Genomic DNA, 144,179 nt, shown 5'->3' with positions numbered 1-144,179 from the left:
TGAAGTCATGAAGAACTGGGGGCATAGAGAGAAAAAAATCAGTGAGAAACAGAAGTGCAGAGAAGTGAAGGGATAAGAGATGAGAGTACAGACAGGTGGAATCAGAGGTGGCATGGAGTGGTGGGGTCATAGAGAGGTAGGGCATGGACAGGAGAAGAAGTTCCTTTAGATCTTTCAATTTCTTTTTGTGTGTGTGTTTTAATTTTCTTTTTTAAATAAAATTTCTGCCTCCTCTCCGCCTCCCTTTCCCCCCCTCCCTCCACTCCCCAAGCCCCACTCCTGTTCTCCTCCCTCTCCAGTCCAAAGAGCAGTCAGGGTTCCCTACCCTGTGGGCAGTCCAAGGTCCTCCCCACTCCATCCAGGTCTAGGAAGGTGAGCATCCAAACAGGCTAGGCTCCCACAAAGCCAGTACATGCAGTAGGATCAAAACTCAGTGCCATTGTCTTTGGCCTCTCAGCAGCCCTCATTGTCCATCATATTCAGAGAGTCCGGTTTCATCCCATGCATTTTATGTCCCAGTCCAGCTGGCCTTGGTGAGCTCCCAATAGATCAGCCCCACCGTCTCAGTGGGTGGGTGCCCCCCTTGCGGTCTTGACTTCCTTGCTCATGTTCTCCCTCTTCTGTTCCTCATTTGGACCTTGGGAGCTCAGTCCATTGCTCCAATGTGGGTCTCTGTCTCTATCTCCATCCATCGCCAGATGGTTCTGTGGTGATATGCAAGATATTAATTAGTATGGCTATAGGATCAGGCCATTTCAGGATCTCTCTCCTCAGCTGCCCAACGACCTAGTTGGGTACATCTCTGGACCCCTGGGAATCCCTCTAGAGTGAAGGCTCTTGCCAACCCTAAAATGGTTCCCTTAATTAAGATATATACTTCCCTGCTCCCATATCTATCTTTCATTATCCCAACCATCCCATTCTATACCCTCTCCTTTCTTTTTGATTTTGGTATTTCTTGCTTAGTGTGGTGTTTTGCTTCACTGCAGAGTATCTTGATTACAGGTAAGCCATTAGGTTTCTCTGCCTGATACCTATGGATGGTTTTGTCATTGCTGAATTCCAGGGTGAGTTCATGGGAATCCATATGTTTAAGAAGATTTGTATCTGGGAAAGGAGATGGAAAGGTTTTAATTATACAAATTATGATAATGGTTCAGAGGGCTGAAGAGTATCAGAAATGGAACAGAAGCTCAGCTTTGAGCACAGAACACAAGATTGGGAAAATTGCTATCATTTCATAAATGGCCATAAATTTCCCCATTAGCTTCATTTTACACTCCAATACTAAAGGAAATGATTATGTGGGATTCAGAAATGGAAAAAAAAAACTACTGTAGAGCACTCAAAATTAAGGTACTTCAGAAATTACAGAGTCCAGGCTGTGTATGTGAAGAGCCTGGTTGTACATGAGAGCCAGCACAGAGGCTGATCAAGGGAAAAATCAGAGTCCTTTTGTGCATCGAGGGGGTCTTCACATTGGGCTTTGTAGACTCAGAGCACTTCTTTGTGTCCATCTCTCTGTCTTGCTGGTGGAAGTGGGGTGGGAGCTAGGCAGACTCCTTCTCTATTCTTACATAAGCTTTTTCTTCTCCCTGGGCTCAAGAGCACTAACCATCTCTTTTATATTCTATAACTGTTCAGACTTAAATTGCCTCCACTTAAGTTGCTTTAATTTGCTGATGTTCTGCAGAAAGGTCTGAAGGGATCTCTGGTTCAAGTGCAGAATAGGAGTTTAACAAAAACCACAGTACTTCTAGATTCGCAGGGGGATTTGCTTGACGCTGAGGCTGGGCAGTATCAGGTGCGATGTTAAAGACTTGCAGAGACCATGAATAAATATAACATGGAGTTTTTAGCATTTGTGAAACACCCAGGTCTCCCATTCCCTTTCTCCACCTGGGCAAGAGACCATGAACAGGCCTTATTGCCCTTGTTTTATACCATATAAAAAGGCCCAGTGAAGAATATGAGGCAGGGTATATTCTCTGGAAAGGTATGCACTGACCTGCATTTGCGAAAGCTTCCAGGATGCTGATCAACTATCCTGGAGGGGAAGTGTGTAGGAAGGAGGCATGGGCAAGCCAAAAGCCCTCTCGTTATGAAGAGGGGTCTTCTGGCCTTGCACTCTCTTCTTTGGTACCTGAAAAATTAATCATCGTGCTTGTTCTTCCTTTAGGGTCGCATCAGAAGCAGGCTTGTGAACATTTGTGAGAAAGAGGGGCCGAAATCTTTGCCAGTCCTCCTAACATGCCTTTCTTTCCTTTGGGCTTATAGCCGTTCACCAGCCATTTCCTCTACCACTGTGAAGACAGCTGTCAGTAGCTACAAATAAATTGCCTCTCTGACCACCAGCTCCCTGTGCAAATGTGGATATGAAAACTGGGGATTGAATGTTGAGGCCTTCCCTTCAGGTATGGATGGAGGGCGACTTTCTGGTCATCAGTGGTTTAGGATGCAAAGTTTAAAAGTCGGAGGAGACCTGACAAGAGCTGACTTTAGAGACCAGCGAGTCAAAGCTCACTTCAGAAACAGCCCCTTAATTAAATAAAACTGAAGCATGAAACCCCGAGGCTCAGCGGTCCCTGATATTAGATATTTAGATTATGCTCAGTGAAGCTTTTCACATCTTAGCTCTGTACTGCCGCAGAGGCATAGATCTCTCAGGACTGTAACTGTGTGCTGCCGTACTTACAGATCAGTCCACACAGGGGTCTCTAGAGCTGAGATTGGGTTTTGCCCAGTGTTGCAGATGTACAGGGTTCTTTGTTGTCATTTTGTTTTGTACTTCTGATGGCAAAATTAATTATATCCCTCTGGACAGTGTTGTTTTTAAACATTGGCAATGGCTTTCTGTTTAGTAACGCTTGGTGTTTGACAATTAGAATTCTTGAGGATAGCTGATTTCAGACCCATCAATAAGGGTCGCCTCTAAGAACAAAGCTTGTTACAAGACACTTGTGTTCAGAACTGCAGAGGGGAGAGAAGAGGGACCTGGTGTCTGGGTTCTGGGAGAAATCTTCAAGCCTGCACACTAATCTTTCAGCATCTGCTGGGGGAGCATTAGGCTCCTTCTCCCTGCAGTGGGCACTTGATGGTGGGCGGATTGGCTGGGAGGGAGGCTGTGTGCTTCCTGCCTCCATGCACTCCATCCACCCTGATGACGTTGTGATTATTAATAAACTATTTCTCGCTATTGCAGCTGATATAAACACTTCACTAGATATGCGCAGCTCTTGCGTTCACAGTCCTATTGACGTAAATGGCAGACTGAGCTTTGAGATGGAGGATGAGTATCTCAAATTGAGATGTAAAATATAATTACAGTGCTTTGATCATTGAGAGATGTAGAACAAAAGGGCAGGAGATGTTTCGTGAGACATAATTAAAGGCTGGAGGGACTGAGACAAATCTAACTGCTTCCTGCCCTCCCTTCTTCTGTTAACTCTGTGATTCCCCTTAAGTCCTCAGTGCAGGAATGGAGTTCTGAGTCACTATGGAAACCCAAGTATTCACTCTGGCCCTCTTTAAGCCTATTCATGCCTCTTTCTGTTTGGAAAATAGCAATGTCGGTACCTGAAAGAAGTGCTTCAAATTAGGAGTAGGCCCAAGAGAAGACTTCAGCTTCTGCTTTGTTTTTTTTTGTTTGTTTTTTTTTTGTTTTTTTGTTTTTGTATACAGAAGACCTGCAGCCAGTGCATGCATTCTCTCTGCTGTGCAGCTATCAATCTTAACATGGGGTGGAGGTTTCATGTGCAGTTTTGCACGCTGAGGATTAGGGATGGCCACACCTTACTGTCACCATTAACACACATGACAATTTCCCAGTTCTGAAAAGGATTCACCTGTTCAAGGTTCTGTGTTTTCGAACCCATGGCAATACAAAAATGCCTATAGTTTTGCTTTTTCCACCATGTTCCCAAAAGGAAATTACACACAAGAATCCCTTTTGTACATAATTTTTTTTTTTTTTTGGTTTTTCGAGACAGGGTTTCTCTGCAGCTTTGAAGCCTGTCCTGGAACTAGCTCTGTAGACCAGGCTGGTCTCGAACTCACAGAGATCCGCCTGCCTCTGCCTCCCGAGTGCTGGGATTAAAGGCATGCACCACCAGCGCCCGGCTACAAGTATCCCTTTTGTATGTGTGTGTATGCGTGGAGGTTGATGTATGCACACACATACATATTCTCCACATTTTTGTGCTGTCTGGCCATTCAATTTTATTGTTAAATAGTATTCAATCCACAAGGATATACTTTACCCCTATCCCTGGTGGAGGGAAATTCTGGTGGTTAGAGTGTTTACTGATTGTGAGTAAAAGTTTTGTAACCAGTCTCCTCTACAATATGTGTGTGGACATGAGTTTTCAGATCAGTTGGTTAATAACCAAGAGTGTGACTGCCGGATCATATGGCAATGTTGTATTTAGCTTTGACAAACGGCCAAGCTGTCTTCCTAAGCGACTGTACTGTTTCGCCTTCCAGTCGGCGATGGGTTAGTGTTCCCGGTTCCCAGACGCTTGCCATAAGTGGACTGTCAGCTTCTTTGCCTTTTGGAGTTGAGCCACTCCAAGGAGCATCGTGGTATCTGGCTTTAGTTCTCACTTCCCCCAAAGACAAACTGCACATCTTTGTATACACAGATTTCTATGTGTGTGTGTCTTCTTTGATGAGGCATCTGTTCATTTTTGGCTTTTTTCTTGAATCGTTGGGTTTATTCTTTTAAGTTTGAAGAGATCGTTACACATTTTTGATACTGTGTTTTGCAAACGCTCCTGCCAGTCTGTGGCTTCGTTCCCCCTGCTTTAACGTTGTCTCTTGCAAAGCTGTAACTAATTTTATTGAAGCCCAACTTCCTTGTTTTGTTTTATTGTTAATTTCTTTTAAACTTTAAGTAATTACATAAATTTCCATGCCATCTCTCTAATCGTTATGATGTTTCCTTCTTCAAGCCCCTGTCATATCAATCTTATTCCCTCACAGTTTGACATCATCTTTTGATTATTATTGGTATGTATATGTATAAAAGCATAAATATATAAATACCATTTTATAAATCCGTTTAGTGTGACTCGTGTGATTTCAGGGATAGCCACTTTGTACTATATAACTTACTGGGGGTATTATCTCTGGAAAAGCCTAATTCTTCCCCATTTGAGATAAGAAACCTTTGGGATTCCCCCTTTACATTATCATGTCTATAGATATTACTATTGTTCATATCTTATTCCAGTCATCAATGTGTTGAGACAAAATGGGTATCGCTTCTCTGTCATTTCTATGAGACACAACCTCACAATAGACATCCTGTAACTCTGACTGTTAAAATCTTTCTGACCTCTTTTGTGTCCTGATTCTTGATCCTGTTATATAGAAGTTGCATTGTCAATGATCTGTTAGAACCGGGTTCCACAAAATCCCTTGATGTTGACACTATGATCTGTTCTGCTTTTTTGTAATAATTTGTTTGCTACCAAAAGAATCATCTTTGATGAGGGGTGAGATTTTTTAATGTTTAATGCAGTCGAGCAGCTACTAATTTTAATAAAGTACAACTTATTCTTGTTTCATCTTAAATTTTAGGCTATTATAATTTGTGTATAAGGTATAGTAGGTAACGTGGATGTAAGTGTAAATTTTAGAATGCAGCTAGGACTTATGTTTTTCCAAGTTCCTTATTTCTAACACCATTTCTTGTCATTTCATTTTTTAGGATCCCCTCTAATTGTCCCTTTTTACTTTCTGGATTTCTGTGGTGACTCTAAGTTACATACTCACATTTAAAATTTTGAGCTAGGCGCCTCCAAAAAGAGATAGCATGGAATGCCTGTCTTTCTGGGTCTGGGTTACTTCACTCAACATAATCCTTTCAAGTTTCATACATTTTCACACAAATTACATTTTTTTCTAACTACATAACTTTCAATGCTGCTGTGCAACTCCTTTTCCTTGTCTATTTTTCAGTTCAAGTGCTTTTAAGTTGTTTCCATTTCCTAGCTCTTATGGAGAGGGCAGCAATGAACAAGGCCGAGCAAGTGTCTGTAGCACCTGAGTGGGTACATGCCAACGAAGTCTGTAACTAGTTTATGTGTGGCAGATTTATTCTCATATTTTTGAGGATTTCCCTTATTTATATCCAGAGTTTTTGCAACTATTCAAGCTATTGACAACAGTGAAAGAGTGCTACTCTTTCCCCACATCCTCACTGACATTTCTATCATTTGCCTTATTGAGCATTACCATTCTGACTGTGGGGGGACAAACTGACAAACTTGTGTTGACTCGCATTTCCTAATTCCTTGGGATGATGAAAACTTTTTGAAGTATTTCTCATCTATTTTTTCTTCCTTTGAGATTTCTTTGTTTAGACCCAGCACCCATTTTATAATTGAATCTTGTTTATTCTTGACCCCCTCTCTCTCTCTCTCTCTCTCTCTCTCTCTCTCTCTCTCTCTCTCTTTCTCTCTCTCATATATACAATATGTTATGTGTTAAAACATATGCATTATATAATATTACATATGTTCTAATTTGTGGGATCCTTCTTTACCCAGCTCTTTGCTTCTTTAGTTGTGTGTCTTAATTTTATGAATTTTCACTTGTCATTTGTTGGCTTTAATTCCTGAGTAAAAGGAGTCCTATTCAGAACGCTATTTCCAACACCTATAAAATGTAGAGTACTGTTTATATTTTCTTCTAACAGTTTTGGTGTTTCAGGTTTCAAGTTGAGAACTTTGAACTACTTGGACTGAATTTTGTGCAGGCAGACAGATACAGAACTAATTTAATTCATCTACGTGTGGGATCCAAGTATCCTGGCACCATTTGTTTAAGATGATATCTTTTCTATAATAAATATTTTTTAATGTTTTTGTTAATTTCACATGGCTGAAGCTACTAGCCCCCATATTTGTGTCTTCTGTTTGATCTATTGGTCTGCATGTCCATTTGGTCCTTGTTCTAGATTGCTTTTTGTTACTCTAGCTCTACAGTATTTCTTGCAATAAGAAATGTCAATTTCTCCTGTCTGTTCTTTTTGGTCAGGATTGTGGTAGCAATCTAGGATCTGTACTGGCTTTTTATAAGATAAAGTTTTCTTCACATAGGATATAGTTGGCTATATTTTGTATTATATCAAAATATATTCATAATGACATAAAATTGTTCACAGTGCCAGAAACTGAAGAAAACACAACTTTCTATTAGTCATGGGACAATTCATTATGGCGTAGACAAACATTGCAATACTACTCAGTAATGAACATGAAAAAATAATAAATGTATAATATGGCTTGCATATAAATTAGTCTCATAATTTTGAGTGGAGAAGTTCATATACTATATGACTTTACTGATTAGAAGCTCAATAATATTCAAAACAAATCTATAGTAGCCGAGATCAGGGAAGATATTTAAATGAAGACTATCACTAGATAAGAACAGAAAACTTTCCTCAGACATTGGAGATTCTTTGTTCTCTGATGAAGGGGACTGATTGCTTGAGCGTTCATTTATGTAAATTTCTGCTAAGCTGGGTAAGTAAGATTTGTATAATTATTGGGCATAATGTGGTACCTGACTGACAGATAAAAGAAAAGGTTAGCTTTTGAGTTTGGGGTAGCTGATTTGCAAAGCTATCTGTATCTGTGCCTGTCTCTCTCTGTGTCTCTGTCTGCATGTTGCCTGTCTGTCTATCTTTCTGTCTGTCTGCCTGTCTGTCTGTTTCTTTCAATCTCTCTTCGTCTCGCTGTCTCTGTCTCTCTTTGAAAGTAGAACTGGTGGAAAGTAAAGCTGTGTGATTTGTCAAGCAAGCAGATCTCCTCTATGTCTTTGTTTCCTCCACCACTTGTACACTAATAGGGGCAGCCATGTGGGCTTGCATATCTGTTTTTGCCATCAATCAATCCCTCTCTTTGGACTCCTGGGAGCCAAAGGAACATGTTTGAAATGTCAACCCAAAATCTATCATAAACATAGCTTCCTGAAAACAGCCATCCTTCTGCCAGTAAAGTAAGTTTAACTGTAAGATGGTACAATTTGGAGTCTCTAATTCTGGACTAGAACAAATTTGATATTTTGTGAGCTATGACTCAGAATGAATGGGCAGCTAGTGAAATTTAATAAATGGTACTTTTCAATCTGGTGGATTGATGAGAGAAAAAGGACTGAAGAGAAAATAGAGAGGACGGAGGGCCAAGGTCATAAATCTCAGCTCCTCTCCCTGTCAGTCCTAGCCCTCATTTTCATCCCCAAAGTATCCTCTAAACAGAGCACTCAGTACAGGTTTCAAGACCAGACAGTAAACACCTAAACATCCAAAGGTTTTCTTTGTGATTGTCTTAGGGATAAGAGGTCTGCCTGCTATGGATGAATGGCAATGTGAAAATAAAAAAGGGTACTTTTGGGTTCTGAAAATTTTCCCACACACTCTCTTTTACACACACAGGGTACTTTCTTAATTTCTTAGGGGCATTACAATCCAATGCAGATGACAACCAAGATTAATTTGATGTAGAGAGCATGAATTTTAAAGGAAAACAATTAACACGCTTTCTCTAGCATGTTAGACTTTTCTTATTAATCAGATAATGAATAAAGGCTGACATCAGACCTAATGGGGAACCACAGCATTTATAAGATAAAATATGGGAAGGATCTGAGCATTGTGGTGCATCCTTATGATTATGGAGTTCAAGAAGTAGGGTCAAGAGACTTTGGGTTTCAAATTCAGCCTGGATTACTTGAGATTTCTATTCAAGAAAACCAATTACTACTGATAAAACAAAAACAAGGAGCAAGCAATACCATGAAAAAAGAAGCTGGAGAGGATTAACTGTGTGTTTGTCAAGTAAAGGGAAGGTGGATGTATATGGGTAGTCCATCTTGTCTACATGTTTGGTTCTTCTGGACTATGAATGTTGAGGAGAACATGGATGTTAGGGTGGTGTTTGCATGTATGTCTTTTCTCTGTCTAACCAGGCTGCTTTCTATATTTATATCTATCTCTGGGATGTTTTAAAAAAACCTGCATAGGCAAATGGATGGAGCTAGAAAACATCATTTTAAGTGAGGTAACCCAAACCCAGAAAGACAATTATCACTTGTACTCACTTATAAGTGGATTTTAAACATAAAGCAAAGAAAACCAGCCTACAATTCACAATCCCAGAGAACCTAGACAACACCGAGGACCCTAAGAGAGACATACATAGATCTAATCTACATGGGAAGAAGAAAAAGACAAGATCTCCTGAGTAAACTGGGAGCATGGGGACCTTGGGAGAGGGAGGGGGTTAAAGGAGAGGGGAGAGGCAGGAAGGGGAGCAGAAAAAAATGTAAAACTCAATAAAAATCAATAAAACAAAACAAAAAACCCAAAATATCCCCCCTTAAAAAGCCCACATAGACAGAGCCTTATTTCTGCCTTTGTATTTTTGACCACACATAGAACATAAAATAGTTTTGGGTATTGTTCACGTATGACTCAGATACAGGAAATGGAATTTTTGGTCGATAATCTTTTGAAAAATGATGTGTTATGTAAGGCAAAACCATGGTAGAAAAGAGTACTTAAAGGCCCTTGTATGTGAAACTTGAGAGGGAGTGAAGAGAGGAAGTACTTCTGAAAGCTAAAGGCCATCGATGAATCAGTGCTCTGCTCCCTAGCGACCCCATTACTCACCTGCTGCTTCTGCCCACATATTTTTTGCCAAGCTTGAACAGAGATGATGAGATGCTGACACAGTGTGCATGACTCATCTGCCACCAGAGCAGGATGTTGGAAATTGGATATGTGATGTTTTAAATTGCCACTCTTTGGAAGAGTCAGTCTCCAAAGCGATCTCTGAATGTGTAATCAAACGATTTTCACAGGCTCAAGAGATTGCAGTGCAGTGTGGGCACCTGTTTGCTGACCTGCAGGGTTTGCCAGCCAGCCAAGCCTTAGGAAGCTCAGCTATGCAACATCTAGGCAAGATCTTGCTTTACTTTAATCCCACAAATTCTCAGAATCCCTGCTCAGCAAATGGTAGGGATGGAGTGTTGGCAGCCGAATGCCTGAGTCAGGATAGTAATAGAGGCTTTGAACTTGGTTCACTGCTGTCATTAGATATAAAAATCCTTCCAGAGAAAATGTTTATGATGTTTTCACAACTTTTATTAAAGGAGATGATATATCAAGAAAGTTTTGTCTTCAGGATTGGCATTTTCCCATATAACTTATTAGCTCCTTCCATCCTTCCTTCCTTCTTTCTCTTTATTTTTTACTGGAGACGGGGTACAATAATGTCTTTTTATTGAGTTTTTCTCCTTCGGTGGGTGGGTGATGAGTAAGGGCTTGAAAAGTATTTGAAGGAATTTGACTTTGTAGTCCTATGTTGGCTGATTTTATGGAAGGAGAAAATGGGATGTAGTTGGTCTTAGTTGTAAAAAAGAATTGCACCGATAGTATAGAACCCTCCTGTACTCAGCATAAGCTTTCCAACTCTTTAATATTCTGGAGAGTTTTATCCACCAGTCAAACTAGTGAATCAATGTTTACAATGCTGAAATGTATTAACTACAGTTGTGCTTTACTGATTGTTATATATATATATATATATATATATATATATATATATATGCGTGTGTATGTATGTATGTATATAAATATATGCCTACACACACACACATTTCTGGCTCAGAACTGTTCTTTCCAGAAAGCAGCATTAGATTTATTATCATATATACTTTGGCTTCTCTTGACTGTGAGAATATTTTAGAATTTGAAAACCTGCCCAGTTTTAGAAGTTCGATTCAGGTATCTCATAAGTCTTCTGAGATTTTATTCCTTATATTTTGCCTTTTTTATGATTACGCTGGAGGAGTGCAGGAAGGACATAAGGGTCTCCTGTCATTTTTATTCCCCCTCCTTTGGAGAGGACTTCAAGGTTTCACAGGCCCAGCATTGCTATCTATCAGCATTGCTGAGATGAATGAAATCATGTTCATTGGTGACTAGTTAAAAGAAGGCACTATATTTAGTTCACACTGTGTGGAGAGTGATTTGTATTTGACTTCCTCGGTGTTGATGGAGCATCCAAGTAAATTACATATAATTCTCATAAAATTGGCTTTGTGTTTGAGCTATGATACCCTGAATATTCCAAATATACAGGAGGGGCAATAATAAATTAATAAATAATAAACTAATAAATAATAAATTAATACAGATCAAATCAATGAAATGGAAGTTCCTCATTCAAATTTGTTGTCTCTGTTCATATTTGTTTAAAAGTGCTGGTTTTCCCCCCTGAGGAATGAACCTAGTTTCTGGTCTCTCAAATAGCATATGGAGTACAGAAGTAGGATCAAATTTCTCCAAAGCCCAGTCCCTAACTACAGATACAGATAGTTTTCCTATGTTTCTCCTTAAAGGAAGAGCAGTGGGGAGTTTGAGAAGGGGAAGTATCATTTGGGTGGTGATCAGAGATAGTCAGTTGCATTGTACTTAAAGTCGGGGCCCAACATAGGATGATAGACGAGCACTCTGTTGAAGCATGTCCTTCAGTGTGAAATCTGGATTTAACTTGTTAACTGGCCTAACGGGTGGATAACAGAAAAGCAGTTTTGATTGGCTGAATTACCTTCTCCTTGTTTCTCACCTTCTGGGTCCCTAGTGTTCATGCTGCTTCCTTCTGCTTTTTTTTTTTTTTGGCTCTTATAACCATGTAAGATTACTCCTCTTAAGGAAAATCATGAAAGAATTCTTTCTTATGTATATGATTTGAACAGAGAAAAGGCATTTGAAAATTAGTATTTGTGGCAAAATGAAATTTTATTTTGAAAAATGATACTCTTTGTTTTTGGCTTCTTCCAAAGAAATGGGAAGTATGATAAATTGCCAGTTAGCTTTTAATAAGGTGCTGTGCATCCACCAGGCACTCTCCAATCACGATGACCTGTCATCATGAACATTTGTTTATTGTTCAAATATATAAGCTGTTGATTACAGTCTCATGTGATGTAGCTTCTGATATCTGGGCAAACATTACATCATATTCTCATAGCAGAAATTAATGTGAGCATGCACCCTTTAATGAGTCCTTAACAATCAGCCTGTGTTTCTGTCATATTTGAAATTATGTGTGTTGGAAGGATCATGGTCTGTGGGGTGTAGAATGTGTGAATCAAAGGAAAATAACAAAATTTATTATAATCCAACCTTTTACTCATACACCTTTTTTCCTATAGCACAAGACATTTTTTTTAAGATTTATTTATTATGTATACAACATTCTGCCTCGATGTATGCCCGCACGCTAGAGGAGGGTGCCAGATCTCAGTACAGATGATTATGAGCCACCAAGTGGTTGCTGGGAATTGAACTCAGGACCTCTGGAAGAGCAGCCAGTGCTCTTAACCTCTGAGCCATCTCTCCGGCCCCAAGCACAAGACATTTGATACCTCTTCCGGTGAAAATATCAAAGCATCATCTAATCATTTAATCACACTAATAGACTGCATCTAATAGAACATGTTCTACCCTCATTACTTATAGATGTAAATATAAATTGCTTGTTCTTCATCTGTTAACATGTGATATAGGGCCAGGATCATCTAAAATACTCATAACCAGAGTGAGGAAATAATGTTGTTGGACATACTCAGCTGTTGTGGCTTTGTGGAAAATCTAAAATGTTGTAGACAAACTTTGGGATATATCCTCTACCATCAGATGATCCTTTTCAGTCCCTGTGGGAACTGCTTCCAGCATGACTCTGTGGTTTCCAACTCCAGCTTCTTGGAGATCTTTCATTCTCTATCGCCTTTCTTGACCACAATAGAATCAGGCATTAAGAAATGGTATCTTGCTAAATGGTGAAGAAAATATTATTGGTTCAAAGAACATTTTATGACTCAAATATGTATAAACATTTTGTCAACATAATGCATCCAAAATCTAATTAGATTTTATTTCATGTGATTCTAAAATGTAATTATTTTTAAGATATGCACCACTTGTAAGTTGATAAACCACAATGTAAACAAAGTAAATTTCATTGACTGGGACTCAAAGAATGAGGCATATTTTAATTCTCTTGTTCCCTTGTGTGTTTTGACTGGATGCTCCTGCACTATATAGTTTGTATCCGAGAAACAACCTCCTACAGCCCTTGTTTTACAGGCTTGGTCCCCACCCCATGATGTATTAGGACAGGATATAGAGACTAGAAGTTCATCCTGTTAGGAATTTTCAGTGACTGATAGAGTATATTCCAGGGTATTTTGTAATCATAATCACTTTATCTTTTTTATTCATGGATATTTTATATGGAAAGTGACAATAGCCAGAACATGTTAGTTATTACCAGTTACCAATCTATTTATCTAAATTTATAACTACAATCCAAATTACCATGCACAACCATTTTAGAAAATAATTTTCCCAATAAAAACTTGGATCACTGAAACTTTCTGGATCTAATCTGTCTTTTTAACCTGTGGAATTGAGAGAAAGATTTTAGTATTTAGCTCTGGTGGCTCCTCACAAAGGATACAGCTTTCTTTCTTACTTCCTAATTCACTAGGTTACTGACACACTAAAATAAAGCACCAGAATATCACATAATTAAAAAATATTACTTTCTCGTTTACTGTGTCACTTGTTGAGGTCAATTACAGTTCTTCACATTTTCGTAATTGCATGAATGAGGTTGGAAGGCATGCCATCATTCTGACAGCAGGAACAAAGCAATCTTAGAAGCATATGATGATGATAAGGCTTATGTTAAAATGTGACATTTGTCACTGCTCCTCACATTTCATTGCTAAAACCATAGTACATGCCTAGGCAATGAATGGAGCAATAAAATCTAATAAAGTGAGAGTCAATCACTGATACTGAAAATGTAATTATTGCCATATGAAAGAAAGATTGTGAGGAAGTTCCTCATCACGAGACATCTCTGCATAGTACGAGTGATTTTATTTTTATAATACATTCACATATTGTGTTCTACACTTTTCCACTATTTTATTTCTGGAGAGAAACTAGAGAAATTAAGCTGGGGGATACATGAAAAGGCGAGACCATCTTCCTGGCATTTTGCCTCCTTGCTGGAAGCAATATATCTTAATAGAACTTCTTCCATCCTGTTGCTATGGAGATAGAACAAAATAGTGCTCAACATTTACTTACTGCTACCCACCTGTTTCTCTGTTGACAGACACTGTACTCACTGAACTTTGAAATGGATTAAGGAGATCCCTAATGAAGGTCTCCATAACGTATGCACCAATATACTGGTAATCAGTGATTTTAAATAATTTATACTTCATGAAATTTCAAGAGAAGCAAGTGAATGACAGACAAAGAAATTTTTTACATAGTACTCCAAGTTAAGCCAAGAGCATATCTCATAGAGTTATGTTAGCTGGGTTTCTCCTCTCTATGCCCGGGCTCACTCCTAGAAGAATTTTTTGGCTTTGAGACGAGCACAGCTGTTGAGAACATACTATGTGATTCATAGTGCTGCGAGCAGGAACATGAAAAACCAGAGCAGGGTATTTTAAAGCGATTATTTAGCGCAAAAAAAGCATGCAGGTCTATTTGTTCACACTGAGCTAACCAGGATCAAGTTTGTACGCAGATATTTAACAAGACATGCTGAGAAAGTGAAAAAGAGAGGTTCTTCTGATTAGAATGCTACATTTTATTTGTTGTTGTTACAACGGCACAGTTCTTTCTGCCCAATCTTGACTTTCTACAGAGATAGATTTCATTGCTTTCTAGACGATATTATCTGGTTATTAACCTTCAGCTTGAGAACACTGTCTCATCACATTCAATTTTACATGGTCTGTGTAGGGAAGTACTGCCGTATGCTAATGTGAAGTCATTTACATAAAATTTCTGGGAACAAAAAACACAAAAATATTATTCTTGGAATTTATTCAAATAATATAATGCGTCAGCTAAATTTTACACATAACTTACCATTATTTCTATGAAAATGAATCCAATATTATTTTCTCATCAATTATCATAAATATTCTTGGCAGTTTTACTTTATGTGTTAAAGTTTAAGGTGATTTTATTGGCAAAGTAGTTTTTGTTCACGTGCCAGAAAACCATTAGTTGATGGTATCATTTCAAATTTTATTAATAGTTTTGTCATATAGAAGAAAAATACACAGAAGAGGTAAGATATGTTTTCCAATGTTAGTGCATAAAATTAAAAAAATTAATTAGAGCATTAAAAACACAATGCCAAACATTAAAAACCAGTAGCTTAAGAAACTGAGTAAGAACTAAAGAGTCATTTCAAAAGTAAATATATAAAATTAGTTACAAAACAGGAAAGAAAATCACATCTGAGACATCCAGAACAAAGTGAAAATATCAAACACTTGAAATAAAAATATAAAATGAGAGACAAAACAAAACTACGCAATTTGATGAAATATTGTGTGCAAATTTTCTAAAATCACTGAAGACCTGAATAAACACGCTGGGGAAGTTCAGGGAAATCACTGCAGGGTTAATGCGAAGCATTACTGCAAACGTCCTACACCGTGGATAATGGGAACAACCTTGAAAGAAGCCAGCAGAACAAGACACATTTTGTTTAAATGAACTGCAATAAGACTGGCATATTTCTAAACAGAAATAATTGAATCCAGAAAGCAATGTAATATGTTCTTGTAAGCAGCAAGATAATTTAGTTATCATGATTTCTGCATTCGGTGTGAACAATCTCAAAAAGTACAATAAATGTGTTTGCAGAACTCTTTTTTTTTATCAAAATGCCAGAGCCAAAAGAAAAAAGGAAATCAATAAAATATTTTATGGGATCAATATTTATTTTCCCTCTTTAAATTACTATTTTAATATTTAAACCCTATGTGAGACTCTGTGGCTATAGCCTCTGGAAGCTGATCACAACATCACATTGGGGCTTCAAATGTGTTGCTGGTGACTTTATAAAAATAAAACAGAGAGCCAGATAGTTCACTTTTATCCATGGAAGGAGAAAAGGTCTCTCTACAAATAGGAGTGGGTGTAATTATGATCAACCATACTAGCACCCAGATCTTAAAATGTAGACCCCAGAACTATGATTAACGGCTTTATGATGCTTAAAGCAGTTAGCTTATATTGTGGTACTACTATATAGTGACCTGAACTGTTAGAACACTTACAGAGGCCAGAGTTGGTTCCAAGATGTGAAGGTCCATAATGAATCATTAAATATGCTGAGGATTCTTTGGAGCTGAACAATTTATTGACTTTGTAAAAGTTTAGAGTTGCATGCTAGAAGAATCGAAGTTTGTTACAAGAGAATTTTACAGATGATTCTCATGAAGGAATAGAAAATAAAGAGGGGGGCTAGAGAGAAAACCCCCTTTTCCTTGTATATACATATATATGGTCCTGAATAAGATGTTGATGAGAACAAGGATCCCAAATACCATTAATAGGGGATCTCAGATGTAAGGAGTATGTTCCTAGGAAAAATATAGGTGGCCTCTGTACATTTTGACAAAACATTGGCTGATGTCATATAAGAAATGAGATCTTGTGAACTAGAAACCTAAAACAATTGAAACTCCCTGGAAGCTATGATGGAGACCCGAGCTAAGATACATACAATGGAGTATATGGAACCTGAACCAACAATCTCCTCTAACCAGGTCATACTTGCAGTGTAGGTATTGGGACACCAACCCAGACACAAAACCTTTGTACTAAAATTTGTCCTGCCTACATGATGTTCTGAGGTAAGCGTGGCATAGAAGTAGTTAGAGAGGCCAACCAATAACTGGTCCAGCTTGAGATTCATACCATGAGAGGGAGGCCACCCCCTGATACTATCTGGAGAGCCAGGATCCAGAAGTGGGATAGAACCAAATATGAAGGACAAAAAAAAAAATCAAATAAAATTTTTTTTTTTGGTTTTTCATGGCAGGCTTGTTCTGTAGCTTTGGAGTCTATCTTGTAACTAGCTCTAGAACTCACAGAGATCTCCTTGCCTCTTCCTCCTGAGTGCCTGGATTAAAGCCATGTGCCACCATCTCCCAGCAACAAATTGATTCTTAATAATATTCTGCTATATTCATAAAATTATTTATTTAAGAAATATTTCAAAGTAAGATGCTTAAGGAGTGGCCTTGCTCCTTCTAATTGCCAGCTATGTCAAAAAACAAAAAAAAAAACTCTTAAATATGGAATTGTGAAGGAAAATGTAAATTGTTTGGAAAATATTTTGTATATCCATACAGAAGAAAAACTTGATGATGGTAGGAGGACCCTAAGAACGTACATAAGGAATGATAAAAGAAAGTCAGTGTGGCATGAAGCATCACTTTCATGAACAGCCTTGGTAGAAAAACCTGACTGATCATTGACATTTCTTCTTGACTTCAAAAACAAGTAGAGATGAAGAAAGGAAATCTGGTATCTAGTATTTAACTTATTAATCTTTATAGAACTATTCAGATATAGGCATGTTTATTGGTCAGTAACAAGTATAAGAACAATCATGGAATTGTTCCAGAACTTTGCTAGATCTGTAGCTGACTTGCTTTGTATGAGTGCACTTCATTCATGTATTATTTCTCCCCTATGAAAGAGGCATGACAGGACCAAAGCATTTGGGATACATTCTACTTGTTCGATTCTCACAGGCTTACAGTGGCAGAGGAAAGGTGAATTGTTATTTAAGTCTCACTACACATGACTTAGCAAGTTCTCTGATGATGTTTTGAACTATATGTTTTAGAGGTATTACAAAAAAGAATTTAAGACTTTTAGACTAAGAATGGTGGTCCATCTCTGATATCTAAGAAGCACTGAGGAGGCTAAGGTAAATTGTGAATCCAAGGCCATCTTGAGCTATAAAACAAGACTCTCACTGGCAAAACAAATGGTAGGGGTGGGCATTTGTGGGAGAATGCTTGTTATTAATACTTGACCTTATAGTTTGGTCTCAAGCACTAGAAAGGTTTTTGAGGCTATCTTTATGAAATGAATGCATCTTCCATGTGAGAGTATTTATACTGAAATGCTGCAGACAGAAAGAAATGAAAGAGTTGTTTCTCTGTCAGTTTTCACATGGTGAAGCTCCAGCTCCAATATTATGAGATTTAGAGGTAGATCCCTTGGGAAATAACTAGGTGATGAGGGATAAGCATTTATTCATGTCGCACATGTCATATAGAAAGAGTCCAGAGAGTGTCTACTAGAAGCCTACACACCAGCTATCAGAATTTGATACAAAACAAATTAGTCAGACCCAGGAGCCGAAAACAATTTTGTTGTTAAATAAAGAAATTATCAGTAACATCTAAAAATCAATGGTTTAACTAATGATATAAGATCCCTATGGTTTTATTTTGTAACTAATGACACAGGAAGTTTAAATATACAAAAATATGCACTTTCTCATATTTCGATACATTGTGAAACTTGATCCATTTTTCATGAAATCTTCTGGTCTTCTGAATTTTGTGTTCAGTACTTACTAAGCCTTAACTTCCATATATCTAACCGTGCCCTGTATTCCAGAAGTTCTCTGATTTGGAAGAAACTAATGCACGTCCACCACCCTCACCAGGAACCAGTCTTCTACAGCACTCCTAAGAACCACAGTTCTATTGCAAGGACTTGGCACAGTTAAATCATTTAAACAACATTAGACCTCTATGCCATTGGTTCAGTGTGTTTGCAAAATGTGAATATAGCCTATAATAGTAAAATAATTTACACAGTCAGGGAGCTAGTGAGAAGCAGAAACAGGGTAGGAAATTAAATGGTTATGAGGTGTTTCTGGGCCTTTACAGGTTTTCAAAGTGTCTAAAGTGACAGCAATATTAAGGATTGGCAAGTGGCAAAGCAACATGCAAAGCGAAATGACAGGAACAGCTGCCATGATATATTTAAGACAAGGAATGGAAAATCCTGTGAAAGTTGACCAGGGTGAAGTAAGAGATCAGAGAGTCAGACGGGCTCGTGTGGGCCAAATGGCCAGAAAGAAGGCACTCAAGGAATGACTTTCGTGAGCTTGGAAACATGAGAAATGCCCTGAGCAACTGTTCTACCAGAGGCTCTGATGGACTGCAAGAGGAACATAAGGGGATACCATGGTCCATATGATTGAACTCAAGCCACAGTTGAAAAATAAGTATCAGGAAAGAAGTAGTGACCATTGTAAGCTAAATCATCTTAGGACTTCTGGGGACTGAGCTTGTGGTTATGTCTAAGCAAGTGGCGGCACATTCGGGTTCTAAACAGGTAGTTACAGACAATTCTACGTCTACTGACCATCAGAATCTAAAGATCTTTCTTTGTCTTTTTATGTTTTTCATCTGTACCTGTGCCTTTCTCAAAGGTCACAGCATAGGAAGGGTGTGTAAGGCTGTTTTTCCATCCTGCCCTTCCCCTGCCCAAACATGCACTCCAAACACATTTTTTTATGGGATGTTCCTGTTGTGCATATATTCACTATGTTAGGGTTATCTTTATCTGGTTTCCTCCACCGTGCTTTTATAGATGCACATGTTCCTGTCCTAGGACTTGAGGATGTTTCCAGACAACACACATATGGGCAGAAGGTAAATTAGTATACAAAAATATTTTTTTTTTTAAAAAAAACTTTTATTGCTTTTTTGTTTTGATTTTCAATTTTCTTTTTTTTTTGAGAAAAAGGGAAGATAGAGTGAGACAACAAGAAGAGTGGATTCTAGCCATAAATAAAGGACATTCTTGATCCTAGAGAAGCTAAATAAGAAGGTGAACCCAAAGAAAAACATATAGTTATCATGCTGGATATTGGAAGTAGACAAGATTGCCAGGCAAAAGTTGGGAGCATGGGGGTGGGGATGGGTTGGGGGTAAGGGGAGATGGGGAGAGAGAAGGGAGCAGGAGAGGATGGGGAGAGCTTGGGGGAATGGGATGGTTGTGGTGGAGGAAGTGTGGATATGGGAGCAGGGAAGTAGATATCTTAATTAAGGGAGCCATTTTAGGGTTGGCAAGAGACTTGACTCTGGAGGGATTCCCAGGTATCCAACGAGATGTCCCCAGCTTGTTCCTTGGACAGCTGAGGAGAGGGTGCCTGAACTGGCCTTATCCCATAGCCACACTGATGAATATCTTGCATATCACCATAGAACCTTCATCTGGCAATAAATGGAGATAGAGACAGAGACCCACATTGGAGCACTGGACTGAGCTCCCAAGATCCAAATGAAAAGCAGAAGGAGGGAGAACATGAGCAAGGAAGTCAGGACCCAGAGGGGTGAACTCACTGAGACAGTGGGACTGATCTAATGGGAACTCACCAAGGCCAGCTGGACTGGGACTGATGGAGCATATGATCAAACTGACTCTCTGAATGTGGCTGACAATGAGGGCTGCTGAGAAGCCAAGGGCAATGGCACTGAGTTTTGATCCTACTGCATGTATTGGCTTTGTGGGAGCCTAGTCTGTTTGGATGCTCACCTTCCTAGACCTGGATGGAGTGGGGGGGGGACCTTGGACTTCTCACAGGGCAGGGCACCCTGACTGCTCTTAGGACTGGAGGGGGGGGAGGGGGAAAATGGGAGGAGGGGAGGAGGTGGAAATTTTTAATAAATAAAAAAAGAAAAAAAAGAATATAGATAGGGATGGGTGAATAGACGGTCAGGAGGTTTTGGGAAAAGTTTGGAGAAGAGAAAAAATAAGAGTAAAATATATATTATTTTATACAATACAGAGAGTGAGAGAGACAGAGAGTGAGAGGGAGAGACAGAGACAGAGACAGAGAGAGGATTTCTCTGTGTAGCCTTAGCTATCCTTGAAGTCACTCTGTAGAACAGGCTGGCCTCAAACTCACAAAGTTTCACCTGCCTCTGCTTGCCAAGTTTTGGAATTAAAAGCATGTGTTACCACCTCCTGTATAATCACAGCATAATCCTAAAATATTAAGTCTATCTGTATGAACACACGCGCACACACATGCACAGGCACACACACCACTTAGAAAATATAGATTCAATTATCTTTCAGAAGAGTTTGAATGTCTTAGAAATTTGCTTTGAACAAGCACAGAAAGAAGAATTTGCTATGGAGGAACCTACCAAATGGCCCCACATGTGCTCAAGAGTTCCGCTAACAGCAAAAGTCATATTGGGGCCATGTATACATAGAGGCTACATCAAAAGAAGGCTTTCTCCTGTCTATAGTGTTCTTGCCAAAAGCCTATAGTGAGCCTGTGCTAATTTCTTGTTTGTTATGATAAGAAAAAGGTAGAAAAGCGCCTACAGGAGCTCAGCATAATATGTTTGACCTTTCCCATAAATCTAAAATGATTTCTAGTTACTTTTTGAAAAGGTATATGGAAGATTATTCAACAACTAGAAAGAACAGACTTATACTTATATATAAGAATTTCAAAATTATTATTATGACAAAATGATATAGGCTAAAAATATGTTCTGTAAATATTTTGTCCACATAAGTTTCACAAACATTTAACTAAATATAAAATGAGTTCTAATATAGAAATGGTGTGATTGTGAAGGGATAATATAGTTGCCTGGTGAGGATTTCCTGGGTATGTATACATTGGGATTCTCAAGAAGTCATCAAACTTTATACCCTAGGTACGTACAAGCTATGCATTGAATGCCTTACTGAAACTTGAACAGACAGACTTTTGGCGGGGCGGTGGGGGAGTATTCTTTCTATTGCTAGGTAATAATGACAAATTGCATCATAGAGGTAGAGAATAATCGCCCCCCCCCCACTTTGTAGTAACTAATTCATACAGATCATCAGGTGACAGATGTTGTGAAAGGGCTTTGGATATCTCCAAACATCCCACTAATGGCAACTCACCCATCCCTAGGGAAAAATGCATCTTTCCTATGATCAAATACATCCAAAACCATTATCAAGCAAAAAGGCAACCCATTGCTATGGACAGAAGGTTAATCACTCCGTTCTGTGTATACACCTGAATCAAGTCTGCTGGAAACAAGGGAGAGTGAAGAATATTTGAAAACAGTGTGAGGACCTTCAAAAACTCAAAATGTCATATATTTGTAATGGCACACACACACACATACACCCCAAGATCAGAAAGGGAGTGATTGTTGATCTAAACAGACTAAAGAGACAAATTAACCAATGGCTTAGATCGTATTCATATTTTGAATAAGATAAAAATGAAAAGCCGTGAGGCATTTGGAAGACTAAAGATATATATTAACAGTTTTTCAGTTGAATTACCTTTGAAGCATTAATGCCATCATAGCTGTGCACTAATAAAGCAAACGTATGAAGATGGATTGCCGGTGGATAAATAGGGTTGGAGGTGGATGGATAAATAGCGAGCAAGAATGCTAATCTGCCAAATTGTAAATAATTGGTGAGTTTAGGTGAAGCTATTATAGAAGACTACTTTATTATCCTTTCAACATTTCTGTGCGCTTAAAATTTTTCAAAATAAGTAAGTAGGGGAAGAAAGAGGAAAATTGGATGGGGAAAAAAAAGCAGTTTTGTTTTGTTCTGGGTTGGGCGAATGATCCATCTTTGCTGCATTTTGTCCTGTCTAGGTCGCCGACCCCTAAAAGCCTCTTCTGGGCAGGCTCAGGGATTGGTTGTTGTGAAGTGGCCATATTGTCACCAGATTGTTTGAGTTTTTCTTTTTCTTTCTTTTTTTTTCCTCTCAGAAAGGTGCTGTATCCAGGCTAATGGGGAAAAACAGGATGGAGGGAGGAGAGCTAGTGAGTCAGTTGCCATGGCACCGAGCAGTGAAGGGCCCCTCTTGCCTGGGTTTGACGTGTGTTTATAATCCCAAGAGGTGATGGGGGTGGGGAAAATGAGGAAGAAAGATGGGGGCTTAATTTGCTCTCACAGATTCCGGCTGCCCACGGGGCTTATTATCCTTGATTGCCTGTTTTCTGCTTTTTGTCACCATGGAGACAAGTGAAAACGTGATTCTACCCAGATTCGCGCACTTTGTTAGATGAATGCCTGGCCCTGCTGGGCCTGCTGGGCCTCTGTGGTAGGACAGGGCCCCTGCAGAACGTGTGGGTGTAAAGCCTTGTGATTAGAAGGGTGGTAACTATGAGGAGTGCTGTGTCTCTGCGGGTAGGGTGTTTGCTAGAACACAGTCCCCTCATTCCTTGGCCAGTAAATATCAGCCAGTCTTGTTTTCAAGGCTGTGGATGGAAAACACCTTCTGTGCTACTGAAGACACACTGTGTGTGTGTGTGTTTCAGGAATCTATTCTGTGTCTGCAAGACATTCAGCATTTTAACCCCTATCCATTTTTATGGAATGGTTTTTTATATATCCAATGTCTGTTTGCAAAAATAAATCAGGTGGCAGTGGCCTGGTGGTCAAATGGAAAGGCTACATAGCACATAGTCAAGCACTGGTAACCAAGGGCGCACCAGATTTTAACATAAGGAAATCCTAAGAGAACCTGCTTTGTTAAGTGCTAAAATTGACGCTAGTGATTCATCTTCCAGGTATTTGCTCTAAATGACATAGAAAGGTGGAGTGTCCTGGATACCTGCCATTTGAGGAGCACAGTGAACATAAGTGCCATCACCTCCTTCAGGTTCCATAAACAGAAACAGTTTTTGGCTCTTCTTTGGCTTCTTGTCTCTGAAAATGATGAGACAAATATTCAATTTAAAAAGATTGCAGGTATGCCTTTCCTAGGAAAGAGTGCTATTCAAGATTGTGAATAACCATGCTACCCAAAGTGATGAACGTATTTAAAGTAATGAGATTTACAATATCGTATTCACAGAAATTGGGACTGAGAAATATTCCAAATAACCAAGGCAATCTTTAGGAAAAGGATTCAATCTCAAGCGCCATGATTTCAAATATGACAAAGATTAGCAAGCAAGATATCATGACACTAGCATAAAAATAGACACTTCACCTGGTGTGGTGGTGGTGCACACCTTTAATTCCAGCACTCAGGAAGCAGAGTCAGACTGGTTTCTATGAGTTCAAGGCCAGCCTGGTCTTCAAGAGCTAGTTCCAAGACAGCTAGGACTGTTACACAGAAAAACCTTGTCTTGAAGTAACAAAAAACAAAACAAAAAACACAAACCAAACTAAACCCAAACAAAACAAAACAAAAGCAAGCAAGCAAACAAACAAACAAAAAAACTCACTTTAACAAATAGAATAAAGAACTATAATCGAAGCCACATACTTATGGTCACTTGGTCTTAACTCAGGTATACTGAAAAGAACAGTGAGGAAGAGCTATGTGCTTCAAAAACCAGTATAGTTAATTGATTATAAATATTGGCAAAATATAAATAAAATAAAATCTTTAAGTTTCAAATTTTTATTTATTGTAAGCACATGTTTGATGTGGGGATTAACTTTAGAGAGGGGTCAAGGGACAACTTAGTGGATTCAGGTCATTCTTTCTACCTTATTTGGCTTCTGGGGATAGAACTTGATAGTTTGTTAGTTCAGAAAAGGGAAGTTTTATATTTTTGACAACAGGATTCTGAAATCATACAGCAAATTATAGATAGTAGTACAGAATCTCCCCCAAAAGACTGAAAAGACAACCATCATATGTCTCCACAGCCTGGGTTGGTGATTTAGCCTAATGGAATAGCAGAATCTCAGGGAGATTTCTCACCCGTGTTCATGGCAGCCTTGCTCACAGTAAAGGAATGATTATACCATGTAGGTGCCTGCCTGTGAGAGAACAAGAAATGTAACTGGGCTTATAACTACAGTGGCCTATTCAGTCTTCAGACAGCAGCAGTGTGCTTGGAAGACATTATACTTAAGTCAGGCAGGTACTGAAAGATTAACATTTCATGATACATGAAATATTTGAATCAGAAACGCAGGTAAACAAATGAAGAATGATAATTACCAGAGGCTGACAGATGGGAAGGACAAACTGACCAATATTTTTCAAAATATTTAAAAATGACAAAATGAATAAGGATTTTGAAATCTATTGGGAAACAATGTGCCTATGCTTGCAATGTACATTCAAAAATGCTAAGAAACTAAATTTAAAATGTTTTCCTGCAAATCATTGTGACTGTGTGCATGGTAATTATCTTGATTTGATGATGTAACTATACACTAGAACATAACATTTTGCCCATATCACACATATTTACTACATCAATTAAAATGAAATATGATTTAAACAATAATTGGCATCACTGTGTACCTGAAATTGATGTGAATTCAGCTTTGATTTGTTGCTTGATTCCTCAACATTTCACTAGAGGAAATTAAGCTTGTGATCTTCACCTAAAACTACGAAGTAATGAGCATGGTTTATCTTGAATTATCTCCTGATTTCTACCCTCAAAGGATAAATGTTGTCTTCAGTGGCCTGAAACACATCCATTGTGACCAGGCAGGAGCATCATCCTGCTTTCTTATCTTGCAGTCTATCGTTCATCATGAAACAACCAGGTCCTGTTCGCTACACCATTGACTGTGTGTAACTCTGATAATGTTTTTGAACAGGTAATGAGTTCACATTGAAGTTGTCACACCCATTGTTCCCTAGTGGAAGCATCACCCTGTTTTCTTATCCTGCAGCCTATCGTTTATCGTGAAACAACCAGTTCTCTGTTTACAGCACCACTGACTGTTTATCATTCCTATAACAGGTTGTGAAGTTCACGTTGAACTTGTCAAGCAATAGAAACTCCACAGGTTTGGAGGCTTCCTATTTAAATTTCGTATAAGGATTCTCACCTAAGACTGCACACGCAAGGGAAGGAATGTGTATGAATTCTGAGCACAGCAAACTTAAGAATCTAGATGCAAACCCTCAGCTGTGTTTCTGCTTATTCACGTTCATCACTGCAGAAGTTTGATCTTGAGCATCCCAAACTTGCCACAGCATGGAGGCAGACTCATGAGTTATGAATACTGAAACAGTTATATCTGAACCGTGAGCTATGTATACGGAAACAGTTATACGTGAACCTTGAGTTATGTACATTGAAACAGAGTTCTTATCTGCAACAGTTGTTTATGAGAATCATTGCCATAATACCTCAATGTTGTTTAAAGAGAATCTCACTGTTCCATTCCTAAGATGTGTTCCAACAGTCCAGATAACTCAAACCATCTGCTTGTGACTTGATTTCTTTTTGTTAGTCATATTATATGGGCCTTAAACAGAGACAAAGGTTCCTAGCCTCCAGTTATTTTGTCGTAGAAAATAAAGGATAAATAAGCAGGTCAAATTCATTTTTCTTTTTCCTTTAATTTCTAAATACATGATTCTGATCAAATCAGAATGTAATGCTTCCTCATCTCTCCAAACCCTTTGATCATTGATGGATAAGATGTGAGGGGAGGTGAAGGAGTTAAAGGAGGACACAAATGGCTAAGGAGTCACACTGAGTTTTTCCTAAGAAGAATTTCTATGCAAATGGTAAAAACAGCACACAGCAAGGGCAAGCAATACATTTCCTAGAGAAGAGATTTGTCTGAGCAGTGTGATGCCCAGTGATCCACATTCCCTTCACACACGCACACATGGTCACTTACACGGTCACTTTCTCATACACACATTCACACAAGAACATATACACATACATGCACAGATCTGGTCATATGAACACATACATGCACAAAGATATACATCCATGTACATTCACACACATACATGAACATGCAGAAATAAATAGACATATCCATACATGCACACAAAGACATATATATACACATACATGCAAAATGCATGTATGCACTCACATAAACATGCAGACACATATACATGCTCATATGTATACATATACATCTTCAAACATGTACACCAAGACAGTCATGCTCATATATAGACACACATGCACAGATATGAGCAGCTATACATACATACAACACATGAAGATGCACATCCATACACAGGCACAACCATACAGTTGACATGCAGATATATATGTCATATATACATATATACGTCATATATACATATATATACATACATACATATATATATATATACACACACACACAGGAGAACAATCAGACAAATAAATATATGCCAACTACTTGTTGATCTCCAATCACAACAAAAATGGTTATAAATGTTGGGCCCCAATGTCCTAATATCTGTCTCTTCTGTCTCTGTATTTTTTTCTTTCATCTTTCTGTCTCTATCCCTCTTCCTTTGTTTAAGATAATAGTTTGTCAGGATACATGCTTTAGCTTTTCTGTGGAAAGAGTTTTCAAGATGTTCTTTAGAAGTTTCTTTCTCCTTATCTGTGAGACCCTCTGTTTAAAACTTGAATTCCAGGGAAATGACTCTGAAGGAATCTCAGAGAAGCATAAATACAGATGACTTTTATGGCTGTGCACAGGAAAAAGCAGCAACTCATAAATGCAATGAAGGCCTGATAGGACAGAAGAGAGGCCAGAGAGCATCTGATGAAAGCTGAGACCTCTTCCTCCCAGCAGAACTTCCTGATTGATCTCAGTTTCCATAATCCTCGTCAGTGTAGCTTCCTCATATTGTAACTATATCCCTTCTTTGGAATGGGCTCTGCCAGACTTTTTTCTACAAATATTTAGATGATAATATAATTACATTGCTCCTTCCCTTTAATCCCTCTAAAGAGTGTCTTATGTCCGTCCTTGCTTTCTTTTGAATGCACAGCTTCCCTTTTCATCTTTTGTCATTGCGTACAGCCTGTATAATGTTACTTGAATTTGTGTTTACAAGGCTGACCGTTTGGTGTTGGATACCATCTGGTGTGCTCTTCCATGAAAAAGACTGTTTCTCTTCACCTCAGCATTCCTTGGTTGCCTATAGCTCTTTCTGTGGGAATGCGGTCTCTTGGGGATTATCTTGTCCACTTTGGCCTGTCCATTTATGTCTTCCTGGTTGAGATCACATATGGAAAGTAATAGTGGGTACAGCTTCTGAAATTGCTTTGAGACACAATCTTGCAGCCAACTCCCCAATCTGGATCTTGCAGTTTTTTGCCTCCTTGTCCACAATGTTTCCTGGGTCATCAATGTTTTCTGGATCATCAGCATCAGAATGTTTGTAAATATATACATTAAGGCTGGGTTTCACAATGCTAAATTTTGATTGATTGTGGTTATCTGTAGTGGTCTTTGATTGTTTGTTGCAAAGAGAAATTTCCTTGATGAGGAGTGTAGAGTACACTTATATTGTTGAAGACAATATGTACTTTGGAAACATGTCCCATGTGACCCTGAGATGGAATTCACCTAAATGCTCCTTCCCCGAGGACTAGCTTTCTTGTTACCAAAAGGTACAATGCTTCTAATGGAGGGAATCTTCCAACAGTTCCACCCAACTCTCATGCCTATGAACCAATGAGAAGCAAAGCACAATATCACTAAGAATGCATTAGTGGCACATGTGTCTTGGTGATAATCAGCAGATTTCTTACTGGACTTAACACCTACTCAACAATCGAGAAACAATGAATGGTGCTGGAAAACTAGGTAAGTTCCCAGTGGTACTGAAGTAATGGTATTGGAAGAGAAGTTATGGCCATTAATTCTAAACCAGCATAATTTCTAACAATAATTTGAACACTTGTCCTCATATCAACAGATAAGGGAATTATTCTTAACTTTAATCCTGTGACTTTTTTGATGGGATTGTGAATCTAGAAGGAGACAGAATGATCATGGCTATAAGCCATCAAGCCTCTCTGATGAGCAGGCTATTCCTGTTTTCTCTCTATTGTTCATGGGACCTTCTCTATCTCATCTTGCCACCTGCCCATTTACTTCTCACTGAAGAGATAAATCTGATATGGAAACTTGTAAATGGAGTTATGTCAATCCCTACAACAGTAAATTCCTGCCTTAAGGTCTCTATAAACCTTTGTTGTTGAACTGTTAAACAGTAGACATGAAAATAGAAACTCATGTGCTGCTTGTAAAACTGTCTCTTTATGCCAGCAAAATGATCCTAGGAAGCCCTGCTACAATTCTGTATGTTTAGGTAGTTCATGGCATTGTATGTAAAGTGGGAAGGAAGAGGAAACTGACAATGGCAATCCTTTTGTTATCTCTGTGATTTCCCTTCTTTGTGCCCACACTATTACTTTGGTCTTTAAAGCCTATGACCTTAGAATAGCAGAAATAAGAAGCAGGAATTGGTATATAAACATGACATTTAAAGGCTATTCTTGGAATTTAAGAGTCATTTTGATTTGCACTTCCCTGATGGCTTAAACATGTTGAGCATTTCTTTGAAGTGTTTTTCTGCCATTTGACATTTTTTTTGCTGAGATTCTCTGTTTAGATATATATATATATATCCATTTTAAATGAAATTATTTGGTTCTAGTTTCTTGATATTTTTTTAATAATTATTATGGAGATCAGCCCATTGTAGCATGTGAAGTTGGGGAAGATCTTTTCCCATCCTGTAGGCTAATGTTTTATTCTATTAACAGTATTTTTTGCCTTACAGAAGCTTTTCCACTTTTTGAGGTCCCATGAATTAATTGTTGCTCTCAGAGTTTGTGCTACTGGTGTTTTATTTAGAAAATTGTCTCCTGTTCCAATATGTTCGAAGTTATTTCCCTCTTTCTCTTATATCAGGTTCAGTGTAATTGTATTTATGTTAAGGTGTTTGACCTACTTGGACCTGAGATTTGTGCAGAGTGATAGATATGAATCTATTTGTACTCTTTTACATGCCTACATCTAGTTATGCCAGTACCATTTGTTGAAGATTCTTTCTTTTTTGTTGTATAATTTTTGATTCTTTGTGAAAAACCAGGTATCCATAGGTATGTGGATTTGTGCCTGGGTCTTCTATTCAGTTTCATTGATTTACCTGTCTGTTTTCATGCCAATGATATGCTGTTTTCATTACTATAGTTCTTTAATAGAGATTGAGATCAGGGTTGGTGATACCTCTGGAAGTTCTTTTATTGTACGGGATTGTTTTAGCTATCCATATGAAGTTAAATATAGTTCTTTCAAGGTCTGAAAAGTGTTTGTTGGAATTTTGATGGAGATTTAATTTCATATGTAGATTGCTTTTGGTATGATGGCTCTTAATTCTGGGATTCCATCTTACAACTGACAGAATGACTAAGATCCAAAACACAAATGGCAGCTTAAGCTAGAAAGATGTGGAGCAAGGAGAACACTCCCCCATTGGTGATGGGAGTAGAAATTTGTTCATCCAATTTAAAAATCAATATGGCAGTTTTTCAGAAAATTGGGGATCATCAGAGAACTTTCTCCCAATAACTGATGAAAACAGCTGCAGATACCCACAGCCAAACTCTAGGCTGAACTGTCGGAGTCCTACTGAACAGAAAGAGAAAGGAAGAAGTGTAGGAACATGTGGGGTCAAGGACATCACAAGAAAACCCACATAAACAACTAACCTGGTTCATAAGAACTTACAGAGTCTGAACAACCAGGGAGCCTGCAGGGGTTTGACCTAGACCCTATACATATATATGACAGTTGTGTAGCTTGGTCTACTTATGTGGTTCCTAAAAGTGGGAGCAGTGGCTGTTCCTAACACTTTGACTGACTCTTGGGAAGCTACTCCTTGTACTAGATTGCTTTTACCAGCCTCAATACAGGGGAAGGTGGTTAGTCTTATTGTGCTTGATGAACTCTGCTTTGTTGATACTCATGTGAGCCCTGCTACTATCTGAACAGAAACAGAGGAGGAGTGTATTGGGGAGTCATGGGGATGTAGGGGGAGGGAATTTGAGGAGAAGCCAGAGGGGAAACTGCAGCCAAGATGTAGAATCAAAAAATAAAATTAAAAATGAAAAGACTATGGCTTGGAATTTAGTTCTTAAGGGGGAATATGGTTAAAAGTTATGCAATAGCTTTGATACATTCTCCAAAACTTGAAACTTAATTTTCTTTCTAATATTATTGCAAAGTAATATGATCATGGGACTCATCCATAATGGATGGATTAAAGTTGTTGATAGTAGATTGCTATTTTGAGAGCATAGAGGGTGCTAGTTATAGAAGGTCCCTGGGACCTCGTTCTTGGCCAATGACATCCCAAAGACCTCACATTATTACAGACTCTTGACATTCCTAGAGGATACACTCCAGAAGTTGACAATAACATAAAACAAAAATACAGAAATCATAAAATGTTAAGACTCAATATGGTGCTACACATTTGTAATCACATAACTAGGAAGGTAAAGTCAGATGGGTTCCTGATGCTAATGGGCTAGCTAACCTAGACTGCTTGGAAAGTTCCAGGCAATGGAGAGGACACATCTCAAATAAACACCCCCATTAACCCCCCCTATGGGGCTGATGGCATTTTGGAAATAATACCTGAATATGTTATATAGCCTCCACATGCTTGAGGAAAAATTTGTAGTTGGAATGCCAAATAAAATTAAAACAATAAATAAATAAAAATTCTAAAAAATCAAGCACATGATATCTTCAGCAAATTCTAGAGGATAGCCAAGAAAGATAGACTATGATCTTGGAGAGCTCCTTTGGTACCCAATGGTCAACAGCTACAAAATAAGTTAACTCAGGTTAAAGCGTGTGACAGTGGATTTCAGTGTCATTTCCGGTGACTGCCTTTGGCTCTGTGTGATTATTAATGCACTGGTCTGTATATATTTTAGGGTAAAATTTGTATTGCGACCTGAAGTCTGTGGAAATTTCAAAATAAGGTACTTTTTTTTTTCAGTCAGTTCATGTTTTTTCTTATTACAAGTGATAGTATCATGGCTGTTTATATGTCAGAGGTGAAACAGGAATGTGTTCTATGAATGTTTGTAAAGAATAACTTGGATTATTGTGCCTTGTTATTATATTGGATATATGCCATAACACTGTGACTTTTACTAGTATTAAGAATAAAGTAGGTCATATTAATAAAATAGTGACTAAATCATTGTTTCTCAAGAAGTTACTTTATTCTCCCATCCTTAGTATTGTTTTGTTGCATACAGTTATACCATGAACATAGATGTACCAATATATCTTTGAAGCCATTAGTTAATTACTTTTGTTATATATCCAGGAGAGGAACTCTTGAAATTCTTGTAATGAATTGTTAAATGCTTTTACACAGTACCTACAACATTTTATATACTTAGAAACATGACATAGAACCTCTGATGTCTGTACTTTCTCCATAATTCAGATTTCCATTGATGTTCATGGAAAGATAACTGTTGTGGATTTGATTTCCTAAATAATCAGCGGCTTGGAGCATCTTTCTAGCTTAAAATACTCATTTCTATATTTTCCTTAGAAATAAATGTTATCTTTTTTTTCTAAGGCATTTCATTTGTCTATTGGTCTAGTGTCTTGGCCTTTTTATGGTTGTTTACAGACTTCTCATTGCAGGTAGTTATTCAGGAAGGCATAGTGCGTGTGACTGTTCCCCTAGCCTGTCCACCTTCAATCAGGAGACATCCCAGACAGAAGAGGCAGGAATTAGGACTGTACTTACATGGAAAGGCACACATTATAGAGACATATTAATTACTATGGAATGTCAGTCATAGCACTTTTGTGTGGATGATTAAATTGCCTACCTAGAGAGGAGATAGAAGAGCAATGTGACATCCAAACCAGTGCTGATCATAGCCATATGTACAATGTTTTGATACGCTGGGTTATTTTTTATTTTAGAAATATTTAGTGTTGTTCTCTCAATTCTATAAAATAACTTCAGGAAGCCAATGAATTATTTGAATTGAAAAAAAAATAGTTTCTCCTAGGAAAAATGACACCAGCTTGTTTATCCAATACCAAATGGTGAAAATGTGTTCTCTAAGCTTCAGGTCTTGCAGCAGAGTGGTTTGTGTTTATTTACTTGGCTGGTTTCCTGCTTATTTGGGAGCAGACTTCACTATGTAGGTCAGGATAGTGTCAAAATTATGATAATTTTGCTTCACTCTTCCAACTGTTAGGATAACATGCATCAAATGTCACACCTGGTTCCCAGGGTCTGTTGTACTGAGATGTACACCATCCTTAAGACATCCATGGATCTGTAGTGTAAAGTGGCTAGATTTTGAGAGCATAACAAGCTTGTCTCTTACCAACACCCTATTCAGTTCTCTTTTGGTGCAGGAGAATTGTCTATATTCTATCAATTGTGTTTTAAATAAACGCTGGTTGGCCAGTAGTCAGGCAGGAACTATAGGCGGGACAACCAGACAGGAATTAGAGGCAGGTCAATGAGAATAGGAGAATTCTGGGAAGGAGGAAGCCCATTTCTTCCCAGTCCTGTCCAGACACCAAAGAAGGAAGATGTGACCTACCCCGCTGAAAAAGGTACTGAGCCAAGTGGCTAACACAGATAATAATAAAAATGGGCTATATAAGTTATAAGAGTTAGTAAGACGCCTGAGCTAATGTGCCTATCAGTTTATAACTTATGTAGACCTCTGTGTGATTTTCTTTGGGATTTAATGGCTGTGGGAACTGGGCAGGACAGAAATCCCAGCAAGCAGGCCCTCATGTTACACTCTTTTCCCTAAGCTTTTTATGCCATTGCTTAATTAGTAAGGTATAGCAGTATACCAGCTACCTTTGCTGACATGATTCAGTGTATATTGTTTTTTATTGGACTAACTAGGAAGTCTAACTTTTCCATTAGTGAATTAAGACTATTGAAGGCTACACATCTGTAAAATGTGATGTGATAACATTGCCTCATTTGGAAAAGGAAGAGGTTTGCCTAGATCCATTAATATACACAGGTCCTTGCATTTGTGTTCTAAGATCACTTGCAGTATGATGCTTTATGTAATAAATATCCTATTCATTTCCAAGGCATGTTAGCTACATGGAACTCTCAAGAAAAGTGTATCCTCTGTTCACTGAGGTCTGCCTAACAACCAATCTCAAAGAGCAGGTTCTTTCTTGAATATCTGTGCCATGGAGCTGGGCCCATCCACGAAGTCTGTTGTCTCTCACATCATCTCAGAGATCTAAACTGTGAAGACAGGAGTATCTGGGGGTGATTCTAATAGTCAAATCCAGGAATTTGTAGAAGCCCCCTTTTTGTTATTTATGATACTCCTGGGTAGGGACAATTTAAAGACTGGAGTTAGCAACATGAATTCTGTGTGTGGTCTGAGCTTCTCAGAGTATAAATCCTGTGGTAATTGTGTGTTGTGCATAACAGCACGATTCTTCTGTGACTTCAGCTCAGCTTTCAACAAATCATCTTGTATATCTTCTGTCCGTGGAAATATTCACGAGTTCATTCAAATTATAAAGGGAGGGGCATAGAAATACTCTTCCATGAGAGTGGTGTCAAACTACTGCAGATAACTTTTGCAATGACTAAATTTGGAAATAGTTATGTCTTATTAACAAAATTATTAAGTGGACTAGATACTATCATGACTTGTAATGTAAGATATTATCTCTGATTATAGGTGGAGATTTTTGTAAATTCTTTGAATGATATTTTAGAAGAAAAGAAATGAGTGTAAGAGGATCCAGACAACTTCATACCCTAATTTTGGTGATACATCCTGGTCAGTACTTCCCAGTCTGATTATTCAATACCCATCAGGTCTTTCCAGTGGAGCTTGAGACAAAAACTAGTATATTATCTTTATGATCCCACTTAAAATCTGGAAGGATATTTGATATTTTTGTTTGTTTATTGGTTGGAGGACAGGGTGGAGGTTGCCAACCATTCTGAGTGTAGAAAAACATAGTTCCTGCTGTGAGTGGCCTCTGATAAGCATGGAGATGAAACCTGCTGCCTTAAGTAAATTCAATGGCCTTGAACACCTGGCAGTTCTACCCGTTCTTACTTTTCATCCTCTTTTTCTTCATGCCTCCCCGCTCCCTCTGTCTGCTCATTTAAACTAATCACCAGAATCTACATAGTTCCAATTATGAACTTCATCTCTAACTCTCCCTTCCTCTTCATGCCACCCCCTCCTCTCTCTTCTATGGAGACAGTTTCTTGCTATCTCTCTGAGTCAGGCCTGCAACTTGTTGTGTATCTCAGGTTCATTTAAATTCTCACTCTTTCTTCTCCCTGAAGAACATTATTGTTACTGGCATGTAGCCCAATGTCTGGCCATTTTCTGGCCCATGACATGAAATCTTGGAAAGTTATTGAAGCCAGAAGTTGTGGTCTTATTGACTTCATTCTCCAAGTATTTTTTTAATAAATAGAAATTATAGCTCTAATAATACAACCACTCCCCTATCCCGCACTGGTGTGCCCATGAATTGAATTAAGTACTAGAGTGACTTTGATAAAAGCATATCTTATTTGGTGAATTGAGTTTTAATGAGAATAAAGTAAAAGCAAGATATAAAATGTTCCATATAAATCTGCAGGTTAATAGTCTGTGCACTTAAAGCCTGAAGAAAGGGCAGTAACCAGGATACGTGAAGCTCAGAGCTAACCGCATCCTTGAGAAAATGCGGTGGAAGGGCTCCATTAGTACTTGCACAATCACAGCATGAACAAAACAGAAAATGAACTGCATTAGATTAAAAGGAAACCATCTTAAAAAAAAAAAACACCTGTGTCACTGCCACATAAAATAGCTTAACACAATGCAGCCAGCACCGCAGTGGGAACAATACCAAGCAGCAGCTGGCTGCTCGGAAACTGAAATTAAAACCCAGAAGGATGCTGCTTATCTTTTGTGGTGACAAGACACAAGGTCACTCCATTGGCAGCCTGTCAGTGGTCAGGTAGACTACCTGCATCCAAAGCTCACAGTATGAAATGGCGACATTGTGAAGTTCTATCTCTGCTCCTAATAGCTTACATTATTGTCAAATGGAAAAATATCACAAGAAAGAAACTGGTTCAGAACAGATCAGAGCAGTGCACAATCAGTAAGGAAAAAAAGCAAGTCATGAAAAGGAACATCTATCTTAAAGATAAGAAAGCAAGTACAGGGTCCAGATAGATAAGCTGCTTGCGTCTTAGGGGACCATACTTGGTAAGGGTAAGGGTATACTGGGTGAGGGTTAAATGGTTTGCTTTTATCTGCAGGTTTTTCTTCATTTCTATGAGCATATACATATGACAATATATGAATTTTCTCATTTTAATTGCAGGCAGTTATAGAGTTTGAAAACCCATTATTATGAAGGATTCAAAATATAGATTTTTTATCTGAACAATAGAAAAAAGAAACAAAGCAGTACTTAATCTTTAAATGACCTTAAAAATATTCCAAACATCCTAAATTTGTTAACATTCAGCAAAACATTACATGCTTGGAGCATTTTTACACTCTGTACCAGGGGAATTGAAAGTTCTGCTTTCCTCACCTTTGATCTTGAATAGAAAGTCATGGCCATAAACAGAGAAATGGGTTATGGGACCAGTGCTCAAAAGAAACTGTGAACGGAGATACTGCTTCAGTGGGCTTAATAGAAGCACATACATTACCAGAGTTCTGTGTGTTCACAAGATGTAAAAACAGAAGATATGTCATCTGAAGAACTAAACGGCCTTCTGAACCAATAGTTCTGCACCACAATATGACAAGCCAACATCTTCACTCTAGTTATTTACCCATAAAAATAAAACTATACATCTGAAAAAAAAACTGCTCAAATCTTCATACTCAAATTTGTTCCTAGTAGCCCTGACATAGAATCTACTCAAATGTCGTTTAACAAGTTAGAGAAACACACTTAACATGTTTGTACATCGGAGTGCTACTGTGTAATGAAAAAGGGCTGCTGATAGGTGGGTAATACAGCATACATGAATATCATATTACCGTGCTTATTGGGGGAAAACATAAAGGTTTCCTTTTATATACTTTTATTTGTAATAGATTATGAGAAGCAAACTCAATCTGCAGTGTTAGATCATCAAGGAAGCCATTGAGTTCAGAAAAATGTCTGGGAAGTTTTCAGTCTTGTGTAACATTTTAGATGAATTTGGGAAGGGAAAGCTCACTGTCAAACAGCGAAAAGAGGCTACTCCTTCAGGAGATGTCATCATGATGCTTGCCAGAGTCTCTGCTCAAGATTAAACCTAGGAGATCTCTTAGTTGGAAGGATGAGAGGTTATTTTTTTACCGAGGTTCTCAGCCCCTCCATCCTCCATATTCCCCATGTGCTCCTTTCAATTACAAACATATCCTGTGCCTAAAATCATTTGTTTTCTAAAGAGTTCTTTTTTTGCAGCACACGCACGAACACCTGAATACACATGCACATTTCAACTAAACATGTCAGCGACAAAGGCTGGAGTAAGCAGACTGGAATCTTAAGGGAGTATGAATTAGGCCCGAGGAATCCACAGAGAACTATACAATACATTTAACATGACTATAAGACACAATGTCAAAACAGGAATTGATTGTTGGTCCGTTTATCATTGATTGACATGTTGCTTAAAATAAAAAAAAAGAACTAGTATTTTTATTAGCGAAACAAACATGAAACTAGAAAGACTCACTTCATCAAAGACACACAATACCTCAACACTAAAAATTGCAAAAATTGAGAGGATAATTCTGAAAACATATATGAAAATGGAAACAAAGTTCAGGAAAAGAATCAATAGTTAAGGCATCAAGTTCACCTTCATTGGCTATGTGGATAAGTTAAAGCTTGACTCCAAAACTGTCGAACACATGGGGGGCATTTTGCAGATAATGGCACAGTGAATCTAAAATCCAAAATCCAAACGTGTGTGTGTGTGTAAGTGTGTGTGCTCGCACATGTGTGTAAAATAGAGTTGAAGATTATTCAATCAGTAACAAAACATTTTTTGTTGAGTTTTGGTCACCAAAATGGGAAAAAAAATGTGCTGTTACCTTTAACTTAAGAATGCATACATTTAATCGGAGCTGGATTTCAGAAGTGAATGAAAGGTAAATAGGATAAAGCCTCTACAAAAAGAGGGAAATTTTCTTTACCCCAAGTTGGACTAAGTTTAGTGATTCAAAATATGAATCACATAAAAAATAATCATTTGAATTTCCCCAAGAATTCTTGTACTCCTCAAGAAAAAATTCCATAAAATGTAAGAAATTATCAGCAATGTCTATTCCTAGGAAGCAATTTGTATCTAGATTATGTAAAAAGAACAATCTTATGATTCGGAAATAAGGCAAACAACTCAATGAAAACCGGAAAACAAAAAGAGGGTTCTCCCAGAAAGACATACAGTTGATTTTGAATCTACTCAGGGTGGTTAGGCATCAGGAAATAAAAATTGCCACCCCAGAAAATGTTGCTGCTTATCCATACAGGAACCAAAACCCAGAGCAATGAACTAAAGCACATTCTTACATATTTCTCTGTAAGAATAAAAGTTGCAGGTGCTCTTGAATATTGGGTGATACTTTCTTAGACAAGTAAACATATACTTACCATATAACCTATCTAATCTTAACTGTATTTGTTTAAACAAAATAAATAAATTCTGTCTCCAGAATTAGTTAAAATACTATGTGTATTTTGTTTATTTTTTATAACAGGAAGTAACTAAAACTTTCCCAACAATTGAGTAAAATCAAATTCTGTCATATCTGTAGAGTAGAACACTGATCGTCTATAAAATGAGGAAACTACTGACTAGGCAAGATGAATACATCTCAGGACTACAGGAAAAAGAAACGAGATCATATAGTATTTTGTGATAGCTGTAGTTTGGTGCATATGGAATTGAGGTAGAAAGAGTCTAATTGTAATTAGCGTCACTAACTTTTGCATGGATTGAACTGGGTTCTTAAATGGATAAATCATACTGCTTATTATCTAAGCATAAAGATGAAATTTTAAAAAATAAAAGAAGGGATATGGTTTTTATCAATCAGTAATAATGTCTATTTTATTATTGCTTCTCCATCAATTGAAGCATCACTCACTTTATGTAGGTCTATCACATGTCTGTGCAAGAATGGCATAGAGCTGGATGTGCACCTCAGTTGTGGGGTACTGGCTTAGGAGATGCAATCTCTGGGCTGGACCACAAAAACATGTTAACCAGAAATAGGATAATGTCTGCATTATGGATCTGATGTTTAAGCTGAATGCCACAAGACAGGAAGTAAAAGGGTCTTGAATGTACATCTACATTTAGGTCGGTTGGGAAATGGAGGCATTACAAAACACCTAAGAGAAGAGAGATGGGTGATTTGGCCAGTACCATTCTCTGCCAGACAAGATGCTGTGTGCCATTGCTGCCATATTCTCAGGTTGAAGTCTCTGATATCTGAATGATCCAAAACAAGTCCTTCTTAATTATAGAATTTATAGGATTGGATGTATCAAGATACTTGATAACTCTTCTTTCAGCAAAATTTTGCTATCCAGGCAATAAACAAAATGCTTTGACATCGGGTTCGTGGAAATGAGAACTGTGCATGGGTCCTTTCCATATCAAAGATTTTTGCAAGGAACAGCTAAGGCACTTTGTCTGTATGTTTACCAATATGATAGGTAGGTGTGTGCAATCAGCATAGAGATTAAATCAGAGATAAGGCAGGGGTTCACTCTCATTCCCACCTTTCTGCAGATATAACGTATCCATTTTCTTACCTGAAGTGCAAGGACCCATTTCGTGTAGTTTAATATGTGTGGCCCTCTCTGCAGATTATCTACAGCACTGATTTTGTGGGACAGCTACTTTATTGGAGGTACAAATTTCTTGATTTAGGGAAGCTAATATCCATATTTTAATGTCTTAGGAGTGGGGTGGGGATGAAGAGCCAGAAATGTTATGAACTTGGAGGTGAGTAATGGTTTCATAAAGAACGAATTAAGAAAACAGATGTAACTTAGGAAGCCTTGCCCAGATCTAAGAAATGAGAGCCGTGTTCCACTCAGCTGCTTTTCCCGGTCTATGTGCTGTCATTGAGGAGACTCTGCAGAACAGACTTGCTCAACTCTAGACCCTAGGGTAATACTGTTGGATATGAGGATTGGCCTGCGTTGTTGTCCATATATTAGTGAGCAAGCATTCATACTGAGGAAACACCTGTGACATGATTTGGGGAAGGCTTTAGAGGCAGGGTATTAGAATAACTGCTGTGTGCTATGTGCCCCATTAGTTACATTTATCTCTCTTGGCTTCCGAACACGTACACATTGCTAGCTAGAGTATATGCTAGGCTTTCAAATCTCAAACCATGGTTCTTTGTAGGCTTATAGAGTAGCTTCAGAGTTGCCATTTGTTAGAAGTAGTTATGGTGTGGCATACTTTTGTGGTGCATTGAATGGGGTAGGTCCTGTGTTCTTCCAGAATGTCACATTTGTGTTCAAAGCATGGGCATGGGAACGTTCTGTTTTCTAGTTTTATCTGTATGGGGACTGCCCTGAGGTTTCCACTCACCTCGTGAAGCAAGTTCTTCCCTATCCACTGCATTTAGTTTCCATCTTTCCAATCATTCTTCATCCAAATGCAGTACATCAGCAGCTCATCACTTTCTCCCCCCCGCCCCGATTGCCCTCCATGTCTACGGGCCACTAAGGACATTGTAAAGAGGCACATGTATGGTGAAGCATCCTTAGGATCACGCTAAAACAAAACAAAACATAAAACTAATGTGTATCATGAAGCTGGGCATATAACATGAACAGGGACAATATATTCCAAATTTCTAAGATATTAAGAAAATAAAATTGTATTAAGTAAATGAAAAAAAAATCCCCTCAATTTAAATCTTGACTCGAATTGAGGCTGTGTTTTCCTGCGGGGTGAGGTCACTACTTGGAGTGGCAGATGCTTTATGAAGCCTAAGTGGAAACAATGGCAATCTTTAAGAGAAAAGGAAAAGGAAAAATAAAATAAATAATGAAAAAGAAAGACAGAGCCATGTTTCCTGTCTTTGCTCTGCTCAATCCAGGTCCCCAATTCCCTGAAGAGGGTCCTGTCTAAAGCTGCAGGATGTGTTACTTCATTCTGTTTATTAAAACAAAGAACATATTTTGTGTTTTTGACATGGATGGGCAGGCATATGCAACTGAGATCTCCTCCCTCGGCACACAGGAGGAGGGGGGGGATGGTGGGTGAGATGAAGCAGGCTCAACGTGCAGAGCTCATTGTCCTGAGCTAACATCTTCGGCTTCCCTTCTCCACGTGTTTAATTCCCCCTTATCCTCTTTCACATAGATTCACGAGAGGGGTTAACTTATATTTTTATCTGCTTTTATACCTCCCCACTAGATCTTTCCCTCACAACCCACAGAAAAATCCATAGTATGTGAAAATGAAAAATCAGAGTGTGAAAAACCCTCTACACCCTGATAGAAACCTTTCTCTTCTGCCTTACCCAGACAACTTCATCTTCATTGGTGTTTTCTAGTGGTGTGTGGAAATAAATGGGTATGCTTCTGCCCAGCTGAGGTGATGTTCTGTTTCAAATCATAGAAAAGGGTCTTGGGTCCTGTAAATAAGAGAAACAAGATACAGATCTATTCATAAATATAAACTATACGTATTTTATATCAAACTTTTATTAACTTCATGTTCTGTTAATATGCATAGAGATAGTGACTTGTGTTTGCATCGCTCCCTGAACCCCTGAGCTGAACTGAGGATTCACATACCTCAGCTACTTTAGTAGCTGGAATTGTGCACAGCACTTGCCTGCCCCACAAATTATTCATATTAAACATAATAACCATAACATTAAAATTCTTTAAATGTTAGAGTGAACAGAATCTTGACTTGGAAATCTAAAACGTAGTACAAAGGCAACTTTCTGAAATTACCCAAGGGACCCAAAAAGCAGATAGTATGGGATGTGGTTGAGTCTAGTCTAGTACTTTGAGGTATTTTCCGTTGTTTCAAGGCCATTAGCTTTAGATAAGTTCTAACTATGTATCTTGAAGGGTAGCTGAAAATACAATTGGAGAACTTGTATCTGTATGGGCTACTAATACCAGAGGATAGAGTTTGGGACAATTAAGTCAGGTAGATATGGATAGAAATGAGGGTTATGCATGAGAACCCTCATTCTGTAAATTTTCAATGTCTAACTCTAAATTATCCTAAAATGTTGCATAAAGGATAAGCTGGGCTTCCCATTTCAGAGAGAGCCTGGGTTTCCACCCTCTGCAAGAGAGGCTGCTTGCAGTTTTTTTTTCAGCTAAGTTAACTGTTTATTTATGCATCTTATAACGATATTTTGTTTAAGTGAACACCATGATCTTCACCGGACACATTTCTTAGAATGTAACTTGGCTGTTGATGGACAGAAAACAGTATACATGTATCACATCCTAAGAGCATGTAATGATCAAGAACGTTTATACTGTGCGGTATATACACAATGTCTAGGTGTATGAAGAAACAAGAAAGTGTGATGGCATGCCCAGAAGCAAAGACAAGGAATAGAAACACAGCAAAGGTAAGTTGAAGATCTGGTCTTTGCAACAACTGGAAAGATGATTTGACCACTAATAACAAATTGCTTAAAGTCTGTCTTCAGGCATCTTTTGGGATGAAACATGAGTTCAAATTGGAAAATTTTGAGTACACAGGTATGAATTTTGCTGTTGTCAGCTCCAATTTTATTCAGAGGTTTTGATATCTAGAAGCTGCATATTTCTGGAATCTCTGAAGGGTTTAACATGTAGACCACATGACATTAGTGGGCAGAGATTCGAATGTTTTAGACTGTATCAATCTGACAAAAAAAAATCTACCCAGTCTTGATAACAGAAGAATGGGTGGACAGTCAGAAGTTGAGACAGGGCTTAGCCTCATGAGAACTCTCATGCAAAACCTTTGGCTTCTACTTGCATGCACTTAGCTCATGATTTGGGACTAGGACATTCAATGGTAATGGTGTGTATTTGCGCATGACCGTAAGTAGAGCATCACTCTTCCTCCCTGTTTTTCTTGTCTCTGTCTTTGTCTACCTCTCTGTTTACTAAAACTGGCTAATTTGTTTCTTGTTTAAGTTGACTCTTCTGCTTTGTCATCATGTCTATAAGATCATACCCCTACTTCAAACATCTCTACCCAGAATCCTTTGGTGTTGCCTTTTTGTCTAGCCTCCTCAGATCATCCCACTGTCCTGATGTAGAATGGTTTTAATGTAAAGAAATGCCAGTATAGCCACAGAAAATAAATAATTTCATTGCCTCTCTGTGAATATACTAACCAAGTAAATACGAAGGGGTTATGGCACCACAGGGGAAAAATCAGCCCAAACGTTTTTAATCACAGAAACACGTTAGCTGATTTTTTTATGTGGGAGAATTCTTAAGCAGATGACAGGATTCTGGAACACTGAATGAGCACAATAATTTAAAAGAAAATCTGGTATTCACACCTGGTTATTCTTCTGTGTTCCCAACTGGCCAGGACTAGGACTTGGGGTGAGGGATAGCGGACAACCGTGGGTGGGTGCCAAGCCAAAGCCAGCATAAGCCAGGATGCTCTGTTGCATCTCTCTAAAGAAAACCTGGTACTCAGAGCCAATTTTTTTTTCTGTAGACTTCCCACCCTTTCAGTACTGCTTACAGCAGGTTTCCACGAAGGAAGATCATCAAGGAAAGTACACTTTCAGTGGCACCCCACCCTCTATGTGCAGAGTGGCTAAGCCTGATGCAGCCTCCCCAGTAACCTCAATGTGATGCATGCCCATCCAGTGTATCCTCAGTCACTGTGGGAGAGCGGGCACAAGATGGCTTCAGAGACAGAGCAAGTCCATCTTCTGTTTCCAGTGGTCTGTCTCCTGCCCATCCATGACTTCCCAGTGGCTAGCAAATCAATTTCTTGATTCTCACATCCAGATGTACGTGTGATCCTGTTAATGAGCCTCAGTATGACTAAGGGAGCTTGCCCTGAGATAAACTACTGAGAGTGTTAAATAGACCCAGAGGACTCTTGATGTCAGCACAAAGGGGTGCTTTGGTAGGGGAAAGTTAGTATTAAGGAGGTGAAAAGAAGCTGAAGATTGACATGATAAGCTCCCTGGTTACCTTGATATCACTCCATCTGAGATACAAAACCCCAAAACAGACAAGCAAACAAACAAAGTCCAGCATAGCCCCAATAAGAGCAGGGAAAGGCATCCAAATAGGGTAGGTCTGGAAGATCATGAGCAGGGTCAGGTAGGAGAGGACAATGTAGGCAGGGCCTTCTCTGATAATCACTATAAAGAGACCTGAATTTAACATCAAAAATATCAAGAGACATGAACAAGAATATTGGCATGATAGGGTGAGAACAACATTTTTGTAGACCCTAGCAAGAAAATAATCATGTATAATAATGTATATAATCCTACAGAGAGCTCTTCCTCCTGCCATTATATCTCCATTTATTCTGTAGACCATTGAAGTTGTTTTCACAGGAAGAACACACACATACACATGTACACACAATCACACACACACAACCAATTATATGCAAATACTCATGATCAGACACAAAAACACACACACCTACACATACAGAGAAGAATGCAAGGACACATACATACACAGATATATACTCATGGAGACATGCACAAACACACAGGCAAACAGAGATACACTCACACAAATGTACAAACAAAACAGAGTCATACACTAAAACACAGAGACACACATAGATATTCATATATACAGTCATAGACACATTTGCAGAGACACATACACACCTAGGTGCTCTACAGACATTCACACAGAAACACAGATATTTCCACACTTGCTGACACACAGACACTCTCAGAGAGCAATGTACAGACACACATAGACACAAAGTTCCACTCACAAAGTGACACAGAGACACAGATGCATATTCAAATACACACACAAAGAAAATCATGCACACACAGTCAAACAAAAACACAAACACACGTACATGCATGCATACATAAACACACAGAGATTTACAAAGATACTCAGACACACACTCTTTCTCACAGCAACATGCTCATACAAATTTAGTCACATACAAACATTCACAGACACTTATAGAGACACACATGGATTCTCAAATAGAATCACACATACACACAGATCCACATAGACTGGTAGAGACACACATACACAGAAACACACACACGAATCACCTAAATACTTCTTCTTCTTCTTCTTCTTCTTCTTCTTCTTCTTCTTCTTCTTCTTCTTCTTCTTTTTATTTCTCTCTCTCTCTCTCTCTCTCTCTCTCTCTCTCTCTCTCTCACACACACACACACACACAGAAGAGACTCTCTAAGAGATTCACATACAGATTCAAGCAGATATACAGATACACACACACACAAAATACATAAATCTACATACCCACAGACACAGTAAGACAGACATATACAGAGTCATGCACACACAGACAGTCTCACAGAAACATGCTGCACACGGAGAGAGACACATACATATATACATAGGTACCCTCACAGAGATATCCATGCAGAAACACATAGGTAGACAAACACAGAGACACACTCACACAGATGCACACACTACAACACAGACGTGTTCACAGACACAAACACACACAGATACAAAAACACTGAGACACACAAAGACACACATAAACATACATTCCTACAGCCATAGAAATACAAAACCATTTCTCTCTCCTTGCCTCTGGTTCTCTCTCTTTCTCTTCCTCTGGAAAAAAAAATAAAAAAGAACTTTATTGAGTTCAGTTCTCTTTGTGTGCCTCTTTCTGTTTATCTCTTAAAAAAAAACACAAAGAAACATTCTTGAGCTCAATTTCTAACTGTCCCTAAATCTTATAGGAGCAGATGTTGACCTTTGACATGTTTCAGGGCTCTAAAGACATACCACCATTCCAGGCTCTATTCCTTCCTTGGCCGGAAGCCCAGAGTGGGTTTCATGGATGGATGGGTCCAGCTGGAAACCTACAGCAGTGTTTGAGCAGGACAGAGGATTATGATGACCATGGTAACTACACATGACCCTTAAAGTCTTATTTATTTATTAACCTTTGAGGTGTTATTTGGTAAGAATCAACAGAAAACTGTTCTGGATTAGGCAGAATATTAAGGACCCTCACCTTCATTATGAGTACACATAGAGACACATGAGTATATGTGCTGAAAATCCTGTAACAGTTCAGTCACTTCAAAATGCAATGCACAAATGTTCTTAAACGTTTATGATTGCCTCCAACTCCCCGCAGATAAAGGTAACAAAGCATTCGCCATTCAAGCTGCTCCTAATCTCCCTGCGGGGTTTTCTAATGTAATTTTAAGACGTAAAATGTATTCATGATCACACCAATAATTACATGCTTGGAAAATAAAATGATTTTCTTATTTCCCATTAACATTAATTGTTTCCAGAACTTCAGCCTCTGGCAAGAGCCTGTCAGTGCCGTAGGGCAGCAATGCCCGTGGGGCCAAGCTGCTGCCGAGTAGGAGCTTGGCAATACAAATCATCAATACACACATTTAAATCTCATGTTGCCATAATTTGATTTTTCACATAATTTGCCAAGTCTCCCATCACCTCAGCAGCCTTTTCCTCTAGTGATTCATAGGGGTTCCTTCTGTAATGTAGTTAGAAATTTGCAAATATCTCCACCGAACCTATATCTTATCTTTTCCACTTCTTTTAAACTACCTTTCCTGGTTTCAGACCACTGGATTTATTTATTTTTAATGATAGTAGATAGGATTTTAGCTACAGTTTCTCCCAGTGGAAATTAACCAAATGTTGGGAAATGATTTTTAATGTCTCAACCTTATCCATTTGGGAATTATTTGAATTTGTTTGGATAAATCTCCATGTATACATAGATTAAAGACAGATCTTGTTCTTCTCTACCCCTCCTTTTCTTTTCCCCTTCAGCCTCCTGAACACTGCAATTACAGGTTTTTGCCACTAAGTACATACTGCCTTTCTTTATCATTCATAATTAAGGTAGGAAAACCCTCTAAATAAGGGTTTTTGTGTGTCTCTTCAGCTGGCTCCACCGACCCACTTGTGGCAGTCCACCCAACCGACCCCTGTGTAAAACAGTAAAATTCAGGATAATTAAAATTTGATGGAATACTTTCCTAATTGGTTCCTCTTGTCATCTGAAATGCTTGAAATGCCACGACCCCACCCCACCCCCTACCCCTGCAAAATGTCAGCTATTTCCCCCCGAACACTCTGGCAGCAACTCTTTTCAAGGCTGTCCTTTTATGTTTTATCTCTGTGGATTCCTCAGTGGTAGGTTCCCTGGGAAAGTCTTCTTTAGGCTCTACTCTGCATTTAGGCCATTTCCCGGCTGCAGATAACTTAAAGTCCAAGAGTCTCTCTTTTGAATACAGATGTACTTTCATCCTCAGGAGGCGCCTGCTTTTCCCTCCACCCAAATCCTCAAACATCTGCTTGTAACCAAGGAATAAATCCCCACTTTCTTGAGAAGGGATGAAGTCCAGGCACATCCAACTTTGTTGTTTCAAAGTGATTTTTTAATTCACATTTCGCCTATGGCGGTTGGGAGCGTTCACTACTCAGGTTATAGTGCCATCTAGCAACCAGAACAGGAAGTGTCTGGCTGGAGGAAAGTGACTTCCATACAGCTCTGCAGCAACCGAAAAGAACAGATTCCGAACCTCACAGCACCGACGACGATGGGGCTGGTGAAGCAGAGTGTTTAAAATGACAAAAATCATACCTCCTATAAATATTTAAATAATATACCACTGTGAAAAATATCTACGAGTTTGTGCCCCATTTCCTTATCTCTAACAACCAGATTAAATTCTTATTTCAAACTGAACAGCATCTGAAAAGGAATTGATGATTCTAAATACACAACCAAATGAGTTTACAAAAAAACACACAGATTGCTTTTGCACTTTTGCAATTGTTTTTGTGATTTGTAATTGTTCTCCATTTGTAAAATCTCATAGACCCCTTTTCCCACCTCTCCATTATACCCCGGATCACAAGTCTCATGTTTTGCTGTCATTCACAGTCAACTAGTTAATTTCTAAATTTTTTCTCCTATTGGAAATAATTCTTAGTTCAAATTTTTTATTCTCTCTGAAAACGTATACTTGTGTAGAAGTAACATTAGTACAAGTAGTAGAATATTTCTTTTAATTAACTGGACAAAAAGCCTCTTTGCTAGTAGAAACTTCTAGGGTCACAAAACAGAGGCAGCTACACAGACTTGCTCTAATTTAGAAAAGCAAGCTCTGAGTCCTCTCATTGCTTTTCTAGACAGCTAATCCCTCGAAACCTTCCCTGGCTGCTGGACAAGAGCTACTATCCGGGAACTTCCTCTGTGATTCAGACACACAGAGACCAAGATATTAAGGATGAGGCCACCAATTGTGAAATTGAGGACTTCCAGGGAAAGCGAGTTTCATGCCCAAGTGTATGCACACTGTGTTCCAAGGAAGAGAGAGCTGGGTGAGCTTTGTGTTGACCAGTGTAGAAAGGGAGGAAAAAGCAAATGGTACCGAGGGTTTCATTGCCACCACCTTGCACTCTGCCAAGAATCCAAGAGAATTTAGAATACGGCTTCAGAAACCAGTAATTTTGCCTTGGCATTTTTCTTATTTGCTTTTCATTCTCTCCAAGAATATTCATAGTTCCTAACGTGTCATTTCATCTTGAGACTAAACTATTTATTTATTCATTTACTTATTTATTTATCTAACAAATACCTCTTTAAACTCTGCTGATTCTGTAAGCCTGTCTTGTGACATAAAAGTACCTGCTTCCATGTAGATTTTTATCAGGCTATTTGCATGTTATGCATATACATACAGTGAAGAAAAAGGAGATGAATCTAGCCGACAGAAAAATCAAAGCACACGGAGATTGAGTGTGCTAGATGCCAGAGGCTTCAAAACTAATCAAGGGAGTCTGGATAAAGTGTGTTCGACTTGAATTTTGATCAAAAATTCACAAGAGCGGAGTCAATCAATAGAAGTGGAAGATGAGCCCTTCCTAGGCACAGGACAAGACACGACAGGGCTTTTATATGCTGTAATGACAAGAGTCTGTGCAGCTGGGTAGAAGATGGAGTTAGAGGGCCTGAGCGTACAGCATGCTTTCTCTGGCTTCCACTCCGGCTGCAATAAGCTACCATTGTAGCTTTTTGAAAAGACGTTTGCCGTGCAGATGATATGGGTGTGGGGAGGCACAGGGGGAGAGAGAAGGAAAGCCATGTTAAGTTACTTCAGAAACTCAAAGTAGGTGTGATGGGCTTAGGTCAGGTTTCACCTATGCACCGTGTTCTTTCTAGCTGCCTTTTAGTTTGACGAAACTGTGGGGGTTATGTGAGTTCCTGACAGAGGTGTGAAGGAGAATCTATAGTAGCTCTATGTAATGTTCCAGGAACAGTGTTGAGAAACAAGTGCTTTGCTGTGCTCCGAGGTCCATGCTGCTCAGAGAAGCCTTGTTTAGAAGGACTCTGGGACAGGATGCTGAAGGTGTGGCTTGGACCACAGCCAGTTCGAAACCAGAATGTTTAAACTTGAGTCTACTGGGAAAATGTGGTTCTGAGCCTGAGCAGAGGGAAAAACTGCCCAGGGAAAAACTGTGCAGGCATTTATAAGTAGGGCTAGAGTTCAGTACCCAGGAAGGCTGCAATCCTGTCTCTCCTCTGGCTCCAGACCTCTGGTTACAGTTGAAGTATTTTCTCCTCCTTCAGGCTCTCTATGCCTCTCACGATTTCCTGTACCTGTGAGTTATTAAAATTCTACGGAAGCTCAAAGTCTAATTGGTATAGGTTTTGTTCAAAGTGTTTAAGAAACGGGAAAGTCAGAGGTCAATTGCAAATGCTATCTCAAGGCTGTGAAGCCAAAGAGCCTTGAATTCAGTAAAAGTTGAGAAAACCTGATTTCAGAAACCTGAGCTAATCTGACCTTGGCTAACTGACCCAGTGTTAGCTCACTTCCTTGCTTTAAATTGTCGCCCTGGGGTCAGGAGCTGGTACCTGGCTTCTGTTCTAGCAATGGAGAACATTTCAGTCACATTTCTGTATGGGAACCGGTCTTTCACAGCCACCATTTTACAAGTCCTCACCATCCCTTGAAGGCCTCATCTAGTGTCAATCACCTGAAATGAGAGGCGGAAGGAGATAGGCAGAAAACAGCTCACAGTCTTGGAAGAAGAGGGGCCTGTTAGCACATGCGCACTCTTTTCTCTGCAGTGCAGGGGTCTGCTCAGAAGGGAGGGGGATTTTTTTTTTTGGCACATGCGCAGTCAAAACACACTGCAGGCGCTCCCTTTGCTCTGGGAGGGGGCTTCCTGGCGCTTGCGCACTCCTACTACAGCATTGCAGAGTCTGCTTTGCGACTGCGCCAGCTTGGCAGCTTCTAGAAAGATCGAGGGCTAGGCAGGGGCGGGGGACAGAGGGAGTTCGGCTGTGGCTCTTTGCTCCAGCCCCTCCCTTGCAGCTTTCAAGCCACAAGTGTTTCTTTGCTCAGGTTACTGCGCCAACAGGCGGCGGCTGCGTGGAACAGAAGAGGCCTCTTTCTGTCCCCTGAAGGTTTCTGACTGCAGTGTTTGTTAGGGCTTGGAAATGTTGGAAATGTGCTGTGTGGATCACCAAAGTAGAAGTCGAGTCAAATAACACATCCCAATTTAGGAATGAGCAGCTGCATAGGGAATTTGCGTGCGGTTGACAAGCTGGAGGTGGGCTGCCTCAGAAAAGGATCACCTCTGCCTTTGAGCCTGTTGCCCCTCAGCCAGCCCCCAACCCCGGAGTCTATCCCCCAAGGGCTCAGTTCCTTTGCCAAACGTCCACCTTAATGCGACCTCGTTAGAAATGCAGATTCTCAGCTCATTCTAGTTAGAAAATCCGTTAGGAATTCTGAGAGGCCCCACCCTGGTTTTAACAGTTTTGGAGAGATTTCCACGCACATCCCTCCCAGAGCTCCGGTAGAATGTCAGGGAAACAAAGCCTCCTTGCGTCTTGGAACACTGCTTCCCAGGTCTCATCCTGAAGTCCCACTTTCTTATGGCTGAACAGAAAAGGTGATGGCTATTTGGGCAAAGCAATGGTGGTGGCCATGAGCCTAGCAAAGGACTGGGTATTTTAGAAGCCTGTTCATTAACTGGTGCAGCTTAATACCTTCTATATGCTTCCCGGTTGTGTGACGGGAGGTTATTCTTGGAGAGCCTCTCACCTTTCACTCTTTCCTGGGCTGCTGATCACTCGACTTCCCCAAATACCCCAACCCCAGTCATTTATCTTAGCGATCATTTAAAAAAGGGCATCACACAGTTTCCCTTGTCATATCTCTTGGATCTCTGGCTGCACCTCTCTGTGTTCATGGATGTTTTGGTGGGTTCCTGTGTTGGGAGAACTGTGGATACCTATGACATGGTAGCTATACAATAATGTGACGCAGGTTACCTTAGGATACTCACAGCCTATGAACAACTTCGAAGAGAAAGTTAGCTGACTTTTTCCATATTTGAGAACTCAAAATAGAAGTGCCATGGTGTGGGGGGGGGGCTTTTTAATCTGCGGGGTTAATTGATGAACATTCAAACAGATTTCAAGTTAACTGTATTTTGCATGCACGTACAACTTACAGTTGGAGGCAAAAATCATGAACACGGAAATTACTCACATGGTGATGATATTTAAAGCCTTAGTATAGGAGTTGTTGTCCCCATTCTCAAGCATAGTAGAACCAATGAGTCTTTATTACAAATTTTGGGGTATTCTTTAGCTTGTATATGGAAAAAAAAATTATGCTTCCCTAAGTTTTGTTTCCTCTATGATTATTTAAAAACCTAGTTTATGGATGAACAATTTATTCATAAGCTCAGTTGTACCATTTGTTCTATTTTATGATAACAGCAGCAAAGGCTACCAACTCAACGTTATACTTGTAAGTTGTGAGTTTGGTCTTTTGCCGGTTTTCTCATACCATCTTTCTGAGTGTTCAGTTCATGCTATCCCCAAAACCTGTGACACAGTGGTTTCTTTCTTACTGAAGTGTTTCACCTTGGGGACTGTGAGGAAACATATGTGTACTTGTGTGCATGTATTTGTATTTAAGAGAGAAGGAGGGAGGAAGGGAGGGAGAGAGCAAGAGAGTATACTTTGATATACATTAAACTTTTGCCCAAAATAGTGGCATCAAAGATTCTGTTTCTCTTCCCTGTATAGAACAAGACCTCCCCCAATACTACCTCAAAAGCATTCTGAATACTTGCAGTTATATGAAAAATAATCACAGAGTACTTGGTAATTACTACTGTATATTTTTATGGCTTTAAGACAAATACCAGTTGGTAATTCAACTTTAATAATTGTGTTGTTGAAACCAAAGGGAAACATGATAATGATGTTATTTTATCAATTGTTTTGCTATTTTTCCAAGTTTCTTGAACATTTTCTTTATATATTTGATTGTATGCAATAATATTTGTCTTTAAATTAATATGCAATTGAGATAAACATAAAATAAAAGAAATCCTTTACTTCTAGTAAATAATTCTATACTTGGATTGCCCAATTGTGCATGGATGGTAATTATGAACATGTATATTATTGAAAATCAATAATAATAGTAATAATTATTTTTTTTTTTGGTTTTTCGAGACAGGGTTTCTCTGTGGCTTTGGAGCCTGTCCTGGAACTAGCTCTTGTAGACCAGGCTGGTCTCGAACTCCCAGAGATCCGCCTGCCTCTGCCTCCTGAGTGCTGGGATTAAAGGTGTGCGCCACCACCGCCCGGCCCGAAAATCAATAATTATTGAAATAAAGCATTTGTTATTTTATTCTTTTGGATGGAATTTGTCATTTCTGTTATGAAAATAAGTGTGCATTTTTCCTGGATCTTATACAACACTGGTTTTGCACATATTTTTGGTCATATATGTCTATTTTCTATTGCAGAAAACTGCTTTCTGATATCTGAACTGGATAGGTTGTCATTCTTAATCTTTGTTCTGTTCATTACAGATCTTACGGAACTTTCTTTCTTTCTTTCTCTCTTCCTCCCTCCCTCCCTCCCTCCCTCCCTTCCTTCCTTCTTTCTCTCTTTTCTTTGTCTTTTCCCCCTTGTTACATCTGCCCCCCCCCACCTCTCTCTTTCTTTCTTTCCCCTTTCAAGACAAAGTTTCTCTGGGAAACAGTCCTGGATGTTCTGGAACTCACTTTGCAGACCAGGCTGGCCTCAGACTCACAGAGATCTGCCTAACTCTGCTTCTGGAATGCTGGGGTTAAGGGTGTGTGCCACTACCCCTGACCAGTTATTTTTTCTTTATAGGATGATCCCCTCCCTGTTTTAGACAGGAGTTTTGTTTTAATAGAAATTCATTTTCTAAATAGGTGGTAGAACAGTGTATTATTTCTCTTTGTAATTAATGTTACTGGGGAAAACATTGATTTATGTGTCTATCCTGTTATTGGCAGAAATTGCTGCCTTTTAAGTACTTTGCCACCTCTTACAAATATTGTTTGGACCAGTCTGAAATGAGGAAGATTTCATCACCTTCCTTTCATTAATTTATGTGTATCCACATATAATTCTCATCTTACTCACACAGTTAGCATACTATTATCAGAATCAATTTAAAAATAATCCTTTTTAAAAACAAGCAGCATTTCAGGATCCTATTCACTATATTGCATTTGCTCTCATGTCACTTTGGGGTCCTCCAGGCTGCTCATCTTATTTTTTTCATGTCAGTGCCTTTCTAGGTGGCAATCCCCCCTTTTTTTCTTTAACTTCAAATCCATATCGTTCAGTTGTTAGCTATCTATTAAAGTGTAGAAAAATATCATAAAGTTAGTCAACATTGCCACCTGCCATCCAAAAATGGAAGTACAGGGGTAAGCTAACTGATGGTTGGGAACCTGGGAACTCAAATCCCCAGTAGTAAAGAGGCATTACAGAGAGAAATCGGATTCTGGAATTGGCCCAAGAAATTGGTGCTGATGGATTTAATGAGGTACACATCGAAAACAACTTTTTGTTCTTCTAAGCATAGCGGTACAAATATAGGTAACATGACTCAAAGGGTTCAGGTATTCAGACTTTGAGTTCTGCATCAGTCTGGGTACATAGGGAAATCTTGGCTACAAAACAATAAATAATAATAAAGCAGAGGCCAGGGAAAAATAACAATAAACCAGAAACAAGGGATTAGTTAAAAGGTTGGCACATGACATCTATTTTCTATTTATTTACCCACTGGCTTTTACAAATGAACATGTTCAAAAAAATTTCAAGCCCTTAACAATTTACTCAATTTTGTATTTCCACCTGTATGGTTACAGTGCTTTCTACCAATGTGAAGACAGAGATTTGAATTTTGATAAAGAAGCAAATGTCACTATACAACACCTTTAAAATAATGTTTTTTTTTTTAAATCTGTACACAAACCAAAACATATCTGGGAAGAGGGAATCTCAGTTGAGGAACTGTGTTGTGCAGATTTACCTGTAGGAAAGTTTATGGAGCTTTTCATTGATTTGTGATTGATGTGGGTGGGTGCTGTTGTGAAACTTGCCACCTCTGTGTTGGTCCTAGGTAGTGTAATCAAGTAGGCTGAGCAAGCCATGGAGACCAAGCCAGAAGGCAATATTTCTCCAGGCTCCAGTTCCTGCCTCCAGGTTTCTGTCCTGAGTTCCTCTGTCTCAGCTTCCTTCAGTGGATTATCACCAAGGATATGTAAGCCAAAGAAAACTTTCTCCTCCTTAAATTGCTTTGGTCATGGTGTCTTGTAACAGTAATAGAAATCCTACCTAAGACAAATAACATTTTCACTTGCGCTAAATCAAATCTACATGTTCTTCATCGCTGTCATGAAAAATTCTATACTAATATATGAAACTAGCTATAGGTGATCTTCATTTTCCCAGTGTTTCATATGAAGAACCTCACTGTAATTTTCATCATTTGATAGATATCCATTATTTTTGTATTTTGTGAAACTAAATATAAATACTTCTCAATTTGTCTATATCAATATCAATACATACTTGGTTTACTGTTTTCTATTTTGCAGAAAATATTGCCAAAGGTATTGCAAATTTCATATTTGTAAGCTTCACCAGTAATACAATTGTTTAGCCCCCAGAAGACCATCATGAAATTAATTCTACAATAAATGATGACATTAAATGTGCAGTGTTTATGCTTCAATATTAGCAACTCTCTTTGTGCAAGTTAGCACAGCTAGTCTAATCTGTTTATTTTTGGGTTCTTAAATGCCTATTATTCATTTCTCTTATTTATTTTTCTCTTTGGAATATTGCCTTTACTATTTTAAAAAGTATGAATTCTTTTTTATTACTGTTAGGTAATTATGTATCCTACACATATATCATAGTACACAGTACTAAATAGTATCCAGGTATTTAACCTTTATATGTTTTAATTAATCATGCTTAACCTTTACCAATCATTTCACAGAAAAATTGTAAAAACTTCTGATTTCATGTGACCAGCTTAGTTACCAAAAATAGAAATAATATTTTCACTTAAAACATCCAGCATTCGTTATATATGTACTCCACTTCCATTTATGATAAAATGGAGAAAGTTCATATTACTTGACAAAGAGTTGAAAATCCTCACATCTCTGCATGATTAAGTATGCAGTTTCTTGATTTTGTAGGAAATTAATTCATTTAGGATTGGGAGTTGCCTGCAACGTGAGAAACATTGCCATTTTTAAAATTTTCAAATTTTACTTCCCAAATATTCAACTATACATATATATGTAATATTTCTGTATTTTGTAATTTTAAATAATTGGCTTTTAATTTAAATCTATAGATGGGTACCTACTTGTTTTCTGTTTTGCAGAATGTACAGCCATAAGTATTATTGTAATTTTTATACTTCCTGTAAGCTATTAATAAAATTGGTGAGACCCCAGAGGGCAGTCATAGTATGAATTCTATATTAAATATAGAATTAAATGAGAACTAACGTATGTTTTAAGTGAAAATTAGCAATTGTGTACTTTTGCTGGGAATGCTGGGCACATGAAATCAAAAGAATTTATAATTTTTCTATTAAACTTTCAGTAATGGGTAAGCATAAAAGGATAAAACAAAAACCAGCTACATATTTGGGGAACAAATACATAATTCTCATTTAAACATTTTACCGTTTTTGATTTGTAATTTTGTTGGTTCCAAACCAACAAAAATTCTTGTTTTAGGACACATGTAGTCTATTCTCTTAACATTTTAATTTTAACAAATTCATGAACAATCTTTTTTTTTTAAAAAAAAAGTCCGGTATGTATAAACTAGTGTTTCCTTAACGAGGGAAACTCGATGGTCCCTTGTGCTCCACAGGTGGTTGGCAACTGACTGTGGCTGCCCTGGGTGGCAGGGTGGCCGGCCGTCCCTCAGGAACTCCTCGCGGGGCCCCTGCGGGCTGCTCAGCACCAGCACACCGGGCTGGTCGCCAATGCCGCTGGAGACCTATCGGGTGCAGGGACACTGGCCAGCTCAGGAGTAGGGGATGGTGGGAAAGTCACGTGTTGGTGGTGCAGATGGCATCTGGCAAAGGCCAACTTTAATCTGGCTCTCATTTGTCCGGGAGGCAGTCAGGTGCTCAGCTTTTGCCTGTCTGGCAGTAGTCCAGAAGAAGCCTGTGTGCACGGGTCCCGCTGGGCGCTTCCCTTCAGAGTTTGTGGCTGGACCTGCAACTTCCTACCCAACCCTGCTTTCCAGCACAGATTCTGCATCCACACATCATACGGAAGGTCAACTCTTTTCCCTCCTAGAAAACGGGAATGTGTATTTTAAAATCTAAAAAGTTTACATTCGTTCACAAACACATAAAGTTGCGTAAAGAAGTATTATCTAAAAAAAAAAAGTGCATGTGTTTTTTTCCGTTAGTTCACATAATTATCATGTACTTAAATTCATTGGTTGACATTTTCTTTTTTGTTTGTTTGTGTTTGTTTATCAAGACCACATTAGTTACGACAAGTAAGTCTAGGTTTGGCTTTCTTTTTGTAATTTGTAAATAGTTATTCGCTTGTCCGTTTTTCAGTATTCTGATTTTAAAGAAAGAAATTAACCAAGAAAGAAAAAAAGAATCCGAAAAATACCTACACCAATTTTTTTTTTATGGCATGTAGGATTTATGTCCATCTATAGCCCTGGAATTTTTTTTCAATAAAATTTTCGAACTATATGTAGTCAATCATTTCATTATGTTTATTTTCTGAAAGAAAAGTCTATATAATTAAAATTATATATAATAAAAATTGTACAATGTAAAAAAATCACAGTCCAACTTTTGAATACTGTATTCTGTAACCATCACCTACACTTCTGACCTATAAGTGTGTGTAATCGTATTGGTGTTGGTGTTTTAGAATTCATATAAAGTCTATCAAACTGATAAAGACTATCAGTTGAGTTAATTTTGGCTAGATTCATGAAGCCATAGCATAAGTCATGCATTAATACTTGTGCCCTTTCAGGAGAGAGTGGTTAGAATTCTCTCATTCAAGAAACAATTGTTTCGAGTTTTGTACTGAGTGCTCAGGTAGGGGGCTCTAAAAATATAGCAGGCAAATAACTTGAAAGGCTCTAAAGGATTAAGTGCTCTTGAAATACTGTCTTCCTATGCCACCTTCTCAACTCCCATGCATGCTCACTCTTACTGTCCTAGTGCCTGGCAGTTTTTGTGTGTTGGTTTGCTTGCTTGTTTTGTGTTGTTGTTGTTGTTTTATTGCGGATGCTTATATATTAAGCAAGCATTGGAAATTTTGGTATGCTTAGAAATTATTTTAAGGATTTAAAGTGACATGTTACAATTTTACATGTTACCATTCTTACTTTCTTAGTATATATTGTGTTTTCCATTTTACTTGGCTTAGTTTGCATGAATGTGCACTTCCTTTTGCCCAAACAATATTGAAACACACAGACCTATACATTTATTATCACTATGAACATATTGTGCTGTAAAACATAGCTTAGAATTTAATTTCTGGGTCAATGGAAGGGCACCCCCTCCAAATCTACACATAAGCACGTGGAAACCCACACTTTCTTATTTCTTTCTATGTTATCCTCTTCCAGTATTAACTTAAGTGACATAAGGATAAACTTTCATATCTGAAATGTTCGTATATGATTTATAATTTATATTATTCAGTCACTTCATGTGAACAACTACTTAAATACCACATTTATTCATACCTGTTACATTTTTCATGCAAACTTTCTTTGTAGGTGGCTGATTGGCAGATTTACTGAAAAGACAGAGTAAGCCAGAGCAGATGAGGCAGAATGTAAACACAGAGGAAAACAATGCCCTTTAAGAAAATCGTCTGAGGTGCACTGTGGAGCTGCCCACATATCAAAGTAGCTGAGGTGTTATGGTTTTTGTTGTTTTCTTTTTTGGTTTTAGAATTCTCGTTTCAAAGGAAATTTAAATTCCTTTTTTTAGTATCTTTAAAAATTGCAATGAAAATTTATTTTCAAAATGTCCTAAATTTCTTTTTAACCACAACTTATATGTAGACATGATTCTGTGGAAAAGGATGGCATATTCCTCTAATTCTGGAAGATGAGAATTTGGAAGTGGGAGGAATGTACCATGCATTTTATTAGGCTGCATGCTCAGAGGTCACTCAAATCTTCTTTTACTATTTTTTTAAATTTTGAGATTATAATTTTTTCACATCTCTCCCTACCTTTGCTTCTTCTAAATGCTCCCATATATACCACCCATTCTCCTAAAATGTGTGACCGTTCTTTAAATAAATATTATTGCATACATACTATTTACATATATATACATATATATTTCTAATTATTATCTGCTCAATCTGCATAATGTTTTTTTATGCATGCTTTCAGTGTTGACCAAGTATTGAAATACATCTATATTACTTACGAATCTCTCAGTTAAATTCTGAGTTTGACACAGAAGATTAGAATCACCTGCCAGTGAATCACATGTGATAATAACTACTTTCTATAGTATGCATGATTCAGTAGAAATTTTTTTGACCAAATTTTGACAAATAAGCTGGGCGTTGTGGCTTATGTCTGTAATCTATCTACTCACTAACTTGGGGCAGGGAGATCACTGAGTTTGAGGATAGCCTGGGTTACTTTGAGAAACGCTGACTCTCCAAATTTTCCTGTGAGATAATAGACTATGTTAAATACTTATCTGCTATTATTTTAGAGATTACAAGAATTTTCTCTGTGATTGTAAAAATGATTAGAAAACCTAAACCAGTGATAACCTGAGAGGACACCTTTACTAGTACATACGATGTTAATCAATTTAAACACGAGATTCAGTGATGTCATAAGTCGTTCCTGTTGGACTTCACTTTTGTCTGATTTTCATTTTTTCCTTTCCTCTTCCCTCATGAATTGCCAATAGGCTACACTGAGTTCTCACTTTGTCACAAACCACTGGTAAACAGACAGAATGTAGAATAATTCCTGTCTAGAATTATTATATTTGTTCCAGGATGGATAATGGTAACCTACAGAATTAGTTAATTCTTTAAATGGCCACTGTGATGTGAAATCCTTAACAGTGAAACAAAGGCATCTTGTCTTTGGAAAAAAAATCAAAGATACATATTTTCTGAAAAGGTTTTGATTACAGTTGACATCTTAAAGTGAGAAGACCCCATCTTACTACCCTTCTTGTTAATTATAGCTAATCAAAATCCCAGGGAACTGAACATTCAAGGAATGTGGTGATTCCTGGAATTCTGCTTACCATAGCAGAGCCATAAGCTGCTCTTAATGATGCCACACTTTAAAAATCATGATAGCACAGTTCTGATGCATTGTCTAGGACTTCCCCCAATCAGAGCACTTTGTGTAACTGTAGGATGGTGCTAAAGCCAGAGCTCTGATATTAGTGAAAAAAAATAACTGAATTACATATCTTCTGCTTTCAGCAATTTAAAATACAATGGAAAATTGTATTTCAGGCATGTATTTGTGCAATAACCATCAAATTTAGAATATAGAATTTTCTACAACTCCCAAATTCTTTTCTGCTACAATGTCATAGTACTATCCTGTCCACCTCTCCTGACCACCACAGATTTACTCTCCATAGCTCTATTTTATGTTTTAAAACTTTATAAATGAAATCATGTAGAAGGTAATCTTTTATATTGTCTCTGTCTTTTTATCCTTCTGTTTCTGTCTGTCTGTTTTTCTGTCTGTCTGTTTTTCTGTCTGTCTGTCTCTCTTTCCTGCACATGTGGCATCTGTAGGACAAGCTCAGATGTTTGCCCTTGCCTTCCATCTTCTCTAGGAGAAAGCCTCTTCTTACTCATTGCTGCCTCTATCAACTTGAGGGAATTATCTTGTGTATGCCTACCAACTAGCTGAATAAGTGCTCAGATTTAAAACATGCATTTCTGGTGAGACTTTACGTAGGTGCCGAGGAATCAAACTCAAGTCACCTAGTGTAATAGTAAATGCTTTACTCAGTGTACTTCTACAGAGTTCTGGGATTTTTCTTTTAATCTGACCAATGTATTGAAATACATTCTTTTTAAAAATCTATTCTTATTTATTACTAGGACGATATTTCTTGTCATTGTTTCTTCTTTGCCTACTGAGGAAAATTCAGGTTATTTGTAGTTTGGAGAAAGTACAAGTAAAGCTACTATGAACACAGTTCTTGCATGCACGTAAGTTTTTATTTTTTTTTTAAATTTTGGTTTACCAAGACCAGGTTTTTTGCGTAACAGTCTTGAATATCCTGGACTTGTTTTGTAGACATGGCTGGCCTTCAACTCAGGGATCCACCTGACTCTTCTTACTAGTGCCAGGATTAAAAATGTGTGCCACCACACCCAAGTCTCATTTTCATTTTGAAAATTAGGGTGAATCACCTAATTTTCTTGCCCTGAGATTTCTAGGCCCTGGGAAATTGCAGCTTCACTTTATAATAAATTGCTATTGTTTTTATAGTATGTGGATTATAAAATATTAGAAACACCACTTGATATCTATTAGATTTTAGTCATGCACTTTAAAGATAAGTGTGTAGCACCAGATAGTTTTGTTTTCTAGATTCTCTTATAAAAAGTATATATTGGTATAAAACATCTCCAATACTATTCTATATATACTCAACTGTGACTTTAGTTAATATCAATTTTTAATTTTCAAAACATGTATTTATCTACACACTTACATTTCCTCAATTTGTATATTTATACACGTGTATGACTGGCTCTGTGGGTTCTTTTATTTTCAACATGACATTTTGAGTTTCTGTGTTTAGTAGAGCATTTCTAGGTAAATAATCACTTTATTTATGTCTCTTCTTTACTTACATTATTTAGGAATATAGAATCTTCAAGTAGTCAAGTGTCTTCTTTTGGGTTGTTTATCTGTATTTTTAATTCTAACGATTGAGTTATAGTTTATACATATATATGCATATTTAACAGATTACAGTCTACTTTGCAATGACATTCTACCACTTTAGAAGCATAATTGCACTTCTTCTCCTTCCCTGATATTTGTGAAACATTTACATATTTTTATTTGTAATCTCTTACCCCATTGTAATAATTTTATCTAGATAATAAATTATTTGGTAAATTTATTTTAATAATAAGAATGGATTTTATGTGTATATTCATGTAGCTACAGATATTTCTAAATTCCTTTCTGTAGACATGAATTTCTTTCTGTTACTTTCTTCAATTTTACCTTTCTTTCTTCTTCTTCTTCTTCTTCTTCTTCTTCTTCTTCTTCTCCTCCTCCTCCCCCTCCTTCTTTTCCTCCTCCTTCTCTTCCTTCTCCTCCTCCTTTTCTTCCTCCTCCTCCTCCTCCTCCTCCTCCTCCTCCTCCTTCTTTGAGACAGTTTTTCTCAGTGTAACCCTGGCAGTCCTGGAATTTGCCTTGTAGAGCAGGCCGGCCTTGAACTCAGAGATCCAGTTACTTCTGCCTCCTGGGCGCTGATATTAAAGGTGTGTACCACCACCTCCCAGCTCAATTTCACATTTTTTTCAAATGTTTACTAGTGAGAAATCATTATAGTTCACATAAGTGCAAAATAGTGTTTAAATATTATTTTAAACTTGTAGGTTTTCTTTTCATAGAATGCTTACTTACTGCAATATTTGGATAGTCCTATTGTACCCCACAAATGTTTCTGTTATACTGGATAAAAAGTATGTTACCCTTTTTTATCTCTGATGTAACTACATTCTTGTTTTTACTTAACCTCTAGATTTCAGGTTGGAGCAAACTGCGTATGATATACTATTGTGTAGATGTCTTCATGTTCCCTTGGAATTCAGATCATTTGTATACTTAGGTTTCTATTTTAGCTAGTTTGGCTGTAGTTACACTCACATAGAAGCTTGAAACTGTCTAATATCCCAATTACCAGTGTGGTGTTCTTTCTGGTTATATTTCTCTCCCTTTAAGTTCACGGCTTCTTCTTCCTCTTCATGTTTCATATTTTTACAAAGTTTAACTATCTCTTTGGACTTTCCCAAAGCAATAAATGAACTTTCTGAAAGTATAAAACAAGAATAAGAGGAAGAAGAAGCCTTGAATTTAAGAGGAGAGAGAAAGCAAAGTGCCTTACTCTTTAGGAGAAGTGAATGGGGGTGAGAAGGGAAGGTGGAGGAGATGGGAAGAGGGGAGGGACTGGGAACTGGGATTGGTATTTAAAATGAAAAAAAAAGTTTGTTTTCTTTTTTAAAAAATAAATGAAAAAAGTTTATTTGTCAGCTAATTCCATGTACTGCAATGCATTTTTAAGTTTGTTAAATACAAAACAATTTCCAGCTTCACTGAGGCGGCTGACCATTTGTCCATGTCCAAGGCCATCTCCAAACTGGAATTCAGTTGCTGAGTTAGCCGCAGCCTCAGTGTTTTTGTCAGAACCAGGGACCACAGTTTTCTCCTGTAGGAGTCTCTGTTTGCCTTCCCTCTTGTGAATCTTGCATTTCATTTACTCTCTGTACCTTGCCTTAAGGTCTGCCTCAGTCAGACTCAGGATAGCTGCAGCACAAACTTCCAAGGAGGTGGACGTAGTTTCAGAGCCACCGGATGCCCTCATTTCTGAAGTACCAATAGAAATGTCTCCAGACAAACTGTTCCTTTATGTTGTTTCAAGACCATAGAGCCTCAGTGGCCTTCAGTGGTCGTTCTTGTCTCCCAGCTTGGTATGTTTGGGCATATGGACATCTTTCTTAACAAGCACCACCCCTTCCTTAAAAAGGAGCTTATAGATGACAGTCTGTTCTTCTAAGGGTGCAGGGTCCGAAATGGAGACTTGAAATAATAAAAGCAAAAAAAAAAAGCAAAAAACAACTGCAATGCAATCAATAACAGCAATTCCAAGATTGTTTTCTTCTCACGTATTTTGTGTATTTTCAATATATTGAACTGCTAAGCTGCTAAATGCATAGAAACTAATGGCTAATCTTCCAGTGGTGGAGAACAGTCTTGTGAGTTATTCCCAATTAAAATCTAGCTCTATTTTGTGACTTAGTTTCAAATAAACATAGCCTACTAATGTTTGGTCTAATTTAAAAGATTTTACCTTTCTGTTGAGTGTTTATTGAGAAACAGGAAATGGAAATTTCATCTCATTGGGGGATGCACATTTTCCTATGTCAATAATATTGAGCCTAATTATAAAACACGGTATGAAATTAATTATTTTGTATATTACTAATTACTATTAATTAATGGGATTGTATTTGATCTAGGAACAATTTTCATTGCATGGTTAACATTACTTCTGTTACCTGTTTCCCATGCTGTGAAACTTGAAGTGTAGAGGAAGAGAAAAAGAAGCATTGCTTTATGCAGGTGTGAGAAGCATTATTTCATGCAGGTTTGAGTGTGTGAAAAGAATTGTTTTATGCAGGTGTGTGTGAGAAGCATTGCTTTATGCAGTAATGAGTGTGTGAGAAGCATTGTTTTATGCAGGCGTAACTGTGTGGGAAGCATTGTTTTATGCAGGCATGAGTGTGAACACCTCTCATACTTCTAAGTGAGTCTTCCACCAGCTTCAGCTGTGCTCTAGTATCAGCCTACTGCAACAACCTTTGGGAGCCTCCAGAATCCTGATGCTGAGCAGTGATCTCTTTTCTTGAATGGGGCCCTAAAATACTAAGCCCTGAAGTTTGTTCAGACTTTCATTAGAGTCACCTCAATTTAGAAATCTGAGCAATATCCTTTTCACACCCAGGCTGAATGCTGTCGGAAGTTGGGGCAAAGTGAGTATCAAATGTTTTGTCTTTCTCTCTGTGTTTGACATGTAAACTTACAAACAATAATTTCTTATATTTTATCTATTTATAGTTTTTCACATTGCAAGGCATATCAAATCCTTATTATTTTCAACACCTGGTGTAGGAGGTTCTTCTGCTTGTGTATTGATTTCACTGGTTGAATAAAGAGACTGCCTTGGCCTTTTGATAGGGCAGCCCCTAAGTGGGCGGAGTAGGCAGAACAGAATGCTGGGAAGAAGCAGAGTCAGACAGCTGTCATGCTTCTCCTGGCCAAGACAGACATTGGTTAGACTTATGCCAGTAAGCCATGACCTCGTGGGTTAATCAAGATGTGAGAGTTATCCAGTAAGAGGCTAGAGCTAATGGGCCAGGAAGTGTTTAAATGAATACAGTTTCTGTGTAGTTATTTCTGGGCTAAGCTAGCCGGGTGGCAGGACACAGCCCACTCCTCCTCCTACAACAAACAGCATCTTTTTTTTAATTGATTTCCTAGAGCTATCCATTTTAATCTGCTTCCCTTCCTTCCTCTCCCATCTCCTTCAGCCCTCCCCCATGGTCCTCTTGCTCCCATTTTACTCAGGAGATCATGTCTTTTTTTTTCTTTCCTTAATACATCCTACTTCAGATTATCAGCACTCTACCCTAGTTATGTGTTTCCAGATGGAAGTCATGATACATATAAGTAACCAAGTGAAGCAGTCATACTGGTATTTGTAACAATAGAGGAATTTAGGCATGGGTTTTGATCTCAAGGGCTCCACTGGGTTACATGTTATCTAGAAATTTTTGATGGGAGTCATTCAGTCTTTGTCAATAAAGGAAAGCTTAAAACATATTAAATGAAATGATTATTCCACTGTCAACTTATTTAACAGAAATATCCTCTTTCTGTAATTATTTGTAAAGTCCCACAGTAATAGGAATTCTCATTTGATTTAACATTTAAGATTTTCTCTCTCCCTTCTCCTCCAACTCCTCTTTCTCTCTCTCCTTCCCTCCCTTTGCTTCCTTATTTTCTTCATCTCTCTCTACCTCTCTACATATGCCTCCTTCCTTCCCCATCCTTTTATTTCTCTCTCCCATATTTCTCCTCTCTCTCTCTCTCTCTCTCTCTCTCTCTCTCTCTCTCTGTGTGTGTGTGTGTGTGTGTGATATGCACGTGTACATGATTACGTATTTTTGTGTTCAGCTATATGGGCTGATGAGGAAGCCAGAATTTTATATGGAATGCTTTCTTTAATGGCCCCTTAAACTTATTTATTTTGAAAAGGAGACTTGCTGAACCTAGAGCTTGCTCTTTTGACTGACTCTGTGAGAGCCTCTGAGATTCACTTGACATTGCCTTGTATACCGAGCACTGGGATAGCAGTAACATTAGGTAAGCCCTCATTTTTATTTGGGTGCTGAGTACCTGAACTCTGGACCTGGTGTTTGCATAGCAAGCAAGCACTTCAACCACTGCTCTATTTTCCCTACCGCGATTCAATAGGATTGAATATTGTGATATTATTGTGGTGGTTATATATTTTTTTATCAGCTTGACAAACAAAGTAGAGTTACCTGGGAAGAGGGAATGCCAATTAAGGAATTGCCTCCAATTGGCTTTATAGGCAGGTCTCTGACACATATTGTTTTCATCGGCGATTAGTATCATTAGTCCTTGGTTGTAAGGGAAAGCAAGTTCACCAAGCTATGAAAAGCATTCAGTGAGTAGCGTTTCTCCAAGCTGTTCAATTGCCATGTCTAAGTTCTTTATTTGAGCTACTGACTTGGAGTCCCTGTACGACAGGCTATGATTTGCTAGATGAAATGAACCCTTCCCTACCCCTAAGTTGCTTTTGCTCATTCTGTCTATCACAACCACAGAGAGCAAAGTAGGGCAAGTGTGACGATAGGAGATCCTGTCTCAAATATGATTCCCCAGACAAGAGCCCTCACCAATGTTTAAAAAATGCAGAAGAACTGTGATTTAAGTTCAGGAAAAAGATACTGGAACGGAGGTAATCAGGCAGTTCATGTTTAATCCATCCACATAGATAACCATGCAAGATATGTTCAGAAAACCAATGACATCGGACAGATTTGGAGGTTGATTGTTTGCTTCATGACATCAAGTTGGTCAGTCATAGGATACATTCAGAGGATGAAGGAAGCTATTAGTGGTTTCAACAAAGTGAGCTTCAAGTTGTTGAAAGATAACAGAGATGAGCCTTATAATCACGTCTGACTTACCTTCTGATTTTCTTTCTTTTTTAAATTTTGTTTATTTTTTCTTTTCCTAGTTCCCCTCTCTACTCCTCCCATTTCCTGTTTCAATTCTCTTTTATCCTGGATACACTCAGCCTCTGTCTCCTATCAAAAAAGAACAGACCTCCAAGAGATAATGGTCAAATATGACAGAACAAACTATAATCAGACAAGGCAAAAGCCTTCATTACAATCTTGAAAAGACAATCTGACAGGAGGAAAGAACTCCCAAGAGCAGGCAAAAGAGGCAAAAACATACCTGCTCCCACAGTTAGGAGACCCACAAAACCAGGAAGCTAACACCCACAAAAGGTGCATGAAGTACCTTGTGTAGGACTCATACAGGACCCGTGATTACCTCTTCAGTCTCCATGAGCCCATAGGTGCCCTGTTTAGTTGATTCAGTGGGCCCTGTTCTCCTGATATTTTCTGTCCCCTCTGATTCCTACAATTCCCCCCTCCAACTTGGAATTACCTAAACTCTGAGAGGAGCTTCCCAATGGAGTCCCATTGTCTCTGCACAATGTCTGGCTGTTGGTCTCTGTATTCCCTTCAATCTGGTTCCACAGGAAGTTTCTCTGGTCCTCTGATTTTTCCTAACAGAAGCTAGTGGGAGACTGATGATTGCTTGCTCCAGTGTGATCTCCAATGTGGGTGAGCTTTTTATTTCTTTTTCTAATGGGTATGTTTTTTATGACTTATATGTTGTAGACATCCAGGACAGAAAACCTGAGCAGAATTTATAGGTCCTATGGTAAAATCCATTCACAGAGGTCAGAAATGCTATAAAAACCCTACATCTGATATAAATGTCTCTGAGTAATATTCATCCTTAGGTATTAATCAGTGTATACATCAGTTTTGTGTATGTGTTCATAGGTATTTGCTCCATTGTATGAGTCCATGTTTTTGCTTGAGATAGACTTCTAAGTCTGGCATCTTTCTCAGTCATTCCTCTTTACTTAATGAGGTAGCATCTCTGAATAGAAAGCTCACAATTCAGCTATTCTGGATGACCAGCAATCCTCCATTCCTCTGGTATCTATCTGCCTTTCTTGTGCTAGGATTACCAGTGTATGCCACAGTGCCTGGCTTTTTGCTTGGACTATGGAGATTCAACTCAGTTCTATATACTTATATGGCAAGATGTCACCAACTGAGCTATCTACTTATCTCACTCAATCAATTTCAAGGAACTTTATTTTCTGCAAGAAGTCAGTTATGTCTGGAAACAAAGAAGATTGAGAGATAGGGGATAATGAGTTATGAAGAGACTCAAAAATTTAAATCTTAGAATTGAGCTGTATATGTTGGTAACTTTACCGCACACAGAAGATAGTGGGAGGAGGATCAGGAGACAGGGGCACCCTTACCTACAGAGTTAATTGTAGCTCAGCCTGAGTTACATGAGATTCTGTCTTAAAATGTGTGTGTGTGTGGATACCCTTCCTTGTTATTTTTTTTTTTTAGGTTGTGATGGGACACCTACTGAAACAGTTTACCTGACGTAATTGAAGCTCACCAATTCCAGCCAGACCAGGAAAGAACCAGCATAGCACCAAAATGGACCCCATGAATGTGGGTAAGAGTTGTATGGCTGGGGCAGACTGCGGGGCCACTGGCAGTGGCACCAGGATTTATCCAGACTGCTTGTACTGGCTTTTTTGGTAATCCATTCTCTTTGTATGGATACCTTGCTCAGCTTAGATACAGTAGGGAGGGCCTTGGGCCTTCCCCAAAGCAATGTGCTTTACACTCTCTGAGGAATGGATGGGGAGTGAAAAGGGGGCGGGGAGTGGGGATCTGGGATTAATATATAAAATAAAAATTATAGTTTCTTTTCTTTCTTTTTTTAAAATTAAAATAAAAAATGTGTGGGGAGAAGCTTCACATCCACTTAAGAAGCAATACGTGGCCTCCTTTGAAGTCCAATTCAAGAGCAGCAGCAATAAAAAGATACTTTTGGAAAGTTACTGATATCAGATCAAAATTGTTCTGTTATAGGGCATTATTTCTCTTTGTGCTTTTCTGAGGAAACGTCTGATTTAGAGGTGAATTCTGAAGTGTGTAGTGATAAAATGATATAACTCAAATTGCACAGAGATATACTGGCCAAACGTGGAACTAATAAAGATTCAAAAATATTTATCTAGAGAGACAGGTCAATACAGTTGAATACTGGATAAAGATTTAAGAGAGACAGTTAAACCAGAAGAAATATAGATGTCGCAAGAACCCTTATTGTGAGACTGCTTACCAGGGCTTGATACAAGGTAGTCAGAGAAAAGACTTAAGCTGGGAACCAGAAGCTGTCTTAACTTGAGAATACAAGTAGAGAGACAAAATGTTAAGTCTTCAACTTCAAACTCTGAGATCAAGGCTTAGTTTTTATTGGAAAGCAGGTAGAATATAGGTGAGGAATTAAATAATTCCTGTGTGATTTTAGTATAAAGGAGAACCTATGTCCCATTTTCTGATTGCATGTGTGGACTTGGGAGGGCAACCATGAACACAGTTTTTATGTTGTGTGGGATTTCCTTTCCGAAAGGATATATCAAACTTGAATCTAAAATGCAGGGGTAGGGAAGAGCTTCATGGGAACCCAGAGAACAGCATCAGAGCGCGATAGAATGCATTCTTCATGAGAAAAACGTGAGGGCGCACTGAAGATGAGGGGTGAGTGAGTCAGGCAAGGATGTGGAGCGGCAACAGGTCAGGAGATTTGTAAGAGGTCAGTAGATTTGTAAGGGAACAACTCCGGTGACCATGCAGAGCTGGGAGATGCAAAGTTAGGAGACTGGACAGGTGACAGGAAGCAGGTAAGAAAATGTGATGTATCGCCCAGAAGAATTGCTTCTTGTGCTGATGAATTTTGAAATTTATTTATCATTGGGTTTATCCCTTAAAATATTCCCTAAGCAAAGATGTCTGTGTGTGAGAAGGGACTAGAAAGCTGTTTGCTAGGCTAGTCCCTGGGGGGTTGGCTTTAGGTCAGGACTTGTATGGACTGGTTGCTGACAACCTGAGCTTGCAGGCTTGGGGAACATGATTGCTTCTGTCCGCCTTTCGCCGTTTTTCAGTCCTCCACCCTCCAAAGAACAGTAGGTTGTTTTTTGTTGTTTGTTGTTGTTGTTTCTTGTTTTTTATTCAATTTGCTTAAATTTTCGGGCTTAGGTAAATTCTCCATATCAGAAATTCAGACTGACAGCTTACATTGCCAGCTAGTGTCCACTAGGTGGAGGCTGCGAACAGCCTGCTGGGAAGCTGAGCACCGGCAGGGTCCGCAGCTGCGCAGAGAAAGAAACGGAGGGTCTTAACCAACAAGGTCGGCCTCTCTTTGGGGTGAAAACATTGGCAGGAGGTAAGCCTTGAGATCCCTGGACTGCAACCCATGGTGGGTAGCCAGAGGGATTCGCTGTAGGAGGGTGGGTGGAAAGGCCCTGCGCCATGGGCACTCTTTGCTGGGCTCTCCATTGTCATTTGCTCTCTCTTGCTTTGTACTATGCGGTGTACGCAGAACATCTTCGTGGTTTTCCCTGGGCCTCGAAATCGTAACATGAAATTTGACGTTTTTCTTCTTTCGTATTTCTCCTCCGTTTCCCTTATCAAGCAATACTATGAGAAACTGTGTTTTTATTGTTCGATTATTCTCAAAAAATTTTGCAAACGGAAAGAATTGCCATATATGGGTATACTTTTCTCTAATGTTGCTAAAGAATAATATCTGGCTATTTAAAGGATCTATTTCTGCATGTCCTAAAGCAAAGGTTGTGCTTGGGGTTTGATGCGTACCTTGTTATTTTTGCATGTTTCTGTTATGCAACTTATTCAACTAACAGTATTCCCTTGAAAAACTACATTATCGTTGTTTAATTCGGTTTCTAAAATATGCTATTTGATTAAATTATTCCTTTTGGATTTCATAGGATGAAAAAAATCAGGTAGGAATTTAGGTCCTTTTTTTTTTCTAACCTGCATCCTAACATTTAGACTTTGTTTGAATTCCTGATGCTACAAGGGAACCTATGCTAATTGTGTTTGTTCTCTGCCAAAGCGTAAGATCCATCATTTCTGTATAGACTAACAGTTTCTTTCAATGAAGATTCTATTAGAGAAGAAAAAAATTAACACCAAGTATATTTGTATCCACAACTATGTAAAAATGTGACCTCATGTCTGATCAAATCCAGTTACATAACATATATTCATTTACTTGAAATATCAAGCCAAAGATACATGCAGTGGTGGCAGAATCAGAAGTTTGTACTGAGGAGGCAATGTTATCAACTAAATACAGTGTTCTCAGATACACTCCCTTTTGGGGTTGGAATCTTCACTTACTTCCTATGCTGCCTGGATCAGATCCCCTTTCTCCACTACTTTCATAAATCAGGATCTCTCATGAAATCATAAAAGAGTTATATTGTTTCTCCCATATTACTCCTTAGGGAAAGTCAACTTACTGTTTAATTTAGAGAGTGTGTAGGCTTATCTTTTATGCTATAAACTGTGTAGATTTTTCCAGAACATTACCATACAAATTATTTTCACTGCCACATAAAATTATGTGCATCTCACCTGTTCAACCTGACTGTGACCCCAGCACATTGTAGTTACTGAAAATTGTATTAGTTTACCACCTCCCCCTTTCACAGTGTCACATAAATGAGATTATGCAGTGTTCTGAGTTTCTCCAACTTGATTCTTGACTATATTATTTAATACTATGTCTCTTGTATTATAAAGTGCATTTCATGGTTCTTAGTAATTGCTAAGAGTGGAAAGTACTGGAAGTTTTAATATGCTTATAGGATATTCCTATAACTACTATGGAGAAATGCCTTTTTAAATACTTAATTTTCATTAGGATATTTCTCTTTTAACTTCAGGGTTGCAATGTATTTTATATATTTAGGAAAATATATATATATATATATATATATATATATATGTCAGCTATTTAAAGACTATTTTTTGCTTCATTGATTGAGCTGTATTTTCCTTCTTCACTCTCTATTTTGTTTCTGTTATCACTTTTGTTTGTTTTGTTGCTGATATTTTAGGTGTTAATTATTTATTTTAGTTTATAGTTTATCACAGGAAGAACATGGGAGAATTGAAGTAATACAGGGGAGGATGTGAGGAGACACAGCTATCAAGTATGTGCCGTCCTACAGGATAAGTCCATCTGTCTGCTGGGTATCCTTCAACAACGTGTTCCTTGATTAGAAAAATAAGTACTAATTTTGAGTGCTGAATTTTATTTCACTAATCTACAAATCTGACCATAGACAGCATCGAAATGTTGTAACCACTACCAGTTTGTCACGGGTTTTGAAAGGAAGAAGTATGTGTCAAGCAGTTCAAATTTCTTTTGTTTTCAGGATTGTTTGATTGTTTTGAATGTACATGATAGCTGTGTGCATTTCCATAAAAATTTAAGTACTGTAGTATACATTCCAGTGAAAACAGTAAAGTATCTAGGGTTTGTGTTGGACCTTTACTTAATTCGAACTCCTCCAGAAATTGATGTCATATTAACAATATTTAGCTTTACAGTCAATGAACCTGGGGAAATTAAAAATTTGTATAGTCCTATTTTATTTTTCCCCCACAAAATGTAAATAGCTTTAAGTGTACATAGCCTATAAGTATTCATTTAGTTTCTTTTCTCTTACTTTTCTGTGTCCATCCCTCTTCTTTTCCATGCTTTCTTTTCATTTGAACATTTTTATTGCTAAATATTCTACTTTCTATGTTATTTTGTTTATTACTATTGCTTCTCTAAACATAAAACGACATAAAAAAAAAGTAATGCATCACTGTGTAATTGCTGCTGTTCTCATACTCTGCAGAAATGCTGCTCCTATCCTACAGTGGCATGGACTGTGGACACAGATGGCCATACCTCGGTGATGGAGTGGTAAATCTAATTGCTACCTGACTTTCATTTCCCAGCTGTTAATTTTTAGCTATGAAATCCAATTGAAATCTTATGTTATCACGTACACTGGTTCTTCAATGAACTCATTTTTATTTCTAATACTATGTTTGTGGATGTGATCTCCTACTCGCTTTTTGGTTGCTTTTTATTTATGTGCCTGTTTGTGTATTCATGTGTGAGTATGTGAACATGAGAGTGGATTGTATCCGAGGTCAGAAGTGGGGATCCGATGTCCTGGAGATAGAATTGGACCCAGTTTTAAGCTGCCTAATGCTAGTGTTAGGCCTGCAACTTGGTTTGTCTGCATGAGTGTGAAGTGCTCTTAGCTGCTGAGCCATCTTCCAGCCCCCAGATTTTCTTTTGACTCAGAAGAATATGTCCTTTGCAAATAGATGCAGTTTATCTTAACTGTGACGTGGAGAAGACATAGAAGAGATAATCATGGGTTACCCTGATGGCAAGCTTCAGTACAAGGTATAGTAGGAATGCTAAGTTTTGGCATCTTTGTCTCATTTATTTTCTTTGGAGTAGTAAGTTTTGTTCTTTTTTGTTTGTGTTTGTCTGTGTGTTTGTGTGTGTCTTCATGACCAACATGTGTTCATGTACCAGTAGACATCAGAGATTAACCTATGGTATTGTATTTCAAGTGGCAGACTCCTTGTTTTTGTTTTAAATTTAATAGATTTTACTCTATGTAAACAGCCATTTTGCCAATATATGTGTGTATGCAACTCTTTTGTGCCTGGTACCTACTGAGGCCAGAAGAGGGCACCGTTTCTCCTAGAAACAGAGTCACTGATGCCTGAGTTACCACATCCTTCCTGGGAATTGAAACCAGGTTTTCTCTGCTGCCCAAGAGGAGAGGGTGCCCGAATTGGCCTTGCCCCACTATCACACTGATGATTATCCCGAATATCACCATAGAATCTTCATCAGGCGAGGGATGGAGGTAGTGACAGAGACCCTCATCAGAGCAACAGACTAACCTCCCAAGGTCCATTTGAAGAGCAGAAGGAGGGAGAAGATGAGCAAGGAAGTCAGGACCTTGAGGGGTTCGTCCACCTGCTGAGACGGTGTGCCTGATCTAATGGGAGCTCACCAAATCCAACTGGATCAGGACTAAAAGAGCATGTGATCAAACCAGCCTCTCTGAATGTGGCTGCCAATGGGGGCAGACTGAGAAGTTATCGATAATAGCACTGGGACCAGTTTCTACTGCATGTACTGCCTTTTTGGGACCCTAGTCTATTTGGATGCACACCTTCCTAGGCCTGGATGGAGGGAGGAGGGCCTTGGACTTCCCAAAGGGCAGGGTACCCTGCCCTCTCTTAAGGAGGGAGGGGGAGGAAGGGAGGTGAGTGAGGGAGTGGGAGGGGAATGGGAGGAGGGGAGGAAGTGTACATTTTTGAATGAAAAAAAAAAAAAGAAACCAGGTCTTCTGGAAAAGCAACTAGTGCTCCTAAATTTTGAGTCACCTCACTAAATATAGACACCTTGGTGTTTTTGCTTGTTTGTTTTGACAGGGTGTCTCACTGGGACCCACATCTCACAGATTAGACTGATTTACCAGCTGAGGAACATCAGGTATATGACTGTCTTGACTTTGCATGTTATAAATTATAAATGCATATGCTTATGTTTTGTTGTCATTAATGATGCATTTTTTTTAAAAATATAGATTATAGGTATTGAGAGCAGTTCTACAATGCTGTTGTAGCAAGCACTTTACTGCCTTGGCTGTTTCCTCAGTTTAGTTTTATTTCTAACCTTGAGCAAATCCTTTTTAATAAAACAAACATATGATTCTATGTATTTCACTTAAATGTTAAAAAATTACACTTCAGGACCTAACTGGTGGATTGAAAGACATGTCTTTCGTTTGTTTTTATTGATGTTTTATTAAGCGTGTGTATTACATGTGAGTAATCTTGAGACACATGTTGGGTATAAGCATACAGGGAGTGCACATCTGTTTATTTTTTAGTCTAAAAACTTGAGCCTTTGAAGATACAGTGATGTGTGTGATTTTTTTCTAATGCCGTTTTGCTTTAACGAATTTCATTTTCTACATTATGGTTTATTGTGAATCAATGTTGGATTTGTGAAATCCCCTGCCATTCAGATAACTACTCATTTTAAAAATCAATTTATATGTGTGTAATATAACACATTAACTATCTCCTTTTTATCTGATACAGGGTTTCTCTGCAGCTTTGGAGTCTATCCTGGAACCAGCTCTTGTAGACCAGGCTGGCCTTGAACTCACAGAGATCCACCTGCCTCTGCCTCTTGAGTGCTGGGATTAAAGGCGTGCGCCACCACTATCTTCTAAATCTTAATTGAATATTTGCGACTCATGAAACCATCGTTCCTATGCTTACTCTTGCTCCTCTTTTGACATCTTTGTTGGAACAGTATTTTTCCTCTGTATTTTTTAAATTTATTTTTAATTTTTTGTTTGTGCATATTTTGCTTACAGGTATGTCTTTGAGTACCTGCCTGGTGTCTTCCGAGGTCAGAAAACGGTGTGAGATCTCTTGGACCTGAGGTTATAGATATTTGTGAGTTACTATGTGGGTGTTGGAAAACAAACCTGGGTTCTCTAAATGAGCAGATGATGATCTTAACTACTGAGCTGTTCTTTCAGTCTCCTTTCTGTGTTCTTATTTCATATTTGTCTCTAATGTTATGTCATATTTGTGGCATTTTGTTATTAGGTGACACTGGCATTGTTTAAAACCTTGTTGAAAGTCTTTAGTCTGTGTTTTGTTTATCAAAAGTTTGTAAAGGGAAATTACTGTGTTTTCAAAAAAATACTTTCTAAGTTAAAATATGAACAATCTACATTCTCATTGTGATTGTTCAGTGTTAATTGTTAACTTAACTGAATCTCAAATCATTTTGGAGGCAAACCCTTGGAAAATATCTGTGAGGGGTTATGTTGGTTATATTAGTTGATATTCAAAGACCCATCTTAATTGTAGGCAGGAACATCCTCTAGGCAGAAGACCCTAGATTGTGTAAAATGACAGCAGGCTGAGCACTAGTATAAATGCATTTATTACTCTCTCCTTTTCATATTGAAAATATTTTTATTGAATATATTCTGATCATTGTTTCCCTTCCCCCATCTTTTACCAAACTCTTTCTCCATTTTTAGCCCACCCAAATTTAAACCATTTTTTTCTCTCTCTCTAGAAAACAACTGGACAAGCTCTCTGCTTCATGCCCATGGATACGATGAGATCAGCTGCCTCAAGCCCTTGCCTGCCACTGTGAGTTCCCTAATGATGGGATGTAACTTGGAACTGTAAATAAAAACAAACTATTTCTCCTGATTTTTTTTTCTAGTGAATCATCACACTTCAACATGGAACTAAACTCCAAACCATCATAGAAGCCCGAAGGGACCTGACCAACTGAGCCTTCAGGAAAACATGCTTAGCGGATCTCAATCTATCTTCCCCAGCAGAGACACAAGTTAGTGGTGCATGGGTTAAATATTCAAGATCAGGTTTTATTCACCCTGGAGATGATGCCATGAGTTTTTATGAGAGGGTGGGGTGCATCAGAGAAGTTGGGAGACAGAGGGAAGGCTACACACAATATAAATAGAGTTCCCACACATGAAATTCTAAAACAAAACAAAAGAAAACAAAATATCAGAAAGCCTCAGAATACAGTGTTCTGAGACTTAACATTTCAACCTTTATTCCTCAATTGCTTTTCTGAAAGGTATTTCCCCAGTTTACTTCACATAGCTGTATGCCCCTTAGAGTTGTTCTATCTCAAGATTGTTTAGATTTGTGCTTCCCCAAAGCTAAAAAATGCTGATTTGTTTTGATTCTCTTTTTGTGTCCTTGTAAAACTACTTTGGAGACGTATCTCTTCAGGGAATCATTTATGTAGGTAAGATATTCATTCCTCTTTTAACTTTACAGTGCTAAAGCATTAATGTATTCAGGGTAGTCATTTGCTCTCATCTGTGTGATTTTCAAATGTCATATTTCATGGATTGAGTTATGTGCTCAGGATTCTCTGTTATTGTTGTTGCTCGTAGTTTCCGTTGTGTGATCATTTTATGGTGGTTGTTACTTTGGCTGTTAGCACTTAATAGTACTTGCAATGGACTGCAGTGACAATGAGAAACTTTTTGTAGCCCAGAGAAGATAGGAAAAGAAAAAGGTGCTGAGTGTATCCTGCTCCCTAGGGGTGTCTACAGGCTAACTACTCGGATGCTCAGGATTGCCACCCTATTTTCTATATCTCATTGGTAAACATTGTTATATCAAAATTAAGCCCTGATTTTGGTTCACTGCCCCTTTGGAGTCTGCACGTTATATTAAAATTTCTTAACTTGAATTATTTGCAATGTATCTTTGTTCCAATTTTTACTGTTTTTGCTTTTGCCACTATGTATCAACTACACACACACACACACACACACTTACACACAGACACACACACACACACACACACACACACACACACACACATATATATATTGTTGCAGGTTGGACTTTATTTCCATTTCCCTTGGCTGCTGCTGAGATTTTTTGCCTGGTTTGAACCTGTGAAGTCTTGTGCATTCTGTAACAGTCTGTGAGGCCAAATGTTCATTGTTTCTGTTGTGTGTGGAAGAGACTTCATCCTGTTTTTTGCTTTTCAGGTCTTTCCACTTCTCCTTACCCATAGATCCATGAGGCTGGAGGGGAGATGGCTCATGATGAGATCTCATGCAGGATGAAGTGCTCCCAAGTCTCATCTCTGTATATTGTCCCATTGTGAGTCTCTGGGCTATTTCTTATCTACCACAAGAAGAAGCTCCTCTGATGAGAGTTAAGTGATACACTGATCTATATGCTCTATGGGTATAGCAATATTCCACTTGGAATCATTTTACTGTTTTGTTCCTTTTGCAGGATAATAGTGGTTTCCCTCAAGGTCCATGATCTATCTATCCTGAGGTTCTTGTAACATATTAACAGTGTCAGGTATGGGGTTGATTCTATGGAGTGGGCTAGAAGTCCAATCGAAGTGAGGGGGGCGATTACTCCAATAATATTGGTGCCACTATTACACCTGTATATTGTGCAGGCATGTCACGATTGTAGGTTGCAAAGTTTATTGCTGAGTGATAATGGTTATTTGTTTGTTCCTCTCCCAGCATGGAGAGTACCTTCCAGCTCTATGAACATTAAGGATAAAGCTTCTAGTTGGGTATTAGCCCAATTTCTCCGTGTTTGATGACATAAGTAAGTAGTATCTATCAACAAAATTGTGCCGTTACTTTCAGGTTTAGGGAATAACCTAATATCCTTGGCAATAGCTTTCTTGGAGGTATCTATAGAATCACTGTTGGCCAAAACTCCACAAAAAACAACTCACTCCAGCACTAGAGGTTTTTTTTTATTTTGTGGTGTAAGATATCTAGTTGGGATATTGCCTCTTCTCTTTTATGGTGACTACCTTTGTATTCCATATATATATATTTAGAAGCTATATATATATATATATATATATATATATATATATATATATGGAGCTTCTAAAATTTTTTGAAATGTTCATATATAAGTACTATATTCAGATAATTTACACACATCACTGGTTCTTTCAATGTCTGTCCAACTAGCTCTCAGTTAATGACCTCTTCATTTGATTATTATTGCTACATACATGTTATTATGGATATCAAGCTAGCAAGTGTTAAGTTCCTTAGATGGTGCTCATATGTACATGTATTTAGGGATAGCTAATGATATTTGCATAAGCTCTTTTTGGTATCCCATTGGCCAACAACTCAACAAAAATAACCAATTCCTGACACTTAAGGTTTTATTTGACGGTGAAAGATACCTAGCTGGAGTGTTGACTCCTGTATTATATTGCATTATATTGGGACCAACAGGATCCCAAATAGTCACTGTGGTCAGAGGACCTATTAACAGTTCTATCAGTGGAGAAGACTGATTATCATTCACTAATTCCTTGTAGCTCTTAAGTGTGGGACCTTGTGATATTTTTATAGTACACATTGGAATATCAACTTGTGTAGTGATGGTGCCGATCTGCTTTTGGTATCCTTATTGTTGATATTTCATGGGAATGGTTGCCTGACTGTATGTAGAAGATTGTTTCTCCTAGCGGACAGCCCATTCCACTGGATGCGAGTCTTTCTGACCCCTTTCTGCAACATTCTCTATGTCTTGGGTTCATCTTGGGTTCAGAATGACTTTTTTTTGTTTCACAGCTAAGATTAGTCACCTCACTGTCAGTTGCTCTGTTTCTTTCGACTAGTTGCGTGTTTCTATAATAGTTCCTATCTGTTACAAAGTGAAACTTTTTTGATGAGGGTGAGAGTTATACTTATCAGTGGGTCTAAGAATAGCTATTGAAAATGCTAATAGAAATTATACTGGTTTAGAAAATTGACAACAGTATGTTTTCTTGCAGGGTTTATAGCTTCATTAGCTATGGGTGTTTGGCTAGGTTTAGCATATCTAACTATATCGAACATAAATTTTCTCCATTGGTATGGTTTAAGTCTGTATTACCTACCATAAATATAATAATAAACTATTTGAATGCTGGTTTGTAGTAATAGGGGCGGCGGGGCTGCGTTCCCAGCACCCCGGCCGCCTGCTCGGCTAGCTTAGCTTATGCCCCGAAATAATTACACGGACACTGTATTCTTTTAAGCACTGCTTGGCCCATTCTCTTCTAGGCTAATTCTCACATATTAATTTAGCCCATTTCTAATCATCTGTGTATGGCACCCCAAAGGTGCGCTTACCAGGAAGATTCTAGCCTATGTCCATCCTGGGTCAGAGCTTCATCCCTGGAGCGGGGCATGGCGTCTCTCTCAGGCGTCTGCTCCTGAGAGGAGAGCTTTCGAGTCTCTGAGCTCACTTCCTCTTCCTCCCAGCATTTTGTTCTGTTTACTCCTCCCACCTATCCTCTAACCAATAAAATGGGCCAAGGCAGTTCCTTTATTAGCCAATGACCTTCCTCCATCACTGGTTTATACCATGAAGCCACCAATATCCTAGTAAGGGCTAAGCTTTTCGAAATGATGACACTTGAGGAAAGCTGGTAAAATCAAGAAGTTTCTCTAGAATTTATGTAACATGGTTAGCTGCACTGTTTATATTATCATGCCATGGTAGTAAGCTGCCAACCAAATACAAAGCTGAATGAAATAGGAGACTCTCATTTTCACTTTAATACCACTATGTGTTCTAAAATGGACTTCATTGGAGAATTGAATGAAGCTACTTGAAAGTTTTGACAAAATATTGGTTCAGAGGTTTAATGTATGGTAGAGCGAATTGTGTTGCTCTTGTTTTATTGTATATGTGGGACTAATAGGGGAACAGCACAGATACGTCTCTATTTCCTTAGATTTCAGTCTGGCATTCAGAGCACTAAAATTGAAACATGAGGAGGATCTTAGAGGGGAGGAGCTGAGATGTTGTCGGAAAAGGCTGGAGATTTCCATAGAGTGACTGGCATTGTGGTTTATGTATAATATTCAGTATACTGTCTCTCATTTTATGTCAGTGTAGATCTGGGGAGGTGGCTCAGTCGGAAAAGTGCTTGCATTACAGATATGAATGCCCAAATTTCATTTTTATCCAATATCCAATATAAAAAGACAGGTGTAATGGTTTGAGCAAGCATTTCCAGGACATGAGGGGAAATGATAGTCTGATCGCTGAATACTGTCAGCCAGCCAGGCTATACTACTTAGATGTTTGCAATTAACTGAACTGAGATACACTGTCTAAAACGAGCCAGAGGAAGTAGACATCTGCATCATAACATTATTTGTGATGGTGAAAGAAATGCTGAACAAATGGACTCTCAAGAACTAAGAGTTCATGCACAAACAAGGCTTCTAAAATATCCAACTAATGTCCCACCACAGGTGAAGGAAGATCTAATGAAGTTCCACCTCTGAGTGTGTATTAACACTTGATTGCCGTCTGAGATACAAGGTAATCAAATTCCTTTAGGGACATTGAGTGGGAGACTGTTCATTTTGTCATAGGTTGTCCCATATTCGTGCACACACATACAAATGGAATTGGTATAAAAAAGAGAGAGAATACATGAAGATGCAATAAGTGATGATATGATGATAGTAGGGCTAAGAGAGGAAATTTTTGATTAGGAAATCGTGGGTAGATTTTTCAAAGCTGAATATTTATATATTGATACTGAATAAAAATATTTTTGAAAGATGAGTACCAACTGAGAAAAATAGGGTTTAGCATCAGGAAAGATGGTTTAGTGAGCCAGTAGAGACAAAGCAACAAAGGTCTTCCAACAAGAGAAGTATCCCATCACAGATTGTAGAGCAAGGAGTTTGCATTACAGACAGGATGATTTAGACTGATGAATGAGGTAAGGGTAAGGTTTTGATGAGATATGGATTGTTGTAGGAACAATAGTAATAAGACTAGAGACAGGAGAGAAAAGGGAGGGTGCGGACATATCCCTTATTGGTGTCCACAGCTTTACTCAAAAGTTTCTATTTCCTCCTGACTTTGGAGCAAACATGCATGCAGGATTCCAGGAGGTCTCACGGTAACTAAGCAGGAGTTTCTATCCTCTTCTGCTTGTCATGTGTGAGAAGCTAGACTCATTGGAGCAACGTAGATTTTAGAGATTTGACTTGCAGCTAGGAGCTTCACACTGAGAAACAGCTCATATTTTCGCTCTTTCTGTTCTTCAACTGGACCTTGGGAGCTCAGTCCAGTGCTCTGATGTGGGTCTCTGTCTCTATCTCCATCTGTCGCTGGACGAAGGTTCTATGGTGATATTCAAGATAGTCATCAGTCTGACTACAGGACAAAGCCAGTTTAGGCACCCTCTCCTCCACTGCCCAGGGTCCTAGCTGGGGACATCCCCATGGATACCTGGGAACCCCTCTAGATCTTGCCAACCCCACAATGCCTCCCTTAATTAAGATATTGTCTTCCCTGCTTCCATATCTGAGTCCCACTCTTGGGACTCTTTCTCCTGTTAAGCTGCCTTGTCCTACCTTTATATGAAGGCCTTTTCCCTTGCCGGGTTGTATCTTATTTTGTAAGTTTTGTTGTTGTCTCTTTGAGCCCTTCTCTTTTCTGAGGGGACAAGGGAGGTGGGGGCTGGGCCTGAGAAGTGTGCAAACTTGGTAGGGATAAATTGGTATGAGAGAAGAATCTATTTTCAGTGTAAACATAGAAACAAAGTAGTGTGAGTGGAGTGTTCTAATGTTATTTGTATCGTATCTTCATAATAATTTAATTGAAACTAGCTTTCTTGTGGTTCTGTACAAATTTTACAATTATTTTTATCATTAGCACAAAATAATAACATATATAGGAACTTACATAACCACTGCACCTATTATCTGTTCAGGCTTAATTCATAATAATGTTAAGATTTCTTGTCTAGGAATTTGGGATATTCTAAACCTCATAGTGATCTTACTAATCATCTGAAAATGATTTACTGCTTAAGTGTATATATTTTACAATTATTGTTTATTTCTAAACATTTTATTTCCTTATTTTATGCTGATGCAGGGTCTTACCATGATGCTCATGATAATCTCAGACTCAGGCACAGAGGAGGGACTTCTTGCCTGTCTCCTGTGTATCTTTCATTGAAGATACAAACCACACACCAAGCTGGTGGTATTGTACGATGAAGTGTTTTCTGCCTTTCATTTTCCATTGTTAGTTTCCTATGTGTAAATTCAGCTGAATTTTTTTTTCATTTTTCAACAGTGTGATTTATTTATATTTACTAAATATTGTGCATCTTCTGTAAACTAGGCTGTTAAACACATTGGGAAGTAAGCCTGGAATAACCCTCCTACAAACTAGGAGTAATAGAGTTTGAACATTCCAGGTAGGCTAAGTATGATAAAAGTAAGGATTTAAAATATGAGTGTGTGAAAATCATATTTAAGACTTACATAGAAAAATAGAATTTATAAACTCACATTTTAGTAGTTTGATTTTTCTGCACATAATATGACAGTGAGAAGTTGTAAAATAGAAATATACTCTTGCTCAACTGTTTGTACAAATGGGTATAGCAGATGAGAGGTGGGATCTTTGGATATTCCTTCCCTTATAATTCACAGCTCTGGGGTCATTGTTGCCAGCTGAACTCCTTTTATATACACTTATTAACATTTAAAAGGGTTCAAATTGTTTTTTTTGTAGTTTAATTTTATTTTTTAAGTTATTTTCTTTTTATTATTATTAATTTATTTATTAAAGATTTCTGTCTCTTCCCCGCCACCGCCTCCCATATCCCTCCCTCTCCCCCAATCAACTCTCCCTCTCTCATCAGCCCAAAGAGCATACCGGGTTCCCTGCCCTGTGGGGAGTCCAAGGACCTCCCACCTCCATCCAGGTCTAGTAAGGTGAGCATCCAAACAGCCTAGGCTCCTACAAAGCCAGTATGTGCAGTAGAATCAAAACCCAGTGCCATTTTTCTTGACTTCTCAGCAGTCCTCATTGTCCGCTATGTTCAGCGAGTCCGGTTTTATCCCATGCTTTTTCAGACCCAGTCCAGCTGGCCTTGGTGAGTTCCTGAAAGAACATCCCCATTGTCTCAGTGTGTGGGTGCACCCCTCGCGGTCCTGAGTCCCTTGCTCGTGCTCTCTCTCCTTCTTCGGCTGAAATTTTATACTCATGTATTTTCAGATTTGTTGGCTATATTTTAAAACCTGGATATATTTGTGCATTTCCTGTTATTTCTTTCCCACTAGAAATCATTTGTCTTCCTTGTCATAGGTAATAGAATGTCGACCCACTGTTCCTTTTCTTGAATAATTTGCCTGAGTTCAACATCCAGTCAATGCTCGGTGAAGTAACATCCACCTGAATCTTCTCCTTTATAACCACTGGGAAAGTCCTGAGCCTTTTCAGCGTCGTAGGTATGTTTTTTTTTTCATTCAAATCCATTACATGTCAGATCTGTATATGACCAGTTTGCTGGGCTTTGTTTTCTTTTATTTAGCTTTCTTAAAAATAATTTTTATGTATTTACACAATGTTTTAGTATTTTTTTTTATCTTAATTCTCCTATCGTATTCTCTTCTTTCTTCTGCTGAAACCCTATATTTTAGGTCCCTTTATCATTTTTCTTTATTTAAGAAAATTGAGAATTTTATAAGAGACTAGAGTATATACATAATTTTTCATCTCTGTCTCTCCAATGCATTCTGTGTACTCAGCTCTCCATTCTCAAATTCATGACCTCTTCATGAACAGGTTTCAACCTGTGGGTTACGACCCATTTGCGGATCAAATGATCCTTTCACAGGGGTTGCCTAAGACCATTGGAAAGCACAGATATTTACATTATGATTCAGAACAGCATCAAAATTATAGTTATGAAGTAGCAATCAAAGTGATTTTATAGTAGGGGCTGGACACCATAACATGAGGAAATGAATTAAGGTGCCAAAACCTTAGGAAGGTTGAGAACCACTGCTCTTCATTATTACTATTGTTATATGCAAACATGTATACACACACACACACACACATACAAACACATATATGCATTTGTGTGCAAATACAACCTGCTGATCTATTTACTATTCCTACATTAATCTGTTCATGTAAGGATAAGACTTCATAATTCAGTTAGGGATTATAATGAGTTATGAAATTGGTTCCCTAAGTTCCTCTATGTTTCAAGGACTCACTACCCTTATGAAGTTAGCTGGGTTATAGCTTCATCATTTACCTCTTGTTACCCAGGCTTTAAGTTCAAATAGGTAGGTACTAGTCATTGAAAATATATAAGAGCACGACGGAACCAATAGTGATAGTTTGCCAAGCAGGTCATGGTCATTCAAGTACATCATAACTGTGCTGGATAGTTGATGACTTTACTCGCTAACAGCTTTTACAAACTCTTCTTGGATTATGAAAATAAAAGCTAGTCCTCAGGGACCAGGCTTTTATGAGGTTTCAGTTCAAATTCTCAGAGACCCAAATCTAAGATGCAGTGATTTCAGCAATAGGAGCCTTGCTGCCACTTCTTGGAGGCAACCAAGTGCAATAGACTATACTCTTGTGCTAGTTCACTGGACTCCCTTTACCAATGACTCAAAAGTAGTATTATCCTGACTGGCTCTGGAGTTTTGCTTAGATATTCATGGTTTCTGGTGGGCAAATTATCTTCCAAATTGTGTATAATTTTATATAAACATATACACATATATTTACACTCATAATATATGTATTATAAAGTATACATATATATATTATAAATATATATAAATATATTTGGGAGTAAATATAAAATAATGATTCTCTTGTCAATTGTTACTGTCCTCAGTGTTCCTATTTAGTTTTGAAATTTTACTTCTTCAATCCTCATAGAACTGCTTTGAGTAATGTCTATTAAAAGCATTACTTATATAGTAGAATATTTTATATTTCCTGATCAGTTCAGTGGACTTATCCAATGTGATCGGAAAAGACTTGATTCTACTGATTGTGTTGTGCTGTCTTTTTCAATAAGTTATGTCAGGGTCTATTGTTGATTTTTCTTTAAGCTTCTCTTGATTTTTTTACTCTTTTTGTACAGTGGTTGTTGTTTTCTGTGTTATCACTTTGTTGGTATTCCTGATCCATGACAGTGATTACAGTGAGGATTTAGGTAGTGGAGGAAGTCCTTGAAGAGGCATGTATCAGTGTACCTGAACACATAGGGCATATGTGCGTACTGCCTTTCTTTGATCTCAGTTCCCTCTCTTCACTTTACCTCTCTAGCAAACACCATTCCTCCAGAGTTCAATATTTGTGAACTCCTGCCTGTTTGAGTGTATCATTCATTTTACAAAATGCATATTTTGTGTTTACTACGATGTGTTCTTTTCTTTCAGCAATTCCTGCCTCATGTTATTAATCATTTTTCAATAGTGCTATAAAATTAACTCATAAGTTATTGCTGTTCAATCCTCTAATTTATGTATAAGTTGGTATAGGATCAATTTTAATCGGTTATGTTCGCTGTTGAGTCAGAAATTCAATTTTCATGTTGTTTCAACTTGTTCCCATAATTTTGCGAATTATTTTGTCTACTGCGAATCTCAGAAGTGTTTGAGAGTCATTGGCATTAAATATAAGTGTTTTAAGCTAGGAAGATTGCCGACTTGTATAATCTTTTTCATGGGAGATATGGTGTTGGCTCCTTAGCACTTATGGAAACAAATGAATAGACAAACAGAGCAAGATTGTGTGCCTCTGTTATCCCAGAATGATGTGACAATCTCCTAAGCTTCTGAACTCTAGGCTCAGTGTCAGGTACTGTCTCAAAACAAGCAGAACTGGACTGATGAAAAATTGGATATTGACCTAGCATCTGTACACCTCTGCATATATTGCTGCATCCCCACACAGCCTTAATCATATACACGACTGCTATTTAAGTGCTTAATTTGGTACATAGTTTTATTTCACCAATCTAGTTTAACTATATACCATTTCCAAATGTCTTCAGTGAAACTAATTTGTCCTAAGTTTTGAAACAGAGCAAAAGTTCAACACTTCCATTGTTCATTTTCTTTATTTGATATTGTGTTAATGTTGACTATATTATGGCAGTTCCTTGTGAAGTTTAGATAAGTTTGTCCTTGGAATGAAAAGTAAGATACCTGTCTTTGGATAGGGATACTCTTATTCTCTAATAGCTTTGATAATTCCTGATTTAAGACTATGAATTGTGACATTAAAAATAAATTGGTTTTATTAATAATCTTCAATGAATATTTGTAGCTTTAAGTATTCTTATACTAATTTTTCCCTGTGTTTTTTCATTTTAGGAATGTTGCGTATTTCTGATACGGTGTCTGACTGCTGCTCGGCGAGGTAGTAGTTCAAGCCATAAAGCCGCGCTTACTCTTCCAATCCTGAGAAGCTCACACTGGAGACCATTTCTCTTATCCTATGGTATTATAAAATCAGTTGCTTTTCTTTTTTTGATAAAAATGTATTTTATTAATTCTTTGAGAGTGTCATATATTATATTCCAATAGTATCCATTTCCTTCCCTGTCTTCTCCTAGATCCGCTTCCTTATTCTCTTTTCATTCAATTTCGTGTCCTCATTAAAAAAAAAAAATTCTAGCCGGGCAGTGGTGGCGCGCGCCTTTAATCCCAGCACTCGGGAGGCAGAGGCAGGCGGATCTCTGTGAGTTCGAGACCAGCCTGGTCTACAGAGCTAGTTCCAGGACAGGCTCCAAAACCACAGAGAAACCCTGTCTCAAAAAAAAAAAATTCTAGTCCCATTAGTACTGCCTATAGGCTCAGCTGTGTGGTCATCCAGTGCAACACGTTAGATCCCGGGGCCACATCTTTAAAGAAAGCTCACTCTTACCCCCTGATACTGTCAGTTACCAATGGCTCCTCAGCTAGGTGTGGGACTTCATTCCCATCTCCCTTTTACAAAAATCTTGGCTAAAATTTTGTCTGAGTCAAACGTGCACAGGTTTTGTGCACGTTGTCACAACCACTGTGAGTTTATACATGCAAATTTCCTCTTGTGTCTAGAGAAAACTGTTTCCTTGTGGTCTTCTCTCTCTTCTGGTCCTTATAGGCTTTCTCTTCCCTCGTCTGCAATGGTCACTGAGTCTTGGGAGGAGGACTGTGTGATGCCCCATGTTCAGCATGTTCAGCAAGCTCAGTCACTCATTCTCTGCACCCTGATTGGTTGTAGGCTTCTGAATTAATTGCTTTTTACTGCAAAGAGAAGCTCCTCTGCCAAGGTCTTGGTAATGCACTCATCTGTGGGTTAACAAGAAGTAGTTAGGAGATTGATGACATGTACCATTATCAGAGCAGTTGCTGTGGGTTCTTCCCTGGGGCCTAGGGCCAATAGCCAAGGTTATTGATCCCCATGTCAGCACAGGATTCTGTTTCTTCCTGTCTTCCGGGACCTCAATCCAATCAGAAAGCATCTGCTTATTCCTATGGCATCCATACCATTGTAGTACAAGTGGGCATGTCCTGTCAGGCGGGTTGTTTCTGTAGCTTGCAGGACCCATAGCCACATAAGACTAATGATTACTCTCTCCTCTAACACTTTGGAAACCATTCAGTAGGGATGAAACTTCCAGGTCTGTATCATCTCCATTTTTCTAGGTTCTATGATTCAAGTATGTGGTGCCTTTAGTTACAGGGTATTACTCTAGAATTTGGGAGGGTAACTAATTCCATTGGCAATGGCCTCTAACATTTGGGGACCTAAGAGACCTCACAGGCCAACAGCTCCAAGAAAGGTAACCTACTGCTGACTTTGGATTTTTGTTTGCCTACAGTGTCTGGTAGTGGCATTGCTACCCCGTTACAGTGCAGCTCCATTTAAGTTCTTCCTCTGTACGTATATATTTATATTTTAAGAAACTTCTTTACTACTGGTTCTTATAGGACTTAAAGGTCTTTAGTGTTATTTATCCCACTCGATTCCCTCCCTTATTTCTAAGAATTGTAATCATAACTTTTACAAATAATTTAAAGAAAAAGCCAAGTGCCTGGAGAGAAAATTCTGAAATCATCCAATCATTTTAGGTCTCAGATATGTTCTGGAGTTTCTTTTAAGAAGAAATTTAACTGCACTAATTCAGAATTACTGAACAACTTTGAGGTTTTTATTTTTTTGGTAACTTGTCAAAAATAAGTACTTTCTTATATTCCTAACTATAGCATGATAAAGTTTATATTTTCCTTTCACCTGACAGTGTTCAAGGCACAGAAGTAGCAACCAAGTAAGTCACAAACAAGGAAGTTACATTTTTTAATTGTTTTCATAGTGCTATATGTTTTTCCCCGTGCTTCCAATTTACTCAGGAGATCTTGTCTTTTTCTTATACTATTAATTCCTGTGTTTCTTCATTTTAGGAATGTTGCTGTGCTTCCTCTTCCCATCCTGAGAAGCTCACACTGGAGACTGCTACTCTTAGCTTATGGTATTATAAAGTCAGTTGCTTTTCAAAAACTGTTTTTTTTAATTCTTAATTACTTATGCCAATAGTTGGATTAAAATTTATATTTTATCTTCCTAGTTTGCAGACATTATTATACCTAAGAATATTTTTTAAACTACTTAATGTTTTTTAGTAATAAGAATTGTAGATTATATTATTTGCCTTAATCAGCAGACATCTATGAGATGGAAATGTATACTTATTATTTTCTTCACTAACTGTATTGAAAAGGCCCTCCCTGACAATGAGAAATGGAGACAAAAAGCTGGTAATTATTAGTTACTATTCAAGCCTGTTCTTTAACTATCACATATGCTACTTCCATACATAATATATTTTATGCATTTTATAAGTTTTTATTTTGATTATTAATTTTGTCTTACTTATATCCTCTAGGCATGTGGACCTGCTTTATCAGGGTTTTGATGAGTTTGATACCAAACAGAAACAAAGAGTGACTTTGAAAATGTCATTTTCTTTGAGTATGTTTCTCAGGTATCTGTTAAGTAGTAGCCTCAGTTCTTTAAATAACTGCCATTATCCACAAGGGAAATTTTCCTGAGTGGCCTGAGTGGTCAGTAAATGATACACAGCAACAACCGTATGAGCTTAGAAGAGGATCCAGACTAAGTTTAAATTATTTTCCTCAATCTTTACAAAAAATCAAATCCTTATTAGTAACCAGTGGTATATGTAAGTATTGTATGAACATTGAAAACACTTGTTTTTAATGGAAAAGTTACATAACTAGCCATAAGTACTTTGTGATATCCTCATAAGGTGTAAAATGGAGAAAATGTTGACACTTGAGTAAAATTGTTAAAGTGAGTGGACATCATAAAGTTTACTATGTAGACATCCACAAACTATCATTGTTAACACCAATGCATTATGTTTGTATGGAGTTCACAAATGCAAAGTTAAATTAGCTGTGAAACACACACTACCTCTCACACCTTAACGTGGTAAGGAACTATAAAATAACCTCTTACTGTCATTGTTCTAAGTGCAGTTTATTTAGTGGCATCTACTTTCAGAAGTACATGAAATCATTTTACGTCTGAGTTGCTGATTAGATGTGTTGGAAGTGAAAATGAGCGTAGCCTTTATGATTATCCACCATGCCAAATCTAGATGCCCCTGCTCAGGAAGTCCCTCACCCCCGCAGAACATTTTTTTCTCTTTTTTCTTACACATCAGTCATTCAGTTTACCATTGCTTACAAATAAATGGCATAAACATGAAGACAACAGTAAGTTGACAGATTTAAACAATTAAAAATTTAGAGTTTCTTCCACACAAATGGGTGAATCCAAATGCATGAGAGAGCACACTTTGTATAGCATATCCACATGACTGTTGGCTCTACATAGTATTTGGGGGTAGTTGCCCAGTCTTGGGTTGTACAAGGATGTAATGACAAATCTCTAAGTTGAAGCCACACTGCCCGGAGTTATTTATTGGTGAAATTACACTATAGTGGTTTTATTCAATTTTGTATGCTGTGTCAGGCTTTATGGTTTAGCGAGCACATGGTGTCAGCTCTGGGGATGGCCCATCTGGTGCATAACTCTCTGTGGACAGCTGCAGAGGCAACATGCATGCTACTACTGGTAATGAGAGATATAGGCCAGTGTGAGATGGTAGGAGTGAACCTGCGGGTGAAAGCTGTGAATTGTAGCAAGAAAGGGATACGAGGCTATGATTTTGTATTGGCATTTGACAGAGTGAGCTAATTGGATAAAAGTGGAGAAATGGAGGTGTAGGATTTGATTTTGCAAGCATACGTAAAGAGGCCACAAATTATAGCAGTAATATAGAACAATGTCAGGGATCCCCCAAACTGAGACCTATGGGAGGAGTCATGTAGCAAATAGGAAGCACATGATCTATAAAAATAAAAAATTTTCCATGTGAGTACTATCTTTGATACAATGAAAAATCTGCGAAACAACCTTTAATCATAGGTAGCATTTAGAATCAGATATGTGTGATCATGGGAATTGAGGATAATACAATATATAAAATTCTGGTGTTATGAACAAGAAACAAGACTCGCTCACAGGCTGACTTATTTACGTGTGCTCCAAAGAGCCACCCAAAATCAGTGTTAGGGCTGTAGTAGCCTAGCAATTGAGAATTATAGCTATTGATTCCCCCCGAGACAAGATGCCTAATCTGTTATAGTACAAAGGATACCATTCTCTGATGTAATGGCTCATGTGAGCCATTAGGGATGTTTGTCCATCAACAGTGGATTCTCCAGGGAACTCAGAACCCAAAGGATTACAGGTGGACTACAGTCCTGCAGGGACTAAGTGTGAGAGAAGCTATGTATCATGCCCAGGTGATTAGGTCGATAGTACCGTGTACAGCAAGTGCAGTGTCATGGACATTTGGTGGCTTTGATGAACCTATGTTCAGCAAGATCTTTGAAAGGTTGAAAATCATTTGCATTGTCTACACGGTGGTATTACAGCTTGTATGATATGGGAGACTATATAAGCAGAGAAAGACAGCTATCTTGTGTACTGGAAGAAAAGTTGTTAAGATTTGTGTTGAGGCCAAGTTCCTAAGGAAAGATACTGAAACAAAGCCTAATTCGGCAGTAAAGGACTTCTAGGAAGCTTTAAAGCTTCAAGAGCTTCACAGAGGGCATCTATGATAAAGAAATATATGTAAAGACAATCATGCCTATCCTTATTGTGGGCAATTATGTTTCCAGATTAACATGATTTTCCTCTCTTCTCTAAAAAGGGATGTGGGAAGAGGATGATGTGCAGAGCCTGGGCTTTCAACAGCAGTCAGGTATGTTCGATGGAGAGGCAACAGCTTCTACTACAGCCACAATGCCAACCCTGAGGCTCTCTGATGACTCACACCATACTGTAAACGGTCTAGTCCATTAGTTCTAGTGTATTTTTAAGTAGGGATGATATGCTAGTGAGAAAGTTAATAAGAGTTAATTTGGTTAGTCTTATGTAATCATACATGGGCATGATTAAAAATATCGCAGCAGGTCCTTTTCCCCATTAGTATAACAACCTGCTGTGTGACTTTCATGGCTTAGAGAGGTGTATGCTGTGGCTCACGTGGGAAGTTCTAAAGAAATGCTGTAGCATCACACCATGAGGTCAGTACAGAGCATGCACTGTGGGGAGACGGAAGACATAGTGATGGAAAACTTTTCAAGGAGAGGGGTCTGTATTAGAGAACATATGGTTTACTGGATTTTCCCTCATTTAATAATGGTATTATGCTTACTGATAAAGTGTTTAATTATGTAACACTTGAAGTGCTATGGATTTATTATGGCAGGGCAGTGGTGATCATACCTTTAGTCACAACACTTGGGAGGCAGATGCAGGGAGAGCTCTGAATTTGAGGTCATCCTGGTCCACCGAATGAGTAGTTAATGATTGAATAATATAATTGTGACATAAGAAAACACTACCAATCATTTTGTCCATACAGGCGGCGATCTTACTGAAATGTTCACCTCATTCAAGACCTCAAATTATACAAAGAATCAAGCCCCTTTACTATTTCCTTGCCTTATTCTCAACTGGTCCTTACTTAAGTAGTAACTGAATAGACGAGCCTTGGATGTGCTCGATCTGCCACCCTGGTCTTTCCTTATAAAACTCAGTTCATTGCATTTTCTCTGTTGTGAACCTATTTCCTGTGAATTAAAGCCTTTGGTTCGGGGAGCATGTTTTCTGGACTCAGGGAACTGCATTTATTTAAACTCCTAAAAAAGTGCATGAACTTACTAGTTTGAAAAGACTTATTAAAGTTGCCTCATTTATACACATAGTAAGTAATGATTGCGGCAGTAGGGTCTGTTCAGTGGAGCTGCTAGTTACCATGGCAGATAAAATCTATTTCTGCAGTTGTTCCAAGTCATTGCTATTGATGGGTTGAGCTTTTTGGTGATACATTCGCCTAAATTCTATATGTAGCCCCAATAAGCTCACTGTGTCACCAAGCAAAAGTTTAGATCAATTTTCTCTTAACTTTATTCATGTCCTATCCTGGATGAATGTACCTTTCCTCTGACTCTCTAAGGAAAGATAAATATCAGGAAAGTATGTCAAGGTGCAATTTAATTTTGTTTTTAATTTCAAAAAAATATTTCTTTAAATTTTGCGATTATAATTAAATTGCGTACTTTGCTCCTATGCTTTCTTCCTCCAAATTGTCCTCTACATCCCTCCTTGATTTTCTTGAAATTCGGATCACTTTGAAACATTATTTGATGTTACAAACACATAACTATATGTATGTATGCATATGTTTCTAATTAAATGCCCTCTGCCAGGTCTGTCTAATTTTACACTTTATGTTTTTTTCTGGATTGATCATTAAGAATATCATAATCATTTGGGTGTGTGCTTTCCTTGTTAAAATAAGATTTCTTTTTTATTTCCATTCTTCTGGATGAGTAACATTTTCTCCAGTATTCTTTGCTTTACCACATATGAAAGAAAAGATTTGTCTATTGAGCATTGCTGCTGACAATCTTCTAAAACTCATGTGAAACTCTAGATGGCACCAGTGTACCTCAAATTTTCATAAGTATATTCTTCAGTTAATTGATTGATTCCAGATGTCCTCTTATTTTTTCTTAAGAAAATTTCATATTTCCAGCATCCTGTGACAAGGAAGGAGCCTGTGGAAACACCAGTGAAGCCTCATCTACCAGAAAGGGCGTAAAGTACGTTTATCTCTTTTTCAATAAAATCTATGGTTGCAAAACTTAGAAAGTCTTTCTTTTATTAATGCTTCAGAGATTAAATTCAAGATATATTATTTTTGTATATTTTTAAACTAGACCTACATTTTGGTGTATGATCTGCTTTTTTGTATATTACAAAATTCAATCTTGTAATGGAATTGCATCATTTTCCCATTTTCTTTCCTTTTTCCAAATCCTCCCATATAACTCTCATTGTTTACTTTTAAATCTGTGATCTCTGTTTCATTGTTTGCTATTTTTTTCGAGACAGGAATTATCTGTGTAACAGCCCTAGTTGCTCTGGAACTAGCTCTGTAGACCAGACTGACCTCAAACTCAGAGATTGTCTTGCTTTATCCTCCCAAGTGCTGGGACTAAAGGTGTATGCACCACTGCCCAGTTTATCATTGTTTGTACACACACACACACACACACACACACACACACACACTCTCCTAATTTTATAAATAAAAAGTCAACTGTAAGTATTTTGTAAGTGAAAAAATTCAATTTTCTGTGTTATCCAATTATGACAGAATAATTGAGAAACATTTTAGCTAGTATACATTTTGGGAATTTATAAGTTAAATGATATAAAAAAGATGATATTTTTAAACCCTTAATTTATCTCAAATAATTGTGTTTTTATAAGTGTGTGTGTGCACGTGTGTGTGTTGTGTCATAATCTGGTAAGTTTTACAAGTGGGAAGTGTGAGAGGAATGCTTTTATCTTGTTCTTCAATTCTGGATGGCAATTTAATTGATCCTGGATTTCTCTTGGTTCTGTATAAATTTTAGAATGATTTTTTTTATCATTATGAGATAAGAATGGCACATATGGAGACCTGTGTGCCCACTGCACCTCATATATACATTGCTTGGCATTCATTATAATATTAAAATTACTTGTCTAGGAATTTGGAACTATCTAAACCTCATGTAGATATTATTAGTCATATGAAAGTGATTTTCTATTTAAGTGTATATGTTTTACTATTTTTTCTAAATATTTCACTTTTTTTTATCATCCTGATGTCGGGTCTTACAAACTTGCTCATGATAACTTCATACGCAGGCATGGAGGAAGTGTTTCTTCCCAACTTTGGAGAAGGTTTCATGGAAGAGAAATTCATCACACCTAGCTGGTGGTATTGTAAATCTTGATATATTTTTTTTTGTTTTCAATTACTAATTTCTTGATTGTAAAATTCAATTACATTTTTATATTTTGATGTAGTACCCATGTTTGCTGGCTATATTTTTAAATCTACATTTTATGTTTAGTTTATTATTTCTTTAGAAATCACATGCTTTTCCCCCCAACAAGACATAGTTTATGTTTCTTGCTATAAAACACCTATTGTTCATTTTGTCCAGCAATTTCCCTAAAGATAGTGTCCAGTAAATATTCTGTGAAGTGTTATCCATTTTTTTTCTTTTCCTTTTTAGCTTTTGGGGAAGTGATAACCCCTGTAGGGTTCTAGGTCTTACCTCCATTTAAATTCATAAAATTCTAGTTCTATGCATGCCTTGATTTGTTGAGTCTTTCTTCTTATTGGAGTAATCTTTTATAATCAATATAAAATTTTCATACATTTATATGATCGTGTTTCATTTTCAGCCTGATTCTCCTGTCTTGTCCTACTCCTGTACTGAATTGTATTTTCTAAGTCCCTTTGCTCTATTTTTTTTCTTAATTTAGATATATGAGCATTTAATACAAGACTTGTGTATTTGTCCTAGGTTTTGAAATATGAGTGAAAGTTCTAAGTCTTTTTCTTTATCTTTCTGTCTGAATACTGTATCAATGTTGTTTATCTAATTGCAGTTCCTTATGAGTTTAAATGAATTTTGGAATAGAGAGAAAGTAATATTTCTTCACAGTGCATGGGATGCTAGTAATTTCTAAGTAGCTTTGAGAATTATTGGCTTCCTAAAGTCCACGAATGGCTGTTTTTAAAAATATAAATACATGTTATTAATAATCTTAAATACATGTTTATAGCCTTAAGAATACTCACATCTATTTATTCATACATTGTCCTTTAAATTACATCATTAATTTCTCATACAGAATCGTACTGTGCTGCTCAATGAGGTTCCAACTCAAGTTTTAGAGCCAAGCTTCCTCTCTGCATCCCAAGATCTGACACTGGAGGAGAATATTTCCCTGAGTTTGTGGTATTGTAAAACCACTTGCTGCCCAATTCCATTTCTGATTATTGATTACTCATGTAAATAATTAGATTGAACTCCTTATTTTGTTATGTACCCGATTTTGTTGAAGTCATTAAATCTCAGTGCATCTTCTTGATAACTTTACACAAGGCTATGCCCTTTCACAGAAATGTAAAAATCCTGTTTGTCATTGGCACCAGACATCTAAGAATAAGAATGATACAGTATTTATTTTCCCCAGAAACTTCTTTGAGGAAACTTTCCAGGATAATGTGTGATGGACATGGCAAGGACGAATGTTCCTGGTTACTGCTCAACATGCAGAAGTGCTGTCCTTAATGGCTCTGCACAGGTGCTGTTTCCCTAGACAATATGTTGGATTTTCTAGAGGCTGGGCATTTCAACTGCCTATTATCTCATATTCTGTCCAGTTCATTGCCAACAGGTGTACAGATTTGTATTTTTCTTCCCTTTTATATTTTATATATTTTATTATGAAATAGACCCAGATGAATGATTTTGCACGTTATGTAGTAACCTATTTTTTTTTTATAATTGCAGGTATTCACGTGGTAAATTTTCGTGAGCAGTCAGGACAGGAAACAAACAACAAGATGTCTTGGAAGGGGATACGGAGTTGCTGAGCCTTCATTGCTCTCCTCAACTGGATCATGAAACAAGTTGGATTTTTCTTTTTGTGGGATGATGGATAATGCAGGTGAGGACCTGAATCATCAAGACACTTCATATTTGTGGAAAAATGCTTCATATTTGATGTTCAGTGCAATGAGTTATTCTGGTAATGAATAAAATGGGGAAGATGTTGACACTTGAGGAAAATTGATAAAATTACTGAAAATCATAGATTTACTATGTAGATTCCTAAAACTGTCAGCAATGGTGTTTAAACCAACATATCATGTTTAAATGGAATTCAACAATGGGGAACTAAATATCTGTGAAAGTCTTTCTCTCCCACCTTAATATTGACAGGAACTGAGATAACACCTCAATATTGTTTAAAGTAGATTTTATTTAGTGGAATCGCTTTTCAGATGAACATAAAATAACATTCTACCTGAGAGGCTACTTGGATATTTTGAAAGTGAAAGCTAGTGTAGCCTTCATAATTATTCACCACACCAAATCCAACTCAGTGATTTTCTTGTTCAGGAACATAACTCACCTCTTTAGTGTAGCATCAGGCCACTTGGTCTTTTTGGCCACCCAGAACTGAAATAATCACACAGAACCCATATTAATTAAATCACTGCTTAGCCCATTAGCTCTAGCTTCTTATTGTCTAACTCTTATATATTAATTTTGAAAGACCCTCACCCGCTTGGGTGCAGGCCCAAGAGGGAGAAGCCCCATGACTCAATTAACCAGTTCAGCAGATGCAAGAAGCAGTAGGGTTTATTACAATAGCACCACTGGGTGTCTCTAGTCTCCAAAGAGGTAGAACACCCCAAACAGCAATTCCAGCAACTTATTATAGGCAAAACCCACAACATTATAATAATGGGTATAAGGTACAGAACAATTGGATATAACATTTAACATTTTGGAGCAATTTTAGGCCATAGCTATTTGTTTCTTCTGTTTCCCAGAAATACCATAAAAACCCCAAACTCTGTCCTGGAAAGTCCTCAACCCCTATCATGGGCGCTAGGTGTTTCTTGGCAGGCCAGTGGTAGGGTGCTGTCATCAGGGAGCAAGTTTCCTGGCAGGCTGGTGGTGCAGGGTACTGTGGTAGGGTGCAAGTGGAAGTCAGGGCAGTTTTGCAAGTTTTGTACTTTTCCATTGCTGATTACCATCTATCTAGGGCATGTGCTAAAATCAGCTGCAAGCAGGCTATTTGAGTTAGGGTCTCACAATTTATCCCATCTCCATTAATCTGTGTATTGCCACGTGGCTGTGGCTTACCGGGTAAAGTTCCTAGCATCCCCTTCAGCCTATGTGGCTTCCCTTTTACTCATCCTCTTCCTCCCAGCATTTCCCAGCCTAACGCTATTCCCTGTGAAGGCCCTAGACAGTTTCTTTATTAACCAATGATATTCACACATACAGAGTGAAATCCCTCATCATTTTAGAACTCCTTTTCTCTTTTCTCCTTCCACATCACACATTCATTTTACTATTGGTTAAAATAAAGTGCATGAGCAGGAAGACACTAGCATTTTAAAAGATTTAAGCAATTAACAATTTAGAGCTTGTTTCACACATTTGGAAAATCCTGTGGTATGTGAAAGAAGCCATGGCTATTCATGACCCAGGATGGACAAAGAAGCATAAAGATTCTGCATTTGAGAATAAAAAGGAGAATCACACACTCACACAATATAATGGACTGTCTGTTCATTCTACACATCTTGTTCTCACTCTTTACTCTGCAGAACATCCCTTGTTACTGTACACACAAACCTGCCCTACTGCACAGAGGATACAGTGATAAGCTCCCAATTATATGGTAGTTAGAGCTCACTGATAAGAATGGAATGCATGAGTGACTACAACCCTGGTGCAATTCACTAGGAGACCCATTTACAGCTGGTTTTCAGACACCATATTTTAAGACATATGTGTTTACATTCATTTGCTTGAGAATAAGCTCCCAGTTAGATCACACTCTGTTGTAAGGAGTGGCGGGCTGCATTCCCGCCCAGCTCCCACATGGCTAGCTTTGCACCCGAAATAATTACATGGAAACTGTACTCTTTTAAACACTGCCTGGCCCATTAGTTCTAGTCTCTTATTGGCTAACTCTCACATCCTGATTAATCCATTTCTAATAATGTGTGTAGCACCATGATATGGTGGCTTACTGGGTAGGATCTTAACCAGCATCCATCTTGGAGAGGAGAGCTATAGCATCTGCTTGACTCAGCTTTCTTTCTCCCAGAATTCTGTTCTGTCTTCCCTGCCTACCTATGTTCTGACCTATCAGGCCAAGCAGTTTTCTTTATTAATTAACCAATGAAACAACAGATAGATAGAAGACCCATGTACATCAAGGAACAGTAATTCATCTTATTTCACTCAGCATTCTAAATCTTATTGAAAAGATTTTTGCTCACTGTTTTTATCTATAACCCCCAGAATTCATTCATGTTTCCAAGACAGGGTGATTGCCTTCTTTTGTGACAGAAGATGAGGTGTTCTCTGTGATCATCATTCCTTAGACTTCACAAAAAAATGATTGAACAAGGCGGCACTAGGAGTAATTAAATTTACAGTGCAGTTTAATATTTCCAGTGTAGAGCAGAATTTGTTTCCTTTTGTTTAGTTCCTTACAAGGTTTGCATTCCAGCATGCATGGTCAGCTACTGCTGATTTTCTCTCTTCCTTCTCAGTTGCTATTCCATGTATGAAATCCTACTTGTTCAAGTATAAATGTACATTTCTGCTTTCTGTCTGTCTGTCTCTCTCTTTCTCTGGTTATCTCTCTTTCTTAAAAAATTAACATGAAAACAAACAGAAAACCTAACAAAACAATGACACAACAAAACACGCACATAAAACAAACAACAAAATGATTATAAACATGAATTCCATTCTATGTTTCATACTACTCCTGGGCATGAAGCCAGGCCTAGATCGTGTTTAATATTCTCAGTGACTCTATTTCAAAAATCTAATTTTCCATTTCTCAACGAATGTAAATTTAATAAATGTTTCTTATAGGAACAGGACTTTGTGTTCAAACATTTTATCAATATTTGGCTTGTAAGTGGTTTGAACATTTGGAGGTTTTGTTCATGCCTATTACTATAGAAGTGTCCTAAAATATGTTCATATATGAGAGCAATTTAAAAGCAATCAATATGTAAAGAGAAAAATTCCCCAGCTAGGCATGCCACCAATAAAATCTCCAGGAATTGATCTCATCTCTCTAACAATCTATGGTTGAACTGTTATAGCTTAGAAAGGCTAGAGGATGCTGTGGATATCTAAGAAAATATTTTGGTTCCAAAACATGATATCTGTTCAGAGGATATGTGGGAATGGTGAACAGAGTGATAGGAAAGCCATTCACAGGGTTGAATTAGAATGGGAGAATGTGTATTTTATTGTATTTTTTCTTAATTTTTCATTGTTTAATCATGGTGTTATACTTGTCGATTAAATGTAAGAAGTAAAGTGGTAAGAAATTATAATTCTATATTTTAGTAGCTATATTTCATTGTTACTCAAAAATAAAGAGTTGATTGCTGAATCCTATATTTTTGACATAACCTTTATATGAGAAAATGATACCAGTAGTTTTTTTTTTTTCAGCCTATGGCCTATTTACTTTATTATTCATTGGGACTTCATCCGGTCTTCACATTACATCAAATACCAGACACTCTTTTTTTAACTGAGAGGAAGTTAAGCAAGAGTGAGCAGATGAACCTTGAATGTGTTTATTTGGTCTCCAAGTTCTTTTCTTATATGACCCAGATTAGTTCATTCTCTCTGTCGTCAATCAATTTCATCTTAATGGAACCAATTCCTCTTTTGGTAGGATATTTGCTGAATGAGGGCTACTCCATTCAGCAAACTGTTAAGGAAGCTCATGAACTTATTATTTTGAAAAGACTTCTTCAATTTGTCCCATGTATATAAATAGTAAATAACGATTGCAGTATCAGGGGCTCTTAAGTGGAATCATGGAGGGAAATTCCAGCTCTGATTCTATCCCAAGTCATAACCATGCTGTGTTGAGCTTTTGGGTAATGCATGTGTCTGAATTCCATCTGTAACCCCTTAAAACTCATTTTCTCACCAAGTAGAAATTTAGTATATTTATTTTTAATTTTATGGATGCCATGTCCCAGATGATTGGACTTTCCTTTCTGTCTCTCTAAGTAAAGACAGTTTGCGGGAAAGTATTTCTAAGCTGAATTTAATTTTTTCAGATATTTAAAAAAATTATTACTTTCATTTCCCCCCCAAGCTTCCTATATATCCCTCTTTGTTCTGTTTAATATTTAAGGTCTCCTTTTAGATTGTTTTTACATATATGTATGTATGTAAATATATATGTATGCATATATGTAGTGGGAGCTGCAGGCAGGCTTGCGTTTTATCTTGCCTGGCTCCCAGCCACCTGGCTAGCTTAAACCCAAAAATAACAACACACAAACTGTATTCATATAAACACTGCATGGCCCATTTCTATTAATGTGTTTAGCACCACGAGGTGTGCTTACCCATCCTGGGTCAAAGCTTTATCGCATCTGCCCAGGAGAGCAGAGGCATGGAATCTGCCTGAGGTGTCTTACCTCACTTCCTCTTCCTCCCAGCATTCTGTTGTGTTTACTCCACCCACCTATGTTCTAACCTATCAGGCCAAGCAGTTTCTTTATTAATTAACCAATGAACTTCCTCCATCATATATATATATATATATATATATATATGCAAATATAGTCTACAATATCTGCATGAATTTGTTTTTATGCTTTTGGGAATAACAATTATGTATTGGAGTTCTTGTTTATGATTCCATTGATAAAACCAAATTTCTTATTTTTTTTTAAAAAATCTTTTGGAATACTTGTGCTATCTTCTGCATTTGTTGTTTTATTTCAAACATTAGAAGAATGATTTCAGTCTTTTGAGCATTGCTATGGACACTTACTTGTATAAAGTTACCATGAAACTCAAACTTCCACCAGTATGCTCTTGATTTTTTCACATACATTTTTTAGTTAATTAGATAAAACTAGCCCTCATCTTATGCTTCCTCTATTTCCTGTATGCTTAGGAAAAATGTGTCAGGATTGGAGGAACATGTGGAAACATACCAAGGTAGCCCTGTGCACCAGAGTGAATCTAGAGAACATTTATGTCTTTCTTCTGTGACTTCTGTGGCTGCACATCTTTAGAAATTTTTTTCTAAATAATACTTTAAAGATTAATTTTTAGGCTACACAATATTTGATTATTCTTTAAATTATAGCTACATTTCAGTTTTGGTATGTTCATTCTTTACTTGTGTATTTTTTAAATTCTGGAAGGTTTAATATAATTGCATCAGTTCTCCTATTTCGTTTCTTCTCTCATAATTCTATCATGTATTGATCCTTGTTAACTTTGAAGTTCATGGCTTTGTTTTCATTGTCCATTCACACAAACACATGTACATGCATGCACACACATATGCACACACACACACATATATGAAATACACACACATATGAACAATGTTAAGTGAATGAAAATCCAATTTTCATGTGGCATCTACTTATCATAGAACTTTTGAAAAAAATTTGACCTTGTATGTCTTTGGCGTTTCCAGGATGAGTTCAATGATAACTAGTAAATGATAATTTTGAGCCCCCACCTTATCTCAAATAATACTGTGTTCATGTGAGAGTGTGTCTGTGTGTATGTGTCTGTGTGTGACTGTGCTGTCACATTGCATGAAGTTTTGAAAATAGGAAATATGTTTGGATTTTCTGCTTTTGTTTTGTTTTTATGATAATTTCATCGATACATGATGTATTTTTGTTCTGTACAAATTTTAGATTCATTTTGATCATTGTGACAATGAAATAATACACAAGGGAAACTGGATGCCTACTTCATTCAAACCTTACTGGTAAACACTGGATTTATTATTCATACATTTATTCTAGGAATTTGATACTTTTTAAACCTTATTTTGATATTAAATATCATTTAAAAATTACTTGCGACTTAAGTGTACATATTATACAATGGCTCACTAGTTGTTCTTAAACATTTTATTTTTTCTTCTATGAGGCAGATACATGATCTCATCATTCTGTTAAACATGATCTCAGACTCAGGCACTGAAGAGGTTCTTCTCTGCCTTCTCCTGAGAAGATTTTGGTGAAGACAAGACCACATACCTAGCTGATGGTAATGTAATTTGAGGGCCTTTCTGCCTTTTATTTATTATTCATTTCTTGTTTGTAAAATTCAATTAAATTTTTGTACTTCTGTGCACTGGCATGTTTCCTGAAAATGTTTTAATCCAAACATTTTATGTATGTCTTATTTATTCTGTAGAAAGAATACTATGTTATTTCCAGCTAGAAGTAGTTAATATTTCTTGCTATAGAAAGACCCAGTGCTCATTTTCTTAACTAATTTCCCTGAGGTTATGGTCAGCAAATGCTCAGTGAAGTGGCATACACTTGTTTTTGTGTGTGTGTGTGTATTTTTTACTTTCTAACTTTTCGGAAAGTACTGAAACTTTTAGGATTCTAGGTTTTAGCTTTTATTTAAACTCATAAAGTTTCAGAGATGTGGTAGAGGGTGAATGGAGGTTTACATAGAATAGACAGTCATGTGAATAATGATAACACAAATGAACATGCACGATGGACAATGGAACTCAAATCTACACAAAGCAGTATATTCTGCTGAGGAAATCTGGGAAAGGCATATGTCATTCTCAGGGAAGAGCACACAATTTTGTTATTTAGTACCAAAGGCCTGCTTTGAAAACATATGGCCATGTATTGTTAACAGAGTTATCTGGTTATATTTAAGAATAAATACGTATTTGTATAAATATATGCATCCAGCAAGAATTAGTATAAAATATGTAGAATATGAAGGAGAATATATAGAGGTATATGAGGCGGTGTGAAAGAGCAAGGAGAAATGTTTTAATTAAATTATACTATCAAAAATAAAAAGAAACAGAATAATTTACTACATGTACACACATGCAGAAACACACACACGAACACATATGCACACACGTTTGTGCACTAACACATGAATGCCCCACCACACAGAGGCAAACAGAAAAAGAGAAGACAGAGTTATCAAAATTAGCACAGAATAGTGTGACTAGGAAACAGGCAGGATTTTTCACTTGGGGTATGGAGGATGTCTTTTTAATATGATATTTAAATATTTATATTGAGTAAAATATTTTGAAGAAAAGAAGGTACCAGAGAAACAGTACTAGTGTTTGTATTCTGTTTGTTTTCTACATGTACACATGGGTTCAAATCTCACAACAAACTGCATGTTCGTAAACATACTGGCAGAGATAACATCACAATACATGAATACATATGTGCATACACACAAAAAGAGTTGAAAACATTACCATAGTTAGTGATTATAGGCATGGGGGATTTTAGAATCTGTTATGGAGGATGGTTTTTTACAAACACACAATACTTTTATCTTTGAGTTGAATAAGTTATTTTTAAAAAATGTTGGCATACCCTACCAATTAAAAATTCACACTCTCTTTCAGATTCCTGATATATTTTCACTAGTTTTATTACATACATATACATACACACCTGCACACACACATATATATATGTGTATATGTATTACATATAAGCAATTTGGTTCATATAACATTGAGAGAGAGAGAGAGAGAGAGAGAGAGAGAGAGAGAGAGAGAGAGAGAGAGAGAGAAGGATAGTAGGGGGAGTCAGAGAGATGTTGCGTAGCCTTCAAAGAAGACAGATGGCCAGGAACCTTACTGGTCATTGCATGCCTTGTGGTAAAATACAAAATAATAGAAATGAGTGGGTTAATTTAAGATATAAGAGCTACATCTTAAGAATATGCTAAAATTATTGGTCAAGCAGCATTGCAATTAAAGTAGTTTTATGTAATAATTTCAGGTCTGGGCAGCCAGGAAGTAATATGCAGTCTCTGTTTACACTTATGATTGATATAAATAATTATGCTTCCATATAATATATTATTCCTCTCTTCTGTGAAAAGGAATGCTGGGAAGAGTGTGATGTGCAGAACCCAGGCTTGCAAAGCAGCCAGGCATGCTGAATGGAGAGGCAACAGCTTCTACTACATGGAAATGCATGGGTTCTCTGATAAATCAGGTCATTCTAAAAAGGGTTTATTCCACTTGTTCTAGTGTATTTTTTTTTACATAGCAATGATCTGTTTGGGAGAGGCCAGTATTAGTTTGATTTTTATGAAATCATACATGGGCTTGCTTTAAAACATCCCAGCAAGTCCTTTCACGAACTCCATTATTATGATAACCTGCAGTCTGACTTTTGGCTTAGATAGGTATATGCTGTGGATCATATGGATGTTCTAAAGAACTTCAAACCATCAAACAATGAGGTCGGTACAGAGAGAGGACTTTGGGGAGGCAGAAGACATGGTGATGGAAAACTTTTCACAGAGAGGAGTCTGTATTAGAGAACATGTGCTTTAATGTGTTTTCTATCATTTAGTCATGGCATTATACTTACTGATATATTATATAATTATATACTAAATGAAAGGCTAAGAATTTATTGTGGCTGGAATTATAAAGTCTCATACCTTTAATTCCAGTACTTGGGAGACAGAGGTAAGCAGATCTATGATTTGTAGGCCAGCCTGGTATAAAGAATGAATTTCAGAACCGCCAAGGCTACACAACAAAATCTTGTCTGGCTATTTTCCTGCACAAAGAAAACATAAACAGAAACATAAAGAATTTATTATTTCATATTTTATTAATAACTGTAATTTATTGTTATGCAAAAGTGAGTAGTTGATGTTAGAATCATATATTTGTGACAAAAGTTTTAACACTAGAAAATAGCTCTAGTAGTTTGTCTACACCTTTGACCAGTTTACTGGAATGCTCACTTTAGTCAGCCCTCGAGTTATACCAAGAATCAAGATATCTTACCATTTCCTAGACTCATTTTCAACCGGAGATAGATTAAGTAATAAAGGAATAGATGAACCTTGCATTGCTCATTCTGGTGCCATGTTCTTCCTTATGTGATGGAACAGAGCATTTTTTCTGTTTTGAAGCATTTTTTTTTTTTTGTGAATTAAAGCATTTGCTTCTTGGAGGATGTTTCCTGGACCAAGTGTGTTTCATTCACTTATTCACCAAAGAATCTCATGAATTTAGATGCTTGAAAAGGCTTCTAAAATTGCCTATTTAAAAACATAGCAAATGATTATTGTGGTAATTTGGTCTGTTCAGTGGAGACGCTGACTGTCATGGCAGAGAAGAGCTTGGAAGGTTGAACTTTATCATGTGTGTGCCTGAATTCCATATGGGACCCTAGTAAGCACACTGACAGTATTCTTTGCCTTACATAAGATTTTCAGTTTTAGTAGGACACACCTATTAATTGATAATCCCATTATGTGTGCTACTCTGGTCATATTTAGGACTTTGTCTTCTTTGCCAATGCATTCAAGGCAACTTCCTACCTCACAGTAAATTCTCACTCATTAGTGGATATTAGGTGTAAGTAAAGGATGACCAGGGTACAATCCACAGACTCAGAGAGGCTAAATAACAAGGAAGGCCCTAAGAGATACAGGGACTGTAGAAGGAGCTGTGGGATGCTGTCCTGCCGCCTGGCTCCTGGCCCCCAGGTAGCTTATGCCCCGAAATAACAAAACACAAACTGTATTCATATAAACACTGCTTGTCCCATTTCTATTAATGTGTGTAGCACCACGAGGTGGTGATCTACCAGGGAGATTCTAGCCTACGTCCATCTTGGGTCGGAGCTTCATCGCATCTGCCCTGGAGAGCAGCAACATGGCATCTGTCTGAGGCGTCTTACCTCACTTCCTCCTCCTCCCAGCATTCTGTTCTGTTTACTCCATCCACCTATGTTCTAACCTATCAGGGCCAAGCAGTTTCTTTATTAATTAACCAATGACCTTCCTCCATCAAGTGACTTTCCCTTGGAAAGGGAAATAGAAGAGATCTCCTAAGTAAAATGGGTTTGTGGTCGATGGAGGTATGGGAAAATGAAGATTCAGGTTCAGTGGGTTTGGGCTGGGAAGAATAATGAATTAATGGAAAGAATAATGAAAGAGATATCCAGAATGGGGAACATTTTGTACACACACACCTGGGGACACACACACACATATGTATATACACACACACACACATAATTCAGAAGGTATTTTGAAGTATTTTCATAATAAATCTTAAATAATTTCATGACCATTATGACACATCAAAACCTTCCATGCACATAGAGTACATGGTTGATCAGGGATAGAACCCACCATTTTTTTCTTTATTCTAATCATCATTAACTAGGTCAGTCTAATAGTTCCAGTTCCATGTGATGGTTCATGTGTACATTCATAACAGTAATGGATATTGACATAGGCAGATAGCAAATATTCAGCAGCAAGCTGCACTAAGTTGCTCAGAAACACATTCAGGAGGGCTCATACAGAAATGTAGGCTTTCTTATAGGAATCCAGGATCTATTACAAAGGAGCCAGGTACATGCTCATGCTCCAGGTACATTTGATTGTTTTCCTTTCTTAGCAATTGGAGCCACATTTCATGTTAAATTACATTTTTTTTCTGTCTTTCTAGTTTCAGGTTCCTTGTTTCTGTGGTAACATACAGGGAGGGGGAGAGATACATGAGATAGCAGCTCAGATGAAAATCTCCATAGTTACTGCAGACCCTTGATTTCCATTGGTAACTTTGTGATCTGTTTCGTGATTGGCCCAAATCTATTCTCTAGATGATATCACACATTTAGCCAATCCTCAGGTAAGTGGAGATAATATCAGTCCTTTGACAAAGGATTTTTGTCAGTCAGGCTCCTGGCTGGATTCCAGCTCTCAGCTGGATCCTGGTTCTAGCCAGGACCTGACTATAACCTACTAGTCAGTGAAGAAGGGGTACTCCTGAAACCTGCAAGGAGACAGAGGCAATTGACATCTAGCATAGCCAGGTACTTGATGAGAAGTCCCACATGCTGAATGAGTCAGCTCCTTTTCCTGTTCAGTAAATACATTCCTGTTTCCTAAGCCGCTGTTTCCTTTAAGATACGTCATTGTCTTTCACCTATGGAATTTGGCTTTATCTGTAGTGCATGTGATTCTTCTCAGCCTTCAGTATCTAACCAAGACAGGGGACCTGCTGCTCCTTACACTCCCTTCATGGGCCTACTGTGTGTATAATTTTCTTTAAGTAAATCTCTTACATGGCATCCTGAAACTCTGAGAGCCCACAGCTGAAACATGGGTTTTATTTGCATGTGTCTTTTCACTAAAGATAATTTTTGTTCCAAACAATATATAATGACTATGGTTTCCTGTCCTTCAACTCCTTTAAGATATTTTCCTCATTCCCACCTGCCCAAATCTATACTCTTTATGTCTGTCTGACTGTCTGTCTGTCTGTCTCTTGATCTCTTTCTCTCTCTCATGTGTGCGCTTTATTTTTTCTTCCACTAATTTGAATATACAATGCATATATTAATAATAAAAATGATAATAATAGTAAAATATCAATAATAATAAATAATAAAAACATCAGAATAGGACAAAAGAACCAAATAAATATAAGAAAATTAATCAAACAAAAGCAGAAAAAGCACATAAATGCAAAGACAAGTATGTTCATGCAAACATAAATGCCACAAAATCACAACCATTGTGGGATTCCCCTCTGTATGCTGTGAATATCAAAGGTTAATAAAGAAGCTGGCTTTGCCTGATAGAATGGAACTAGCTAGGCTGGGAAAATTAAACTGAATGCTGAGAGGAGGGTGAGTTAGAGGGAACCTGTGGAGCTACTGCCAGAGACAGACACACTGAAACTTTGATGTTAGGCCACAATCTTGTAGTGTTTCACAGATTAATGGAGATGGGTTAAATTAAGATGTAAGAGTTAGGCAATAGGAAACTAATGGTCCAAGCAGTGATTTAAATAATAAAGATTTTGTGTGAATATTTGGAGGCCGGGGCAGCTGGGAAAAAATAAAGTGTCTCCTTACAACACCCATAATCATAACCTTTATATATAGGCAAAGGAAATATGAGGTTAAAAATTTGCTGGAAAGAATTATGAGACAAAGAATCTCAAAAAATTTAGATAGGTGCCTTGTATGTGTGCCTCCTACTTCTGGGCACTGAATCCTCTCTTAAGAGTGGTTTGTTTGTGCAGCAAGGCTCCACTGCGTGAAGCATGTCATTCATTTGCTTTCAGGTATTGATTGGACTTATGAAAAGTTTTTGTTTTCTAGTACCAAATGACTATCGGAGAGCAGAGAACCATAAACGTAATATCCTTATTTTATCCCTTCTGTTTTCATCAATAACCACACATACTGTATGTTCTAATCTAATTCTCTTTTCAGGTATATATTGTTTCTACTATGTGTCAAATACATTTGCTTATTCTTTCTGGTCTGGACACTCCAGTATTTGAGATGAGCAAGGTAAGCTGGCTGTCCATATTCCCATGGGAAGAACTTTTCTACCAAGTATAAAGTCAAAGATACTTACACTCTTATATAAAAAAAAGCTATACTCAAATGGATGCTGACTTATGGTAAGTTTGTAAGGATTCACTGTATATTTACTACATTATCCTAATAATTGTTACTGTAATCTGCAAATTTAATATTTCAATTATAGGAGATATTTAAATAATTTTAAGCTTAATTTTCAATTTATCTATAAACTCAGATTAATATTTTGTCTTTGGATTGTACATTGCTGAGCTCTTTTAATTTTTCCTATGAAACGTGGGGTCCCAAGAAATATCTGCTTACATTAATGATAATGGAATTTTTGGGAGAGATTGGACAGTAGCGTAGAGAAGTCTGAATGTAATCATCCTTAGGTACTCAAAGATATGCATCCTTATGTCACATCAGCTCCTACAGATACATCATTGGGATTACAGTTTTGAAGTACAAAGAATAAAAAATTGCCATGGGACCGTTTAATATTTTGTAATTTTTATCTGATTTATTTTTGAAATTTTCATATATTTACCCAGTATGTGCTTTATCATATAAACCATTACTCAGCCAAACGTCTTTTCAAACTTTACATCCTTGATGCATGGTTAAAAGGGCTCAGAAAGAGATTCTGGGGTTCAATCTAAGGATGTGAGAAGAAAAACAGCCAGACATTGGCTTTTACCTCGACCCCTTTGGAAATGGTGTTGCTGCCTTCATGAATCTCAGAATGAAACTGTGTCAGAGCACTATCTCTTTTCATTTTATTATCCTCTCTGGATTAAAGATGTGCACCACCGTGATTAAAGGCATGCGCTTCCCCCTATCTATGTCAACTAGAGTAGCTACATGATTATTGGTGCATGCAACCAGTGGCTGGTCTCTAAGCCCATGGGGCTGTTTTCCTCTCTGGTATTCAGGAAGCCTTTATTAAAATACAATTGAAATTTCACTACACATCCTCCTTCCATAATAATTTATTTGCTTATCCATCAGATCTATTTATATGGATACATTGAAAAATAATACATGAAAAAGAAAGGAGCATTCCATTTTTCTTGATCACAAAATGAGTGATGTCGAAAGAGCAGAAAGCAGAGTGTCTCTGAGGTGTGTCTATCCAAGAGGCCACAGGAAAACTTAGGAAATGACAACTGTCCATAACACAAGACAGCTTTTTGCTGATACTATTTATACATGCTATGTGTAGAGCAGACATTGGTAACCTATGAAAGTGAAGCTGTTTTTCACAAGGGTATAATTAAGAGAATATTTAAGGCATTTTTCTCTTTATTCTAGGAAGAAAACAGACAAGAAAGCTTGCACTTCAAGCTTACTCAGTTAATATTCTTTCCTTCTCAGTTCTCTGAAGCAAATAAGGATGAGATTGTTAATGTTTTCCTTCTCACAAGATTCAGAAAAGACATTTGCTAAAAAGATGTAAAGTATATTTGTTTCAGAGACATTAAGAGATAATTTTTGTTATGCAAGTGAGAATAGAGAGGGAGTTAGGTACTACCTTTTAGTTTCACCTAATTAGGATAGATAATGCAGTATTTACTCCAAATTCTTTAAGCTTAATAAAGTTACCAAAGTTATATGTGATTACATATGCATATTTTTATTAAGTGGAATATTTTTCTCTGCTCCCCTCCCTGCTTCTTCCCTTTCCCCTTCAACCCTCCCAGAATCTGGTTTTCCTACCCACAAAGATTGCTCCACAATATGACACTTGTGTTTATGTTTATTTCACCTACTTCAGGCTATATAAAATTTTTATTCTGTCCTCTACAGTTATTCTGCCTAATGTAATGAGGATAGACACCGGAAATGAAAGAAGGACAGACATTCAGACACATGTATTGAATTGTGGGAGTCCATAGGCTGTGCTTGCTTTGGTGAAGGAAATTCCCTGTGACTGGCTTGTCAGTCACATCTGGATTGTAAACATCTTGATTCAGGAGGTGTATTTCCAGTATATGGCTGAGAGAGTCAGGTTTATTGTATATGGAAGAAAAAGGAGACAAATAAGGCTAGTACTGATAATAGTTTTGTGTGAAGTATTATCACAGACTGTACTTATCCATTTAGAAGGAAGGTAACTAGGAAGATTTATTTGCTATCCCACTGAGTCTTAGATGTGTAAGTTTTTAACAACCCCGTGAGTCAGAGGCCATGGAACCTAGCCATGTCAAAAAAAAAAAAAACTCACCACGTTGTCTCAGAACTTCATCATAACTTCACAAGGTTTTAAAATATACTTTTCAGTGTATAATGTTTGGAACTTATTGATATTTGCATTGTATTTTTAGATAGTACATCTGCAAGGATTTTCATACATGGATTACATGAATCTGGAAGCTATAATTTCTTATTTGCTGTCCAAGCATTTGAAGCTGCTGTGCTACATAGGGACAAGGTGTGTTCACTGTAAAGAGCCTGACCCTGAGGATCAGAGTAAAGTCACTCGCACAGAATTTGATCTTGGGAAATCTCAAGTGTTTATGCTCTTTCTTGTTGCTCAAAAATTTTCACTGCTTCTCTCTACTAACACTTCCAAAGTAACTGAGGTCCATTTTCTAGGACCGCTGAGATTAACATGGTCCTGTCTTGTGGTGTTGCTTTGTTGCATGAAGCCCACATTTTTACCACTTCTCTAATGAAGGACGAATATAGTCCATAGAATACAAGTGCTTGTTTAATTTCCTTTATATCAGTCATATGTATGGACTCCCATGTATATTCTTTGACTACCTCAGGATAGGTGCCAGATGTTCTTTCTGATGATATCATCAGAAAAGTAGGTAAAATTCTGGGTAATCTATCCCAGAGTTTATTATGTACTGATGAGGCTAAATTTTTCTTTGTACCTTTTGTCTTTGCTTATCAAATTTTATAAATTTCTTAATCATTTCAAATTTTTTCATCCCTGTCTTTTGTAGAGTCTGGATCTCCTTTCCAGTGTTCTCTTCTAGTGCCCTCATTGAAGATTCCCAGGTTTGAAGCCTTTCCGGTAAAAATAATGTCTCATCCTTGGACATAATTTTTGTAGCATGCATATTGTGTTTCTGGAGGGACATACTATCATTCAATCTATCATAACTCTTTGACAGAGTCCAGTTAATAGAATCAACGGAAGTCTATGACTGTTATGTTGCCACCCCAGCACACAGAGGGGAAGAAAGGAGGGATATCCGCATCCATCACTGGACCAAGAAACCAACCACACAGTCACAGGTGAAATGATGAATAATAGAGATGATGGTCTGAACCATCAAGTCACTTGTTTTTTTTTTTTTGTGGAAAAAATATTTCATATCTGACATTCAGTGCAATAAGATATTCTGGTAATGAATAAAATGGGGAAGATGTTGACACTTGGGGAAAATTGATAAAATTACTGAAAATCATAGATTTACTATGTAGATTTCTAGGAATGACAGTAATGGTGTTTATACCAACATATCATGTTTAAATGGAATTCAACAATGGGGAACTAAATATCTGTGAAAATCTCTCTCTCTCCCAACTTGATAGTGCTAGTATTGTTTAAAGTATATTTTATTTAGTGGAATCTCCTTTCAGATGAACATAAATAGCGTTCTACCTGAGATGCTAATTGGATATTTTGAAAGAGAAAACTAGTGTGGCCTTCATGGTTGTTCACCACACCAAATTCAGCTCAGTGATCAGGAACATAATTCCCTCCCTTAGAACTCCTTTTCTGTTTTCACATCACACCTTCATTTTCCCACTGCTTACAAATAAAGTGCATGAGCAGTAAGATACCAGCATTTTATCAGATTTAAACAATTAACAATTTAGAGCTTGTTTCACACATTTGGAAAATCATGGGGTATGTAAAAGATAGAAGCCATTCTTATTCATGACGCAGGATTGATAAACAAACTAAAGATTCTGCATTTGAGAAAAAAAAAGGAGAATCAAGAAGTCACACTGTAGAATGAACTGTCTGATCATTCCACATATCTTTTTCACACTCCTTACTCTGCAGAACATCCCTTGTGAACTGTACACACAAATCTGCCATACAGCACAGAGGATTCAGTGATAAGATCCAGTTATATGGTAGTTAGAGCTCACTGTTAAGAATGGAATCCACGATCTACTACAGCCCTGGAGAGTCCACTAGGAGACCTGTTTACAAAGGGTTTTCAGAAACCATATTGTAAGATATGTGTGTTTACATCCATCCTGCTTGAGAATAAGCTCACACTTAAATCTGATTGATAGCATGGCATGTGTGAACTGCCACAACTCTAGAAAAGCTCACCCAGGAGACAATTACAGAGGGTTTTCAGAAGTAAAATTGTTATAAATATGTCACTACAGTAATCCTGCCTGAGAACAAGGTCTGAACATCTTGCATAGATATGAGAATCTAGCAAATCTTTGATGCAAAACATAAAAAGATTTGTGTTTTCATTAGCTTTTGGAGGAACAGTAATGCATCCTCTTTCAGTCAGCATTCTAAATCTTGAGAAGATTTTTGCTCACTGTTTTTATCTATAACCACCAGAGTCCATTCATGTTTCCAAGATAGGGTGCATTGCCTTCTTTTGTGACAGAAGATGAGGTGGTCTATGTGATCTTCATTTCTTAGACTGCACCAAACAGATTGAACAAGGCAGCTTTAGGGACAATTAAATTTACAGTGCTGTTTCATATTTCCAGTGTAGCGCAGAATTTGTTTCCTTTTGTCTAGTTCCTTACAAGGTTTGCACTCCAGCATGCATCATCCACTACTGCTGATTTTCTCTCTTCCTTCTCAGTTGCTATTTCAGGTTGGAATCCTACTTGTTCATATATACTGTACAGTTCTGCGCTCTCTCTGTCACTCTTAAGATCTCTCTCTCTCTCTCTTTCTCTCTCTCTCTCTCAATGAAAAAATGAAAATGAAAACAAATAGAAAACCTAACAAAGCAATAAATAGCATTATGACACACACACACAAACAAACAACAAAACAATCATAAACATGAATTTCATTCTATGTTTGCCTGCTACTCCTGGGCTTGAAGCCAGGCCTAGATGGTGTTTAATATTCTCAGTGACTCTATTTCAAAAATCTGATTTTCCATTTCTCAACAGATGTAAATTTAATAAATGTTTCTTATAGGAATAGGACTTTGTTTCTAAACATTTTATCAATATTGGGGTTGTAAGTGGTTTGAACATTTGGAAGTTTTGTTCATGCCGATTAGTGTAGAAGAGTCCTAAAATATGTTCATATATGATAGCAATTTAAAAGCAATCAATATGTGAAGGGAAAAATTCCCCAGCTGTCATGCCACTAATTAAACCTCCACGAACTGATCATATCTCTGTAACAAACTATGATGGAACTGTTTTAGCTTAGAAGGGTTAGAGGATGACTGTGGATATCCAAGAAAATATTTTGGTTTCAAACATGATTTCTGCTCAGAGAATGTAGGGGAATGGTGAACAGATTGATTGGAAAGCCTTTCACAGAGTGAAGGCATAAGTCACAAACAATCCCACACCAGTTTGGAATTATGATTAATATAATGGTTATTTATTTAAGGGGGAAAACTTGCAGATCACCATCAAAGACAATATCCCTTTAAGCAATCAGGAAAGGAGCCTAGTACCTGGAAGAGATGCAGGAAGCCAGAGAGCAAGAAGAGGGCAGTTGCTGCTTTTTCAAAGAGAGAGAGAGAGACCACGCCCCAATGGACTGGTATCTCAGTGCCTATTGGCTGAAGGAGTGGAAGGGGCTCCATCTACACCTCCCCCTTTTATAAGTAAGAGAGTTCCAAACCTACTATGAAATTATATACAACAAGTACAAATATCCTATTCTAACTTCTTAAGTCTTGTATAATAAATAACTTGGCCAAGTCATGAGAGGAAAGTAACTACATTTCTATAGACTTCAACCCCATCAAAGATCTGAAAAGGGAAATAATGTTACCTGAGTAATTAGTAAGTGCAATCAAACAACTTCCAAAACACGCAACAAATCACAGAGACAACTGGCTACCTGGCTAACCACCCAAAGTCACGTTTGCAGCGTTGAAGCAACCAACTTTGGCTAAGGACTCACGTAACTGACATACCATTTTCAAAGGCAAGAAACTTTTCAAACTATCTTACCCTGTCTTGGCAGGACATAACAGTCCTGTTTTATCCATTTACGGATACTCTGTATCTCTGTCAATGGTTGAGGTATGGCCATTTCTTTGCCGAAAGGCCAGTTCTGCCAAGAAGAAAGGCTGCAGGTGGAGTGTCTTTGGTGCTCAACATTCCCTCAGGAATAGATTGTTGTTGCCAGGAGCAATTGTGTCTCACTACCACCAAACTCTGAGTTAAATTAAAGGCCATTTTCTACAGCACTTTGAAAAGGTTGAAGATTATCTATCTATACTGAGTATAATCTCTATGTATCTAAAGAACCTGATTAGTCTAATTATAAATGACAAACATAGATGACTATTGATCTATATAATTCTCAATACCTATCTAACTTAAAGACTAAGACAATAAACAACTGTGCAATAAATGAGGACAATGACCTCCAAAAGTAAAGAATGCACAAGTATACATTGCAATATGTATATATATATATATATATATATCTCAATACATAAACAGTATCTTAATCAGAGGTAGAAATGTACACTGCAATATGGTCAATATACATATATAAATATAGTATATATCAATACATAAAAATGTATTATAGAGGTAGAAACATGCACACATACAATAATCAATATAATTTAACTTTGTATCGATATACAAGAATCGATACCAATATATTTTATTGTACTTTTATTTAATTTTTCATCATTTATTATGCGTTATGACTTCATCCCATCTTCACATTACAACAAGTACCAAACACTCTTTTTTACCCAGTCCTCGATTCTCAAACTGAGATGAAGTTAAACAAGAATGAGTAGATGAACGTTGAATGTGCTTATTTGGTCAGCAAGTTCTATCCTCATATGACCCAGATTAGTGCATTTTCTCTGTCATCAATCAATTTTATCTTAAAGAAAACAATTCCTCTTTTGGTAGGACATTTGCTGGATGTGGGCCACTCCATTCACTAAACTGTTAAGGAAGCTCATGAACTTATTATTTTGTAAAGACTTCTTCAATTTCCCTCATGTATATAAATAGTAAGTAACGATTGCTGTATCAGGGGCTGTTAAGTGGGGTCATGGAGGGAAATTCCAGCTTTGCAGCTGTCCCAAGTCATAACCATGTTGCACTGAGCTTTTGGGTGATGCTTGTGTCTGAATTCCATCTGTAACCCCTCAACACTCATTTTTTTCACCAAGTAGAAATTTAGTATATTTATTTTTAATTTTATGGATGTTGTGTCCCAGATGATTGGACCTTCTTTTATGTCTCTTCAAGAAAAGAAAATTTGTAGAAAAGTATTTCTAAGCCCAATTTACATTTTTCACATTTTTTAAAAAAATATTCCTTTCATTTTCACCCTAAACTTCCTATACATTCCTCTTGTCCTCTTTAACCTTATGTTTGGTCTTCTTTTAGATTGTTGTTACATGTATGTATGTATGTAAATATATGTATATGTATGCAAATATATCCTACTACATCTGTATAATTTTGTTTTTATGCTTTTGGGAATGACCATGTTGCATTGGAGTTGTTGTTTGTGATTCCATTGTTAAAACCATATTTCTTATTACTTATAAAACCTTTTGGAATATTTATGCATTTTTTGCTTTTTCCAACAATAGACAGATTTCAGTATTTTGAGCATTGCTATGGATACTTACTTTTAGTAAGTTACCATGAAAGTCAAGCTGCCACGAGTATGCTCTTGATTTTCTCACGTGCATTTTTCAGTTAATTATTCGATACCAGGCCTCCTCTTATGCTTCCTCTATTTCCTGGATCCTTAGGAAAAGTGCATTTCTGTAGCATCATGTGTCAGGATTGGAGGAGCCTGTGGAAACACACCAAGGTAGCCCTGTGCACCAGATTGAACCTAGAGAACATTTATATCTTTCTTCTGTGACTTCTGTGGCTGCACATCTTAGAAACACTTGTTTTAAATAATACTTTAAAGATTAATTTGTAGGCTATACAATCTTTGATTATTCCTTAAATTATAGCTACATTTCAGTTTTGGTATGTTCATTCTTTACTTGTGTATATTTTAAATTCTGGAAGGTTTAATATGATTGCGTCATTTCTCCCTTTCATTTCTTCTCTTGTATTTCTATCATGTATTGATTCTTGTTCACTTTGAAGTCCATGGCTTTGTTTTCATTGTCCATTCACACAAATACACGCCCATGCAGGCACATACAAGTGCGCGCGCGCGCGCACACACACATACACACACACACACACATATTAAATACACACACACTTATGAACAATGTTAAGTGAATGAAAATAAAATTCTCATGTGGCATCCACTTATCATGAAACTTTTGAGAAAAATTTTACCTAGTATGTCTTTGGCATTTCTCGGTTGAGTTCAATGATAACTAGTAAATGATAATTGTGAGCCCTCACCTTATCTCAAATAATATTATGTGCATATGCGTTTGTGTGTTTGTTTATATATGTGTGTGTGTGTGTGTGTGTCTGTGTGTGACTGTTGTTACATTGCAGTAAGTTTTGAAACTAGGAATTATTTTTGGAAGTTTCTGATTTTGTTTTATTTTAATAATAATTTCATTGATACATGATGTTATTTTGGTTCTGTACAAATTTGAGATTCATTTTGATCATTATGAGAAAGAATGACACACAAGGGGAACTGGATGCCTACTTCATTCAAACTGTATGTTACTTGTAAACATTGGATTTATTATCATCCATCAATTCTAGGAATTTGATACTTTTAATCCTTATTTTGATATAAATAATCATATGAAAATTATTTGCGGTTTAAGTATACATATTTTACATTGGCTCACTAATTGTTCTTAAACATTTTATTTTTCCTTCTATGATGCAGATAACTGATTTCATCATCCTGTTCAACATGATCTCAGACATAGGCACAGATTAGATCCTTCTCTGCCTTCTCCTGAGAAGCTTTTGGTGAAGACACAGACCACACACCTTCATGATGGTATTGTAATCTGAGGGGCTTTCTGCCTTTTATTTATTATTCATTGCTTGTCTGTATACTCAGTCAACTTTTTATATTTCAGTGAACTGGCCTGTTTCCTGACCATGTTTTTAATCCATACATTTTATGCATGTCTTATTATTTTTGTAGAAAGCACACTTTATTATTTCCACCTAGACGTAGTTAATATTTCTTGCTATAGAAACACCAGCTGCTCATTTTCTCGACTAATTTCCCTGACATAATGCTCAGCAAATGTTCAGTGAAGTGGAATCCACTTGTTTCTTTTACGTTCTAAATTTTGGGAAAGTACTGAAACTTTTAGAATTCTAGGTTTTAGTTTTCATTTAAAGTCATGAAATTTCAGAGATGTGGTAGAAGGTGACCGGAGGTTTACGTAGAATAGTCAGTTATGTGAATAATGATAACACAAATGAACATGCACAATGGACAAAGGAAAGCCCAGAAGAACTAAAACTTACACAAAGCAGTATATTCTGCTGAGGAAATCTGGGAAAGGCATATGTCATTCTCAGGGAAGAGCATACAACTTTGTTATTTAGTACCAAAAGGCCTGCTTTGAAAACATATGGGCAGGTATTGTTAACAGAGTTCTCAGGTTATATTTGAGAATAAATATGTATTTGTATAAATATATGCATCCAGCAAGAATTAGCAAAAAATGAGTTCACAGATATGAAAGAAAATATATAGAGGTATATGGGAGGGTTTGAAAGAGCAAGGAGATGGGAGTAATGTTTTAATTAAAGTATATTCTCAAAAACAAAAAGAAACAGAATAACTTACTACATCTACTCACATGCAGAAACACAAACACACACACATGAACCCATATGCACATGTTTGTTCACAAACATATGAATGTCCCACCACACAGAGGCAAACAGAAAATAAGAATACAGACTTATAAAAATTAGCACAGAATAGTGTGACTAGGAAATAGGGAGGATTTTTCAGTTGGGATATGGAGAGTGGCTTTTGTATATAATATTTATATATTATATTGAGGGAAATATTTTTAAGTAATAAAGTTACCAGAGAAACAGCAATAGTCTTTGTATTCTGTTTGTTACCTACATGGTAACCTGGGTTCAAATCTCACATAAAACTGCATATTCATAACAAAAAGGCACAGACACACAGCACAATACCTGTTTGCACATGCGCATACACACCAAGAAGAGAGTTGTCAAAGTTAGCATAGGTAGTGATTATAGACATGGGGAGACTTTAGGTTATGTTATGGAGGATGGCTTTTAACAAACACTCAATATTTTTTATCCCTGAATTGAATAAGTTATTTTTAAGAAATGATGGCACACTCTTCCAATTATAAATTGACTCTCTTTCAAATTCCTGATCTATTTTTCACTAGTTGATATTGCATACATATACCCCCCACCACCAACACGTGTGTGTGTGTGTGTGTGTGTATTTATTACATATAAGCTATTTAGTCCATATAATATTGCTTGTATCTTTCTTTTAATGGCTGATTGTTCAGAGTTTAATCATCATTTCACATCTAACATGTATCAATCACCCCACCTGTATTCACCTGTCACTTCAGTGAGGTAAGTCATGTAATTTAATGAAGTTGAATTACTTTGAGTTGCTCCTTTAAATCATTAATCATTTTCAATTATTTTTCTTACAAGTCATCCTATGGCTATGTACACCCTATGTCAGTTATTCTCCATCTTCATAATGCAGCAACACTTTAAAACAGTTTCTGATGTTGTGGTGACCCCCATTCATAAAACTCTTTGTGTTGCCATTGCATAACTGTAAGTCTGATAAGTACAGTGATTATAATGTCAATATCAGTGTCTCCACATGGTCTTAGGTGACCCTAGTGTAGTCCCCTTAAAGGGCTGAGATCAAAAGATTGAGCACCATGGACCTATGCAAATTTTATTTTCTTTGTGTTTACTTTCTTATGGAATATTTTAAGATGGTAAGATTTCAGTGTCAGGATAATTGTCAAGTGACACACATTAGAAACAATTTAACAAACAACAATAAACATATTTCATCACTTACAGATCTGAGAGGAGAACATTCACATGCCTCAAAGGTAATGGAATGACAGAATGATAACACACCAGGAAACACTGAAGTTATAATTAGATGAAAATACACAGATAGCTGTTAATTAGGTAAATAGGTGCAGAAGAGGAGGTGAGCAGAACGGGGTCACTTCCTTTTTATCATGCATAGACATTTTTGAAAAACTTCTGTTTTTCTTTCATCATGGGTTCAGAGGAAGTTAACAGGTTTCCTGGGGTCTTATGTTAACTAAACAGGAGTTGCTCTTCTCCTCCACATGACCTGTATAAGCTGTGAGAATCAGTGCCCAATCTAAAATGTTGTTCTCAATTTCTACAAAGATGACCTTTTAACTGAACTAAATTTAATTTTAATCAATTTTAAGTGAGTTTTAAGAACTCTAGCTCTTTCAGGAGGCTGAACACTTGAATGTGGTTTGTGGGCATTAGCATGCTGTCAGTTCCTTGCTGACAGCATGGACCAAATGATTACCAAAGTTGAGGTGGTAAGTGCACTCCCTTCCAGGTGGTCCCAGAGCCAGCCATGAATTACCTAGAGGCAGGGCCAGTATCCATGGCTGTGGTGACTCACCATTTTAAAATGCTCTTTGTCAGAAAAAGATTTCAGATACACAATAAGACATATTCAGCCTTAAAAGTCTCTAAATAAGACACAGTGTGATTAAAAAACTGTACATAGGCTTGGGAGAGAAAAAAAAAGAGTAAAAAGAGTTGTAAAAAGAAGTAATTCATTTAAAAATAATTAAACAAAGTATTTAAAGAGACAGCACAGATTAAGGGAATAAAGGAAAATAAACTACATAGAGATAGAATATACACAGAGAGTCTGGATTATGTATGCTATTGTGTTTTCAATGAAGATTATGAATGTGAATGAGCTAAGTACAAAGAGCCATTTTATTGTATGTGCTGCTAAGCTAAAGCAACATATATACCATAAAGGTATCTTGACTTTAGAATTTGGGTCTAAGGTTCGCTTTTCTTTCAGAGAGGATGGAAAGCTGTAGATTCCTTACCGGCTAGTATGGTTTGATCAAACAAGTGCCCCGGAAACAATAGCCTATGTATTCCAACAATCACAACAGCTTCAGGACTGAAGGTTGAGATAGATCATACACACAGGATACCCCCCATGAAAGACCTGATTTACAGTGCTTCTAATCAGGAGGAATTAATCTAGAGAACAATGCCCAAACTCCCAAATATCGTTTATAATTGTTAGTTTTCCTTTAAATGGGGGTATGATCCAGACACAAATACTTTGTATTAGTATGGATTTTGGTCAATTGATACAAATATAAGGCCAATTTTGTTATATGTATATCTCTACTCTTGATGATGGTATTGTGTTTGTGCTACTCATTTAAAGATTTACAAATGTAATGTGTGTTTAGGAAAAAAAGGTTATTTATAATATTCCTCTTTCAGTCATGTTAGTTAGCTTTGCAAGATATACAAAGATATATTACAGATAGATAAGTATTTTTCAACTCTTTCAAAGATGTCTTAAAATCTATGACTTTTCATGACAATGAGACACATCTGCTCCTGGCAGCACCAATTTACTTCAAGAGGATTACAGACACTCAGGAGGCTCCTTATTGAGTTTTTAGTGAGTTGGGCAAGAAACTGGTCTTGTCTAGACTGTTTGATGTTATGCTGTATGCAGTGCAATGCAGGATCCACAGAAAAATAACTGCTGAAATTGCCTAAAGAAGGTGAGACAGTCTTTGAGGGTTCTTGCTTCATGAAAGAATCTGTCAGACAATCTGCAGGACACAGTAGAAAGCAACTGACAAACTGCCAATATAGGTGGGACTGGCTTTGAAATTTACTACTTCATGGAAAGGCTGTAAGATGCTATGTTGCTGTAGGCTGAAGTTGGGTGCCCCAATGTTACATAAGAACTTTGAGTGACTGCCCAGGCATCAAGATGTCTCTGTCAATTCTAGAGATTTGGAAGTGCTTACAATGCACGTCCTGTTTACTTAGGTAATATTTTGTCATTCTGAAGAATTTGATGGAGTAGAAGAAGGGATTGTTATTGTTTTCCTTAGTTATGGTAAAGGAAAAAGTATATATAAATATAAATATTGTAAGCATAATTTTTGTTTGATACCTGTTTTCTTATATGTAATTTTACTATGTAAAAGTTAAAACCTTCCTTTTTATTTATATAGAAAGGGGAGTTAATGTGGGATTCCCCTCTGTATGCTGTGAATATGTTTTATTACCATTTGTTAAGAAATAAGCTGTTTGGGGCCAATATCAGGACACAATATAGCCAGGCAGAGATTCTGATATATATATATATATATATATATATATATATATATATATATAGATAGATATAGATATATATATAGATATAGAGACAAAGATAGATAGATAGATATAGAGATAGATAGATAGATAGATAGATAGATAGATAGATAGATAGAGAGTAGTTGCAGTCAGAGAGATGTCATGTAGCCCCCAAAGGAGACAAATGGCCAGGAACCTTACTGGTAAATACAAGCCTTGTGGTAAATTACAAAATAATAGAAATGGGTGGGTTAATTTAAGATGTAAGAGCTACATCTAAGAATATGCTAAAATCAATTAATGGAGTTTTGTGTAATTATTTCTGTTCTGGCAGCCAGGAACTATCAAGTAATCTCTGCTTACACTTATCCTTTATGTGAATAATTATGCTTCCATATAATATGTTATTCCTCTCTTCTGTGAAAAGAAAGGCTGGGAAAAACCTGGGCTTACAAATGCAGTCAGATATACTGAATGGAGAGACAACAGCTTCTACTACAGTGGCAATGCATGGGCTCTCAGATAAATCAGGTCATTCTATAAAGGGTTTATTCCACTTGTTGTAGTGTATTTTTTTTCACATAGGGATGATCTGTTTGGGAGAGGGCAGTCTTAGTTTCATTTTTATGAAGTCATACACGGGCTTGCTTAAAAATATTCCAGCAAGTTCTTTCAGAGACTCCATTATTATGACAACCTGCAGTCTGACTTTTGGGCTTAGATAGGTATATGCTGTGGATCATGTGGAAGTTCTAAAGAACATCAAACCATCAAACCATGAGGTCAGTACAATGCTTGCACTGTGGGGAGGCAGAAGACACGGTGATGGAAAACTTTTCATGAATAGGGGTCTCTATTGGAGAACATGTGCTTTGTATCCTTTAATCATGGTATTATACTTACACATAAATTATATAATTATATACTAAACGAAAGGCTAAGAATTTATTATGGCTGGACTCTGGAGTATCATACCTTTATTTCCAGCATTTGGGAGACAGAGGTAAGCAGATCTATGATTTGTAGGCCAGCCTGGTGTACAGAATGAGTTCTAGAACCGCCAAGGCTACACAACAAAATCCTGTCTGGCAATTTTCCCGCACAAAGAAAATATAAACAATAAACTGTAAAATATTCATTATTTCATATTTTAAAAACATAGCAAATGCTTATTGTGGTAGTTTTGTCTGTTCAGTGGAGATGCTGACTGTCAAGGGAAAGAATACCTTGCTCTTCAGCTGCCACAAGTAATTGCCGTTGCAAGGTTGAACTGTATCATGATGCCTGTGCCTGGATTTCATAGGTAGATAGCTGCATTATGCTGCCCTGAGTCACATTCAAGAGGGCTCATACAGAAATTCAGACTTTCTTATAGGAAGCCAGGATCTATTCCCAAGGAGCCAGGTACATGCTCACGCTGCAGGCACCTCTGATTGTTTTCCTCTGTTATCAATTAGAGCCAGCTTCCATGTTAAATTACATTTTTTTCTGTCTTTCTAGTTACAGTTACCCTGTTTATGTGGTAACATACAGGGAAGGGGAGAGATACATGAAATAGCAGCTTAGATGGAAATCTCCATAGTTACAGCAGGCCCTTGATTTCCATTGGTAGCTTTGAGATCTGTCTCTTGATTGGCCCCAATCCATTCTCTAGATGATATCACATAGTTAGCCAATCCGAGGCAAACAGAGATAATATCAGTCTGTTCACAAAGGGGTTTTTTCAGTCAGGCTCCTGGCTGGAGTCCAGCTCTCAGCTGGATCCTGGTTCTAGCCAGGACCTGACTATAACATACTAGTCAGTGAAGGAGGATTCCTCCTGAAACCTACCCGGAGACAGAGTTAATTGATATCCAGCATAGCCAGGTACTTGGTAAGATTTCCTATATGCTGACTATGTCACCTGCTCCTTTTTCCTGTGCAGGAAATGTGTTCCCGCTTCCTAAGCCGCTTTGTCCCCTGTAAGATACGTCATCACCATTCAATTTTATGTTTTGGCATTATCTGCAATGCATGGGATTCATCTCAGACGTCAGTATCTAAACAAGACAGGAGATCTGCTGCTCCTTACCCTCCCTTCATGGGCCTACTGTGTGAATAATTTTCTTTAAGTGGATGTCTTTCATGGCCACCTGAAACTCTGAGAGCTCACAGCTGAAACATTTGCTGATACTATGTTTTATTTGCATGTTGTCTTTTCTTTAAATATAGTTTTTTCCTTATAATATATAATGACTATGGTTTTCTATTTCCTGTCTATATTCGACATTCACATCTGCCCAAATCTATACACTTTCCTTCTGTCTACCTGTCTGTCTCATGCTCTCTGTTTCTCTCTTGCATGTGCGCTCTTCATTTATTACTTCCTCTCAATTGAATATACCCAGACATCTAATAATAATAGTGACGATAATAATAACAGTACAATATCAATAATAATAATATCAATAATAATAAAAAATAAAAACAAGAGAATAGGACAAAAGAAACAAGTATAAGAAAAATAGACATAGGAAAGGAGTAAAAGATACATAGATGCAAAGACACCTATCTTCATGCAAAGATAAATGTCACAAAAACACAAATGATGTCGGATTCCCCTCTGTATGTTGTGAATACCATTGGTTAGTAAAGAAACTGGCATGGCCTGATAGGATGGAACAGAGTGTGGCTGGAAATCTAAACTGAAACCTGAGAGAAAAGAAGCTGAGTTAGAGAGAAGCCATGGAGCTTCTGCCAGAGACAGACACACTGAAACTTTGTTGTTAAACTATGACTTCGTGGTGTTTCCCAGATTAATGGAGATGTATTAAATTAAGATGTAAGAGTTAGCCAATAAGAAGCTAATGCTCCAAGCAGTGATTGAAATAATACATTTTTCTGTGTGATTATTTTGGGCCTGGGCAGCTGGGAAACAAACAAGGGGCTTCTTACAATAACCATATGCATTTACATATAGGCAAAGGACATATGGGGACAAAAAAACTGCTAACAAGAATTATGAGACAACAAATCTCCAAAAATGCAGTTTAGGGCCCTGTATGTTTACTACCTACTGCTGGTTATTGAATCCTCTCTTAAGAGTGGTTTGTATGTGCAGCAAGTCTCCACTGCATGAAGCACATCATTCGTTTTGTTTCAGGTATTAATTGGACCTATATTCTGGATTTGGTATGAGGTCTTGTGAAAGGTTTCTCTGTTCTAGTACCAAATGATAGTCTCAGAGCAGAGACCTATTAATGTAACAGCCTCACTTTTTCCATTTTGTTTTCTTCAAGAACCACACATACTATATGCTCTAATTTAATTCTCGTTTCAGGTACATATTGTTTCTATTGTGTATCGAATACATTCATTTACTCTTCCATCTCTGGACATTCCAGTATATGAGATAAAGCAAGGTAAGGTGACTGTCCATATTCACGTGGGAAGAGCTTTACTATCAAGTATATAGTCAAGGATACTTACATCCTTCTTTCATAAAAAAGTTAAGTTATACTCAAATGGATGCTGATGCATAGTAAGTTTGTAAGAATTCAGTATCTATTCACTACATAATTCTACTAATTTTTACTGTAATCTGCAAATGTAATATTTCAATTATTGGAGTTAAATAAATTATTTTAAGCTTAATTTTCAATTTATATATAAACAATATATAACAAAATAATAATAAATTATTATTTTGACTTAGGATTGTATATTGATGAGCTCCTATAATTTTTCCTATGAAATGTAACGTCCCAAAAAATATCTGCTTACGCTAATGATAATGGAATTTTTGGGAGAGATTGGACAGTAGCCGTAGAGAACTCTGAATGTAATCATCCTTAGGTACTCAAAGATATGCATGCTTATGTCACATCAGCTCCTACAGACACATCATTGGGATTACAGTTTTGAAGTACAACGAATAAAAAATTGCCATGGGACCATTTATTATTTTGTGATTTTTATCTGATTTATTTTTGAAATTTTCATATATATACCTAATAGTGCCTTATCAAATAAACCATTACTCAGCCAAACATCTTTTCAAACTTTACATCCTTGAAGCATGGTTAAGAAGGGCTCAGAAAGAGAAACTGGGGTTCAATCTAAGGATATGAGAAGCAAAACAGCCAGCCATCGGCTTTTACTTCAACTTCCATTCGAAATGTTGATCCTGCCTCCATGAATCTCAGAATGAAAGTATATCAGAGAGCTTCCTCCTCCCATTTTATAATCCTCTCCTGGGCTGGTATTAAAGACGTGCACCACTGTGATTTAAGGCATGCACTTTTCCCTTTCTATGACAACTATTGTGGCTACTTGATTAATGGTGTGTGCAACCATTGCATGGTCTGTAAGGCTGACCCATGGGGCTGTTTTACTCTCTAATCTTCAGGCAATCTTATTTATTAAAATAAAATTGAAATTCAACTACACATCCTCCTTCTATAATAATTGATTTGCTTATCCCTCAGATCCAGTTATATGGGCAAAAGAAAAGAGCATTCCATTTTTCTTGATCACAAAATGAGCGACGTTGAAAGGGCAGAAAGCAGAGTGTCTCAGAGGTGTGTCTATCCAAGAGGCCACAACGAAACTTAGGACATGACAACTGTCCATAACACAAGACAGATTTTTACTGATAATATTAATACATGCTATGCGTAGAGCAGAAATTTGTAACATATGAGAATGAAGCTATTAGTACTGTGATAAATTTTCACAATGGTATAATTAAGAAAATTATTATGGTAGTTTTCTCTTTATTGTAGAAAGAAAACAGCTAAGAAAGCTTGTACTTCCTGCTTACACAGTTAATATTCTTTCCTTCTCGGTTCTCTGAGGCAAAGGAGGATGAGATAGGTTTAGTTATTGCTTTCCTTCTCACAAGATTCAGAGAACATGTTTACTAAAAAGAGTATATATGGTTCAGAGTCATTAGAGACAGTTTGGTAATGCAAGTTAGAATAGAAAGTGAGTTAGGTACTACCTTTTCTTCTTGCCTAATTAGGATAGATAATGGAGTATTTTCTCCAATTTTTTTAAGCTTAATGAAGTTACCAAGGTTATATGTGATTAGATATGCATATTTTTATTGATTTTTATTAAGCTCTACATTTTTTTCTGCTCCCTTCCCTGCCTCTGTTCTTCTCCCTTCAACCATTGCCTAAGCTGTCTTTCTTACCCACAAAGATTGTTCCACAAAATGACACTTGTGCTTATAGAGCATATCACCCACTTCAGGGTATACTTAATTTTTATTCTGTCCTCTACAGTGATTCTGGACTTAATGTAACTAGGTTAGAGAAAAGAAATGAAGAGAGAACAGACATTCAGACACATGTATTGAAAATCTGGGAGTCCATAGGCTGTACTTGCTTTGGTGAAGGTAATTCACTGTGACAGGCTTGTCAGTGCACTTAATGTAAACATCTGGATCCAGGAGGTGTGTTTCCTGTATATGGCTGAGAGAGTCAGGTTTATGGTATATGGAAGAAAAAGGAGACAAATGAAACTAGTACTGCTAGTAGGTTTTTCGAAATATCATCACAGACTGTACTTATCCATTTAGGAGGAAGGTAACTAGGAAGATAGATTTACTAATCCACTGAGTCTCACCTGTGTATGGTTTTGACAACCCCATGAGTTTGAGGCATTGGAACCTAGCTATGGCTATATCAATGTCAAAAAATACTCAACACATTCTCTCAGAACTTCATCATATATCCACAAGTGTTTAAAATATACTTTTCAGTGTATAAGTTTTGGAACTTATTGATGTTTGGATTGTATTTTTAGATAGTACATCTTCAAGGTTTTTTTTTCATACAAGCATGTACATGAAATTGGAGGCTATAATTAACTGTTTGCTGTCTCTCTGTATTGGTCTTCATTTTACTTTTTCATAAAGAATTTCTTATAGTAATGCATTTATTTGGTATAGGCAGACTAGTATTTTGTGTATTTATGATTCAATTATCTTTTTTAGTTCCTGAATCCTATCCCAAGCATTTGAAGCTGCTGTGCTACATAGGGACAAGTTGTGTTCATCGTAAAGAGCCTGACCCTGAGGATCAGAGTAAGTCCCTCACCCAGAATTTGATCTTGGGAAAGCTCAAGTCCTTATGCTTTTTCTTGTTGCTCTAAAATTTTCACTTCTTCTCTCTACTAACACTTCCAAAGTAACAGAGGTCCATTTTCTAGGACCACTGAGATTAACTGAGTCCTGTCTTGTGGCATTGCTTTGTTGCATGAAGTCCACGTTTTGACCATTTCCCTATTGAAGGATGAAAGTATTCCATATGATACAATTGTTTGTTTAATTTCCTTTATATCAGCTATACGTATGGACTTGATTACCTTAGGATAGGTGCCAGATGTTCTTTCTGATGATATCATCATAAAAGCAGGTAAACTCTGCGTAAGGTATTCCGGAGTTCGGTACATACTGATGAGTTTAATTTTTTTCTTTGTACCTTGTCTTTGCTCATCAAATTTGATAAATTTCTCAATCTTTTCAAATTTGTTTACCCATGTTTTTTGTGGAGTCTGGATCTCCTGTCCAGTGTTCTGTTCTAATGCCCTCAGTGAGGATTCCCAGGTTAGATGTCTGTCCAGTGAAAATAATGTCTCATCCTTGGATATCATTTTTGTAGTATGCATATTGCCTTCCTGGAGAGACATACTGTCAGTCAATCTACCATAACTCTTTGACAGAGTCTGGTAAATACATTCAACAATATGAATTCTCTCAGGCAATGTCTCAGCACCCTCTGTCATTGTCTGGGTTTAGTTTTGTCAAATTGGTGGTATCATTTTCCTGAGTGCTGAATTTCTCTTTTAGTTGATCATTATCAGTCTGTAAAGAGTGTATCAGTTCTAAATGTGCCTCATTTGACTGGGTTTTGTTTGTCAACTTGGTTGTATCCTTCTCCAGAATGCTGAATTTCTCTTATAGTTGGTCATTATCAGTCTGTAATACTGTATTATTTTTAAAAATTCCTCATTCTTGGCCCTGTTATAAAACCATGCTTTTAAAGAGAAAAAAGCAAGGACAAAACTAACCTTCAGATTTAAGTAGAGAGATACAGAAGGGAAGTTGCTTGAGTCTTGCATAACATCATACATGATATAAGTAAGAAGACGATTGAGCCTCTGCATTTTTAACTGTTTATTATCTTGCCCTTTTAAATTAAAAATTTATAATTTATGTTTTAAAAATATAGATCTTACCAGTGGTTGAGTTCTAACTGGAGTTAGTACAATAACCATTACCTGCCAGTAGGTGTCATGACACTCTTGAAGCTGTGTGGTTGGTTTGAATCTGATTATATTTTTAAAAGCTAAAATATAAGCTCAGAATAAAAACAGTTATGTAGTGTAAATCACAGACTGTATGCTTCACAGATATCCATGACTGGTACGTGACGACACTAGCAAAAAGAGGGGAAGAAAGCAGAGAATACGACATCCCTTACTGGACCAAGAAGCCAGCCACAGAGTCACGAGTTGCCAAGGCTCTCTGAGATGTTTAATGATAAAATATGAAGGACAGCTAGGCAGGAATTCTCTACTCAAATGAATGGTGTGGACCTGATGGCAGCTGGCTAGAGCCACTGGAGACCTGAGCCCCATGAGTCAGGGTGTCAACTGTAGAAATTAGCTCAATTTGGGAAATAACCAGACCCACTAAAAGATAAAGCAATTATATTTTTGTTTATTCTAAGGGGAAAAAAAACCTCGTGAAGCAGGTGCTGTGTGGGAAGCACAGAGAGTTCATGTGGGCCACGTGCCCTTTTTCTCTGGGTCCCAGTAAGCCTCACACTAACTTCTGCCCAGCTCTTCAAGATAATTTGTTAGCAAAGCTTTCACAGTGGTCAGTAATTATCTCTGTGCACTATGAGTCTCTTAGAGTAGGCAGTTAATGATAGGATATCTGGGAGTAGGGAAATCTTGACCCAGTTTAACTGTCCTTAATTTCTGGGATGGAGGCAGCCTACAAAGTAATCTTGAAGCTTTATTGAAGTGCTGAAATAAGTGATCCAAGATATGATCTGAGATCAAATTTGGCAAGGCCAGAAATTTGAGTGTAGACAGCTTTAGCTGTTAGTACGGAAACTGTGGGCTCTGTGTCAGAAATTTCAATTAATTATAGATCTCCTGAGTGGTTTTACTTTTTTTGTCTAAAATTACAAGGGTACTGGGATATTCCCCTTCTTCTTCTTGAGAGATATCAAGTGGAGGCATGTTCATATATCAAAGCTTTATCACCAGAGTCCCAGAGAATAATTGTGCACATGTATCTTTACCTTCCTTTTGGTTTAAAAGGAGTAAGATGTTTAAATTAGAAAAGTGAAATTATACAGCAGGACCAGTATGTCTTTACCTATACTCTGTAAGATGACAGCTATAAATTTTCAGGTAAGCCTTTTGTATATGTGCCCCATCTCTATTCCTGATACCTTATCAGCAAAGACTCTCAATTACCCTGTCTTTATGCATTACTAGCAGTTTTATGGCTACTGAAGCAAATAAATCAGTTTTTTAATAGTAGAATTCTGATAGTTCATTGCCCAGCTGCTCAAACTCAAAATAATCACAAATAAAGTATATTACTTGCAATACTGTTTTTCTTTTTTCTTTTTTTTAAGGGAGAAATAAGTTTTATTTCATTTTTCGTTCCTTGAACGTTTCACACATGTGCACAAGGACATGTGACCACACATGTCTTCATTTCTTTTTTTTTATTGAGAAAAGAAGAAAAAAAAACAAGTTTCCACATCCTCCAAGCCTCCCATTTCCCTCACCCTCCTCCCACCCTACACCCCCACCTCCCTCCCTTCTCCCCCTCCCCCCACTCCTTTCCCCCTCCCTCTCCAGTCCAAAGAGCAGTCAGGGTTTTCTGCCCTATGGTAAGACCTAGGACCTCCCCCCTCCGTCCATATCTAGGAAGGTGAACATCCAAACTGGATGGAAATAGAAAACACTATCCTGAGTGAGGTATCCCAGACCCAAAAAGATGAACATGGGATGTACTCACTCATAATTGGTTTCTAGCCATAAATAAGGGTCACGGAGTCTACAATAGGTGAATCTAAAGAAGCTAAGTAAGAAGGGGAACCCAAGGAAAAACATATAGTTATCCTCTTGGCTAAGGGAAGTAGACAAAATTGCCGGGGAGAAAATTGGGATATTGGTGGTGGGGTGGGATGGGGGTAAGGGGAGATGGGGAGAGAAAAGTTAGAAGGGAAGGAGGTCGGGCCTTGGGAAAACAGGAGGATTGGGATAAAGGAAGCTTGGACATGGGAGCACGGAACCACAATTCTTAGTTAAGGGAGCCACTTTAGGGTTGGCAAGAGACCTGACCCTAGAGGGGCTCCCAGGTGCCCAAGCCGAGGTCCCCAGTTAGTTCCTTGGGCAGCTGAGGATTGGGAACCTGAAATGACCCTATCCTAGAGCAATACTGACGAATATCTTGCATATCATCATAGAACCTTTATCTGGTGATGGATGGAGATAGAGACAGAGACCCACACTGGAGCACTGGACTGAGCTCCCAAGGTCCCAATGAGGAGCAGAAGGAGGGAGAACATGAGCAAAGAAGTCGGGACCAAGAGGGATGCACCCACCCACTGAGACAGTGGAGCTGATCTATTGAGACCTCACCAAGACCAGCTGGACTGTGACTGAAAAAGCATGGGATAAAACTGGACCCTCTGAACATGGCAAACAATGAGGGCTGATGAGACGCAAAGGACAATGGCACAGGGGTTTGATCCTACGCAATACTGTTTTTCTAATAGCTTTAGCATATTTAAAGCCAGCTTATACATCTTAAATTAGCCCACTTATTATTTTGTTTTCTACCACGAGGCTTATGGTTTACTAAAATTCCAGTGGGTGTCTGTCTTCTGTGGCAGTTACTTGGTGTCACCTTGCCTCTGCCTACTCTCTATCTAAATGGCTTTTTATATTTTCTTCATGTTTATGCTCTGTTAAGCCATTTGCAGAAATCAGCTTATTTATTAACCAATGGTAATAAAGCATATTAAGAACATACGAAGGGGAATACCATATCATATTTGACCTCTTGCATCTAGAGAGGTATAGACAGATGATGTACAAGGGGAATCAGTCTTTAATAAACTGGCCTGTGTTAACCCATAGAGATACTTGTCCAACCATCGTGAAGTCTCCAGGGAAGTCCGAAGATAGAGGACAGTAGAAACAGAGCAAGTATTTCTGAGAAAACTAAGGATAAGAAAGTCTATGTATGAAGCCCAAGTAATTAGGCCTAAAAATATTCTGTTCATATCAAGAGCTTTGAGCCTATCATGGACATTTAGTATCTTTGCTGATCCCTTTATTCCATTGTATCACTTTTTTTCTGTGTCCTGCAGAATGCCTAGCAGATTCTTTCATGAAGCAGGAACCCCGAAGGACCTTCTCAAGTTTAGACAAGTTCAGCAGTCATTTCTCTGTGGGTCCTACATTCCAGTTAAGCAGTTCAGGTAAGTGCAATTTCTTGCCCAAATGGCCAAGGAGACTTTTTGATGCCCATCTTCATCTTGAAGTAGCTTGATGCTACCAGGAGCAGATATATCTCACTGCCATAAAATGCCCTAAGTTATTAAAACATTTTAAATGGAATATTCTGAAGGTCTCTGAAAGATTTAAGGAATACCTATGTAATTGAAATATATCTCTATACAGCTGGAAAATCTAACTAACACGAGTACAAGCTTGACTATTACAAATGTTGATCTATTAACTTATTTCTTAATTATACATTATATTTTAAATGAGCCACGCAAAATCAATACCTTAATCAGATCAGAAATACATATACATATAACAAAATTGACCTTAAATTCGTGTCAATAAACCAGGATCCATATCAATGCAAATAATTCATATCTATATCATATCCCCTTTGAAATGTAAACATTTAAAAACAATATTTGGGAATACAGGTGTAGTTTTTCCAAACTGTCTCCTGCTGTTTATTGGGAAAAGTATTTTCACTGTGGGGGTGTTTACAACAACCTTTCAGGGGGTCTTGTTCCATCAAACCATATGTGTCTGGAAGCAATTCATAGCTTCTTATCTTCTGTGAAAACAAAAGAAGAACCTCTTTTCCAAAGCAACACATCCTTAAACTCAAATTTTGGAATCAAGATACCTTTATGTTAGTTTAAAATAGCAGTCCATATAATAAATCTCTCTCTCTACTTAACTCCTTCATAGTCAAAATAAAAGTCCAAGAAAAACACAATAGTATACATAATCCAGACTCTCTGTGAATTTTCCATCTTTCCATGGCTTATTCTTTGTTTACTCCTTTTAATCTGTGACTTTCTGTACTCTGTCTCTTTAAAGACTTTACCTTTTTTAAAAAAAACTTACTTCTTTTTAATACTGTTTATATTCTTTTTCTTCTCTCTCCCCAGCCTATATACATTTATCCAACACTATGACCCATTTATAGGTATTTTTTATCTGGATTTGTCTTTATAGCATATTTGTAATTATTTTCTGACCAGAAGCGCTTCTTAAAATGCTAAGTGCTTATGTCTCTAAGCTGCGACATTACTAGGTCACATACGGTATTACCTGGTGCCATGCCAATTCCAAAATGGTGAAGCTGCTCACTGCTTCTAAGAGCCATACAGACCGCCCCACTTTCAGTCACAAAGCCAGTCCACATTGCCATCAACCAAGTCACAGCACGCTTGACACAAACTCCATCCATATGCTCTGTTTCCTGAAAGAGCCCGAGGTCATGCTGGCAACACAGTCCAGAAAGCCAGTATTTCCATGGCATTTTGTTTGTTTGTTTTGCTACCATTGAATCAGGAAAATCTCTCTTAAAGGAGCTGTGGCACACTGCCTGCAAACACCAAGAAGCTGTGTTAAGCTCTGTATTTTTGTGTCTCGAGTTTCCTTCTAAGGCCTCTCAGGTTGGATGTGGATTTAGATAGCCACGTTGGTGCCAATTTGTTGTATGGAGACACTTGTTTGTTCCCAGCTGCTCAGCCCCGATATAATCACACAGAAAGTTTATTAATTAAATCACTGCTTGGCCCGTTAGCTTTAGGTTCTGATTGGCTAACACTTACATATTAATTTAACATATTTCTATTAATCTGTGCATCACCAATGTTTTGACCTACCAGCAAAGTTTCACCATGTCTATCTCCAATGACAGCTCCATGGCATCTCTCCTTTCTCCACCTTCCTTCTCCCAGCATTCAGTCCAGTTTTCCCTGCCTACCTTGTTCTGCCTTATCAACAGGCCAAGGCTGTTTCTTTATTCATTAATTGATAAAAGCAACGCATAGACAGAAGGATCACTGACACCACAATTACTTGGTGTTTTAAGTTTGGGTATCAAGATGATAATCACTTTTTCCTTATCATGGCAAAAAAAGTTGTTTTCCTCCTTTTTGGATTGGGTTATTTAAAGACCATAAGAAATAAAGCTGTGTACAATCAGTATCCACTTCCCTGCCCCCTTGTTACTATTTGTATTTCATTGGTATCTCTGATTATCCTTCCTAGGATTTCTAATTCTCATGTCCCTATGTGGAATATATGTACTTGTCAAGTCTGGACCCTGAGAGTTGTTGCCACAATGTGTGGCTATTACAGATGTCATTCAGCATGGGGTACAACAGATGGAGAAGGTGTTGGACACCACAGATGAATGAGAAACCACAGGTTTATGTAAAAAAAAGGAGCAGTCAGATAAAAAAGTAAAGTTAGAGTATGGTAAATAACTCAGCAGTAAAATTGTAAATATTTGTAGAAATGGAGCAATGAAATAGTATTAGCTATTTGTATATTTGCTAAGATGTATTTTGATATCCAGAGGAGCTGGGGTGGAACAGACAAAATGCAGAGATTTCTAGAATTTGTAGCTTTTGTAAATCTCTGACACTTGTGGCAGAGCCATGCCATTCTCAGGCTCTTCCTTGGTTTGAAGGAGTAAAAGTGGTGAGCCCATGCTCTGACTGACTTTTCAGCAGCTGTTGTTACCACTGGCCCGCCAGATAATTGTGAGCCAAGGTCACTGTTTCCCAATGGGACAGACAAGTGACAGAGAACACAGATAGATGCCCTCGCCTGGCAGTCGGCTACAAAATGCAGCCTCAGGGAGCCAAGAGCCTGATAACAGTAATCCGGTATGTAAAGGTTCTTTAAGTTCTTTTAGAAAGAAAGATGATATCTCTGATCATATTTAGATTATTCAGATATTGGCCTCTGATATACATAGATGTAGCTGCTGCTTTTTTGAAAAGTTAAAGAAGTTCTCTCTCAACATAGAAATCAAGTTAAGGTAGATAAGTGAGGAGAGGTTGGATTTGGTTCATCTGATACCTATTGGCTATAAGACACTGGTCCACGATGATCAGAACTCACTTCTTGTATAAAAGGTGAAGCTTTTCTGGTCATCTATATACTGGTGCAGATATTTTTGCTGTAACGGCCAGCCAATGGCCTTTAAGGTGGCCTAAAATGGAGACTATTACACAGTTGTGTGGGATAGGTCAACCTCAAAATCCTAGAAAAACTAGCAATGAACTTTACTGGAGAGATGGAGTGTATTATGAAGGAACTTTTTGGCAATACAATGTTTGTCATTTACCTATAAATTTCAGGGACATAGAAATTATGACCCATATGTGGGTATATTTATGTTACCCCAACACAGTTATTGTTAATCAAACATTTCAGGAAGGGTTGTTTCAAATCATGGGCTGGGCAAGAATGAGTGACAGATTGATCTCATCATACTTATCCGAAGTCCTCCCTGACAGGATTTTGGTATTTTCAGGAGAAGTCACTGAAAAGCCTACACTTCATGCAGACCCAATTTTTGGGAAAGTGATGAGTGGATAAATCAGTGGTCTATAAAGGATGAAAAATTATAAGCTTCCCAGCAGATAGTTCAGGAACAACTGTAACACATTACACATTAAACCCTCCATTTCTCCATGTAATTCTCCTGGTTTTAGGATTAAAATGAAATTAGGAAATTGGAGATTAATACAAGATTTAAGAGAGGTTAATGAGACTATGCAGCCAATTTGTATGTTACAGCCTTGGTTGCCTTCTCCTACAGCCAAACCAAAAGATAGTTTTAAGATGACTTAAGATTTGAATGATAGTTTTTATGTTATCTGTTTTGCACCACAAGATTGTCAAAGATTTTCATTTTTATTCCATTAGTTAATTTTAAAGAACCAATGAGAAGATATTATTGGAGCATCTTGTTTCAGGGTATGACAAATATTGCTACATTCTGCCAGAAATTATGTTATATATAAATCAGTGGCTCAGGCTATATGAAGTGTCAGAGATCAATTTCCACAAGTTTATATTGTCCATGATATTGATGATATCTTGCTTTCCCATAAAAAGAAAGAGTTTTGCTTGAGACATATGGACAATTTCAGCAGATTCTTACGCAAGCAGGGTTATTTATTGCTTCAGAGAAAGTATAAAGACACCCACCATCCAGGTATTTAGGTAATATTTTATAGCCTAAAGAAATTAGGCCTGAAGAATTGTCAATGAGGAAGGATAGCTTACAGATCCTGCATGATTTTTAGAGAATGTTAGGAAATATTCAGTGACTGAGACCTTATTTTAATTCCCTATAAGAGACCTTAGACCACTAAATAAAATTCTTAAAGAAGCAGTGACCCAGATTTCACCAGACACCTCATAGACACTGCTAGACAGGTACCTGAGCAGGTAGAAAATGCATCACAGAAAGAGCAAATTGAACCCCACACTTGCAAAGTGAATTCTGTGTCCCAAGACATAATATGGATTGGTATGGGAGTTCCTTCTGTCTGTGTATTGCTTTACTTGCTTAATGAATAAAAAAAAACTATGTTGGCATGTTGATAGGGCAGAAATTAGGTAGGCAGGGAAGACAGAACTGAATGCTTGGAGAAGGAAAGAGTCAGGGAGATGCCATGGAACGACTGCCAGAGGTAGATGTGCAAGAACTTTACTGGTAGGCCACAACCTTGTGGTGATACACAGATTAATGGAAATGGGTTAAATTAACATACAAGAGTTAGCCAATAAGAAGTGAGAGCTAATGGCCCAGACAGTGTTTTAAATAATACAGCTTCTGTGAGATTATTTTTGGTATAAGCTAGTCGGGTGGCCAGTAAGAGCAAGCAGCCTCTTCCTCCAACAATTAATAAAGGGCCGATCACACAGTCAGCAATCTTGGGTAGGCTCCTAAATAAACAGGACTCATTATGGTCAGGAAGTTTGTAATATAGGTCCACCAATAAGCTGTGAATTACCAACAATCACATGATCCTCCTTCCTTTCTCAGACTGCAGCAGAACATTACAGGGTCAGGAATGCAGACTCAGTAGTTGCACTTTGACCCTTCTGAGGTGGCAGGAAGTTCTTGGCTTCTTTTCATTCTTGTTCACATACACATATACATATTTTTTAGAACTTTTGAGAAATATTTTGCCTACTATATTTTTGGCATTATTAAGATGAGTTAAATTATAATTAGTAAGTGACATATTTAGATTCTTGAGCATATATCAAATCATTTTATATTTATATACGTGTCTGTATGGTTCTGTAGAAATTTTAGAGTTAATCATTAAGACAAAGGGAAGATACATATGGGCATCTGTATGCCCACTGTACCCAATCTTTATATTACCTGTGAATATTGTATTTATAGTAATATTAATACATCTTTTATAGGAATTTGATATTTTTAAACATTATTTTGATTTCACTAATTATATGAAAATTATTTTTGCTTAAGTATACACATTTTACAAGTACTCTCTAGTTGTTTTAAACATTTTCTCCTTTCCTTCTGTGATGTAGACACATAAAATCATGCTGCGGAAGATGATCTTAGACTCAGGCACTGAAGAGGTCCTTCGCCACCTTCTACTAAAAAGGTTTTGATGAAATCACAGACCACACACCTAGCTAGTTTTACTGTAATTTCAGGCGCTTTCTGCCTTTCATTTTTCATTATTCATTGCCTGTCTGTAAAACTCAACTGATTTTTAATATTTCAGTGCATTAGCATGTTTCCTGACCATATTTTTAATCCATATATTTTATTCATGTGTTATTATTTCTCTGGAGATCACACTATGTAATTTCCACCTAGAAATAGCTAATATTTCTTGGTATAGAAACACCTACTGCTCATTTTCTCCACTAATTTTCCTGGAGATAGTGATCAGTAAATGTTCAGTGAAGTGGCATCCACTTGTATCCTTTACTTTCTTACTTTTGGGAAAGTATTGAAACTTTTAGGATTCTAGGTATTAGCTTTCATTTAAACTCATGAAATTTCACAGATGTGGTAGAAGATGACTGGGGGTTTACATAGAATAGACAGCCATCTGAATAATGATAACACAAATGAACATGGTAAGTTGACAAAGAAGAGCCCAGAATGACTAAAATCTACACATAGCACTGCATGCTACTGAGGAAATCTGGAAAAGGGATGTGTCATTAATAAAGAAGAGAACAAAATTTTGTTATTTACTACCAAGAGTTCTGCTTTGAAAACAAACATGCAGGTATTGTTAACAGAGTTATCGGGTTATATTTAAGAATAAATCTGTATTTGTATACATATATGCACCCAGCAACAATAATAGAAAAGTGAGGTCACAAATTTGAAGGAGAATGTATAGAGGTGTATGGGACAGTATGAAAGAGCAAAGAGAAGGGAGAAACGTAATTAAATTATAGTCTCACAAATAAAAAAATGGAATAACCTATTACATACACAGACATGCAGACACACACACATGCGTGAACACATATGCACACACATTTGTGCACAAACATATGGATGCCCCAAACACACATTCAGACAGAAAAAGAGAACACAAAGTTCTCAAAATTAGCACAGAATAGTTTGACTAGGAATAGGAGAGGATTTTTCAGTTAGGTTATGGATGGTAGCTTTTTACAAATATAATATTTATGTATTTATAGTGAGTAAAATATTTTTAAGAAATGAAGTCGCCAGGGAAACTGTAGTAGAGTTTATATTCTATATGTTACCAACATGTACACATGGCTTCACATCTGATACCACACTGAATGTTCATACACACACATGCAGAAACACACACAGCACTATATATATATATATATATATATATATATATATATATATATATATATATATGCACATATGCATACACACAAAGAAGCAAGTTATCACAGTTAGCATAAATAGTGATGGTAAGGATGGGTGGATTTTAGATTATGTTATGGAGGATTTTTACAAACATACAATGTTTTCATCTTTGAATTATATAAATTATTATGCAGAAATGAAGACACCAGACAAACGTTAGCAGAGTTTATTCTCTGGATGTCACCTACATGAACAGGTATGTGCCTTCTCCACATGAAAACTACTCTGCATACGTATACACACAAACACACACAGTTCAAGTGTGCGTGAGAGAGATAGGTTAAATACATATTGAATTTGACAGTTTCTTTTTCTAAAACACCACTTAAATTATTTTTTCACTGGGTATTTTGATGAACTTGGGCTCAACAGCACCATTCATATCTTTATTGCAAGCACTGTTGTTATGGCACTGTAATATTCATAAAGTTCTAATCCAGGGTGATGACTCATGAATATAATCAAGAAACTTGGGATAACTGACACAGGCACAGTGCAGAGGGTCAGTACCAATCAGAATGAACCAGTACAAAATGGACGATTTCTGGTCAATAGCCAGTTTCTAGGTCCAAGCAGCCTGATACGCTCACCCTTAGGTGAATATAGCTTGTTTTCTCTGTTCTCAATGATAGTCAGAGCCCAGGTTAAATGACTTTTTCTCCCGACTTTGTCCTGTCAATTCTCTGCTTCTGCTGCAACAGATAGGGAGATGAGAGAGAAACAAAATAGCTGCCTTTGATGGAAAGCTCCCAAGTTACAACAGGCTTTGATTTCTGTACCTAGGATTGAGTGCTCCCCCTCTCTCCATTGAATGTTCCAAATCCATTCTGTATTTGATTGTACACACTCAGTCAGTCACAGGCAAACTTCACACAGGGCTTTTGCCAGTCAGACTTCTGGTTTTAGGTTCTAGTCAGGTCTTCCCTACAACCTACCTACAAGTGAAGGAGAGCTGCTTCTGAGACCTGAAAGGAGACACAACCAGTGGAAATACAGTGGGTACTGTGGGACTGGCATGGTGGGCTTTCCTCCATTTCTTCTCTGAGTGATTTTATAGTATTTTATCTGTTGGAAATGTATTCCCACATCTGTATTTAATCCTCAGGCTGATTTTCTTTTAGAATACATCATTTTTACCTCTTATTGGATTCTGGCTTTATCTGAAACTGGGTGATTTAACTCGATATCAATATCCAATGGAGAGAGGGACCTCTTGCTTTTCACACAGTTTTTATGCACCTACTATGTGTAGAATTGATTATTGTGTATAGTTCTCACCCTGACACCCTGAGACTATGAAGCTTAGAGCTAGAACATTTGCTGATATCCCTCTTTGTCAAGTAGGTTTTTTTCATTGATGATTGTATTTCATACCGTATATTACTATTTCTGTTTCCCCTCACCCAAATCCTGCTAGGCACCCCATGTTTACCATCCACCTACCCAATCTACACTCTCTGTCATTCTTTATAATATAAGGGCATACTACTACTACTATGATTAATACTCCTAACAACAACACTATTTATGGTAAATTTTAATACAGAAACCAGGTTAGAATGAAAGAAGTAAATAAACAATCAGGAGATAAATAGCCAAAGAAAAGCTACAAGAATCACATAGATATGATACAAAAAAAGATTTTAATCACAGGAATCTTATAAAAATATAAAACTGGAAACCATTAATACGTAGACAAGGGCACTGCAAGGTTAAATAAAAAGCCCCGATAAAGTGCTTTGAGACAAATAACCTCTAAAAATGCCATTGAGTACTTTTTGTGGAGCCATTTACTTGAAGGCCCTGCCCTTCAGAGGGATTTGTATATGCAGGGAGAATTCAATGGTGAAATTCAACTTTTGATGTACTTTGATTATCAATTAGTTATAGCTTCTGATTTAGAGGTGGGGGTTTGTTCTGACACTCTTTTCCCTGGTACCCAATGAACATCTCTCAGGGAGAAGAGAACTGTAACAATGACATCCTACCTCATTACCTTTCTACTACTGTCATGATTCTCGCATAGTCTACTTTCCAAGACAGGTTCTGTTGTCAGGTGCCGATTGTTACCACTGTGCAGCTGTTTACTCCTGCTCTCTGTTCCCTGTATTATTTGAGATTAAACGTGTAAGAGGCCGGCTGGTTCACACTCTCAAGGAAGGAACATTTCACCAAAATATTCTTTCTCTTTTATTTGTGATTATGATTTTATTATATTTCCCCTTTCCTTTTTATTTATACCCTTCTAATTATAAATTAACACTCTCTTTCTAATACATGTTCTATTTTTCACTAGTTGATATTGCATATATATATGCTATTCTGTCTATATAATATTGCTTGTAACTTTCTTTTTAGGAGTGATTGTTTAGAGTTGTAATCATCATTTTGCATCTAACATGAAGCAATCAACAGCTGTTTTCACCTGTCTTTTCAGGGAGGTAAGTCATATAATTTAATGAAGTTAAATTAATTTGAGTTGCTTCTTGAAATCATGAATCATTTTCATTTATATTTCTTACAAATCATCCTGTGGCTATGTACACCCTATGCCATTTATTCTTCATTTTTCTAATGCAGCAACACTTTAATACAGTTTCCTATGTTGTGTTGACCCCCAGTCATATTGCTGTTTGTGTTGCCACTGCATAACTGTTATTCTGCTACTGCAATTAATCATAATGTCAATGTCTGTGTTTCCTTGTGGTCTTAGGTGACACTAGTGACAGAGTGGTTTGCTTCTGAAGGGGTTAAGACTGAAAGATTGAACACCATGGTGGTATGTAAATTTTATTTTTTTTTCGTGTTTCCTTTCTTATGAAATATTTTAAGAGGGTAAGAGTTCAGGTTCAGGATAATTGTAAAGTGACACACATTAGAAATATCTCAGCAAATGAAACAACAATGAAAATATTTCTTCACTTACAGACCTGAGTAAGAAACTCACATGCCTCAAAGTTAATGGAATAACAGATTGAATACACAGCAGGGAATGTTGAAGTTATAATTAGATGCAGATACCCATATAGCTGATAATTAGGTAAATAGGTGCAGAAGAGGAAGTGACCAGAGTGTAGTCACTTTCTTTTTATCATTCATACATGCTTTGAAAAACGTCTGCTTCCCGTTCATCATCAGTTCAGAGTGAACGAATGTCAGCCTGAGAGACACACGACTTCCAGGCCCATTAGCCCTCTGTCAGATGTGGGGTTAGTGAAGATCTTTTCATATTTTGTACTCTGCTGTTTCGTCTTACTGACAGTATCCTTTGTCTTACAGAAGCTTTTCCATTTCGGCAGGTCCCACCTATTAATTGTTGATCTCTGTGCCTGTGCTACTCATGTCATATTCAGGACATTGTCCCCTTTGCCGATGAATTCAAGGATACTTCCTACCTCATAGTATGTGCTCATTCATAAGTAGATCTTAGATGTAAATTAAAGGATAGCCGGGCTAGAATCCATCGAGTCAGAAAAGATAAATATCAATGAGGGACCGAAGAGAGATACATGAGTTTTCCCTGAGAATGGGAAATAGAAGAGATCCCCTGAGTAATCTGGAGGTGGGGGTGATGTTGAGCTGTGGGGATATGGGGATTCAGGTTGTGTGGATTGGGACTGGGATGAATGGAGGGAATAATGAAAGAGATATCTTGAATGGGGAGCATTTTGTGGTTAGGGGAAATCTGATGCCAGTGAAACTCCCCAGGATTTATAAGAATTATCCCAGTTAAGACACCTATCAATAATGGAGAGTCTGACTTTACTGGTCTCTTATAATCAGATTGGTTACTATTCTAATTGTCATCAGAGAGCATTCATCAAGTAACCAATGGAATTAGATGCAGAGATCCATATCTGAGCACCCTGCCAATCTCCAGGGCCCTGTTGAAGAAAGAGAGGAAAGAATGTATGAGTCAGGGGTCAAGGTCAAGACAGGCAACCCCACAGAGCCACTGTACCTGAGTTCATTGTTGTTCTTGATCTCGGGGTTAATGGCTAGGGAAACCACATGGGACTAACCTAGGCTCTCTGCATGTGTGTGGCAGTTGTGTAGCTTGGTCTGTTTGTGGGATCAGGACCTGTTCATGGTGCTTGAGCTGTTTTTGGGGAACCCTATCCCAAAGCTTGTTTGCCTTGTCCAAACTTGATACTTGGTCCTGCCTCAACTTGTTATCCCTTGCTTTGTTGACTTTCATGGGAGGCCTGCCCTTTTATGAAAGGAGATAGAGGGGGGGAGTATTTGGGGGAAGCTAGAAGGAAGGTGCGTGGGAGGGGATGGGAACAGTGGGGTGTGGGGAAACTGTGGTCTATATATTACAGTTTCACACAAGGCATCTAGCATAAATTAATATAGGTGAAGACAATCAAATCTATCCCTTGTCAGTGCAAATTATGCCTCTAGACTAATCAATGTTTAATCTTCTTCTGTGAACAGAAATATTAAATAGTTGGGATGATTTTCATAGTTAGGACCTCTACCAGCATTCAGGTCCCATGGATGGCAGGTAGTATTTGGCACTAAGGTCCGAGAAGGAAACAGAGCCACTGTGATATTTCAGAAAATCAACCTAATACTGTAGGACTAGAGTACATGATCTCCCTGGACATTTACCATGGGTAGAGTGGAGCAAAAGGATTCAGGTTCACCAACACAATCATTGGTGTTGAAATGAAGGAATTTTATGTATAATAGTTAGTGCTTCCTGTCCATAGTGATATATGGAAGAAATAATTGATGCTGATAGATTGATTCTATGTTGAACATTGATTATTATTTGACTTAATAGCTCCTTGGTTTTGAAATCTTGATATTACTTGACACTTGTTCACAGATGACACTTGGTGTCCCAAGTGCTTTACCATGGTTATTTTTAATGTCATACTATTTAATATAGTGCATTGGCTCAGACATTTGCATTATTGATTACATAGAGTGAATATCCTTGAGGTCCTTGAATTGTTTTCAATGGATTTCTTTTCCCTTTAAGGTAAAATATTCCTGGGTCAGAATTTGGCTCAGTCAGTAGCATTCATACTTTGAAATTATGA

General features: G+C 37.5%; 7 long non-coding RNA genes and 1 pseudogene across 10 annotated transcripts; 7 read left to right on the top strand and 1 right to left on the bottom strand.

The window, feature by feature from the left end:
• Positions 1-62,626: 62,626 nt before the first annotated feature.
• Positions 62,627-65,735, bottom strand: LOC121460066 (annotated as a pseudogene).
• Positions 65,736-71,409: 5,674 nt separating this feature from the next.
• LOC121452202 lies at positions 71,410-73,558 on the top strand. The gene is made up of 4 exons (XR_005974824.1): positions 71,410-71,527; positions 72,184-72,251; positions 72,665-72,746; positions 73,057-73,558. It is a non-coding gene; the product is annotated as an uncharacterized LOC121452202 (long non-coding RNA).
• An 837-nt stretch (positions 73,559-74,395) lies between these two features.
• On the top strand, positions 74,396-77,067 carry LOC121452207. The gene is made up of 3 exons (XR_005974825.1): positions 74,396-74,833; positions 75,471-75,752; positions 76,968-77,067. It is a non-coding gene; the product is annotated as an uncharacterized LOC121452207 (long non-coding RNA).
• Positions 77,068-77,224: 157 nt separating this feature from the next.
• On the top strand, positions 77,225-82,171 carry LOC121452198. Its single transcript, XR_005974822.1, has 5 exons — positions 77,225-77,266; positions 77,440-77,527; positions 80,203-80,272; positions 81,848-81,999; positions 82,100-82,171. It is a non-coding gene; the product is annotated as an uncharacterized LOC121452198 (long non-coding RNA).
• A 630-nt stretch (positions 82,172-82,801) lies between these two features.
• On the top strand, positions 82,802-86,360 carry LOC121450390. The gene is made up of 3 exons (XR_005974594.1): positions 82,802-82,859; positions 83,072-83,214; positions 86,119-86,360. It is a non-coding gene; the product is annotated as an uncharacterized LOC121450390 (long non-coding RNA).
• A 9-nt stretch (positions 86,361-86,369) lies between these two features.
• On the top strand, positions 86,370-110,820 carry LOC121450387. 2 transcript variants are annotated; one of them, XR_005974592.1, is made up of 15 exons: positions 86,370-87,669; positions 88,032-88,058; positions 88,192-88,259; positions 88,674-88,759; positions 91,035-91,085; positions 92,928-92,994; positions 94,091-94,163; positions 95,090-95,196; positions 95,435-95,545; positions 95,755-95,911; positions 101,709-101,782; positions 101,951-102,066; positions 103,912-104,027; positions 108,294-108,374; positions 110,714-110,820. It is a non-coding gene; the product is annotated as an uncharacterized LOC121450387 (long non-coding RNA). The 2 variants fall into 2 exon arrangements; XR_005974593.1 differs by lacking the exon at positions 88,674-88,759 and having other exon boundaries at positions 86,370-88,058.
• A 693-nt stretch (positions 110,821-111,513) lies between these two features.
• LOC121451064 lies at positions 111,514-127,977 on the top strand. 3 transcript variants are annotated; one of them, XR_005974662.1, is made up of 7 exons: positions 111,514-111,638; positions 115,467-115,570; positions 117,397-117,513; positions 119,039-119,108; positions 125,227-125,308; positions 126,374-126,466; positions 127,888-127,966. It is a non-coding gene; the product is annotated as an uncharacterized LOC121451064 (long non-coding RNA). The 3 variants fall into 3 exon arrangements; XR_005974659.1 differs by lacking the exon at positions 126,374-126,466 and having other exon boundaries at positions 127,888-127,977; XR_005974661.1 differs by lacking the exons at positions 111,514-111,638; positions 126,374-126,466 and adding an exon at positions 113,976-114,187 and having other exon boundaries at positions 127,888-127,977.
• Positions 127,978-131,968: 3,991 nt separating this feature from the next.
• Positions 131,969-142,448, top strand: LOC121447994. Its single transcript, XR_005974336.1, has 4 exons — positions 131,969-132,409; positions 141,487-141,569; positions 141,842-141,907; positions 142,428-142,448. It is a non-coding gene; the product is annotated as an uncharacterized LOC121447994 (long non-coding RNA).
• Positions 142,449-144,179: the final 1,731 nt, after the last annotated feature.

This window comes from Microtus oregoni, unplaced genomic scaffold (assembly GCF_018167655.1).
Source record: "Microtus oregoni isolate MIOR12 unplaced genomic scaffold, Mior012 000000F_ref0000247, whole genome shotgun sequence".
In the NCBI taxonomy this organism is placed as follows: domain Eukaryota; kingdom Metazoa; phylum Chordata; class Mammalia; order Rodentia; family Cricetidae; genus Microtus; species Microtus oregoni.
Note: the sequence above shows the minus strand (reverse complement) of the source record. Positions and strands in the feature narration are given on the sequence as shown.